We start from the raw sequence: 122,986 nt of genomic DNA, 5'->3' as shown, positions 1-122,986 counted from the left end.
ACACAGGCCGAGGGAGAAGCAGGCTCCATGCAGGGAGCCGGACATGTGGGACTCGATCCCGGGCCTCCAGGATCGCGCCCCAGGCTGCAGGTGGCGCTAAACCGCTGTGCCATGGTGGCTGCCCAGGACAGCCTTACATTTTCTTAAGTTTTTTCTGATCATACAAGTCTTGTTCGCTGTAATAAATCTGGAAGCTAAAAAGCATTAAAAATCCTCTGCTACCCAGAAATAACCCCCATTAATAATTTGTATGTTTTTGCCTTAAAAAAAAGTAAGTTGGCTTATTATGTATAGTTACCCCTCAAGTTTGGTCTGCACGTGTCCACTTACACACGGATTTTTTTTTTTTATAAATATGCTAGCGTACTATAAACATATTTTCCTTAGGATTTTAACACTTTCTTTTCTCCAGTTTATATTATTTATATTATGGTTAAACCATAGTTTAACCATCCCCTCCAACTTCCCACTATTAAATACTAGAAAGGACTAGGAGTCAGTAGGTTTTATCATCATGGAAAGAGCATATGGCTCCTTTAAGGCTCTTTATACTTATTTTCAAGCTGCCTTTCAGAAAAATCATACAAATTCCCACCAGCGCTATTTCCTCGTGGCACTCCCGGCAGAGAATTAAATTGATCAGTTTGATAAAAGAAAGTGTATACCATTAACTGTGAACCTTTTCATGCTTATTAACTAACCACTTTTATTAAGCCATTAAAAGATGAGAACAATCTTTCAAAATGCAAATCTGCTCTTATCGAACACCTCCTGCTTGAAAGATTTCAAAAGCTTTTCTTTGCAAGACCGATTGCCGTAAGAACGCTCCACCAGTCTTCACTCCAGCCAACTTGGGCTTGGGGGTTGCCATGCTTTTCCAGTCCCAGACCTTTTGCACCTATTTCCTTTTTCAGCTCGTCTTTTCCTCTTTGCTTAGTTCTTATTCATCTTTCAGCTTTTTTTTTTTTTAATTTTTATTTATTTATGATAGTCACACAGAGAGAGAGGGAGGCAGAGACACAGGCAGAGGGAGAAGCAGGCTCCATGCACCGGGAGCCTGATGTGGGATTCGATCCCGGGTCTCCAGGATCGCGCCCTGGGCCAAAGGCAGGCGCCAAACCGCTGCGCCACCCAGGGATCCCTCTTTCAGCTCTTAAATGCCACTTCCCGCAGGGACCCTCAAGGACTGCCCTTAGGTCCTAGTGCCCTATCAGATTCTCGGATCACGCGGAGTCCTGGCATTCCTGATCAGTTATATAAATATATGGCTGCTTTCCCACCATATTGCGTTAGTTCTGGGAGAGCGAAGCCAGTGCTGTTTTGCTCCCTCTTCCCTAGTGTGGATCACACGAGGCTGGCCCTGTATGTTGAGATGATGTAGAGTGTGACCAAAGCTGTGCTATCAGCGTAGCCTGTAGTGTCTAGGATGAACTGATGCATAGGGAACCTAAGTCCTAGTTGGGACTATTAGAAGAGGCCAGATCGTAACACTGCGGGGAACTAAGGGAGCTGGATTTTTACTGCAAAGGAATTCCAGGTTGCTATGGAGGAGAACAGGAAGTGTTGAGAGAATGGAGATGGGAGGAGAATGGAAAATGCAGGAAAGATGACGGCTTCAATACTAAAAGCTTCGGACCTCCAGGACAGGAAACACGGTCACGTTAAAAAGGCAACGAAACAACGGAGACACAGAACTGTCCCCCTGCCTCTCTTCTTCCCGTCAGCTGTGTCCTGGTCCGTGCTCCCGGTATTTCACTTTTTAGTTCAGCTCTAGCTCCCGTGTGTTATACGTGTCGATCTACATCTGGGAACTCCGTGTAACACCTCGCACCCCAAGTCAAGCACTGATTCAGGGTCTACTGATCCCCTATCTGAATCCTCTATCAGTACATAGCTGGGTAACTCCGTTCATGTTTTCTAGATCTCAATTTTCTCATCAGAACAAAGAACTATTAGAATTGATTTTATTAATCAAAAGGGGTAACACAAGATTGCCTGGCACGTATTATAAGGTTAATAAATAATATTACTATGCAGCTTTTAGAAGTTTGTGGGTATGATGAAATCTCAGTATGTGAAGACTCTGCAAGTCCCTGACACATCGGTATGTACTGTTTGATGAAATCAGTGAACATTAAGGCCTATAACCAAGAGCAATTTTAATTTTACGTGTTCAGTCAACAATATCAAAGGGGGACCTACACTCTAAGTTCAGGCACTGTGAAGGGACTATAGTATACCCTTTTCTGAGAGGAGTTTGGCAAACACTAGTCAAATTAAAAACATGCATATCTGAAACTCTATGTAAGCGCATATGCAACAAAGAGGTTCGTAGAGCAAAGTGACAAAGGGTGCTCAGTAAAACAGTGTTTCTAAGGACAAAACCTGCACATAACTTCAATGTCCATCACCATGGGAACATGACATGGCCATTATACAACAGGCAGGACACGGACATTAGGACAGATGTACCTTCAACTGATGAAGGAGCCTAGAGATGCAGAACAGTTTAAAGAATATAATTCATGTGCTGGGGGGATAAGCTGTGAAACCTATATTCCTGGAAACTTAATAAGCATTTTTGTAAATGCACTGAAGATTAGGAAAGACACACAGACCTTTCGGACAGTTCTATATGGAGAAAAAAACCAGCTTAGGAAAATAATAGTTTTACATTAGATATAATTGAATTTGTAAAATTATACATTGAGTGTGTATATAATCACACTTAAAATTCTTTTATGGGAAAAAAAAAATTCTTTTATGGGGAAATAAAAATTGATTGGCCAAGAGAGTCTACTTCTAGGAATTAATCCCCAGAGAATAATTTGAAATGGGATACATCAATTTATATACAAAAATGTTCACATCAGTGTTAGTACAATTTTTACTTTACATTTATTTATATTAGTAAAAACAACTTAATATCCAACAGCAGAGGATTGGTTTAAGTAATGGCACAATATGTAACAGAGTACTATCGAGCCATTACAAAATCATGCTGTAGAGTTTTTATTAAAATGAAAACTTCTAAACACATCATTAAGTGAAAAGGGTAAGTTACAACAGAGTTATGGACAGTTTAGCATTGTTACCTTTAAATGGTAGGATTACAGGTGATTTTTCTCCTTTAAGTTTTTCAGTTTCCTCCTCCTAATTTCCTATGATTTTGCAATTTAAAAAATGCTATTAAAATATATGCTTCTAGCGGACTCTAAGCTTGCTTTACAACTTGGAATTAATGTACCTACAGTGGTGCTGCTTATTTTGGTTCTTTTTTTTTTTTTTTTGGCTCTAATCAAAGAAATACTTCAACATGGGTTTGGAAAGAGTTATAATGAGTTAAAAGTCACTATTTTCGAAGAATCATTTTTTAAAAAAACCTTAGAAAGTTTTTTTTTAATTTTATATATTTTTTAAGATATTTCCTTTATTTATTCATGAGAGACACAGAGAGAGGCAGAGACATAGGCAGAGGGAGAAGCAGGCTCCATGCAGGAACCCCGATGTGGGACTCAATCCAGAGTGGGATCTGAGCTGAAGGCAGATGCCCAACCGCTGAGTCACCCAGGCGTCCCTATATCCCAAGAATCTTAATAATAAAACATTAAAGACACTTATTTGTTTATCAAAAGAATTTATTAGAAAATATTACATACTACATATCTGTTTAAGAGTATTGTTTCAGTAGACAGCACTCCATCCTCGTACTACAAACAACGTCTCATGGACCATGGGGCAACCACTGTGCTTCTGAAGCTACATCTTTCGAATGGAACATTCAAACAGTACACACTGTGGCCATTTAAAGGACGAAATGGAGAAAATGTGGTAATTACCAGAGAAAAAAAAAATCACAAAACTTTTGGAATGTTAAAATAATAAGTAACTACTTTTAGTCTCAAAATTCTAGGCATCGCTATAGCCTAAAACATTGGTCAATGTGACTAGTAAGTTAATGGGACCAAGATTTCAAAGGCCAACTTAATACTGAATCTTAATAAATAACAAGAAATCTGTAACCCCACAAAATGTTTAAGTTTGTACACATGCAAAATTAATGTAAATTTCTGAAAAAAGCAAGAATGGGGAATGTTAAAGCATTGTTGTTGTTTTTTAACATAAAGCATGCACTTTCTAATACATTCTTAAGTATTTCTAAGTTTGAATTCTAATCCAGTAACATTCATTAGCATTTTAAATGCAGTCTAACCATGTACCCCAAGCAGATATGGAATACACACTTCTAATTTTCAAAGGTGGGAATAATTCATGGCACTGATACCAAAGATGTGAGACTTTAACTCTTGACCATACCACCTAGTTTTCCTTCAAAATTTTTAAACATGTTCTCAAAGCTAAATGGTATAAAGCAAATTTTAAAATGTAACCCTACTCCCAAACAACACTGAAAGAAAATATAGGAAACATATGCACTGTGTGATTAATCATCTCAGGCTATTTGCTACAAAATTTTCAAAGTGTGAACCTGCTTTAACTGAAAATAGATTCAAAGTTCACACAATTGTTTCTAGAGTTCAAAACAAACAAATGAGGAGGTGTGTGTTGATATTTAAAACAGTCTTAATATTTTATTAGAAGAAATATACTTCCAAACTTCTTTCCCCTTCGTATCTAAACACAAACTTTAATTAAAAATATATATATAAATCAGTAGAATACCATATTACAAATGCCCAGAAATGCAGAATAAAGATCAAGAACTGCTTGGAAATACTTCTAACACTTTTTGGGATTACACTCATAATCTAATGAAGATTATGAACTAGCACAATCATTATTGGGGCCAACAATTCAAAATATTTGCCTTATCAAAGCTAGCACCAAGAAAGTATTATGCACATAAACTTGAAAAACAGATCATCTTTACTTCAGAAAAGCACAGTCCTACAGAGTATTGCTCTCTAGTTTAGCTAGTAAAAGGATCAATCTGTCTCAATGAGGCATACATCTATCTGAGCCATTAATAACATCTTATCCGAATCGCTTTCCAGTTATTTGGTATCTATTAAAAATTGTTACTGGAATGAAAATTTGTCATGGACATAACTCATTTTTTCTTCTAAGATGCCAGTTAAAATAGTGGCTCTCTAACACTTCAAACTTACCTTTTGTAAAAATTAACATTAGTATTTTAAAAAAAGACAATCAAATCCCTAGTCCCTGAAAGTCTAACCAAGACTCCATTTATTTAATTCCTCTCAATTCCAAAACACAGGTTTTGCAGCATGGTTCATGGCTACCATATGGTCACCTAATTAACACTTTATTCACGGGAAAGCATTTGGAGATTTCTCAAGTATGAAAAGAATTTCATTAGTGATTAGATGAGCAACTGAAAGCCACTGAAGTGAGTCCACCTTCATCCCAAGGAAGGGAGGATCACCACTCAACAGCAATTCTCCAGTTGCACAAATAATTTATCATTTCTCTAACAGGTAGAAGATCTCATGAAAACATAATTTTTACAAAGTCAACAAACACTTTTCCCAAACTGGTCTTCTAAATTCAACAGAATTTTAGACTTCCAAGTTGTGAATCTAGCAAATCAAACTGCTTCATCTCATTTGGGGGAAAAAAGGCACAAAAGAAAAACAAGCAGCATAACCTTTATTTGGTGATACAATAACAGTGTTCCAAAGTTTTGAACACTGAATTTTACTTATGTGATAATTTGTTTTCTATCTAAGCAATTTATTCAGATGTGTGCTTTAAAAATACACATTATGAACCCTGCAATTGGTATATTCTGTTATTAGAAATATTTTTCACGGTAATACATTATTTAACTTTCTATAATTAGAGGGAAAAATCATAAAGATCATACTTTATTTTTAGCCTGACAGAATAAATGTATTATATATATCTTTTTCAAAACCAGTGCACTTAGAAGACTCTAATTTATGCACTCCATTGTTCAAATCAAAAAGCTGTACATCTTCCAGTATCCACACTATAACACAGTCCTAGTAAAAATGCACACTCCTTTAATCCCTTTACTTTCCCTTGAATTTGCTTTTATTTTCGGGAGGAGGAAAGGATAAAGAAGTTGCAGTGCAGAACTATATTTATTTAGAACAAAACTTTATATTCTACATTAAAAAAAATAATTTTATCAAAACCAAATTTCAATCACAGTTATGTATGATTTTCATTTAAAGGTACATGTTGAAATTGCACTTTGCAGACATCTTGATAGTGTCCTTTATACTGCTCCCCATTTCAACCTATGTTTTTTTCGGTAGACACAGGTTCTTCCAGAGTTTTCTTTTGGCTTCCTTTCCGTGAATATTTGTATTTGTCTACATAGGCTTTAACCAGATTTGCCACTTTAGTAGAATTTACTTCTCCACTCTTACTATGACAAACCTATGAAAAAAGGACGGGAATATTTTTCTCATACTTACAAAGATTACAGCAAAATGGAAAGCTTTTTGAAAAACAACCCCCAAAAGATAAGCAGACATTTTTATATGCTTCATCTCTCTCATATGAACTCACTTGAAAGGTAAAAAAAGCAAGTAAGAATCAGAAGTTAGTGTTTATTATTTTAATTAGGCTTAAGCATTCCTTTATTAGAATAGGATTCAAAACAATACATACATAATTCTGTTAAAGCTAGAACTTACTTTATCTACTGCTTTCCGCACAATCTCTTTATATTCTTCCTTGGTGATATCTTTATTTTGGTAAAATGGCTTAATGGCCAATTTTACCTCCTGTGCTGCTTTTTCTTGGATTTGTAATTTCTGGCAAGAGGAAAAAGTATAATTATTATTTGCCCAATCACATACTTTAAAAAGTTTCTTTAAAAATATGAAATTGAAAACACCACACTTTTACATTATTGCAAGAATTCTTCAATTAGTGTCATAAATACAAAAGTTATTTATTAACACACACACACACACCCCAAACATTTCAAAAAACAAAATCATGAAATACTACCAGTAACTCACTGGACATCAACATATGTATATAGAACCCTTCAAATAGCATTAGAATTTAAGACTATCAACAGTAAATTCCCTTTACCAATTATACAAAACAAAACTGTTATTTTTTCATCTTTAGCATATACAGAATATGTAGGTTGCTCTCAACCTTGAACTTGCCTTGTCTGTCTTCGAGCTATCTGCGCTGGCTTCCACTGTAACACTTACTTTGCTTTCTGTTAATTTTACAGCAGCATTAGAGGATTTGCTGTGACTTGATGACGAAGTATTACCAGAACTTGGTCCTTGAACTGTTCCCAAATTTCCTGGGGCTGCTGTTGGAGCAGGCAAGACTGGTGTACTCATGTTGTTACTTACATGAGAAGCACTAGGAATACCCTGTTTTAAAGAGGTATCAGTTAATGAATTACTTGTATTCGATAGAAGTCTTTTAAGTCATATATTAGCAATAACAAAAAAATTCAAAGTGAGTCAACCTTGGTACTTAAGGAAAATTTGTATTTCAGGTCATGTATATCTAAAGGACTCTGAAGAAATCAGTTGCATTTCTATACACTAACAATAAAACAGAAGAGAGAGAAATTAAGGAATCCATCCCATTTACAATTGCACCCAAAACCCTAAGATACCTAGGAATAAACCTAACCACAGAGGTAAAGGATCTGTACTCTAAAAACTACAGAACAGTTATGAAAGAAATTGAAGAAGACACAAAGAGATGGAAAAACAGAAAAACATCCCATGCTTATGGATTGGAAGAACAAATATTGTTCAAATGTCTATGTTACCTAGAGCAATCTATACATTCAATGCAATCCCTATCAAAATACCATAAGCTTTCTTCACAGAGGTGGAACAAATAATCCTAAACCTGAAAAGACCCTGAATAGCCAGAGGCATGTTGAAAAAGAAAACCAATGCTGGGAGCATCACATTGCCTGACCTCAAGCTGTATTACAAAGCTAGAAGCATCAAGATGACAGTATGGTACTGGCACAAAAACAGACACATAGATCAGTGGAACAGAATAGAGAACACAGAAACGGGCCCTCAACTCTATGGTCAACTCATCTTCAACAAAGCAGGAAAGAATATCCATTGGAAAAAAGTCTCTCCAAAATGGTGGTGTGAAAACTGGACAGCCACAAGCAGAAGAATGAAACTGGAATATTCTAAGATAAAAAGGCTGAAAGATCTAAACGTGAGACAAGAATCCATCAAAATCCTAGAGGAGAACACAGGCAACACCCTTTTTGAACTTGGCCACAGCAACTCCCTGCAAGACGCCTCTATGAAGGCAAGGGAAAAGCAATAATGAACTACTGGGACTTAATCAATCAGGATAAAAAGCTTCTGCACAGCAAAAGAAACCATCAACAAAACTAAAAGACAACCTACAGAATGGGAGAAGATATCTGCAAATGTCTTATCAGATAAAGGACTAGTATCCAAGATCTAGAAAGAACTTATTTAAACTCAACACCCAAGAAACAAACAATCCAGTCAAGAAATGGACAGAAGACATGAAGAGAGAACGTATACGTGGCCAACAAGCACATGAGAAAATGCTCCACATCCCTTGCCATCACGGAAATACAAATCAAAACCACAATGAGATACCACCTCACACCAGTGAGAATGGGGAAAATTAACAAGACAGGAAACAACAAATGTTGGAGAGGATGTGGAGAAAGGGGAACCCTCTTGCACTGTTAGAATGTGAACTGGTACAGCCACTCTGGAAAACTGTGTGGAGGTTCCTCAAAAGGTTAAAAATAGAGCTACCCTATGACCCAGCAATTGCACTACTGGGTATTTACCCCAAAGATACAGATGTAGTGAAACAGGACACCTGTACCCCAAATGTTCATAGCACCATGATGTCCTTCAACAGATGAATGGATAAAGAAGATGTGGTATATATATATATACACAATGGGATATTACGCAGCCATTAGAAAGGACGAGTGCCTACCATTTACACTGACATGGATGGAACTGGAGGGTATTATGCTGAAATAAGTTAATCGGAGAAAGACAATCATCATATGGTTTCACTCATATGTGGAATGTAAGAAATAGTGAAAGGGACCATAAGGGAAGGTGGGAAACTGAGTGGTGAAAAGTTAGAATGAGAGACTCCTAACTCTGGGAAACAAAGGGTTGCAGAAGGGGAGGTGGGCAGGGGGATAGAGTAACTGGGTGACCAACACGGAGGAGGGCACTTGATGAGATGAGCACTGGGTGTTATATTCTATGTTGGCAAACTGAATTTAAATAAAAAAAATTTTAAATGAAGGACTCTGAAGAAAAATGAGGTTTCTTAAACAGAAACCTATGTAAATATGTCAAGTGACTTTTATTTTTTTTTAATTTTTTTTAATTTATTTTTTATTGGTGTTCAATTTACCAACATACAGAATAACCCCCAGTGCCCATCACCTATTCACTACCACCCCCGTCAAGTGACTTTTAAATTACATTTGTGAATTATAATGTTCCAACAACACTAAAACAACAAAAAACAACAGCATTTAAAAAGTAAATGCCTTCTTCAAAAGCTCCTTATGAAAACGAACTAAAGTACATGCCCCACTTTAAAGACAGAAGAAAAGGAGATAGTGAAGTCAAACAGCTTGCAGGGAGCTGAGCGGGGGGGGGGGGTAGGAAGTCCCAAATTCTGGAATCCTATTCCCCGTACTTTCCAACCATACACTACTCTTAGGATGCTAGAATTTATGAAACGTAGGCACAGAACTATAAGGAACACAGTGTTTACAAACTATTATTCAAATTTTCTATATGCCTCAGAGGCACTTCTTTCTTTTTAGCATGGTAAACTCGTGAAAATGAAACACAGATGGTAATGGATAATGAACAGCTTTATCTGGCATTTGTCCCAACAGACAATATAAGCTTCATCACAAGTTCCCACCTCCTAAAAAGTCCAATAAATTAGAGAATTATTTTAAAGCACCCATCACTTGATTCCAATTTAGTCTTAACTTGAAAAAGCAAACCTGTTTGGACATCAACCACAGTATCTAGTAGGTCAGATTTGATAAATATGCATTCATTTTCTTATTTGAGGGGTGGGAAGTTGAAGGAAGACAGTGAAGGGAGGCCATGAAAGTTTATCATAAACCTAATCAAATAAATGTCTCTGGATGCCAAGAAGCCCCTTCTTGCACATCTGTCCCTAACAGTTTAAAAAATGCTTACAATGGCTATGTTGATTAAACTTTAGTTGTTAAAAAACATACCTGCAATTGCTTTCCATCTGGCTGTGAAGCAATGTAGCTGACTTGCTGGGATGGTGGGGGAGGGGGTGGTGGTGGTGGGAGTCCCTGAGATACACTGGTAGGAGCAGCTACCTGCATGAGAGGCACTCCTGTGTGCAGATGCAAGGGTAGCTGAGGATGAATGTTAAATGGATTGCGCTGGATGTTCATCAAAGGAGCATGAACACCCACTGGATATGGGAAGATATTCATAGGCTGTTGTTGTGCATTCATCTGTTGCTGCATTACATTCATCTGTGGTTGCATCATATTTATAGGTAGCTGAGAACCATCTCCATGTTGGTTGGTTTGGTCTTTTAGGTTAGAATCTATCAAAAGAAAAAAGGCTTGTGAAAAAAAATTGTGTTACAAATTTCTTTGGACAGCAGCAAAGAACCACTGGTTATAGACTAAGATTAAATAACAATGAACAGACTCAGAACACCTAAATGAACTTCCAGAATTTAGTTTAATTCTGTCATCTCTAAATAATGTGGGCTGACTTTCTAACTTAAAAAAACATCCAAAATTATTTTTAAGAATAAGTTCACATAGGAACATTTGTCAACATTAGCAAAGAATCAGTACCTCAAGACATTTACTAAAGAAATAATCCTATAAAATTTAATTAGTTTACTAAATTAGAAGATTAACCATCTTTTCAATCTTTAACAGCCTTTTTCTTGCAATGTTCTTAACCAGAAAAGCCAAGGAAAGATAAATCCTTATTAGAAGAGTAACTTATTTATAGAACAATAATCAAAAAATTCAACTACACACATCTGAGATAAATGAAATAGAAGTTAAATCCTACACAACATCCCGAATTCTTCTATTTGTAGCAAACTGTACTTACAGTATTTAAGTCGTTGGCAGGGTTTGGGAGAGGTGAAAAAGGCAGTAAATACGAATGTGTATATATCTCTCTATAAATGCAAAGGGACTTGTTAAATGGGGATTCGATTTAACATTATAAAGCTATCAATAGGGATCGTTACAATTCATATAAATAAGATGTTAAATTTAAAATCTCTTTCTTCAAATAAAACTGTTATTAAGTAAACAGGATATGTTACCTTGTTCAGTTGTTTCCTCTTCTTGTCTCATCCATCCAGACTGTGGACCCGAAGAATTCCTCCCTCGTCGTGAATAATAATTTTGTACATCTGCTGGTAGAGTCTTTCTCACCGCCCAACTAGATGCAGATGTCCACCCAGATCTATCTGCCGGTGTATCAAATGAGAACTCTTGCTCATTTTTCCGCTTATAGGGTTGCTGTTCCACAAACTTAAAAGACTCATTCCCTGAACTATTTGAATTCCCTGAGAGGGGTTTTCGGTTTTGCCACCGATTTTCATTTTGATCTGTGTAGGCAAAACCACCTCTGTAAGTGCCTCTGCCACGGTTACCTCTACCACGGTTAGACATCCAACCTGAACCAAAGTTTTTATTCCAAGAATTCCCTGAATTTTCATTTCTGTTTTCTTCCCAGTGAGAATCTTTTAACTTTTCTGGATTCCTGGTCCTTGGATCGGGCCCAGAATTTATTTTTTCTGTTACCCAACTGGGACAGTCATTTCTATGTTTGTCGGCAGAATTTGGATCATCAGCAGCATCTGAACTGATGTCATTTTTTTCTTTTCTTGTATTTTCATTCTGTTTCTCTGGGTCATTCTTTCTGTACCGATCATTTCCTCGTGGACATCTCCAACCATCATTTGCCCATCTTTCCTTCCACCGAGGAGAATAAGTGTCTCTGTCATTTCTACCAAATGATGAACTCTTAATTTTTGTTCTAGATCTTGATGGTGACCGAGAACGAGATCTGGATCTAGACCATCTTCTGGTTCTCCTTTCTCTATCTCGATCTCTCCTTGACCCATCTCTATCACTTTCTCTTTCTCTGCTCCGAGACCTGGACTTTTCCCTTGGAGAGGAATCTTTCACTCTTGACTGAGATCTTCTGTTTTCTCTAGAAGTGTCTCTTTTGGGGGAGAGTGATACAGATCTCTTGCCTTCCCTCATACTATCTCTTTTTGGAGATCGAGACTGGGATCGTCTCCTTTCTCTTACGATATCCTGTTTCGGGGACTGAGAACGAGATTTTCTACGTCCTCTTGAAGATTCTTTCTTGGGAGATGGTGATTGAGACTTCCTACTTTCTTTTCCAGTTTCTCTTTTGGGAGATGGAGACTGAGACCGCTTCTTTTCTCGTGCAGTATCTTTGTTGGGAGACCAAGTTGTAGATGGGGAGTGAAATCTAGATCTTCGGGTACGAGGCTTTTTGGCTTTCTCTATCACATCTACTGGGCTTTCAGATGGTTGAGATGCAGTTTCAACTTTTTCATTTGCAGGATCAGAAGACAGCATATTATTTTGAGAACTCTGCTCCACAGAATTTTCATTCAATTGTTTAGTATCAGCATTTACAGAAGGTTCAATTTCAGATTCATTCTGGTCACTGCAAAACGAATCACATTCCATCGGTATCATTTCATTATTGTCCTCACTAAAATGCTTCTGAATTTGTTCAATGTGTGTGTGAGGCAATTCTGCAGATCTGGAATGTTCATTAGGAGATTCAGTCTTTTCTCCTGAACATTTGTCTAATTTTGTGTTAAGATTATTTTGTAATAAATTACTTCTAGAGTCTTGCATACTATTGAAATTTTCATTCTCTGAAGTATCACAGGCTGTAGTTATTTCTACATCTTCAGTTTCAACGTGCCCAAGCAATTGAACCTCTGAACTCTCTATGGATTTTTTGTCCACTGTCTGTATAATTTTACTCTCAGAAGATTCTAATGTGGGGCTGTCTACAAGCTGTTCTGTTTTTACTATTGAATCTTTATGATCAATAACTTCTACTACAGGATTCTCCATAACTTTTTCTTCATTAACCACAGAGACTGCATTCTCTGGGAACTCACCTAAGCTTGGTACAGGTTCATGTAATTCAATTTCAGACCCTGAACATGTAAGAAAATCATTTGAATGATCATCTGTGCATTTATCTGCCTTTACCTCTGATTCTGAAGGTCCAGATGTTTGGTCTTGATTTTCCAATAGATCACCTCCTTTTCCAGAAATATCTTCAGGAGTCTCACTTACTAAACATAAAACATTAGCCTCTATACTTGTATTCTCAACTTTTTGAGTTTCCTCTTCCTCTTCAACTAGTTCAGGAGGATCTTGGGTATGAGACTCAGAATATGAAGATTCCACTGCTTCCTCTGGATCATGGTTCTCAGTATGTTCCTCACTTTCTTCTACCTGTTCATTGCAACTTTTCAAGTTATCAGCAGACACATTTTCTACACTTGCCTGTACAGTACAACTGTTACCACTTTCTACATCTGATTGGTGCTCTTTCTCTATCACAGGTGGTGTGTCAGATTCTGCTGTTTCTTCATCTACTGAATCACTGGAAGATGATTTTTCAGGGGCAGGTATAGAGCTCCGAAGTTTCTTTTTCAATAAAGGTGGTTTCCTTCCTCTTCTTACAGACTTCCGTTTTGGAGCCTGTCTTGTTTGCTTTTCTGATGCAGCTGAAGAGGGAATGCTTACAGATGGACTGCTGTTATCTGGAGCATCACACCCAGAATTATTTGATACTGGGGACCTCTGAGACTGACCGGCTGCTTCAGCTCTCACGTTACGTGTCGATCTCCTGGTAGGAGTTGTTGCTGCAGGTTTTCGTCTTGTTCCTCTGGTGTTTGATGTGCCAGAAGTTTGCTTCTTCTCCTCTCCTTCTTGAGTATGTGCTAATGCATATCCCTTGCAAGAGGTACCTAGTAATATGTTTTTTTTTTAAAGTAAAAAGTAAATACATGTTTCAATAAATAAGAATAGTCTGGCTTCAGGTTATGTTAGCATAAAATAAATGTCTAAGAATGAAACCAAATATACTTATGAATCACGTTATGAATAAATGCATAGCTATTAACATCTAAGTAACAGCATGTATTTTTCAGGTTCTTTTAATGCTACCAAAATGAGTTATAAGATTTGAATTCCTGTGGGCAATCTATAGGGGAGGAAAAAACCAAAGAAAATATGTTTGGCTTGATAACTACCACTGCTTTATGAATTGATATTAACTAGGCAAAAAAACAAGAGAAAACAAGCTATCCACAAATATATAGATTGAAACTATTTGTTCATAATTAGTAGGAGATGTAACTTCTAAAGATCTACATTTTGGACACTAAAGTCCTAAACAGAAGAGAATTCTAACCAGTTCCTCAAAGATTTGAAGATGTAATTTCTTAAAGTAAAAAAGATCTACTTAGAACAATTTAAAAGTCACTGCCCAAATATTTACAGGAACATCTAGGATTTACTATTTTTACCTCATTTTATAAGCTTTCCTAAGTCATTAACACTTACTTTGTAGGATAGTGAAAGAAACTAACAAATTTTTTTTAAAAAACTAGAAAAGCATTACACAAACTTTACCAAGATTTTCTAAAGATATGGTACTGGTTGGAAAAATAGTTCTTGGCAACACAGGAGAGATGAGAGGAAGCACTTGTGTTTCAATATTCCAGGGTATAAAACCAATTCTGAAAATTCAAAACAAAATAAAGACATTTTTGTTTAAATGGTTTTAAAAAATTACACCAACATTTAAAATTATTAATTTCCCAAGTCAGGTTAGCAATTTTAAAATCAGTGTACTTAAATTATTTTTTGCCAAAAGACTAAAAATATAAATTCAAGGTTACTCATTATTCAAAGATGGCTAGCAGCTGGCTGCAAAGAACCCCGAGAAGCATGTTGTTCTGATAAAATTAATAGCAAAAGGAGATCAAGGGCAACTTCACATGTTTATCTTTTAAATAATTTAATATAATACTTTGTCAATAACTTTTTTAGCTTCTGCTTTCTCTATACTAAAGTCAATTTGTATAATAAAATGTATATAAAATGCACAGATTTTCAAAGTGTACAGTTTGATGACTTTTGACTGATGTATATCTATACCTGTGTAATCACTACCGCCTCCTACCAGAAAATGCCTTTATGCCTCTTGCACCCTCCCCTCCCTTTCTGGGCAACCAAAAAATAATTTAGCCAGGTTAATCAAATCATGGTTTTAAAGAAATCAGCAAGGTTAAAGAGAATCCGTCCTTGAAAAAATAACTTAAAACTTGGAAACAGAACATCACTTGAATTTGAAGCATATTATTCACACACGATTATCATGTTTTTCCTTAATTTGTTTTATAAGCACTTATCCAAAGCAAAAACATCAAATACATTAAAAAAAAAAACATGATTTCTTTTCCTGTTACATTGTAAAGTTCCTCAATCTAAAAACAATGGCTCTTCAAAACTCCCAGTGTCCCTGTTAAGTTTCTGCATTCAAACCCAATCCACTCTCAGCTTCTTTCTTTCTGATTTGTATTTGTTTAATTGAGATCTCCTAAAAAAAACTACTTTATCCCATATAAGGTGAGGTTTCGGAGTAGGAAGAGAAAAACTTCAAAAACAATGTGCAGCTTATACATACACAAAAACAGAGAACTCTAAGATTTCATATTATACGTATCTGGACTTCCTAATTTCACTTCTATTTATGTTCCACTCTCATTCCTACAGGGTGAAGGCCCTAGGCAGAACTATATTACAACGTTATATAAGATAAAATTAAAATGTTACAGGGATGACAGTGGCAAGGACCTTAATCTTTATGTAGGAACTTGATTTAAGTATATATATAATACACTTCTAGCAATGTGACAGTAGTTTTAGAACTTAAACTAAGAAAGAAAGGACTACATTATAAAAAGTCATGAATGCCAGGGTTAGAGTACAAAGACTTGGTCAAATAGTCACTGAGATCTTTTGGGGAGGGGAAATGTCATGACAAAAGTAGCGCGTCAGCTAACAGCACACAGGTAAGATTCGAATGGGTGAAACAGTAGAAGTATAACAGAGCTGAATGGTATTACTAATAATGAATCTTGTCATTTGGGTGCTCTCCCTTTTAAAATACCCGTATATCTACATTTACTAAACACATAAAGGTACTTTTCAAGGGATTCTTTAAACAGCAATCTTCTTTAGGCACTGAAACACCAAATTTAATTTACACAAAACTTTCTTAAAAATGTAACTATTGATTAAAATACCTCTGGTATTAATGACATCTTCTGCTCATGTTAGCCTGTAAACACTTTGGTACAAAAAAATTTGGGGGGGGGGGATCCCTGGGTGGCGCAGCGGTTTGGCGCCTGCCTTTGGCCCAGGGCGCGATCCTGGAGACCCAGGATCGAATCCCGCGTTGGGCTCCCTGCATGGAGCCTGCTTCTCCCTCTGCCTCTCTCTCTCTCTCTGTGACTATCATGAATAAATAAATAAAATCTTAAGAAAAGAAAAAAATTGGGGGGGGCCACCTGGGTGGCTCAGAGGTTGGGCGTCTGCCTTCAGCCCAGGGGGTGATCCCAGGGTCCTGGGATCGAGTCCCACATGGGGCTCCCCGTGGGAGGAGTCTGCATCTCAGCCTCTCTCTCTCTCTCAGTCTCTCATGAATAAATAGATAACATCTTTAAAAGAAATGTCGTTTTTACCTCCCAGCTCCAGGTGACATATGAGGAAACCAGGACAGTTCCAATTCCTGTCTCTTCTGCCTAATCAAGGCACTCATTTCGCTGACCTCACCAAGTTCTGTACTAAAAGACAGATTTAGGCCTTATCAGACAGAACTCGAAGAACTTTTCAGCCGAACAAGTAGGTTATTATCATAGCAGAAATTTTTGTACCTAGCACTGTAAATCACATTTAAAAGACTATGAACCTTTTTCTAAATACTTTTGATATAAACTCATTCCTAATGTAAAGTTTTTTATTACAAATCAAAATCGTATTTATATGATTCATTAAAATAATGCTTGAATTTATATCTTAAGTGACAAAATTTTTTAAAAGTCAGTTCAGAATAATATCCTTATTACTGAGAGAAAAAAAAGCAACACCATTTTCCATCTCATGAATCAAAGCTGCAGCAAGCAGTCCCAGCAGAAACTGTACCTTCAAGTTTCCCCTCTGAAACTAAGTGTAAGACAAAAGGAAAAAATAAAGGAAGCTATAGTTACTGTAACCAAAAATGGGTATAGTTCAGCTTTTCAAAAGGCTACTAAGACGTAATTGTTGTCTTTGGTAACTTGAGCCAAGCTCTAAAATTAAATCACACAATCTTAACCTGTCTTGCTTGTTCAACCAAAGCTAGGTGACTTTAAAATCCCAACTTAATCTTCAAACTCCACAAATATTTACTTAGTATCCACACACCAGTCACTCACTATAGATTCAAAGATGACTGGGTCTACTCTAAAAGTTTTGGCTGGATTACAATTTAACAAGTAGCCTACCCCTCCAGCACATAAAAAACCTGTGTAGAACAATTTATTAATGAAACAAAACCCACTAGATCAGAGGTAGTTACTACACACTACAGAGTGTCACAAAATAACAGGGTTTCTCTTTACTAGAACTAGTTTATTTTCTAAAACAAAAATAAAAAACAAGGTAGGCTTTTATGTTTGAGACAATTTAAATTTTTACCAAAAGTTAATTATAATAATTAAACCACCAAGTACAAAGACATAAATTAAAAGTAGAAAATTAAAAGTAGAAAATACTAACCAGTAAGTTCTACAGGTAAAAGAAGATTCTCCAGTGTGATTACTAGAAGAAAACATATTGGAGAAAAAATTTCTGAAGCACTGACTGGTACACTGATTTGCTCTTTGAGGCTAGAAAAGTAAAAAGAAGTTAGTGAAACAGCAAACAGACCTCCATGACAAGTAATAGTTATACTTAAATATTTTGAAATATGAGTTATGGAGTTATGTACTAAACAACCATAGAGTGTTATTATCTAGAAGACTTTTCTGTATTTGAACAAACCTTATTTATCTTTAATGTTCCATTTTTCTTTCCTTCCATTTCACTGTGTGAAGAGTTTCCTGTATAAAGACACAAAAAGACTCAATTACCTTGTCTTAAAATATTTTTTATTTTTTTAAGAAGATTTTATTTATTTTAGAGAAAGAGAGTGTGTGCAGGGGGAGGGGCACAGGAAGAGAGAGGGCCAATTCTCACTGAGCCCTACAACTGGGCTCAATCTCACGATCCTGAGATCATGACCTAAGCCGAAACTAAGAGTTGAATGCTTACAGACTGAGCCACCCAGGTGCCCATTTTTATTTTAAAAGGTTATACCCCACCAGTGGATCCCCTCATAAACAAACAAACAAACAAATAAATAAATAAATATAAATAAATATAAATAATGAATGAATGAATGAATGAATAAATGCATGCATGCAAAAAACCAAAAAGGGATGCCTGGGTGGTTCAGTCCGTTAAGTATCTGACTCCTGATTTTGGCTCAGGTCATGATCTAAGGGTAGTTGAATAGAACCCCTTGTTGGGCTCCATGCTGGACATGGGGGCCTGCTTCAGAGTCTCTCTCCTTCTGATCCTCCCCCTCCCTACCCCTACTCACTCACTCTCTGTCACTCTCCAAAAAAATTAATTAAAATTAAAATTAAAATTAAAAATTAAAAAAGTTTGTAAACCAGTACTGATACTGAAAGTTAAATATGCAGAAAAGCTGTGTTTAAAATAATACTTGTATTTGTATAATTTTTCCAAATGCCTTTTTTATCTTGTTAAGCTGGAAATACAAAGAAAATTTAAAAAGCCACAACACAGAAAACTGGTAGAAGCACTGGTAAAGTGCTGTGCTCAGAGCATGAATAATCAAATTCTAGTCAACATTTTCTGGTAGCCTATGCAAACCTTAAACCACCATGTTACAAGAAATATATGCAAGATATCAAATTACTATTATTTTTTAAAGATTTTATTTACTTATTCATGAGAGACACACAGAGAGAGGCAGTCTCCCTGCGGGGAGCCCGATGCAGGATTTGATCCCAGGACCCCGGGATCACACCCTGAGCTGAAGGCAGATGCTCAACTGCTGAGCCACCCAAGTGCCCCGATATCAAATTATTTAATACCAGTAATGCAATGAATAGGTCTTTTTCTGCTATAACCTAAAAACAGGCATTGCTAATTCACCTCAAGTAGCAGCTGACCAGAGGAACTGAGGCCATCAGCCCTTGTCAACCATAAATTACCATTTAGCTACTGGCAGCAATGTCAAGTACCTTCCTTCCTTCTCAAACTTTAAAATTAGGAAGAGCAGAAGTGTTGATTAAAATAGCTTTCTGTTATAGCAATGTTTTTGGCTGCACTGCTTATGATTGTGTTTTTTGTGGTCTTACTTGTCATATCAGGAAATTTATTTCTATGGATACACACTTCCAGATAAAGGATACTTTCTGCTAACCACTAAAATTGTGTTAACACCTTTACAAATTACTGCTCTAGTTTTTCTTTACCACAAAGCCTATGTTATTAGTAATCTCAATGCATTTGTTGTCCGCAATAAACCGCTGTTGGTACTGTTGTCACTGCTCTCACCTCAGAACCCTAGAAAGTACACAGTGCAAGTGACAACAGATCTTTCAACCTTCTGCCTTGCTTGCCTCACAAAGGGCCTCGTGACTTAGTTAAAAATAAATCACACTAATGAGGAGGCCTGTTTCCTGCTACCTATAAGACCATATGTATTTGGAGTTTCTTCTGTTAGTCCAGTTGGTAATAGGCTACTTTCTACTTAATAACATACTAATTTCCTTTCACGTTACCATACAACAGCTGTTTGGTTTCCTGCTATTATCCATCCTTCACACATGTCCCACCCAGAACTGTTCTAACAAATGTAATTTCAACATTGGGGAAAGGAGTACTGGCTGAGTTCCAGGAATTTAATTTCTTGCTCTTCAATGTTTATTTAAAAGATACTTTTGTTATAAGAAGATTTTATTTGAGGGGGGGCAAGCAGGGGGAGGGGCAAATAGAGAGGGAAAGCAGACTTCCCACTGAGTGAGAAGCCTGACAGAGGCCTCAATTCCAGGACCCCGAGATCATGGCCTGAACCAAAGTCAGACACTTAACCGACTGAGCCACCCAGGTGCCCTGATACTGATTTTTAAAAACTGAGTGTAAAGAAGTCAGGAATAAAAAATCATAGGCACTCAACCACATTCTAGAAGTAACTATCTCCTTCAGCTAAACAGAATTGCTGTGTTGTAGCTATACGGAGTCTTTTATACCCTAAGGGTACTGAGTTGTTTTCACTCAAGTTTCATTCACTTAATACTTACTGAGTATGTAAAGCTTATATAGCACTCCCCTTGGAAACCCATCTCAGGAAGACATATTAAAAAGAATGCGCTCTATGTGAAGAACTGTTTTATGGCCAATGCTACATGTGAAAATTCAAAAGGTATTTCACCTATCTGGGTATTTCTCAGGTAATTACTGAGCAGCTCCAATAACAATCTCAAAAATATTCAATACTGGTGGATTTGTCTGAACTGTGGTCTCCAAGAGACAATTTCACAAATCCACCCTACTAATAATCTATCTGCCTCTGGACAGCAATGATAGGCCTTTACCTTTCTTTTTTTTTTTTTTTTTACATTTCATTTTTTATTAAAGGAATGAATGTAAACAGGACTTCTAGATTTATAGAGAAAAACTACAGAAATTTCCCACTCCCTGTAAGCACTCATCAAATCTCTTACCTATTTCTTCTAAATATTTGCCTCTTTACTTCTAAATAATAGGTCTATGCTACTCCACCTTGATTTTTTGGTTTCAGACATTTTCTAGTGATTTTTTTTTTTTTTAACTACAGAAGATAAGACTTTAAACACTACTGCCCTACCCACTCCCTTAGCTGCTTCCACTGAATGTTCTTTTTGATATATCAACATTTGATAAGCAATATTACATTAATATAACTATATAAACATTATTCACAACCATGTACTAACTTATGATTATTTTTCTTGTACACTGTTTGCTTTTTCTAGGGTTAATTAACTACTGTTTTCTCTTTTCCTTTTTCTCTATATTAGCTAACTCTACAACAAAAGTATAAATCTCCTATTAATACACTCAAACACATCAACTCACCCACAAAATCTATTTCCTACTCTCTCGGAAATGCTATTTCTTTGTCCTGCTCCAGTCTGAACTGGTAACTCTCTAAAAGCTGTTTAGCAGTCATTCTCAACTATCCTCTATCATTATTATCCCAGTAATCCCATTTATCTTTTCTCTAGGTCAGAACTCATTTTCTGAATCTCACATTGTTCCTTCATTTACTTTCTCATTTAGTGAAGCATGCACATCCTCCAGCTGAATACTGAGAAAGGGTGTGTGATAATTGATTTTTGAGCTCTTACGTGTTTGACAATGTCTTTATTCTACCCTAATACTTGGCTGACAGTTTAACAGGGTTTACAACGTCCTACGTTAGTAATTATTTTCCCCAGAATTTTCAAGGCATCGCTCCAGTGCTGCATCCATTGTTGATAACATTCTTTTATACATGGGTCTGTTTTCTCTCTCTGGAACCTCTTAGGATCTTGTTATCTGCAGAGTTCTAGAATTTTATGAAGCATATGAGTTCTTTCCTCTCTGCTATTCTGGGAAAATTTCCTTTGTAGTACCTTTTCTTGATAAGTTTCTGCCTTTTGACTTTCTTCTTTCTAAAATTCTATTATTTGATACTGAATCTCACAGACTAATAGTTTATTGTCTCATTAACTTTTCATCTCACTTTCTCGGATTTTTCAGCTTATCCTCTATGCCTGTTGAATTTTTAAAATTTCTACTATAACATTTTTGATTTCCAAAAGTTTTCCTTTTTTAGTCTTTGTTTCAATGATGAGCTATCCTTTCTTTTATCTGTGAGAATACTAACTTTTAAGTTGTTTTGTGTTTCCCAGAACTTGGTTTATTCTTTCAGGTTCCTTTTGTCTCTGTTTTGACCTCTATTATATTGGAGGTTTCCCTCAAATATCTGGTGATCCTTGATTTGTAAGACACTAAAATACTGATTGAAAAATGGTGAGAATGGGTGGTCAGAGCATTTCAACTAACAGGTTTTAATGCAGGGTGATCAAGCAGAGATCTGGCTATTTCATTTGGAGACTCCCAAACATCAGTAACTTAAGTCTTTTCTCTTAGGCAAGATAGTATCCCAGAAGATGCCTCCTATTTCCCACTCTGGGAATAAACAAGACTGCCAGTGCTATAGGTAGAGAACTAGAGGCCTTAATTTTTTGACTTAATTTCCCTCTCTTTACTCTGTTGTTTCATCTATACTCATTTGTGCCAGAGTTTAATCTGGTTTAACCACTCACTCTAGAGAGTTAGCCTCCAGTCAGCCTGGGTAGACTCCTTCCCCTACCCTGTTCAGCCAAGACTCTGCAGGATAAAGATCTTTTTTTTTTTTTTTTTAAGATTTTATTTATTTACTCATGAGAGACACAGACAGAGGCAGAGACATAACATAGACAGATGGAGAAGCAGGCTCCCAAGAGGGGAGCCTGATGCAGAACTCCATCCCAGGACCCCAGGATGACATCCTAAGCCAAAAGGCAGATGCTCAACCACTGAGTCATCCAGGTGCCCCAGGATAAAGTTCTTTAAAACATTTTAACCAATTCTGGGTTTTGGCACCACCCATATCCCTGCCTTCAAAGATAATGGAGGACTTCAGACCCAAGACAGACTAAGATTCTATGGTATGTTAACTGATTTCTTCTTAGCTCCACTTTCCCCATGAAAGGTTCAGCTTTCTGCTAAGACAATTAAAAAAAAAAAAAAACTGTACCTTCAACATAGGGCTTGAACTCATGCCCCCAAGATCAAGAATCACATGCTATATCAACTGAGCCGGCCAGACGCCCTATCTGTTAAGACAATTTACCATTCACTTCACACAATCACTTTCAAGTTTTGTGGACATCTCTTATCTGCTGTCTCTTCTCCCTAGTTCTCTGGTCTTGTGGCTTTACATTTTTCTTTCATTCTTTTGTTGTCATTTTAGTAGGGTCCTGGGAAGGAGTAGGGAATTAAACAGGTGCTATGCTTATCAATCTGCTATGCTTAGCTGAAAGCTTGTCTTACTGGAGTTCAGCACATCCTAAAACATGCTTCATGAAATACTCATCCTGAAAGATGTTTCATTAAAACATCTTTTCTACAACACAAACTATTACGAAAAAGGCTCTTAGCTTACAGCCCAGTACTTGGCAGGTAGCCAACTACAGCCTGTTTGATTCCAAAGTTAATAAACCCATAATTAAATGGACCTAGCATGTACTTACAGTACTCCATTAAGAAATGCCTGAAAAGGGGATACTTTTTATAAACTATATCATTTATAAACTATTAGCCCAAACCAAAGATTAATGTTCATTCTAAGTACAAAGTAAAGGACTTCAAAATAAAAAAAGTAAGACAACTCAGTTGTCTAGCATACATAAAGAATGAAAGTGACATCTCCTTAACAAATTTGCCAAAGGTATGCAATCTAACCTTTGCCAGTATCTTCAGTAAGGCACCAGTATCATCATCAAATGAAGAAACTAAACAATTTACATAATTTTACTTCAGTCACAGACAATTTAATGGAAAAACCAGTACAGAACCCAAGTGGCCCTACGTCCAATAAAATTGCCTATTACAATTTTACAATTTTAACTAACATTATGCCAATAATTTCTAATCCAGATGAATGAATTTCACAATTTCATATACTTTATTCATTAGTTTGAGTAGTGTATAACATATAAATAACTTCAGGCATAAAGTCACACATGAATGTTCAAATAACAGCCCCTCCCTACTTCAAAAAATGTTAAGAAATGAAAGAAGCTGGGCAGCCTGGGTGGCTCAGCGGTTTAGCGCTGCCTTCAGCCCAGGGTGTGATCCTGGAGACCCGGGATCGAGTCCCACATCGGGCTTCCTGCATGGAGCCTGTTTCTCCCTCTGCCTGTGTCTCTGCCTGTGTCTCTCTCTGTATATCTCATGAATAAATAAATAAAATCTTAAAAAAAAGAGAAAGAAATGAAAGAAGCTAAACGAGTTGCTTCCAAAATCTACTCAAGCAGTCCTAGGGGAAAGACAAGGTTTTCTCAAGAAGTTCTTTTATAAAAAGAAATTTAAATTACCCTTAGGACACAATGGCTCTTATTCAGTGTAACTAGGTAAATAAAGATGTATTTAATATGCATAACTTGCTGCTAACTCTACCTTCATCTTAATCTCTTAATTCTTTGCTCAGTCATCAAATGCCTACATTTAAGCACCTAAGGTTGCTTTTCTCTGGTATAACTTTGAGACATTACTGCCCTCAAACTTTGAGACAATTACAAGTGACATTTATAGGTTCTCTTCGTGTCTTCTAAAGAGGCAATTTGTTAATAAATAGTATTGAAGAAATATAAGAAACATGAATTTTTTTAAAAAGGAGAAACAGTTTAATGTAGTAGAACCAATGAAAACAAACATCAGAAGAAATGTTCCCACCAAAGGGCAGAGGTCAGACCATGAGCACCATTAGATGCTAGCAACTCTCCCTGCCACCACTTCACACTGAAATGAAGGAAGGGGCTGCTGAGTGACTTGCCTTTTTTCAGATTTTAATTCAATTAACATATAGTGTATTATATTAAGTTTCAGAGGTAGAGTTCAATGGTTCATCAATTATATATAACACCCAGTGCTCATTACATCATGTGCCTTCCTTAATGCCTGTCACTCAATTGCTTCATCCCCCCCACCCTTCCCCTCCAAGGACCCTCAGTTTGTTTCCTATGATTATTAAGAGTCTCTTATATGGTTTTGTTTTCCTCTCTGATTTCGTCTTTATTTTTCCTTCCCCTATGCTCCCTCTGTTTTGTTTCTTAAATTTCACGAGTGAAATCATGATAACAGTCTTCCTCTGATTTATTTTGCTTAGCATAACACCTTCTAGTTCCATCCATATCATTGCAAATGGCAAGATTTCATTTGTTTTTGGTGGCTGGGTAATATTCCATTTTATAAATATATATATATATATATATATATATATATATATATATATATAAATAACACATCTGCTGAGGGACTCCGGGCTCTTTCCATAGTTTGGCTTTCGTGGACATTGCTGCTATAAACATTGGGACTTAGGTGCCCCTTCCGAGCCCTACCTTTGTATCTTTGGGGTAAATACCTAGTAGTGCCAATTGCTGGATTATAGGGTAGCTCTATTTTTAACTTTCTGAGGAACCACCATACTGTTTTCCAGAGTGGCTGTACCAGCTTGTGTTCCCACTAGCATTGTAAAAGGGAGGAACATGAAAAGTAAAAACTCTTAAAGGTCCTATTCCTATAACTGTGATTTATGAACTTTACTCTGAAAAAAAAAAAAAAAAAAGAGACTTATTACATTTCTGAAAGGCAAGGCAAAATAATTAGATAATTGATCTGTAAGTAGGGAACAGACATGATGCTATCAAAATGATAGTTAATTCTATACTAATTATTTTTTTAGCTCAAAAGTACATCCAAACAAGAGCTATCAAAATAAGATAATAATTTGAGTTATAAAGATGAAAGGTTTAAGATGGCTAAAATTACTAATATCATGCTTTCATATTACCTGTAGTGGGAAGAGACCCCAGATCCAGAGTCAGAAAACTGGTCAAATCCTGGCTGCTCCGAATGTTAGCTATGTGGTCTTGGTCAAGACACGGAGCCTTTTAAAACTGCCTTAAAGTTTACAATTATGAACGTCTCTGAACATTCTACAACATACAAAAACAGGATACCTACAGAACAGATTTGACTAATGTTAACATTTAGCCATTTTTATTTAACATTAATCTGTCTCCTTCCTTCATTAAAGGAAACTACTTACCTGAAATTGGTAGTATGTTCTCATGCATGTTTTTATTACTTAAGCTTCCTGAGTCTTGGTTTTCTATTTGTTACTCTATAGGTCAATTATCTTTTATTATCATAAGTAGTTGCAGCCAAGGACAATCAAAGAGTAAGTACTTAATAGCCACTACCACTTTGCATGATATCCTTGAAAATGCTATTCAGAAAATACCCACAAGAAACTTAAAATCTTATAGAAGAAAAAAGAAAAAAAAAAACAAACAACCCACACACCTATGTGACAGGTTTCAATAACTCTAGCAATTACTCTTTTTGGTGCTCATATTGTCCCATTTTTTGGCTAGAGGGAGCCCAATCAAATTGATCCCTAAGACTTTATGTTATGATGCCAATAGCCTAAAAAACTTCCTTGATTTTAGAAAAATGTTCTAGGAACATCTTATTTACTACCTCAAACCCAGAATCAGTTGTTTACTTCAAGGTGCCCTGGTACTTTTATTGGGAAATAGTATTTGAAGAAATCCAGGCACCAGGGCTGGGTTACAGTGTTTTCGTATCATTTACAAATTTTATTTTATAAATCCTAAAACAGCTCTTTAGTTACCTTGTAATGAAAAGAACCCTTCTCCCCCAATTCATGTCTACCTGGAAACCTCAGAATACTGCCATTTAGAAATAGGGTCTTGGTAGATGCAATTAAGGTAAGATTGATAGAAGATCATACTGGATTAGGGTGGACGCTAACTAAATACAATGAGAGTGTCCTTATCAGACACAGAAAATTATATAGAGAGACAAAGAGAAGGATATATAGGGAGACAATGAAAGGACATGTGGAGATGGAGATGCCAAAGATGCAGCTACAAGCCAAAGAATGCCAAAGATTGCCAGGAGCCACCAGAAGTTAGGAAGAAGCAAGGAACTGTTGGGGATTTACCCCAAAGATACAGATGCAATGAAACGCCGGGACACCTGCACCCCGATGTTTATAGCAGCAATGTCCACAATAGCCAAACTGTGGAAGGAGCCTCGGTGTCTACCAAAAGATGAATGGATAAAGAAGATGTGGTTTATGTATACAATGGAATATTACTCAGCCATTAGAAACGACAAATACCCACCATTTGCTTCAACGCGGATGGAACTGGAGCTGGAGGGTATTATGCTGAGTGAAGTAAGTCAATCGGAGAAGGACAAACATTATGTGTTCTCATTCATTTGGGGAATATAAATAGTAGTGAAAGGGAATATAAGGGAAGGGAGAGGAAATGTGTGGGAAATATCAGAAAGGGAGACAGAGCATAAAGACTCCTAAGTCTGGGAAACGAACTAGGGGTGGTGGAAGGGGAGGAGGGCGGGGGTGGGGGTAAATGGGTGACGGGCACTGAGGGGGGCACTTGACGGGATGAGCACTGGGTGTTATTCTGTATGTTGGTAAATTGAACACCAATAAAAAATAAATTTATTATAAAAAAAAAAAAAGGAAGAAGCAAGGAAGGATTCTTCCCTAGAACCTTCAGAGGGAGCATGGGCCTGCCAACATCTGGACTTCAGAATTCTAACCTCCAGAATGGTGAGAAAACAAATTTCTGTTGTTTTAGGCCACCAAGTTTGTGGTTAATTTGTTACAACAGCTCTAGCGAACTAATATAGACCTAGGCATAGCTTTCTTTTGTTTTTAAATCAAATCATAAATAAAAATTAGTAATACAGGCATAATAAATCGTAAAACTTCCTTACATGCAGAATCAAACTTTTTCTAATTACACACCTTTCTGGACTTACGATGGGATTATGTTTCAACAAACACACTACACTGTAAGTTGAAAATACTTACATTTAATACACCTGAGCTACCAAACATCACAGCTTAGCCTACCCTACCTTAAACACACTCAGAACACTGCCATTAGCCTACAGTTGGGCAAAATCATCTAATACAAAACCTATTTTATAATAGTGTTGAATATCTCATAGATAGAATTTACTGAATACTGTACTGAAAGTGAAAAACAGATAGGCTGTATGGGTACAGATTGGTTATATTAGTAGAAGTATATTAGCTTTTTACTCTCATGATTGCATGGCCCAGCATCACAAGAGTACTGTATGTACTATGTATACGTATCACTGGCCCAAGAAAAGATCAAAATTCAAAGTGTACTTTCTACTGAATGTGTGTCACTTTCTCACCAACAGAAAGTCAGAAATCCTAAGTCTAAACATCATAAATTGGGGACCATCTGTAATCTGAAAATAAATAGATCTTATTTACATATGACATGCAAATATCCATGTTTCTTCAGAGCACCTCTAGTGGTTGTAGTGTAGGCTTCTTAAGTGTGAGAATTCTTGATAATACTCCTAAACATTCTATCAGCATTCACCATTTCAGTAATTAGCAACACCATTTTAACAGTTCATCAGGCCAAGACCTTAGAATCAGCCTTATATGCAACATTCAATCCATCAGCAAATTCTGTTAATTTCACCTCTGAAATATATTCAGAATTGAACCACTTCTCACTATTTCCACCAATACCTTCTTGGCTCAATCTACCATGATCCGTAGCTTAGAAAATGGCCACCTAACTAGTCTCTCAGACCTCCTATGATCTATTCTCCCCATAACAGGAAATTTACCCTTTAATAACATGTCAGATCACGTTACCCTAGAAAATTCCTCTCATTTCACACAGGCCCTAAAGGACCTGCCTACCAATGTCCTACTCTTCCTCCTCTACCTAACTCAATCATTTTAGTTATACTGATCAATGTGCTATTCCTTGAACATATCAAGGTTGCTCTTGCTCAGGGCTTTTGTATTTGCTATTGCCTCACAAACTAGAACACTCTTCCCTGGGATATCTTTATCGCTTCCATCCCTTAATTCTTTTAGGTTGCTAATTTAAATATCCAAGAGGATAAAATATCCAATTTTATCCAAGAGGATTTCCCTGATCCCTTATATAAAATATCATATCCACAATGTCATCACCCTTTATCACTTTACCCTGTTCTTCTTTAAAAGCACTTATCACTACCTGTCATATTATACATTTATCTTTTTATTGTCCACAGAAGATACACTATTAGCAAGTACTTTATCTCTTTTGTATACTACTATACTCCTAAGAGTCTAGAACTGTGCTTAGTATGGTTTGTTGAATGGGAAGAGTTGATCCCAATTCCCTTTGGCTCTACTAGTATAAATAAACATCTTTTTCTTTTTTTAAATTTTTTTTTTATTTATTTATGATAGTCACACAGAGAGAAAGAGGGAGGCAGAGACACAGGCAGAGGAAGAAGCAGGCTCCATGCACCGGGAGCCCGACGTGGGATTCGATCCTGGGTCTCCAGGATCGCGCCCTGGGCCAAAGGCAGGCGCTAAACCGCTGCGCCACCCAGGGATCCCCATAAATAAACATCTTATACTGAGTACGTGCTGTATACGGATTTAGAATTTAAATCTGAGTAATTTTCATTAAATAACTAAATACATGTTAACTGTGTCATCAGGTACATAATCTATTTTAATGAAATAAATAAAACTGGCCATTTCACATATATTAAACTCCTTCAAGTAAAAAGCAACATCATAGGAAAAACTAAAAGGAAAATCAAGTACCCTCAATGAATCCAGGTTTGTAAAGACATTTGCTCATAACTACCTAGGTATTAGTTAGTACTCCTGTAGTATCCACTCATAAAGCATAATGAGTATTTCTAACTATTCTAAGCCACACAAATTAATTAAGGCATCTTCACTTAAGTAGACACTGTGTTACAGGGCTTGGACAGTGTTAACCTTCTGGCAGGAAGAGTTTTCTCTCCCTAAAAAGAAGTCCATGCAGAAGACATATACTAAAGGAATTTTTAGTAGTCCTAAAATTAAGATTAATATAGGGAGAACATGCCAAGTTACTAAAGAAAATCTAACTCATTTATCTTCCTCAGCATTAAATTTCATATCAGATCTTAGAGTTACTGAGCAAAGGTTATCCATAAAAAAGGATGCTAATCTATAGCAATGACAGAAAAACAAAGTTTTGACACCTAAACTTTTTAACAAAAGAAAAATGCTATATAACCACAGAAGCCCTTATACTACTACTTTCATGTTAATAGTAAATTCAACGGCAGTAAATGTGGGGACCTATAAACCTGAAAGATCATGTTAATTCCACTCAGAAAAAGTAACAACACCCAAACTTCATAACATAAAAAATGAAGCTGATTATCATTTATTTTTAAGACCAATGAATTCATTAATTCTTTGAATCTATAAATAGAAATTCATTGTAACCTAACCTGGAAAATAAATGTTCATCCCCTTGCTTACAAACAGCTCATAGTAAATTTTTCTTTGGAACAGAATAAACGGCTTGAACCCTGAGGAGGAGTCACAAAGCACAAAAATGGTGCCATTTTTCTCAGGCCCTGTTGCAGGCTTTCCTGAATTAGAGAACCACACACCAGACAAGAACAAAAGACAGGAATATTTAACTGCTCATGTAGATAAATCTATAAGAGGTGCTTCATTTCCAAACAAAAGTTTCAAATTAAAAGTGTGGCTAGAGGCCAAACCACAACTTCTCCTGGGAACTGTGACTTAACTTCCTACTGCCACAGACTTCTCCTAGTAACCATGAAGCTACTGCTTAGTTTCTGGCCCACAAACTGTTTTACCTCACCCCCCTAAGGACTTGTGCAGAGTGCAGTTAAGACCACATGCAGGCTGCTAACCACCAAATAATTAGAAAACTCTTCTCTCCTTCCCTTTTCTAACACAAACAGCACGTGTGTGCACATACACTCACAGGCCATCTCTTCCATCCCTCCAAGCTGAGCATAAAGGGGAGAAGACAGCATAGGTGACTCCAGGAAAACAGTTTATATAGGACTGATCACAAGAGGCAGAGCTCAGTAGAGTTTTGGACATGACTATTTTCCAAACCAAAACATAACTAATAATTCTTATTAGAACTTTAACACAAGCATTGAAGTTAAAAAACAAATAAGATAGAAAACACAAGAAAGTCACTTACTATGTGTCATCTTCAAGTCATTAAGTTTTGCACTTAATAGATCTTCTTTTACTTTTTTCCTGTAAACATTAATAAAGAGGTGAAATAACTAAGTTATTACTCTGCCCATTTATTTTCAATTTGCTGCTAAGCAAAATAAGACTGATAATGCACTGGATTTTAAATTCTAGCAAAGAAAGCATGACTAGTTGTCACTCCCCATTCAGTTGCCACTTTCCACTCCAATGACTTATAAATGAGGTTCATTACCAAGAAAAAAAAAATCTACCAAGAAAAAAAAAATTTCCCAATTCACTCAGTAAATTAGTATAAAGTATCAGATAGGGAGAGATGTCAGTTTTTTTTTTTTTTCTTCAACTGCTTTAGAAGGGAGGCCAACACTGAATGGATATCTAAGTGTTGTAGAGACTAGCCTATGTGCAGTAAATGTAAGATTGAATGAGAGGAATGCTAAAAACATTCAGAGCCTACAAAGATATTGAAATATTGAATATAAATATTCAATAGCTGACAGATTTTCCACCTTGGGAGAAATCATGAAGGAACTGACTTGGTAGGCAAAAGCAAATTATTATTTTGCATCTGTTATTTCTCTATACCATCCCACTACCACAAATCCCTGAGGAAAAAGCAGTTAAGCATATGGACTATTTCAGCTGTGTTAGACCCACTGAATGGCCCTGTTATAGGTCAGACAGTGACAACCACTGCACTCTCAGTAAGGGCCAGAAAAAATTCAGAGAAAGCATAAAATCCATATCCATGACACAGCTACACCTAGTGATAGGAGATGAAGCTAGCAGAAGTTCTTCAGTGTGCTGGGAGAAGTGTGCAACTATCTTCTATGTAAACATAAAATGCAAGAATCAAAACTGACTCATACAGTTAAAACATTAATAAAATTTGCTCTAATGCATTTACTAACTTGGGTTTATGACTGGGTTCTTGGAATGCTGTGTTCCATAAATCCCTTAAAATCACATACAAAGTTTTGTCTGTAAGTATGTTTTATGAACTGCTTTTCCAGTAGAAGGTGTCTGTAGCCTTCTTCAGATTCTCAAAGTCTATAACGTCCAAAAAGATTAAGAGCTACAGTACTATAAATTGTGGCATAATTTAATAAACCTTAAGAACTACTGTCAAATGTTTTAGCAACTAAATAAATCTACTCTGTTAATAAATAAGTAGTCTGGGGGGGTGCCTGAGAGGTGTCCAACTCTTGGTTTCAGCTTGGGTCTTGATCTCAACTGAGATCAAGCTCCATGTGAGGCTACATGCTCAGCATGGAGTCTGCTTAAGACTCTCTCTCCCTCTGCTGCCCCCTTGCCTAAAATAAATGAATCTTTAAAAGAAGAAGAAAAAAAAGTAATTAGTACCCTGATTTAATGTATTAATCAATCATAGATTTAAGTATGAATTGGCAATATATATTGTCTTAGGAATACAACTTTTGGACAGTTCTGAATATATGTCAGATCAAAATGGGCTTAACTTTTAAATGTATTAGAACAATTCACATATTAATAAATTAATTTCCAGTACACTATTAACTCAATTTAGTTAAAAAAATATATTAAACATCTATTATACTTATGTACTAAACAATGTATTTCTAGGCATTTATGTTTTAACAGCAGCAATTAAAGAAACAAATCCAAACTTGTTAAAACACAAATGGTTGTTACGGTAGGTACCAAGTACCTGCTACAATATAAAGAAAGAAAACCATCAATAATAAGCAGTTTCAATTACAACTGTCTTATGAAGAATGCTGTGCTATACATCATTAGTTACTTTCTACTTTTTGCCCATAAATATTAAAGCAGTGCTATGCAAAATGTGGTCAGTGGAGTAGGGCTTATTCATTATTTGTCATATACAAAAATGAGTAAGCTTTAACTTACACTGCTATAACGTTTTTATTTTACAAAAATATCCATCTAAACAGATTACAGAAAAAAAACTAAAAAAAATCATCAAAGATACAGTTAAAATTCTATTTTCAGATTTCAGCTGGTCTTTTCTTAAATTACCAAGTGTGTGCTTTAAAAGAGGTAACTGAATACATTTAAACTCCACATCATTAAAAAAAAGAAGAAAAAGTATTCTTCTTCATACTAGCTCTCTTCTGGTTCTAAACATTTGGATTCCAGGTTCTAAAGTTTATCACTAACCTCATATAGCTTTTAGAATTTTCACAACAGGAGAGCTGTTTCTTAAAAGAACTTTCAGTTTTGTCTTTTGTTTCTCTCAACTGTCTTCTTACTTGAACCTAGAAGAAAAGCAAAATCATTTATTTAGAGTGATAATCCAGCATCACAAATGATAACTTATCAATTCTCCTTTGAAAGGATAAAAAAGAAACAAAATTGTCTGAATGAAAGAGTAGCCCATATACATATGCTTATTTATTCAAGCATGCTAAACCGTTAAGACTGGGTAAGTATGCTAAAGCTCTGTGGAAAAAAAAATAGTGAGAGGCGTGTAAACAGAAAGTGCTCATGAGCATAAATATATGTATATACATAGGACTGAGAAATTAACTCTATTTGAGGATAACAAAGAAGACTTTAATGACACGGTCTTAATGGCAGGAATTTGTCTAAGGAAAAAATATTCTGAATGGAACAAAGGATACGGTTGCAAGCAACAATGAGAAGCCAATGAAGACAGGGAAGAGTGTATTAGCAGGATATGAAGTCGATGTAATATATTAGGACCAGATTATAAAGGGCCTCAAATAAGAAAATAACTCCAAGGGAACCAAAGAATAAATGGAGCTACTAAAGCAAATGAATGAAATGATCAAATCTCCTTTTCAAGATAAACTTTGCCAGTGATATGGAAAATGAACCAGTTAAGGAAGAGACTATTAAGGCTGGGAAACCAAAAGAAAATTCTTATAGTCATGTCTTATAGTCATGTCGATCTACACTGTGTGTGAGACAATAGTCATTAGCCATATGTGACTAGTGAGCACTGAAATGTGGCTTGGTTGAATTGAGATGTACTCTAAGTGTAAAATATACACTGGATTTCAAAGATACAGAACAACAAAACACAAGGTAAAATATCTCAATAATAATTTTTTAAAAATACTGTATGTTGACATATTAGATATGTTGGATTAAATTAATTATAAAGATTGTTTCTTTTTACTCTTCTAATGTGACTACTAAAATTTTTAAATTATCATAGCTTGTAGTATATTTCTATCGGCAGAACCAGTCTAGACGACAATATGAGGGCTTACAAAAAAGTGACGAGAGGAATGAAGAAGAAACACATTTAAGACATTTCTCTACCCAAAGATGACAGAGAAAGAAAAAATGGAAAAGTCTCAGATGAGTTCTTGATTTATTAATGTTAGATGAAGATATAAATCTGGTTCTGAGGAAAGAGATCTGGGCTAGTGTTAGAGTTTTAGAAGCCATGCAAATACACGTAAGAGCTTAAAGCTACTGGAGTACTCGAGAAGATGTAGAAAGTACCCCCAGAAAATTGAGAGGAACTTAAAATTTTAGAAATTATTTTTAAAAAGGTTAAGGTAGGCAGAGAGCAAAGATTGTAAAAGGTCAGATTAGTAAGACAAACATATATACAAAATTCATAAAAGGATTTTACCGTAAGCCCAAGAAAATAAAGGGTAGTCAAGAGCATCACATGCAGAAAACAAAAACTATTCCAACCTTAGTGAGGACAGTTTTAGTAAAATAACATGATAGAGGTAAATGTTCAATGTAAGTTGAAAAGGAATTATGAAAAGGGAGTAAGTAAGCAAGTATAGATGTCTCTATAGTAAGCAACTATAGATAATTGGAAAGGAATAAGGATGATAAAGTGAAGATTCAGAAGTAAAGGTCAAAAGAAAATATTAAGAACATATAAGTAATGTCACATAATAGGAAATACTTTTTAAGTCTAACTAAATTAGGTTACCACTGCACCAAACTTTTTTATTACTATTTTCTATTTATTTTTTAAAGATTTTATTTACTTATTCATGAGAGACACACAGAGAGAGGCAAAGACATAGGCAGAGTGGAGAAGCAGGCTCCCTGCCAGGAGCCTGATGCAGAACTCAATCCCAGGACCCGAAGGGTCACGACATGAGCCAAAGGCAGACACTTAACCACTGAGCCACCCAGGTGCCCTGCACCAAACTTTTTTGAAATATAGATAGATAGATAGATTAGATAGATGATAGATAGATAGATAGATAGATAGATAGATAGATAGATAGATAGATGATAGATTGATTGACTTGAGAGGGGGAGGGGCGGGGGGAGAGAGAGAGAGAGAAAGAGAGAAAGTCCCAAGCAGACTCTGCGCTCAGTGTGGTGCCTGACCTGGGCCCAATCTCACAACCCTGAGATCACAATCTGAGTGGAAAGCAAGAGTGAGATACTCAACCCACCCAGGCAACACTGCACCAAAATTTTAATTGAAGTAAAACATACACCATATTAAATATAAAACATAAACTGTTATTCCAAGCAACAAAACTTTATTTCACATAAAGCAACAAAAAAAGTTTTAGAGGAAAATGTCTTTGGAAGCTAGTTCATGCTAATACATCTTCAGCAACATAATATATACATAGTCTGGAAAAACAGAGAAGCTGTCTTTCAAAGAAGCCCTGTCTTAATTTTGATCATAATATTACACATTTATATAACGTATCTTTTCTCCAAGAATACTAATTTATACAGATTTATAATTACACAATTACAACCAGCAAAATCATTTTTTACATATGTCATGTTATTTCAATTGCAGTCTCATTTGTTCCTTGTCACTGAGATTCATCTGGTAAAAATATATCAAAACAAATTATAAATACCTACACTGCGAATATCTTTGCTTAAATAGTTTTAGGTCACTTCCATACCTCTTCCTACTCATAAAGACAGGAACCAAGCTGTTTTTGACTTATCCTGATACTTGGGAACATCCCCCCAACCAACCATCAAGGGCATCAGGTATGTATATAGTAAGAATTCTTTTTTTTTTTTTTTAAAGTAAACTCTACCTGCAACGGGGGCTCAAATTCACTACCTGAGATCAAGAGCTGCATACTCAGGGGCACCTGGGTGGCTCAGTGGTTGAGCATCTATCTGCCTTTGGCTCAGGTTGTGATCCCGGGATCGAATCCTGCACTGGGCTCCTCATAGGGAGCCTGTTTCTCCCTCTGCCTATGTCTCTGCCTCTCTCTCTGTGTGAAAGAAAGAAAGAAAAGGAAGAAAAGAAAGAAAAGGAAGAAAGGAAGAAAGAAAGAAAGAGAAAGAGAAAAAGAAAGAAAAGAAAAGAAGGAGTTGCTCACTCCACCAATGGAGCCAGAATTGCTAATTCTTAAAAGTATTTTTGGCTATACATCATTCCTGACTTGTAAATGATACCTCAAGAAATCGTCTCATACATTTTACATAACTACTTACTCTCCTTTTGTCTTTTTGCCTTTTACTCATTAACTCAGGAATATGTTCCTATTTCTTTTTATTCTTTTATTTGTAAAAATGAATCTAACTATAAATCATAATCATGATTCATAATCATAAATAACATCAATGAGATATGTATTTAAATGTGCATCTCATGAAAGTTATTAGGATTAAGCATTATAATAAAATCATACTTAATAAAAGAATAAAAGTCATCTGCCCATGCCAACCTGGAAACTATGAGAAATCTCTCAAGATCTCTATCAATCCCTGCATTCTCCTCCAACTGCTCACTTTCTTTCAAGCACCAGCACTTAAAGACACCATTTTATATTTAGTTTTATTAGCTTAATTTTCCTAACATAATAATGCTTTTCATGAAAGACAATTTTGGGGTATTTCAAACTTAAGTTTCAGTGCACTTGGTCTTTGAATCTCCTATTTCATTTCAAACCCCTTCTCAATGGAAAAATGTATCCAAAGCACTATCCAATTAATCAATAAGTGTTCCTAACATACAAAAGTCCTCACACTAAAAAATTTTTAAATTTAAACCTCCTGCAATATAAGACTAAATGTAAAACTTCTTTTAGAGCAACAGAAGAAGTATTTTGTGGAAAATCATAAGGTAACTAACATGGATATGTCTTCTTTAAGAGGGCAAAGAAATAAAAGGTTCAGAATTTTTGTATCCTTGTAGGTAAGTCTGGGCTTGCCATGCTAAAGAGAAATGATAAATCATATATTAAATCTAAAGTGGAACAATTCATAAATATACTCAAACTGGCAATCTATGAAGGCAAAATCATCTCAACTAAGTTTATGCAATTCATGCTACAAAATAAAACTTGAGTCTTACCTTAACACAACCTTCCAATGCACTCAATTTAAACACTGCCTGAAACGGTTTTCGGTCAACAGGACATGAAGCCAGTATCTGAAAAATGATTAGCAAATTATAACTTTACAAGTGTTTCTTTAGGAAAGATCAAAATTAAACTATAACAAATGCATTTATAATAAGTTTTCTACTGGAAAAGGAAATAGAAAAATAACTTTTTTCTTCTTTCAAATATAAAAATACTTTCCATCTGTACCATGTCAGAGAGTAATAAATATCTTAAATTTGTTAAATTCATTCAAACACTTATTAAGCACCTACTATATGCTAGATAAGTGCACTATAACAATCAATGAGAGATAAAAATCTGTTATCAAGATAATATCTATTAAGACCTGCTTATGGGGATCCCTGGGTGGCTCAGCAGTTTAGCCACCTGTCTTGGGCCCAGGGCCTGATCCTGGAGTCCCGGGATTGAGTCCTACATCGGGCTCCCTGCATGGAGCCTGCTTCTCCCTCTGCCTGTGTCTCTGCCCCTCTCTCTCTCTCTCTCTCCATCTCTCATGAATAAATAAAATCTTTAAAAAAAAAAAAAAAAAGACCTGCTTACACAGCTGAGAACTACTGGTATATTGAAAGGAGAACTACACTCCTTTAGATCACTACAGCTCTGTGATCTAAAGCACTTGGGCAACTCTAAATCAGCTATAGAAGGAATGGCTGAGACAGGTCCTGTACAGATTTCAATATTCTATGACTTAATAATTCTCTCCAAATCAATTATTTTGAATAAACAGTTATATCAGCAATAACTTCTCCGGAAAGTTTCTTATATATCCTTCAGAGAATATCCAATGCATATACATATATATATGGTATATCTTTTTAACATACAAGATAATTAATTCATATGCTGAACTGAATTTTGTTTTTCTTTTAATTATGTATCTTAGATTGGTTTATATTACTATTTCTAAGTAGGCCCTATTCTTAATTAATACCATGGTATGCCTAAGAGTTTTAATTTACACTTTCTTTCAAATAAGTAAAAGTGGGCATATTTTCTTATCTTTAAGAGCTCTTCAAAGTTCTTTTTCTTTAAATTGTTTATTCATGCCCTTTGCCTAACTTTTTTATTAGGTTGCTGGTCTCTTTAAGAAAACTGAATTGCAGGCATTCTTTATAGATTAAGGAAAATCATCTTTTGATCACTAATTGGTTCTAAATGAACTTTATTCTGATAAAATTATTTCCTGTACTTTCAAAACTAATGTGATCAACTACAGGAGTTTCTCTCATTATATATTTAACTATTTATACAGGAATAGGTCTATATTTAAATAATTTGAGATGGAGTGTGTTGTCCACTAGAGTAGGAGGGAAGATTCTGTACCATATAAAAATGCCAAAAGATGATATTATTAATACTTACAGTTATAAAAGTAAAACAGGATTTTAACAACATAATAGCAACAGTCTAAAAGACCACAAGATAGTAAATGGAATTTTGATAAAATTATCTTATATTCCTTAGTGGAAAAAATGTCATTTTTGCCTTTCTGGACTTTGGAACATATCAAGATATGTTTATACAAGCAAAGGAAGACCAGACCATATGTAGACTTTGATCATAAAATACATTTTCACAAAGCCTATGAGAGAAGTCAAAATATAAATTGAGTTACTTTTCACTACTCTGCTAAAAAGTAATTTTTCTTTTCCTGTTAAGTAAATAGGTCTTAATAAAATGCTTTACCACATCTGAATTAGGAAATGTCACCTTCCTGTATTAAATTGGTTCTGACTGGTAAAAGCCAGCTCAGCTTACTTCCAAGTTTTATAGATTTAGGATGCTATTACTTTCCCTACAGAAAACTTGACCTTAAGAAGCTTTGCGACAAGTAGTGACAAAGCTGTCCATATCTTTTTAATAATGCATTGCAAATAGCAATTCTAAGTTCAAGGAACTCAACTATGTGATTGTTGTTTACCACATTAGCATTTTACTATATGAAATTTCTTAAACTAGAAGTTGTATTAATATATTTATAATTCAAAATAATATTTAAAAGTAAAAACTTTCGGGGCGTCTGCATGGTTAAGTGCTCAACTCTTGATTCAGCTCAGGTCATGATCTCATGGTTGTGGGGTCAAGCCCCATGTTGGGCTCTGCACTGGGTGTTGAGCCTGCTTAAGATTTTCTTTCTACCTCTCTCTAGTTTAAATTTTTTTTTAATTTAAAAAAATAAAAATTTTCAAGTTCTTACAAATAACTAAAATTTCAGAATACACCTATTTCTATTTTAAAGGTAAATTTAGATAGACATTCAAAAAAAGAAAAAACAATGATAGATGTAAACTTTGTCTCTGTCAAGGTTTTTTAAAGAACTACTAACAAAGGGAAGTTCTGAATTTATTACCTACTTTCATATCTTGTCCTGATAAGTAACCTTGAGCAAATTAGACTGTGTGTCTTGGCTACCTCATTTGTGAATATACAGATAATAGAACCTCTCTCTATGGTTCTTATGGGAATGAATGGAATTACTCTAAGAGTGTATCGCATATACTAAGCATTGTGTAAAGTCTTCCAAATATCAACTAACTCCACTATACAAACAAACAAACAAACAAAAAGCTTAGTTTGTTAAGAAAAAGACAACCCACAATATGTTGTTTTACACCCAGGGGAGAGAAGTTCCTAAAGATTTTTTGTTGGAATTTGCAAAGCTCATGACACATATGGAAATTAATATATTTCATTGTATCTATTTCAATTTGTAACACTTAAGATCTAATGATAAAGCCAGAGTGTTCAAGAAATTTACTCTATATCAGGTGCACTGAATCTTTCAAAACCTCTGAAATTACATAACCTTATTTTCTTCCTTATTAAATTTCCTTGGTTGACACCAGCTAAATGGTACTCCTTCCTTTAAAACTGACAGTTTTAACCTGAGCCATTCCATTTTGATCTGTTTCAAATAATAGGGTTCTGAGTAAGATTTTGGTTTTGTTCTCTTCTCCGTAAGCATAATTGCCACAGATTTGTTTAAGGTTTCATTTGAAAAAAAGGTTGCAACTGCTACTACAAAAACAAAAAGAAAACAAAAAAATAGTTGGAAAACCACTGCTATATATTCTCACAATCTGTGTATACTTACATTTTCTAAATCTAGTTAGTACTAGAAAATTAAGTTAATAGGTTTTCTTTAGCTCAGACTCAGTCATCAGAAAAAATGCTGAGAACCAAGTTATCCTCTCCAGTTAAGGAAAGCATAGGGAAGAAAATGAGCTACCTATAGTAGATAGAATAAACTATCTTTGCTATGGCTACTCAGAAATGAGAACATCCATTTCTGACCTTACAACAGTTTAACAAACATTTCAAAGGGGAAATAGAAAAGAATTTCGGTATCCTGAGTTAAGTCTTCATTGCATACTTCAGTAAATTAAGATTGACTAAAGAATAAAAAAAATCAAAAACAGATTCTTAAAAATTAAATGGATCATTAATTTTGTATTAATGTATATCGTAAGAAAAGTACAAGGCTACATTAACACATGGCAGAATTGAAAGACATCATCATTAGCAGGAACTAATGCATAAAATTACACATAATGCGATGATCAAATTAAAAATGGTTTGCGTTGGCCTAATTTTAAGGCATTCCCAAGGGTACTTCACCCTTATAAATCCAAGAGATACCCATTCAGAAAATGTCAGATATTTTAATCTTACTTTTCATAGTTTGTGTTACTAATATAATTGATTTATAATTTTTAAATTGTTTTAAAACTGCATATTTAAAACCAATGTAGAAAATTTTGAATATACTTATCATGCTTAAAAATGTGATTTTAGTTTTGAAAACTGTCCCAAATTGTTTTCCTTATATACAACAAAAAAATACCCCTTGATTATTCACCATTTTGATTCCTTATATACAACAAAAATACTCTTTAATTAATCACCTATTTAAACCAATATGGCTTTCATTTAAGTAATTTGTAAAGTAGTTTCATAATCGAGGTAGTTCAATATCACCATTCAACTTGATACAACTACAAAATTAATAGAATTTGATCACTGCTTTACAATGTAACATGTATTAAAAAGTAGAGCATATATTTTATTGTGAAAGCTCTGTACTAAGGTTGTATCATTTAAGGTGGCAATTTTGATAGGAAAAAAAAAATCTTCCTAATGATTTCAGTAAAACATACCCTAGTATTCTGAAGCGTTGTAAATTCCCAGCTCAGATAAACCCATATTTAAATGTAAGAACAGGAAACCTTCCTTATTTGGAATTCAGGATTCTTGATTTCTAATATTTCTTGCTTCCTGTTGCTGCTCTATCCTCAATCACAAAGGCTGCCTACAGATAGCCCCTCCTAGAGAGAGAGAAGCAAGTGTTAAAGGTAAGTGCTTAAAGACTAAATCTCAGTACCTATGCTCATAAGTAGGTTTGTCTGTTTATGGGAATCTCTAGAACATCTATCTTTCCTACTAACAAACAGAGCACATTATATATAACTACAGTTCTAAAACAAATAAAAAGGATTTAGAATGCATATCATTAGAGGCTATTTTTAAAAACTATTTACAAGAACCTATTTTTCTTGTTGATGGTTCCAAGATACCTAGCCTGGACCTCCAAAGAAACTGCTCACCTGTATTCAGACTACATGTTCCCTATCACACTTAAACCAATTCTTTCAAGACAGTCCTTATCAATCCACATTAATGAAACTCCTGAGTTTTTTATAACAGCTTTTAAGAATGTATTCCTAAAGGACAAATGACTGTCAGTGATAAAATTAACATCAAGAAAGTATTTTATCTAACTACTCAAGAACCCTTTCATGTTCTTGAAGATACAACAGTTGGGTAAGAATTACATTTAATTCTAATTTATTTTTACATTTAATAGTTTATATTTTCTTTTCCTAGTAAAATAAAAAAAGAAAATTCCACAAACTACCTGTACAAATCATTTTAAAATTCTGACATTTAAAACTAGGCTATATACGATATGCATTAATTTACCCAATGGGTAAAAGCAGTATTAAATAAAAATCTATTACATTTATGCTTCAATGAATGTTCACAATTAAAAATATTCTTTGCTCTACTAAAGGTTTTACCAAAGGCTTAATTCATGAGGTGAAAACAACAGGGGATTTGGAATAATTAGTCACAAATTTAAGTTCTGGAGGACCCAGAACTAGCAACCTCTCTCACTTTTAAGGATGAAGACAGTGCTGAATCACCTATTGCACAAGTTGTAATAATTAAATGAAATGTATCTGACCATGCTTTATAAGTTTTAAAGATAAGGACTAATAGTATTGTTCCATAGATGTTTAAATTTTTGTTTATGGAGAACTATATAACAGAGAGGTTTAGTTTAATTCAGGAATAAAAATTAAAATTCCAGGAAAAATTTAAGAAATCCAGACAATACAGCTTTTAAAAGCATTCTAATCACCAGAATGTATAAATTTCTAATCGCTGTATAAAAGAATATCTGTACATAAAACACATCAGTAGTCAAGATGTAAGTCAACTAGTCAAATTCTAATTTCTTGGTTTATATTAATTCAAAAATATATTCCTCACCTGTCTGCATTGGGCACTGTTGTTTGACTTCTTCAAGAACTGTACTCATCATAGTAAGACCCTCTTCATTTCTAGTCTCAGAAGAGAAAACATACCTTTGCCAGCTGTTCAATTTTGATTTCTTTAACCTTACTTTCTCAAACTGAAGCTGTGAGCATTTGATATAAAATGGAGGGCTGAGATAAATAAGTTGAAGGAGGATAATTTGCTTATAGCAGAAAAGTTAATCACATTTTAAAAGTTACTTACAAGGGAAATATCTTACTTTAAGATAAAAAAAACTCTAGTGGATTATCAAAACCTCCTGATCACATATATTGTATGTCCCTTTAAACAAAATAATAACTCTTAAATACTTCACACATAAAAATGCTTCCAAGGCTTTAAACTTTAACTGTATTAGGGCCAAAATTTTAACCACTTCTTGGCAATCTGTCAAATCATAAACCCTATTTTCTCAACCTGTGTGTGTGTGAAAGCAGTATCTAAAGGGAATCACAATTATGATCAGCTGACATGACTGCAGCTGTGTGTCAGACTTCTGTAGCCTTCACCTTTCTGATTATCTACTTTAAAATGTGCAAACTCAGAGGATGAAGATTAAACTTATGGGCAAAGTAAAAACTGTCAATATGCTTAGACTATAAAGGTATAATAAGAGATAAAATTTATATAAGTAATATAAGTAAAATATAGGTACATATATATAAGTAAAATTAACTTTTTGAGTGTCTGATAAACTTCAGTGTATTGCTCTGTACATATTTCATCAGTACAAAGGTCTTCCTTGTTTGGTATAGATTCTCAGCTCTAATATTAATGCTTTAATAAAAATTTCAACTTTCCTTAAGTTGAAAGTGTCAATTACTGTTTATTTCAATACAGGCCTATCATGCAAGAATTTCTTGAAATTAGTGGACATGCTTCATTTGTTCTAATGTCCCCAAGGGCAAGAAATTACGATATGGGCCATGAAGGCCACTACGGGTTCCATTACCCTGAATCTTTCTGCCCTGGGTAAGGTGAATTGTATAGAATACCTGCAGACTAAAGCTCAGTTACTTGATCATCTACACGGCCTTGACTTTGGATATAGGTATTTTAGGAGCATGAAAAATTTCAGGAGGGTGTCTGAAATAAATATACTGTGCTACTATATGCCCAAGTTTACTTTTTTCTTACAGAGAATTTCTACAAGGCCTCAAATATTAAGGTGAAAATAAATAAGTACTTCTTTTTGGTTCTTGATATCTATTCTGAATCATATTTTAATGAACTTGGAGTTCATTAAAAATCTCAGATAGCCTAGCTGAATTTCTGAAAGACATATACACTAGGAAGATAATTCTCAACCCATTTTGCACTATTTTCTTATTATGTAGATTTCTAGTCACTATAAATCTCACTTTGATTTCTACCTTCCTACTAAAAGTTAAACATTGGTAAAATTTTGAACTATGGATCAATTTTTTTTTTTTTTTTTTTACTATGGATCAATTTTTAAAAATTATTTTAATTTCAGGCTATTCCTTGAAGTATTTAGCAACAAACACGGTTTCAGAATCCTTGACTTGAATATTAAATAAACACTGATTTAAATGAAAGAATATTTTAAAAAGCCTTAGTATAGGACCTGGCTGGTTAGGAGCCTCTAAATACAGATGTATATCCTAATCATGAAATCCAACATAAACTGCAAGTCCCTCTTTAGAAAACAGAAAGTGGCTAAGTCCATTAAGTGTCTGCCTTTGGCTCAGGTCATGATCCAGGGTCTGGGATCTAGCCCCACATCAGGATCCTGCTCAACAGGAAGTCTGCTTCTCCCTCTCCCTCAGTCCTTCCCTGACTCATGTTTTCTCTCTCAAATAAGTAAAATCTGTAAAGAAAAAAAAAAAAAAAAAAAAAAAAACAGGAAAAAGAAAAAAGAAAACAAAAGGTGGCTAAGGAAAATGAGAGGCCAATGACAACTAATGAAAAAAAAAAACCCACCAGTGAATCTGAAATCTGATTCTATTTGTCAAAGCACATATATGCTTCAAAACACATCCAAATTTTTATCTTACCAATAAAAGATTTAAATGGAAAATTTAATTCAAAGCCTAAGTGATTCTGTTAACCAATATTCATTTATTATTTATAATGAACAATTTATTGGATTGTGCTCTTGTTACTGTTCAATTTAATGATGGCTGCTATCCTGATTAGGGACAATGAAATAATTCAGAATAACCTCTGGTTATTCTCTGCTTTCAAGGTTAATTACTTCTGTTTAAACAATATTACAATGCCCTACCTACTTTCTTTTAAAAGCAGTTTGGCTTCAATAAATGTTTATATCCAAAGGAATAACACAAAGAGAAAATATTACATACAAGACAGGTATTGATTTCAACACTTAATGTTATCAAGTATTTCTAACTTAAAAAAAATTACTAGGTGGCTCAATAAAGCCTTCAACTCGATTTCAACTCAGGTCATGATCTCAGGCTCATGAGATCAAGACCTACATGGAGTTTTACACTCAGCTGGGAGCTGGCTTGAGATTCTCTCTCCTTCTTTTTGTCCTCCCCCCTCCCCCCCTGCACTGCCATTCTCCCTCAAATAGAATCATGAAAAAAAAATTCTCAGCAAGAGTTTAAAAAAAAAGGTAAGTTTAGAACTGTCTGATAGAGTTGAAAATGTGCATAGTACACAATCAACTAGTAGTTCCACTTCTAGGTACATACCCTAGAGAAACCTGGAACATGTACACCATGATAAAGTAGATGATTGTATTGAAGTTGCATGTAGAGCACAAGGATGGAGAATCATGTCTATTCTATACATTCTAATTTCAGAGAAAAGCATATGCTCAGACTATGCTGCTGAACCTTACAATTATGTGATCACTAATCTTATAAAGGCACTGAATTGAAACCCTCTACCCATCTAATAACACTGCCTCTCTACGGAAGCAAAATCTCTATTTTTAAAATATTTAATCACAAAGCAAACTAAGGTGCGTTAAATTCAACACAGATGAAATCTTTAATTGGATGGCATTGAAAAATATGCATTCATTAGTCAATGCTCCTGCAAACACATCAAGATTTATAATTATATTAAATAATTAAATTAAACTCAACATATTTTTTCCCAAAATACATTTTTACTTCTGCTTAGTCCCTTCTTGCCAAGATCAGTTTAGGCTTTAATCTAATTACAACTGTTTCCAAGTATACTACTATGAATTTGATTCATAGTAGTGAATCAGAACTTTTTCCTCCTTCCAGAACTCAGCCAAAAAGTCAGTATACAGTTATATTCTCCTTTCTACATTGTTAATGAAAATGTAAATAAAACACAGAACTTTGAAAACCCCAATTATGTAACAAGCAATTAATTCCAATGTGCTTAAGGACATCAAACAATCTGAATGCAGCTGTTAAAAATATTTTTGTGATTTATCTCCTTTATTTATTTTTACACACTGAAAGACTACTAACTCAGAAAATACAGCATGACTCCTATGATGAGTTTTTATTTCATAATTCATAACAATCGGGCTTATAATGCATACTCAATGATTCAATGTACCAGTACCATGATCTACTTGGCCTGAACTAAGTCAATATAATACATTAAAAATCTAAAATATCCTTACTACCTATGAAGAATCTCAGTAATATCTTTAACTCGGACTCTGAAATTAGTTCACATTACATTAAAAACAGGAATTAGAAAAGGTAGTTCAATATTCACTTCTGCCTCTTTAAGCTATGAAGTCTTGGTCAAGTTCTAAAACACAAATCCAAGCTCTTCATTTATAAAATTGAAGAACACTACTATACTACATCTGCTCTTATTATACCACAAGGCTGATGTAAAAAGAAATCAAATAATCTATGTAATACTACTCTGAAAAATATAAAACACAAAACAGACAGAAGGTGTTATTAGTAGTAAACAGATATTATCCCAAGAGGGTCAAGTACACCAAAGATGAATTACTGCATTTCTACTACCCACCCCCACCCTCCCCCCCGCCAAATCTGTTATTCCTGTAAGGTTGTTTTTTTTGTTTTGCCTTTTTTTTTTTTTTTTTAAAGATATGCACTTAAAAATGTTTAATTATAAAAGAACAAAAAAGATGTGTTAAAAAAAAAATACAGAAGAAAATATACTGACAGCATTTGAGTAATACAGGGAAATTTGTCCAGAGTAAGGAAAAAAGTTGTTACTGTGAAATAACTTACAAAAGGCATTATCAAATCTTTAGGTAGAATGATATCATGGCTAAGGAATTAAAATACAATATTTAATTTATACTCAGACTCACCTCTGCCCATTTAAGAATACAGGTCATGCAGAAGACATGATTACAGCTTTCTGGAAAACCAACTTCTTTCTCTAATAGGCAATTAAGACATATCGGACATCTGTCAGCTTCACTGTACAACAGACCAGTGGTAGCAGTATTATCTTTGTTTTCTTCACCTATAAAATAGAGCAGCCATATATGCTTTCAAGTTTTCGAAACCAAATGACATGTTTGTGGCAGTATCATGAATAAGATATTCTAAAGAGACTCCCTACTACAAAAGTATTAGATTTTACAGTGTAACAAACTTACTCCTTGAGTACAATGCCTTGAGCACAACGTTTACTCATCTATATTTTTTAGTAGGGAAGTAAAAAGAATTAAATAATAGCCAGATGGTTCAAAAATGTTAAAAGCAAAAAAAGATTACAGTGACAAATCTCCCACTCAAACCTACTCCCATCCATCCAGTCAACGCATAACACCCATCCACCCAATGCAACGTATAACAACTATTAAGTTTCTTCTGTGTTCTTCCAAAGATTTTTTAATGCATAAGCATCTCTTAAAACACACCCTTTTAAAGCTCCTTCTTCACATAAATACTAGAACTCTATACACACTAAGTCTGCTTTTTTTTTTTTTTTTTTTTAACTTATTGATGGACATTCACTTATTTCCAACTTTTGGCTATTACAAACATGTTACAATGAAAAACTGTCATTTCGGGCAGCCCAGGTGGCTCAGCGGTTTAGCGCCACCTTCAGCCCAGGGCATGATCCTGGAGACCCAGGATGGAGTCCCATGTCAGGCTCCCTGCATGGAGCCTGCTTCTCCCTCTGCCTGTGTCTCTGCCTCCTTCTCTCTGTGTGTCTCTCATGAATAAATAAATAAAATCTTAAAAAAAATTATGTATTAAAAAAAGTCATTTCACATTGTTAATAGCATATCTATAGGATAAATTCCTAAAAAAGGAATTATATAAAAATGGTCAGCCGAAATGCAAACAATACACACCAAGCAAATGGAAAAGTGGGGATCATCCTGGGAGCAAATGTCTGTATTAGTGCTCACATCTAGAGACTAACCCTTACAACCAACTCAGGAAGCAGAACTGATCCTAAGAGACTTCCCTACTAAGTCAAAGACCCCAAATGAGGCTAAAGTAAAGCATGGGTTCAGGAAACAGCAAATATAAATCCTCTGAAGGAAAACATCCCTTATATGGACCCTGAGAATTCTATAGATTAAGTTTAACAAACATGCATTCATAATCAAACATTACCAAATCTAAGAAAATAAGCTGCCTTGAGTAAGAATCAGCAGAAACAAGGACTTAGATTTTTTCATTTTATATATTACACATGTTAACCATAAATTTATTTAGATGCCCACTGGCTTCAAATATCAGAATTTGTAAACACTACAGAGAATAATTAGCATATTAGACCCAGATGAAAAGAATATTTGTGAAGTGGAAGACAGATCTGAGAAAACTACCTAGACTGTAAGAGACATACAAGGAAATGTAACCTGGGAAAGGAGAGTGGGAAATGAGGTCAGAACAAAGTCTAACATACTAATTGAAGCCCAGAAGAAGAAAATAAAGAATACACACTAGTTAAAACAGTAATGGCTGAGAAATGAGAAAACAAACAAAAAAGATCCAAAAGATAAAGGACATACACAAGGGATAGTAACCAAGAGAAATGACAATTATCCATGCCAGAAACAATGTAGCAGATCTTTTTATTTTTTTTAAAGATTTATTTATTTATTCATGAGAGAGAGAGAGAGAGAGAGAGAGAGAGGGGCAGAGGCAGGCAGAGGGAGCCCGATGCAGCACTCGATCCCAGGACCCAGGATCATGCCCTGAGCCAAAGGCAGATGCTCAACTGCTGAGCCACCCAGGCATCCCCAACATAGCAGATCTGTACAACATCAAGGCATCAAAGATAAAAATAAGATCTAAGAAGAAAAATGACAGAAAAGACAGATCATTTATAGGGGATTGACAATTAGGCTGAAAAGAGATTTCTTGATAGCAAAAGAAAACCAGAAAATGGTTATAATGTCTCCAAAGTGCTAAGGGGGGGAGGGGAACCCTATCAATCCAGAATTGTGTATCTCCGAATAATTTTGAATACAAAAACTTAAGAATCTACCACTAATAGACTTTCACTAAAGGAACTTAAAGTGTTTTTCAGGAAGAAAAGAAGAAATGGGAGAAGAAATTTCCCCCAACCACTATTTATATTAAAATACCAATTAATTTGTGGTGTTTCAAAAAGAAAGGGTGACTATAACCCATAAATCAAGAGTAGGATGATCAGAGTTAACTTTAGAAACAGAAGAAAAAAATCAATGCCAAATATTTTTAAAAACCCTAACAGAAGATTACAACAACAACAAAAACAGAAAAGTATATTCAGAAAACATTAGGAAATAAAAATTTAAGAAGAAAAAGAAACTTCAAACAAACCAAAACCTCCCAGGATGATCCCCACTTTTCCATTTGCTTGGTGTATATTGTTTGCATTTCGGCTGACCATTTTTATATAATTCCTTTTTTAGGAATTTATCCTATAGATATGCTATTAACAATGTGAAAAGCAAAAATAAGACATGGGAGGAGGAACAAAAAATGTGTACACATCTTATTCAGGTAGCATATTCAGGTAGAACAATAAAAAGAAGTGAAAACAAAACAAAACAAAAAACCACTCTGGTATTTTGAAATATATTCAAATGAACAGTTCAGAAACACTAAGTTTTGCTTTCAACACACAAGCTTTATAAAAAATAAAAAGTTACCTTCCATATCTTCATACTCCCGATCTCCCACATTTAAGGTATATACAGTCTTCCTCTTCATTTCTCCTTGAGAAAGGGTTTCCTATAGGATGAATTATAACAGAGAATTTTTATGTTTGCTTTCTCCCAGTATCAATGAAAAACGAAAACCCCCAGAACTATAAGAAATTATTTTATACATAAAAGAACACAGTACAAGCCAAGTCAGTAAATTTTACATATAATCCAGTAGTTTTTTATACTCCTTGCCATCAAGTCTTACTGAAAGGGAAAGCCTTATATAGGTACTAAGCAACAAAAACTAAATGATAGATTTTATGGAACAGGCTTAAAATAATTAGAGTTTAGGGAAAAGAAATCAATTTGAACTGGAGTTTTCACTGAAGGTGATAGGTTATGTGTGTTGAGGAGTTTAAGGCATTTAAGGGACAACACAGTATAAAGTAATAAATACATTTAACTAGGCCAATCTGACAAGAATGAGTAAAAAGTATGAGAGAAAGAAAGAAAGAGCATGTGTTGTGAGTGTTGTGTGTGTGTACTGTAGAGGGATATATGCCAAGAAGTTCATCTGAAAGACTATAGTCATGAGTAAGGAAAGCAATAAGCAGAGCAATGTAAATCAAGTAGGGACAGATTACAAATCGATCACCAATGATGGAGAAGTTCAGATGCAATCTTACAGATTCCTCTGAAGAAGACTGAAATGATAAAAGGAATATAAATGCATCTTTTAAAAGAATGATCTGCCAGCAAAGCACAGAAATGGATTATAGCAGGGAGAGATGAGAAGCAGACAGATTTGGAATTAACAAGAATTTCTGAGATATGGTAACTAAATAAATACGGGGAAGGAGTCAAAGATTATTCTGGCCTAAAGGACTAAGAAAATGGCGATTCCAAAAGGCAAAAAGAGAAACGTGGGAAAGAAAATTAATTTGTTAGTAAAGGGGAATAAGTTTTTGAGGTAAAATTATTTTGTAAGTTAACCCAAAATTCTTTCTTGAACTGATACAAAACACATGATTCTAATGAGCTGTTCAAAAACATTCTGGAATATCTAGGCACAAGAAATCCCCAATTTCATCAGTTATAATTCTTTTTTTTTCATCAGTTATAATGCTCCCGCAATTATACAAAGGAATTTTTCTATTAGTTTCTTAAATAATTTAAACATACTAGTTTCTACATTTAAAGTACGTATTGCCTAGGAAAATTTTTTTAAGCTAAATAAGGAGAAATGCAAAGACCCATAATTTGGTTCAAAAACCAAATGTAAAGCAGATAAGAAACTTAGCAGCACAAAGATAAAGGATTTAAAGGTTTTCGTACATTAAAAAGTCAAAATCAGTAAGGATTAGAGTTACTTTAAAAAGTTAATTTAATCAGTCTCCCTTAATAAAAAGATTGTCAAAAACAAAAAGAAAACTTCCCTTCAGCCTACATTTGCAAAACTTTAGTTCTGATGCTATTCCCCTTTAGGGGACAAACAACAAAATGATGAATGTCCAGGGAAGATGACCAAACTGGTGACAGCCCTGGAGATCGTATCAAATAAAAAAAGGTAAAAAGTAGTAAGAATGTTTAGCCTGGAAGAACAGAAAAGCTTAAGGAGGTTAGCAGTTACTTTCAAATGGAATGGGCTGTACTAAAGGGAGGTAGAATAACTAACCTATCAATGAAGACATTCAAACAGAGATCCAATCACTTCCGTGGGCTTTTTTTTTTTTTTTTTTTAATTCAAAGATTTACTAAGTGCCTTAGGTATACAATTAGGCAATGCTCTAAATATAGCACTGAATAAGAGACAGAAATTCCTGACTTTACATTCTAGTAGGGGAGAAACAATGAACACACTAAAATATCTAGTATGTTGAGATGTTGAAAAAAATAATTATAAAATAAACCCACAATTATGAAGAAGTCATTATGTATACAAAGTATTTAGTGAAAGACTTTCTGATAAAGTAAAATTTGAAATGGCAATCTGAAACAATCAAGAGAGAATTATGTGAATACTGAGAGGACCTATATTCTAGGCAGAAAAGAACAGTAAATATCAAAGTCCAAAGGCAGAGAAGAGCAGCATGTGTGATGTGTTCAAGGAAAAACAAGGAGGTAAATGTGGTTAGAATAGAATGAAAAAGAGGAAAAGTAATAAAAAAAGACAGAAAGGTAATAAGATCATGCAACACCTTAAGGGCTAAGGTAAACACACCTGTTTCTTTGAATGACATGGGCCAGTAGCAGATTGTAAGCAGAGGAGGTGGCAAAGGAAAAAGCAAGGACACTAATCATCTAGGGAGGAAGATGACAGCAGCTTGTACCAGAGTAGCAGCAATGGTGATGAAAAGGGTTCAAATTCCAGGTGTTTTCAAAATACAGCCGTCAGGATTTGCAGAGAGAACGGAAGTCCAGGATAATTCCAAAGTATCAAGAGTCCAGGATAATTTCAAAGTATTCTGACCGGAGCGACTACAATAACGGAATTACTGAGACAGAAGATTACTTTTAAAATATTCTGTCAGTCATAGGTTACTCTACTTGGTATTCACTTAGGACAGTATCAGTGTCACATGGGAACTTGTTACAAACGCAGGATACCACAGGCACCATTCCAGACCTAGTGAATAAGAATTTAATCAAGATCTGGACATGATGGGATCCCTGGGTGGCTCAGCGGTTTAGCGCCTGCCTTTGGCCCGGGGCGCGATCCTGGAGTCCCGGGATCGAGTCCCGCGTCAGGCTCCCGGCATGGAGCCTGCTTCTCCCTCCTCCTGTGTCTTTGCCTCTCTCTCTCTCTCTCTCTCTCTCTCTAGCTCTCTCATGAAGTCTGCTTGCTTCTCCCTCCTCCTGTGTCTCTGCCTCGCTCTCTATCATAAATAAATAAATAAATCTTAAAAAAAAAAAAAAGATCTGGACATGATTTATACCTACCTACGTTAAAACCTGAGAAACATTGCTCTAGGCAACTTCCCAACTTAATTGATTTTGGAGGCATACTGTGTTCCTGATATGATCTATAATTGAGTGTAATCCTTATGTGGGGAAATTCATACCACATCAACTCCCCTGGTATCCTAAGTATCTAAGAATAAAAAATATTAAATGTGATAAAACATCAATTTGAAAATTAACATATTTTAAAAATCTAGGAAGTTATCAAAATGTGCAATATACCATTCCTTTACGTAGCTAAATAATTTATGTCCCATTGGGTAGTCTAACCTTATGCTGTTTTCACATTTCCTCCCTTAAGAATATTAAGCTTGTATTAATATATAAATTACAATTTATAACTAATATTTTACAGTGAATACTGCTCTATTTTAATTCATGCAATGAAGTACATAAGCAATAGTTTACCACTTAGAAACTAAGAAGCCTCAATCAAGTTACAGACTGCCCTTGTTAGAAATCTGCTTAAAAAACTAAGTGCTCCAAATTCTTAAAAGTTCTATGCTTCTTGAGTACATCATGTATTAACTGCTGCCATATCTAAAACAATTAGGCTACATTGCCAGTTTATTCGCTCAAAATGATAGGGTTCAGGCATTTCACTAGATAAAAGTCACAAATTTTAGTTCAACAACTTAGAAACTTACAGTTTGTTCACATTTATTTGTTCTATCTGCCTCGATTCCAATTTTTAATCTAAGGATTCATAGTTTTTAATATCAGTTTTGTTTTAAATTTCCAGTAACAGGAGCATAGGAATACAATGCAGACTCTTAGTCCTAGGCCAATATTTGTCATAAAAAAAAAAAAACCTAAGAGATAAGCCGTGGGTGGGCAGGACTATCCCTCCTGTGGTTATCCAAAAAGTTAAATATAACTTGAGTTTATGATGCTATTTATGATTCTGAATCATGCCGTATTCTACCTATGCTACTTAATAGTTCAACCGAGTTCTGTAATTACCTATAAACCAAACCGAATTTTCTTTTAATTTTGGTTTACTTCAATAAATTTCGAAGAATGGTTCTTCATTCTTGACTTTAAGTTAGTTCTGTTTACTTTTCATATGACTTTAATTTACAGATTTCAATCTTTTAATATCTCTTCCCAGGCTCCACCTTTCCAAGGTACAGTATCTCTTAAGTCTGTTATCTCTAACAGAACGATCTTAAAGCACTTGTATCTTCCAAGTTACCCTTCTTATTTCATTATATAATTGCTTCTGTTATGTATTAGAAATACTATTCCAAATATGTTCATAAAAACAGTTTGGGGGAGAATGGCCTAACTTAAAAATTTTCTTTATCATAAAAGCCATCAACTTTTAGATGTGGAATTTAAAACAAAACAAAACGAAACAAAAAACAGCACTAATACAAATCAGTTTTCAGAATTCAGAATTCATTCTCCCAAACCCTGGAATACATGGAAATGAGAATCCTAGGCCAGCCATTATAGTGCATTCAACTAACAGTAGTGTAGAAGACAGTTCAATTTTCTAGAACAGGACTGTCCAACAGGGAATTGTTCTATCAAGTACTTGAAATGCAGCTAGTACAACTGAGGAACTAAGTTTTTCATTTTCTTTAGGTTTTTAATTAAATTTAAGTAATTCAGTGTGGTTACTGGCTCCAGTCACAGCAAAATTCTAGGATATAACTACCATCCTCTATAAAAGAAAACTGTTTCAAGTTACACCTAAGATGCTAATAATGTATTTTCTCTTGTAGTGGTTGCTGAAGCACCTCAAGCTTCAAGGAATCAGAGAAGGGAACAGAGGTTCCTGGTAACAGAAATTAAACATTTTAGCCTTGACTGGCTCTACTTAAAATTCCTATCCTTCCCTTCCCCCCATCCTTTTCTCTTCCAAAGCCTTCCAAAGCCTTTCTCTTTTTCTTTTCTCCTTTTCTTTTCTCCTTTTCTCTTCCAAAGTCTTTCCATCGACATCCAGTTCACACTTTCAACTTTGCTCTCCTTGTTCCCTCCTACTGTCCTTCCGGCCAAGTCCATTGTATCTAAAGATATGAACATCCTAGTTAAGACTCAGACCTAACTTCAAATCCCAGCTCCACTGCCATGCATTAAATAGCTGTTATTATTATCATTACTTTTTAAAAAAGATTTATTTGTAGAGAGCATGCACACCCATGCATGAAGAGGGGCAGGGAGAAAGAATCCTCAACCTGACTCCCTGCTGAGCACGGAGCCTGATGTGGGACTTGGTCCCAGGACCCTGAGATCATTACCTGAGCAGAAATCAAGAGCCCATGCTCAAGCAACTGAACCATCCAGGTGCCCCTATTGTTATTATTAGTGCTAGTAAGAATATAAAAATAGGGAAGGGTAATAAAAGTGTTAACTGCCCATTTTTTTTTTATTTTCCCTAGACACGAGGGAAAGACAAAGACAAACACCGAACTGAAAAAATACAAATCAACATTTCTGAGTAACAACTAAATTGATCAAGTCCACTAATATTCTGTCAGAAGAGTACCTCAGATCTTTTGTGCACACAAAGACATATAAAAGGCCATGAGGAAGTTTAACTCTATTTCCCACCCCACTCCCAAACCCAATCCTGCCATTACAGATTCTACCATAGAAGAGAACAGATAGGATAAATGAGAGCCAAGGCTGAATGAAAGGGATACTGGGAAAAAGTTAAGAGCTATCCCTGTGTTGGACATACTTATGCCAAGGACAAAGCATATTTCATGAAGATGCTAAATACTATACTGATTCACATGGCTAAAGTCTTCAGAGTATCCAGTGACTCCCAGAACCACTCTCAGATAATCTATTCTTTCTCCTTCATTTCCAATCCTCTATCCAAGATACACTGTTCCCAAATTCAATCCCCTGTCCAAAAAAATTCAATTTAAAAAGAAGGGGCACTCAGTAAGGTACTCTGAGTGGTATATTTCAGTGATTAATGACTTGGGCACTGGTGTCAGTCAGGCAAACCTGTGTTTATGATATTATCTAGCAGTAATAAACACTCAAATGTTAATAACCATTACAATTAAATGCACAATTTTTCATCTCAATCCCAGTCTTATATAAAGCCATTAACTGCCTCCCAATTACCTATTCAGAAATTTGATCCTCCCTTTAAGAATGTTATTTTCATTGGGAGAAACCATAGCAAAGCTATTTTTTACTAATATCTCGGGAGGGATAGTGTGCATTATCATAAGCCAGTGGTCAAAAAAATGGCCAAGGTTTTCTGTAAATAAAATTTTGTTGAACACAGCCACGCTCATTCATTTACATATTGCCTATGGCTTCTTTCACAGTACAGTGGCAAAGATGAGTAGCTGAAAGAAACCATATACACTGCAAAGCCTAAATAAAAATACCTATGACCTGGCCCTTTCCAGAAAAAGTTTACAGATGTGTTTCAGTCTCTCACAGCAGAAGGCTCTTCAAGTTTTCTAAAGTATAGGCATCTACCTACATCTATATTCAACCTGTACTCTGGCATGACAGTTACTACACATCTTAAGTCCATGGTTCTACAACCCTGTCCTTGGGTTCCTTTTAAAACACCCCTGAAGGCTATGTGATTTTGTTGATTTATATCTACATTTATTTTACCAATCTGGCTTAAACTATCACAGATATTTGCTCTAGTGCCCTCAGCTAATTCACTTCAGAGTAAGGTTAAGGCAATTAACTCCTTCAGTTTAATAAATATTTCCTTTCCAAGTCTCTGCTACATAATCAACTCAGTCCTGCTCTGTAACTGTTGATCTGTAAAACCCTTACAAAAGGCTCTCAAAGTTTTTTGTTTTTTCTACCTGTATAACAGTTTTATTGGAGTTTGTAAGTAGATTTCTTTGCTTCACATGGCCTGTTCTGACATGTTTTTGTTTACAATATCCCTCACCTGCATGTTTGTTGCTGAAGCTTTAATATTAGTACTCTTCAGTATATAGACAGAATGTCCCTTTAAGCACAGGTTTTAGAAAAAAAAACTAAGTTCAAACTGCAATTAGTCTGCCACTTACTAGCTGTGTGACCTTAACCTCTTTAAGCTTGTTTCCTCACCTAGCTAATGGAGATAATACTAATAACCACTTTGGTCATTATGAAGACTAAATTATATAATCACATAATCCTTTTAAAGTGCTTAGCACCAAAACTAGCACAAAAGAAATAACAACTAACGCACAGGCACAAACACATGAACACCATCCCACCCTAAGAGGATCTTAAGTATATCACAGGATGGAAGATTGATAAATCTTTAGGACTCTCACTAAGAAGAGATTTCCATTATTTTAAAAACTACTGTATTTCAAAGAATATCTACATAAAGAATGTGAGTAAAGAATTCACAAAATTTAAATCTGTCAAATAGCTTTTCAAATAGATAATACAAAAATAAACATGCTCTCTATTCTACACTGATAGTACTTATCAAGATTCCTATTTATCTGGAGATAAAAATGTTGAAGCAAGAAAAAAAATCTAGGAATCAAAAAGAAAACAATCCTAGGATTTTTGCATCCTATCCTACTTTATATAGGTATAGGAAATAAAACACTAAATGGTTTTAACACGGCAACTTCAGAAAAAAAGAAGAGGTTATATGTAAGTAAAGCTATAACCAGAATTTCCAGGGTAGTACCTAAAAGTGTCATTTTAATTTTTTCATAAGTATACAAATATTCACAAGCCCTCTTACCTTTAAGATTCTTGAAGACAAGGGGTCACGTAATCAGTTTTCCAGCAAACTATTCTGGGGAGGGAATTATGAAAATTAGTCCTATTTTACTTTACTTTCACCTAGCTACTCCCCTATTTATCTTGGGTTCAGAAAAAAAGAAAACAGGAAAACATAAAAGATGATTTATTGCAGAGGCCTCTGAATAGTGAATACAATTTATTTACAATATAGGACATTTTTGACAGAGTAACTATATGCCTTCATATATGAAGATGCACACAGGTAATGGAAGCAAACAACAATGAAAACATTCTGTTTAGTAAAAAAAAAAAAAGCACAAGAAGTCACATTTTAGCGTACAGGAAAAAACCAACTGAAAACAAAGTAATGGAGAATTAGAAAAAGATCTACCTCAACAAATAGACTGGTCTCATCACCTAAGAAGACAATTTTGAAAAAGATACAGAAAATTCAACAACTACTAGAATTTAAATTACTTGCTGAACTCCAGACCTGAAATATGCTTAACCAGCAGTCACTTCTTTTTTTTTCCTCTTTGTTCAGATAGGACCCATACCAGACTCTCTACCTTGCTACAGCCTATCTTTATTTATTCACTCAATATTTAGTCAGTGCCCCTATTTCCTAGGTGCCATTAGGCCTTACACACTGACACACCTGACAATAACAAAAACAAAAAAAAATCAAAAATTACAATACAGTACAGCAGGTGCTGTAATGGGGTTAAGCACAAAATGTAACAGGAGCACATAATGAGCACAAAATCCTTGCAACATATATGCATTTGTAAAAAAGGCTTTCCAACTGAGACCAAACAGATTAAAAACGCATTTTTCTAACTCCCTGACCATTCTGTACCACTGTGACATTTCCATCTTTAAAGGACTCAGAGCTGGAACTATCAATTTTAACGTGACAGTGAGAATTTTAATTTTCAAAACAAAGGAAGGATACATGTAAATCAGAGCACAGGTAAACTGATGTTCTATGTTCAACTTCCTATATGGAAATGACCATTAGGCAAACATAAAAGATAACACTGTGCCAGACCCCACACCATGAAGGTTTATCTTCCAAAAAAGGTTTTCAGATAATGGATGGACATTCACACTGCCTGTGGACATTCTACTTTGTAGAAATAGAAGTATCTTTTCTCTTTCTACAAATTTTATAAAATAGTGTATTTCACACAATTATCTGCCACACAATTAAAAAAAATAATCCGAGGGCCTGGGTGACTCAGTTGGTCAATTGTCCAACTCTTGATCTCAACTCAGATCTTTCTTTTTCACCTCAGACCTTAATCTCAGGTCATGAGTTCAAGCGCCACACATTGGATGAAGCCTACTTTATAATTTTTTTTTAAAAATAACTAATAGGGGACGACGCTTGGGTGGCTCAGTGGTTGAGCGACTGCCTTCAGCTCAGGGCATGGTCCTGGAGTCCTGGAATCAAGTCCCACATCAGACTCCTTGAAGGGAACTTGCATCTCCCTCTGCCAATGTCTCTGCCTCTGTGTGTCTCTCATGAATAAATAAAATCTTTAAAAAAATATATAAAAACACTAATAGGTCTTTAATAAATGTCCCTTTAACACAATGTTTTTTCAACATCACATTTTTTTTTAAAAAATAAAAAATTTTTTTAAGATTTTATTTATTCATGAGAGACAGAGAGAGGCAGAGACAGGCAGAGGAAGAAGCAGGCTCCCCCATGGGGAGCCTGATGCAGGACTCGATCCCAGGACCCCGGGATCACAATGCAAGCCAAGGCAGACACTCAACCACTAAGCCCCCAGCAACCCTAAATATAAAATTCTTACTCAGAATGAAGAACCAGTAAATTATATGTAGTAACAAAAACAGCAACAAAATTTTCATTTCTACCAATAGTTTCAATTTCACCCCAACTTTATAACTACTGAAATGGATATGAAACTTAAGACTTTCAATCAGTTTTAGTTTTTGCGGACTCATTTATATGTTGCAATGGTCTGAATGTTTTTATCTCCCAAAATTTACATGTTAAAATGCTGAGTATGTGATGATGTTATTAGTAAGTGGGGCCTTTGGGAAGTGCTTAAATCATATAAGTAGAACCCTCAAGAATGGGATTAGTGCCTTATAAAAAGAAGCTCCAGAGAGATCCCAAGCCCCTTCTTCGACCACATGAGGACGCAAAAGATAGTCTGTGACCCGGAAGAGGGCCCTCACTCAACCATCCTGCCACCAGAACTGTGAGAAATACACTTCTATTGCTTATAAGCCATTTGGTTTGTGACTTCTGTTATAGCAACCTGAACATATAAGACACATATTCTTCTTTCAGTTACTATTCCACATCAGGCCCTGGAAATACTTCCTATATTTAATGTTGGCTAAGATTTTCAGTGATGTGGTTGCTTATCAGCAACTGATCAACCACAGGAATTTCTGAGAATCTTTCATATTCAATTCCTTCACTCTGGACCTATATCCAAAAAAAGCTTGTTTTCCAAGCACCATTCATCAATGAACAAAATAATCTTATATCTTGTTGTTTCAAACAAACTGAAAATAAAAAAGGTGAAGTCATCCAGACTTATCAGTCTTATAATAAAATCAGCTTCCCATATCAATTAAAGAAGTGAAGATATGCTTCAGAACGTCTCTATAATTTTTGTGCAGTGTCTGCAACAACACGTGAGAGCCAAGAGTCCACTAATATGAAGCATACCACCTCATACTTAACTCTACAATAACCAATAGCCTAATTTTTAAAGAAAATCATTTTTTAAAAAGATTTTACTTGAGAAAGGGACACCACAAGTGGGGAGGGAAGGGCAGAGGGAGAGGGAGAAGCAGACTCCCCAGTGAGTGGGGAGCCTGATGCGGGGCTCAATCCCAGGATCATGACCCAAGTCAAAGGTAGACACTCAACTGACTGAGTCACCCCGGTGCCCCTCAAATCATTTTGAGAGAGGGAGGGAGAGTGCGCATGTGCACGCATACATGCATGTGAGTACAAGCTGCGGGGAGGGACGCAAACTCTCAGTTGAGCAGAGAGCCCAATGTGAGGCTCAATCCCAGGACCCTGAGATCATAATCTGAGCCAAAGGCAGACACTTAACTGAGTGAGCCACCAGATGCCCCTGAAGTAAATCACTGTAAAAGGTTAGAATGCATAAAGAATAAAATATTTCCAAAGTGAAGGGAAACTGGAAATCCTTAGAGAGAAAACAGATTGAAAATAGGAAAACAGGTTTTCAAATGTAATATAATTACAGAAAATGAGAGTTCATCAAGACTATGCTCTAAAAGAGACATTAATTTTCCTGTTTTACATTACATGTAGCATCTCCGCAATAGGGCTTGCACTGTTACACAGAGGATCACACATATGTTTAAAGAAATGTAACTGAGAGACCATATTTAACTGAAATAAGGAGATCCTAAATCTAAATAAGGAGATTATCATTACATTCTAAAACTGGTAATAAGTAATCTGGGGAGTTCTGGTTCTGGGTAAAATGGAGTAAGCACATTCCACCTTGTTTATCTCATTGACTGAAACTATAAAACCCAGACAGAATAAAAGCAGCAGCTAACTGAAATTTTGAAAGTAAGTAACAACAGGTGAATTGGGGAAGAGCCCAGAATCTGATATATTATCAGGTTGGTGGTGAACTTATAATTTTTCCATCCTATTTTGCCCCCACCCTGGGCTTAATTGGAACCTAAACCCAAAAGTGGCTATTGGTAAAAGAGAGAGAGAGAGAGAGAGAGAGAGAGAGAGGGAGAAAGCTAGCTCTAGGAAAAGCCCTCTATCTCTGTCCAAAGAGTGGAAAGGGGGGTCTCCTAATTGCTCAGAAAGAGTAAGGGGAATCTCTTCTTTTTCCGTTTTTCATTCCCCATGACCCAATTTCCAAGCAATCCTGTGGTGAGAGTTGCAACTGTGGCAGCAGCATAGTCAGCAGGAGCTTAAAACTCTGAGGGAAAGGTACCATCCTCACTGAGTAAAGAAACTGGACTAATCTCCGTTTTTCTCCTGTCTTCCTGTCACTTGCTTCCAGATGCAACTGTAGAAAATATGCACCAGAGTGAAATAAATGAAATGAAGACTGGGGTTTCTAGCCAGGGGAAGAAAGCAAGGAGGGTGTCCCAGGGATCTAGAAAATACCATGAGCATAACAGGGGAAAATTTAAGTAACTTGTAAGTTAGTTATGAACTCCCAGCTCACCCCTGAACTGTACATTTATAGGTTTAACCTTAAGCAGCATACCATAGACTTAATACTAAACCTCCGTATACAGGTCATAGATTGGCTACTGGATAATACACAATAAGAGAAAAATCCAAATGTAGTACAATGGTTTTGAAAATAGAACTGAGATTAAAACTAGAACCTAAAGAAAAGTGGCTAGAACTTGTGGTCTAAAACCCAACTGAATCAACTACGTGTCCAAACAAAAATATCGACATTCTCCATAGCATTTAAACAAGACAGTAAAATTCATATGTTTAAAATCTCCAAAACACAACTCAAAATTACTTGGCAGGGAGAACAAAAAACCCTCAAACTCCTGTGGGAAAAGAGAATCAACAGAAAACAACACCAAGACAACACAGATATTAGAACACTGGGTGAATTACCTGACAAGACTTTAAAGCAGGTATAAAAATGTTCCACAAATAAGAGCAAATACTCTTGAAACAAATGGAAAACCAGAAAGTCACAGGAAAAAAAAAAAAAAACCACCCACAAAACACACAAGATATAAAGAATCATCAAATAGAAATTTCGGAACTAAAAAATGCAATACCTGAAAGAGAAAATACACTGGACTCAATAGCAGAATGGAAACTCACATCAACAGAAATTACCCAATCTGAAAAATAGAAAAAATATTGGGAAAAAAATATTGAAAACAAAAATAGTGCCTCAGAGACCTGTGGAACAACACTAAAACCCTAACATTCATGTCAAGTGCCCAAAGAGAAGAAAATGAGTTCTAGAAACTCCCAAATTTAGTAGAAGATATCAACCTCTAAATTCAAAAGGCTCACAAACCCCAAATAGGATAATGAAATCCATGCCTACCGAAAATTACAAAGTAAAAAATCTTGCAAGCAGACTGAAAGAAACAGTGCATTACTTACGAGGAGAAGGTGGGCTAATGACTTGAATAACTAAATTATTAGTTATTCACACTTAAAGCACACTTAAAGAAGTGCTAAGATAGAAAAGAACTGTAAGCCTAGAATCCTCAATCTAGTAAAATTATCCTTAAAAAGAACACAAGAAATGATGGAAGAGCAACACAAGTGATAAATATCTGGATAAATATAATGAACTACCTTCCTCTTGAATTCTTTAAAATATGTTTGGCAATTAAAAGGAAATATTACAAAACTTTCTAATAAGATTTCCAATACATGTAGATGTAACAGAAGACAATTACAACATAAAGGGTAAAGGGACCCCAAATGGTAATAAGAATTCTATATTTCACTTGAAGTAATAAAATATTGATTCTAAGGAAACTGTGAAAATAAAAATGTATTATAATCCTTAGAGCAATCACTAAAAAAAGAATGATATCTAGGCAAAAAGAGAATAAACTGGACTACTAAAAACTGTTCAAATAACCCAAAGAAACAGGTTACATAAGAACAAAGAGAGAATCACAAAAATAAAATGGGAACACCTGGGTGGCTCAGTCAGCTGGGCATCTGACTCTTGATTTCAGCTCAGGTGGTGATCCCAGGGTGGTGAGATCAAGCCCTGGTCAAGGGCATGGAACCTGCTTAAGATTCTCTCCCTCTGCCCCCACCCCTGCTCCCATGTATGCTCTCTCTCTCTCTCTCTCTCTCTAAAAAATAAAATAGTAGGGCAGCCTGGGTGGCTCAGTGGTTTAGCGCCACCTTCAGTCCAGGGCCTGATCCTGGAGACCCGGGATCGAGTCCCATGTCAGGCTCCCTGCATCTCCGCCTCTGTGTGTGTGTGTATGTGTGTCATGAATAAATAAAATCTTAAAAAAAAAAAATAGTAAAACTAAATCCAAACATGTCAACAGTTAGAATATGTAAGATGCAGCAAAAGCATGACTACATCAAAGTATTTACATTAGAAAAGATCTCAATGATCTAACTTTTACATTATAAAACTAAAAAACAGGGGCACCTGGGTAGCTCAGTGGTTGAGAGTCTGCCTTTGGCTCAGGTTGTGATCCCAGAGTCCTGGAATCGAGTCCCGCACTGGGCTCCCTGTGGGAAGCCTGCTTCTCCCTCTGCCTATGAATCTGCCTTTCTCGGTGTCTCTCATGAAAAAATAAAATCCTTAAAAAAAAAAAAAAAAAAACCTACACTAAAAAAAAGAAAAAGATCTACAAAGCAGACAGAAGGAAGGAAATAAAGAGAGCAGAAATCAATGAAATCGAAAGCAGAAAAACAGAAAAATCAATGAAACCAGAAGCCTGTTCTTTGACAAATCAGTAAAATTTAAACCTCTAGCAAACAACACTGAATAGCATGAGTACTATTTATAAAGAAATTAAATCTGTAGTCTTCCAAAAAAGAAATCTCCAGGCCTAGATAATTTCCCTGGTGAATTTTACTAAACATTTAAAGAAATAACACCAGTTCAACACAATCTCCTCCAGAAAAATGGAAGATACTTTCCTAATCCATTTTGAGCCTAGATTTATTTTGATAGAAAAGCCAAAGACAGTACGAGAAATTAAAATATTAGATTTAATCAAAATAAACTACAGTATATTCAGCCATATAATGGAATATTACTCAGCCAAAAAAAAAAAAGAAAGAAAGAAAGAAAAAGCACTTTACTCAACAACCTGAATGAATCTTAAAGGCAATATACTCAAGCCAACATCAAAAGGTTACATCCTACACAAATGAATATAATGACATTCTCAAAGGCTAAAACTGTAATAACAAAGAATTCTCATCAGTTGTCACTTGGGTTTGGGTAAGGTTTACCTACAAAGATACCATCAGGGAGCTTTTTAGAGGTCATACATAGAACCATTCTGAATCCTGACTCTGGTGGTGATAATACAAATCCACACGTGTATTAAAATTCACAGAACGAGGGATATCTGGGTGGCTCAGCAGTTGCACATCTGTCTACCTTTGGCTCATGATTCTGGGGTCCTGGGATCGAGTCCTGCATCTGGCTCCCCACAGGGAGCCTGCTTCTCCCTCTAGCTATGTCTCTGCCTTTTTCTTTGTGTCTCTCATGAATAAATAAAATCTTTTTAAAAAAAATAAATAAAAAGGTGAGAGCCTTCTATGTGCCTGTCTACTTTCATGAAGAGTTTGATAAGGAAAGAAAATCATATGAAAGGCTTCCACTATTTCTCCAAATGAGAAATAATATAAAAAAGCAGTATCATGTTATATGTCCTTCAATAATTTCAATATATATTTTATGCAATTCTTCTCTAATAACCCCACCCTAAGGTATGGTGGAGGGAACAGAAAGGAGGAGCTGATTGTGCAATCTTCACTTGTCTTCAAGATTCTTAACTCCATTTTCTCATCCCTATTTACTAAAACAAGATGACAATTAATTCAAATGGTAAAGGCAAACCTAAAGCTCTTCCTTTTTGGGTTTCTTTCCATCAGCAATTCCTCTATGTCTGTTACAGGTCCCTTGAACAGAAGAGCTGTAAGTGTGGAAAAGCAGAATTTACATTCAGAAGATTGTTATGCTTATTAAAGACAAAAAAAAAAAACCAACTCTCAAAAGAACAGTGAGGTGGTAGAGACTCCTCTAACTAAACCAAACTTCTCAGGACTAGCTACAGGAGCCCTTGAGATTAAGAGCACCATAACCTCTTACGTAGCAAGCAGAAAGGCCCAAAGAAAGTGATCTTGGATGGAAGTGTGGGAAGTAGAGGAACCGGTATCTCTTCATCTTTTTTTGTAATCCAAAACAGAAAAATTGTCAATTATATCTTTAATGTAACCTTTGTTCTACCTTAGAAAGACGCCCAACCTGAACTGGCAATCCCAGTCTGGCCACCTCCCAAAAACATACATAGCATAGGAACACTTGCAAATAAATCCTAAGAATTGAAGAAGAATCAATGACAATAAATGACCATACACAAATGCCTGGTACAGGAGAATGGAAATGGAGTTCATCTATAAGAGGGGGGAAAAAGGACAACATTTAAAACACTGCTTCTGAAATATTGCTGTGTTGTGTTTAAAAAAGATTTTAAAAACATTAATTATAGTTTCAACTCCAGAAATTAGACTCTTTTTTACACGTATGCTAAAGGTCACTCTTTGGTTCCTCAAGAAATGTCATTCTCTAATTCTTTGTAAATTGGTACAAATTGCTATAGTGAAACTAGTATTGAAAAGAAAAAAGCAATTGTTTTGTGTAGTGAGCAAGAAAAGTGCTCTATTGCAGCTCTATTATCTGAATTTCTTAAACTCACCTAGGTAGTTATCACAGATAAATATAATTTTATGTTACAATGTATATGATCAATGTATTCCCAAATGAATATTTCACATTTATTTTATTTTTTTTTTTTTTTTTTAAATTTTTTTTTTTATTTATGATAGTCACAGAGAGAGAGAGAGAGGCAGAGACACAGGCAGAGGGAGAAGCAGGCTCCATGCACCGGGAGCCTGATGTGGGATTCGATCCCGGGTCTCCAGGATCGCGCCCTGGGCCAAAGGCAGGCGCCAAACCGCTGCGCCACCCAGGGATCCCAATATTTCACATTTAAAGAGACATTTCACAGTCCTACTTCTGTAAAACATTACTAATCTGGAAATATGTTATCACTTACTATGAAAACTTAACTTAAAATATAAAAAAGAACATTCTTCTACACTGACATCAAGAAGATACTGGGATTCTTTCCTAAACGTAATCTTATTATAAATGCTTCAAATGCCCCAAGAGCTGGACTATTGAGTATGCATTCCATACTATCTCTAGATATTACTTTCTGACATTTCCTATGTTATCTCACTTAACTTTTACAATATTTTGTGAAGACATCTCCATTCTATATACAATGAAATTAAGTAACTTGCCTAAGGTCACAAAGCCAGTTTTAAGTATCAGGATAGGAACTCACTAGCCCTTTGCCAGAAAACAAAAACAAAAACAGAAAACAAATATTAATCCGGGTCACTAGATGTTAAAGGAAATTAATGGAAAGGCACAGATTCTCAGGAGAGAAATAGTGGCTATAAAAAATAGAGAAACAAATGGAAATTTTAAAACTGAAAAATACAGTATCTGAAATAAGATCTCAATAACAGACTGGAAATACAAAAGAATGATTCAGAAAATGTGAGGATACATCAAAGAAATGATCTAATCTGAAGAAGAGAGAAGGGGAACACTGAAAGAAAATGAAGTCTCTGGGTCCTGTGGACAACATCCAAAGTTCTATTTATGCCATCTGGGTTCCAGGAAAACAAGAGAAAGAGACTGGTACATTATAAAAAGTATTGAAGAAATAATCTTCAAAACCTTTCGTAATTTAAAAATTCACAAATTTCGGAAGATACGTAATAAGATTAACTCAAAATAAAGATAAACATGCCCAGACAAATCATAATCAAGCACAAAAAAGGAAAAAAAAATCTTTAAAATAGACTGAGAAACATAAAGATGAAATCAATGATTCAAATTACTGCAAGCTTATCAGAAACAATGGGATTCAAGAAGGTAGGACATCTTCAGTACTAAAGAACTGTTAAACCAGAATTCTGTATCTGGTAAAGAAACCTATCAGAAATTAAAGTGGAAAGAAGCGTTTTCAGTTCAGAAAAACAAAGAATTTATCACCAGCAAGGCTACCTTAAAAGATATGCTAAAGGAAGTTCTACCAGCTAAGGAGAAATGATAGGAGAGAAACTCGAAATTTCTTTAACAAAGAAGATAGTCAACAGCTATGTATAGACATGAGACTATTAAGTTCTCTAAAAAATACATGATTGCTGTAAGCAAAAATTGTATTATTGTCTGGTGGGGTTTTCATTCCATATGCATGTAATATATACGACTTTAACATAAAGGTCACTGGAAGAGTTGTTTGGCTTTTACCATCACTTCAAGTGGTAAATATTAACTCTGAATAGATTGTTAATGTTTCAGTGTATATATTATCATTCCTAGAGCAGCACTGTCCAACAGAAATATAATGTGAGCCACATACATAACTTTAAGTTTTGGGTAGCCATACTATGAAAGCTAAAATCAATCTAGTATATTTTATTAACCCAATATGTCCAAATATTAACATTTCAACATTAACCAGTAAAAAACTTATTAAATGTGACTTTTATATTCTTTCTTGTGTGGCAATTGTCTTTGAAATCTGGTGTATATTTTACATTTACAGCATATCTCAAATCAAACTAGACACATTTCTAGTTGTCAAGAGTAGTCCTAAAGCAACCACTAAAACATAATCCAAAGAGATATAGTCAAAAGGTCAATAGGTGAATTTAGAGAATATTAAATATATTCCCATAATCAAAAAAGGGGGCAGGAAATGGGAAACAAAACAGTGTATCATATCAATAATTACATATAAACAACCTAAACACACTAATTAACAGAGAGATCGTCAGATTGGATTTTACAAAAACACTGGATTACATAATGTCTACAAGAAACCCAACTTCTTTTTTTTTTTTTAAGATTTTATTTATTTCTTCATGAGAGACACAGAAAAGAAAGGCAGAGACATAGGCAGAAGTAGGCTCCCTATGGGAGGCCCGATGCAGGACTTGATCCCAGGACCCCAGGATCACGCCCTGAGCCAAAGGTAGATGCTCAACCACTGAGCCACCCAGGTGTCCTGAAACTCAATTTTTTTTTTAATTTTATTTTAGTATAATTGACAATGTTAGTTTCAGGTGTACAACACAGTGATTCAATTTCTCTGTAGGTTATGCTATGCTCATCACACAATGCTACTACAATATTAAGACAATATTCTCTATGCTGTATCTTTTATTGTTGTGATTTATTCATTATATAACTGGAAGCTTGTACCTCCCACTCCCCTTTACCCATTTTTCCCAGCCTCCCACCCTCTCCTTTCTGCCAGCAACCATCAGTTTGTTCTCTGTATTTGTAAGTCTGGTTCTGCCCTTTTTTTTTTTTTTTTTAATTTATGATAGTCACAGAGAGAGAGAGAGAGAGAGAGAGAGAGAGAGGCAGAGACATAGGCAGAGGGAGAAGCAGGCTCCATGCACTGGGAGCCCGACGTGGGATTCGATCCCGGGTCTCCAGGATCGCGCCCTGGGTCAAAGGCAGGCAACAAACCGCTGCGCCACCCAGGGATCCCTGGTTCTGCTTTTTAAGAAACTCACTTTAAATATAAAGACACAGGGTAAAATGAAAGTTTGGAAAAAGATATGCCATGCAAATAGTAATCCAAGAAAGTTGGGATGGCTATATTGATTTAAAATATATTTTAAACTTCTCTTAAGAATTTGACTAGATTTGTTTCTCCTTCATTTAATTTTATTAATTTTATCTACTTCTGTAGCAGCTTTGAAACAATAAAGCTATTTCCGTTTCATGCATCTCCCTCATATTATTCATGTTGATGTCTAAGTTAACTGGACATACACAATTCCTAAAGAAATACAGCCTTAATGCATTAAAGCTGTCCTATCTAAAGGCTCTTCCATGATAAGGTTTTCAGGTGCAAGACAGCTTACAAAATTTTTACATTATTAATATTTATTCCCCATTAGAGCAATAATTTGAAGAAACAATTTTCTTGACAGGTCATCCAGGCATACAAAATAGTGTTAACAAGTATATGTACCTTAACAGATAATTTATCATTTGTAAACTGTTTCACTGATCCCAAAGAATTTTCTTTTTTTTTTTTTTTTTTTTTTTTTAATTTTTTATTTTTATTTATTTATGATAGTCACAGAGAGAGAGAGAGGCGCAGAGACACAGGCAGAGGGAGAAGCAGGCTCCATGCACCGGGAGCCCGATGTGGGATTCGATCCCGGGTCTCCAGGATCGCGCCCTGGGCCAAAGGCAGGCACCAAACCGCTGCGCCACCCAGGGATCCCATGATCCCAAAGAATTTTCAAAGCAATGTTGCTGTGGCTGCTCTCTTTAATATTTATATTTCTGTTTTCGTTTACTTTAAGCTGCTGAACTACTACTTTGGCCAGGGTATTGAGAATGGCTTGGAATACAAAAACAGATTAAGATACTATAATAGAAAAACAGACTAAGATACTATAACCTTTTCTGCTGCAAAAAAGAGTTGGAGTACTAGCATACAAAAGATGAACAAGTGATGAACACGCTAAGTGCCAAATGTGAGCTACAGGCATTTTTCAGGACTAATTTAGTCAGAAAGAATTCATTTAGAACAGCAATAGGAGAGGGATCCCTGGGTGGCGCAGTGGTTTGGCGCCTGCCTTTGGCCCAGGGCGCGATCCTGGAGATCCGGGATCGAATCCCACATCGGGCTCCCGGTGCATGGAGCCTGCTTCTCCCTCTGCCTGTGTCTCTGCCTCTCTCTCTCTCTCTCTCTCTCTCTGTGACTATCATAAAAAAATTAAAAAAAAAAAAAAAAAAAAGAACAGCAATAGGAGATAAAGGTACAGACTTAATTACAGGCCAGAATGTAAAGGGACTTAAAGTTTAAGTCCAAGGTAGGACTTAAATTGTGTTTTGTAAAAAGTAGGAAATCACTAAGGAAAAGTCCACCTCTATCCCATTTATCTACTTTGACATGTTTAAACTGGAGGTTTTGAAAATAATGCAGCAGCAGAAAGTGGAGAAAGAGAGGAAGATATAGAAAACTCGTCAGGAAAAAATGAAGAACACTGGGAGCAATAAAGAAGGCCTGATTAGGACTAAGCCCCTCAAGGGCAAAGGCCATGTTTCATCCCCAGACCTCTGAGACACACAGCTATCAACAAACCTATAGCAGAAGATTATGGGTAGGGGAAATGCCTGTTTTATATTAGGCAATAAACTCTGACATGCTTTTGTACATTTAATCCTCAAGATACCATACAATTTTAAAAATTAAAATACCACCAACATTGCACAACTAACACTGCATTGAAAAGGTTTAAAAATTGCTAGAGTTAACTTAAAGTTGTAAAACGAGATTGGAGTTAAGCTATTACCACTAGATTTAGGTAAATGTTACTTAAAATAGATGAGGACACTGATTAAGTCACCAATAAAAGATGAGAATCAGTATATGGGACAACTAGAATGCAAAGCTAGGTCTGACTGACCCCAAAGAACTAATTTTTACCTTACTGTCAAAATTATATTAAAAAGACTCTCCTGAAAGTACATCTGAGAACTCTCTGGTAAAAGGGAAAATAAGGAAGATTAGTATTATCACTAACAGATGTGAGAGTCTCAAGAGGACTTAAATTTTAAAGGTGAGGACATATTTGATCATAATTTTCACAAGTTTTGGTGTGATAATCTTTTATAAAAACAAATGAGCACAATCTTTAAGAAAAATATGTCTGCATGTTGGTAGTCTGCCTGGAGGTGTTGGAGCCCAAGTTACTGAGCAAGGTGTCCATGTGAAGATTGTTGAGGGAGCCCAGAGGTACTGGAACTCAAGAAGAATGGTGAGATCCTCAATATGAGGTATGGTGAGGGGCCTAGAGTGAGGAATGCATCTTGGCACAAGGCAGCAGAGCCTTGAGAAGAATGAAAATATTACCCAACTCTGGAGAAGAAGCAACAGTGACAATAGAATTTGGCTACACCTTGGTGACTGATCATAAGTAAACACACTAAGGATACTGGAAGTCAGGCTTCCCCTTAGAAGAAAGCAATAAATCTGGAAAGGGAGAAAATGAAAACACCGGAACTGGAAAAATTGGTAATAGCCCATGGTTTTTTATATATATACAGAAATAAATCTTGGCTTTCTAAACATCTTTCTCCACTAAAAGAAATCACTCCTTGGAGAAATGGATGATTCTAGGGTTACAACAGGGAAAGTACGTACAAGGTAACCCTGGAACATTTTCTTGTGTCAAACAGTAAGGAAGTGCTCAAAGCAAGTCAAAAGAACAAAGAAAGCATTTGAAGGGGCTTTCACTGGTCAAAGCTGGGACAATTTGATAATAAATAGCAAATCTGATGAAGAATGGGCTATTTATAAAGTCTGAAAATGCGTCCCACAAAATACTTATTGATTACTAAGAGGAAAAAAAAAAAAAAAACTTGGGTGAAGAAGCTTGGGAAACTTCATCTTAATCAAATGATCAAAGTGTACATCATCAGTAATGGCACAAAAAGAAAATTGTATGCCATCCAATAGGATGCAATGAGAACACAGCATCATTGCTGAGACACTCCTGCACAATTTGAACCCAGCCATAAGGAAATACTAGGCAAATCTAAATTGAGAGACATTTAACAACAAAACTAACCTGTAATCCTTTGACGTGTCAAGGTCATGAAATTTAAGGAAAAACAAGGGATTGTTCTAGGTTGAAGGAGTGTAAAAAGACATTACAATTAAATGCAACGCAGGACTCTAGACTGGATCCTCTTCTTAAATGAAACTACTATGCAAACTGGCAAAACCTAAATGAGGTCTGAGAGTTAAATTGTAATAATATAGTGATGTTAATTTCCTGATTTTGATATATTTATATAAAAGAAAGTCCTTATCCTGGGTTTGGGGCTATGAGAAGGCATCGTAACTTACTCCCAAATGGTTCAGGGTTTGAAAAAAACTTCGTACTTGTACTGGGGCCTTAGCGGGATGGTGTCTGAAACTTATTCTCAAATGGCTACGGGGAAAAAAGTCTTTTGTATTCTACTTGAACTTTTCTGAAAGTTTGAAATTGTTTTTAAAAAAGAAAAAGTTAATTTACAATGTTCATTTATAGCACCTAAAACTAGCATATAAGTAAAACAGTACTCTTCCCAAATAAATATGTTTCCACCTCTTCTAATTATGACTCTGCTTTATTATTTATGAGGTTCTTAATGACTTTTGATCTATATCTGCACCATAACGACTACTCAGTTCCTTGGTCGCGCTGGCCATATTTCAAATGCTCAACAGCCACATTAGCTACTACTGTATTGGCAGTACACACACTTCGATCATCACAGAAAAGTCTACTACTAGATAGCGCTGACCTAGAGTTTGAGAGGCCAACCCACAGACACAATGAATAACTAAAGACTAAAGGCCCAAGAGTCAAACGGACTTGAGTGTATATTCTTAACAAGTGCTCTGACACTTAGCAAGTCATATAACTTCTCTAGAGCCTCAGACTCCTTTCCATAAAAAGGATTAACATACCCAACATAGCAAGGCTACTGAAAAGGTCAAATGAAAATTTATGTAAAATGTCTAAAACAGAGAGGGTGGCACACAGGAAATATCCAACAAACATTAGGTCTCTTCTGTAATGTAGACAGCTAATTTCTTAATGTTTGATCTCAGTTGTTTTTTTTTTTTTAATCTACTTCAGCAATTACAGGAGCATCAATTGGAAAATAAGAAACTTACTACCTTGCTTATTCAAAGGCCAATGAGCTCCTTGTTAAATTCAGTGAAAAGTCTTTTAGCTCTTGGGGCACCTGGGTGGCTGAGTCCTGCTTAAGTGCTTAAGCATCCCCACTCTTGATTTCGTATCAGGTCATGATCTCAGGGAGGTGAGATCAAGCCCACCGCCAGGCTCCACACCGGGCATGGCACCTGCTTACCATTTTATCTCCCTCTGCACCTCCCCTCTTTCTCTCTCGTCTCTAAAAAAAGAAAAAAAAAAAAAAAAAGCAAAATCTTAAAACTCTTACATTACTCAACTCTCATCAACACTGGAATCTACTGATTACTCTTCCTTGAAATACTCTCTTCCTTTAGTTTTTGTAATATCACACTCACCTTGTACTTCTCTGATCTTCACAGTAGTTTTGGGGAACTTCCATTCACCCAAGCAAACTTTTTTTTTTTTTTTTTAATGTTATAGGCCACTGTGATTCCATTCCAGTTATAGTCCCTCCCTTAGGCAATTCCACCTATAGTTTCAACTACCTACATAAGTGACACCAATTTTCTATTCCAAGCACAATTCCTCTGAAATTTAGAACCATATTATCTAATTGCCTACAGAAATTTCCATCTGAAAAGTTCCAGAGGTACTTTAAATGCAAGATGTCAGAATCAAAAGAACCTTGAACCCTATGTGGTATTACCATCAATCCAGCTGTTTCCTTGAGTTGATGGTTCAAATTTCTGTCCTTCACTTTCCATTCATCAACAGAGGCCTGGTGATCTCTTGTTTTGTCCCCAAATACTGGCACAATGTCTAATACGTAGTAGGTGCTTAGTAAATATTTAATGGATTTTAAACAGAAAGACAATTATACCACTCTACCCTTAGCTAAGTATTCTTATTTCCAACTATATCCTGATAAATCAGTTTCAAGTTCACATTCTATATATGCTTCTTTAAAAATGTCCCCTGAACTGAATATAAAGCAGAGACCCAAGTAACTATGCAAAAGAGTGAGAGCTGGGTAATGTTTCAAACCATAATTACTATCTTTAAAGTTTTAACGTTTCCAGCAGAAAGGAGATTAATCAAATATTTACTAAGCACCTACTACGTATTAGGCATTGTGCCAGCATTTGGGGACAAAACAATGGCCCAAACTGACAAACCCTGTTCTCACAGAACTTTCATTAAAGTGAAGAAGAAATACAATAAACTTAAGATAGTAAATTATACAGTATGTTAGAAAGTGATAAATGCTATGTAGAAAATGTGGCTTAAAAAGTGGTAGGAAATGCGGGAGGAAGGTTTGGTTTTGACAGAGCAGTCAGAGAAAACTTATGTAGGAGAGTAGAAGTCAGTTGGACAAAGAATGAGGTAATCAAGTCGAGAGAGGAAGACGAGACTCAAAACACTCACAGCCTGGTAAACCATGGACTTGGATTTTACTATGAGAAGGGAAGCCAGTTAAGAAGAAAAGTAACATGATTTGACAAATTTCATCAGGATCACTCTGGCAGTTGAGCGTAAAAGACCATATAGGTAAGCAAAGGTCATAGTGAGACTTTTTAGGAAACTATTTTGCAAGTAAGAGAGGATGGTACTGTTTTCACATTTTACAGTAGAACCATATCTGCCTAAGTACTAGAATTAACAAATCTACGACTTTTAAAGAAAGACAACAATGACAATACAAAAATGAGTCTTGGTAATAATACCAAGAGAATACTAGGTATTTTAACTCTGAGCCCTACTCAGTGCTACTACCAGTTAGAATACAGATGCAAGATAAGGTGCAAACCTGCTAATTTATTCTTTCAGATAGAGAGTATAACTAAGAATTTAGGTTTGAAGCTTCTTTATTTCACTGGGCAAGGTAAGTCAAGATCCAACACACATCACTTAAAGGTAAGGGTAGATGATGATGGTAGAGCTTGCAAAAGGGAAGTTAAAATGAAAATCATTCTAAGGCTGAGATTTTATTACCTCTATCTCTGCCACTCTCTTTAGTTAGGCTTTATAATTATCTCATTGGTGTATCTAAAAAGCTCAGTGTTAAGTCGGTGAGTAGTAGTGTACTCTCCTACTATTAAAACATGCTACTAATGGTGAATCAACATCAGCCAACTGCACGGTTTCCTCCTATAACAGCACAGCTTTTCAGGAAAATTGCCTAAACACAGGCTAGTGCCCAAAAAATAATGGGGAAGCTGGGTGACCCCTGAAGAGTTTCAGTCTTAACTCATGGATCCCACTGCCATTACCTAAAGACGTGACAAAACAAATCACGCTTAAAGTTTTCTCCATTACACGTTTCAGGCAGGCAATATATTTACCAACAATTTTCTCTTTGCCTCTACAGTTTTATTCCCCCTTGACATATCGAAAAATGTTTTTACAGCGTGAGTACACTGGAAGTAAGCAAACATCCTAATCTTATCCGACCAAAATCTTAAAATGTACTCAAAATCCTTTTAAAAAAAAAAAAAAAAAAAAAAAGCATACTCAAACTCTCAGGCAGAAAGGTCACCATCTGAACGTACACTGATTAATATACTTGCACCAAAAAAAAAATTATAATGAAAAAGTGCAGCTACAGTTGAGAATAACTTTAAAAACTCCTATGGCATAAACTAAGCATATAAAAAGTAAATTCAGATTATCTTCCAGAGAAGAGTATAAAACAAACTCAAAGCCAATGCCAAATCTTTATCTGCTCAATCAATCAAAGCAACAAAAATTAAAATCCCACAAACTTCTTTACTGCAGCTTTTAACCAACGGCCAAAAAAAAGAAAAAAAAAAAAGGGGGGGGGGGACGATTTAAGGCAACTGCCAAAAAAACAGGAAAGAGAAAGCGGCGGTCTAGAGATTTCAACCTTATCAAAATTTTAATACAATTAATTACCAATAAAAACAAACAACAACACAAAAACCACCAGTTACTGAAGAATGTTTCGCGTCCCATATTCTGAGGGAAGGAGCCACATGCTTGAATTAAGTTTCTAGAATGAAAACTGCATCTCTTCCTTCATTAGGCTTTTCCTGATTTTCCAGTGGGGGATTAAAAAAAAAAAAAAAAAAATCCCCACAATGGGAAAACCTAAGGCCAGCGTCCACCGGCCAAACCTTAAGGACCTCCTGAGCAGTTTCCCCCTAAACCCCTCGGCTCACGGAGGGCGTGCGGGGACGTTAGCTGCTAACACGGCCCGGGATTAAGGAAGACCGCGCGGTGTGGACGCTACGAAAATCCTCCACAGAAACCCGCTGAGGGGGGGCGGGGGTGGGGGGGGGGAACTCTCACGATTTCAACACTTCCATCTGTATTCTAACCCGACTACTTCAACCGGGCGTTTACTTCCAAAGCAGGTTTTCCAAAATACGTGAGGGGGGGGAGGGGCCGGACGGCCCGCGCGATCCCCAAAGAAACGGGATCCCGGTAGGTGCGAGCGAGGAAGGGAGGGCGACGCATCCGGAGAAGTTCAGATCCGGCCCTTTTGTTGTCAGCCCAGGAAACGGGCTGAAAAGTCGAGGGGGTGGGGGTGGGGGTGGGGGTGGGGGGAGAAGAGTTTGAAATTCGGGGCGGGGGGGGGAGGGGAGGGGGGGAGCGCGGCCGCCTCGCCCGCCGCCTCGGCCCGTCCGCGCGGAGGTCACGGCGCCGTGAAGTTTGGTCTCACGCGCGGGCCGGGACGCGGCTGACAAAAGCCAAGTCTCCCAAGTCTCCCAAGTCGGGGGGGCGGGCGTCGCGGCGCCGCGGGCAGCCTCCGCGGGCTCGGGCGGCGGGCGCGGGCCAGGCCCCGGCCCCGGGGTGCGGACGGCGCGGCGGCCGGAGCGGGGCCTCCCGGCGGGGCGGCGGCGACCAAGGGGCCCCCCCCGCCTCCACAGGCGGCTCCAACTTTCCTCCCGGCGCGCGACGCCGCCTGGGCCGCGCGCAACCCGCAAACTTCGCGCGCCCGCCCGCCCCCCGCCCGCCGGAGCCCGCCCGCCCCCGCGGCCGGCCCGCGTTTACCTCAGGCCGAGGTGGAGGCGCTCGCTCCGGCGGGTCCCCGTCACGACGCCAAGTTCCCCAACATGGACTCCGCGGCCCGCTCGGAGTTGTCGCCGGGGGCGCCGGGTCGGGAGGCGGCGAGAGCGGCCCCGGGCTGCGCTGCTCCGCGCGACTTGCGCCACCGCTGCTCCCCCTCCCCCCGCCTTGTCTGGCCTCCTCCCTCCCCTCCCCTCCCCTCCCCTCCCCGCGCGTGCCCTCCCCCTCCTCCCTCCTCCCCCCTCCCCTCCGCTCAGCCGCGCCGCCACATGTCGGCGCGCTACGGTGACGACGGCGGCCGCGGCGGCGGCGGCGGCGGCGGCCCAACCCGCCGCGCTCCCTGCCTCGCTCGCTGGGCCCCCGCGCGCGGCGCTGCAACGCTCCACCGGACCACTGGGGGGCGCCGGCAAACCACCCTTAGCGTCTCAGGAACGTGGCGGGCGGAGTGACGTCACGCGGCCTGTGAGCGGGAGGGAGAAGGGCGGCGAGCGGCGCGGGCTTCTGGGAAACGTCTCGCGCGCGCTGTCATCCTCCCTCCCCCGCCCCCTCCCCGCTGCGGACTGTGCGCAGGCGCCGTGAGGGAGGCGCTGCTCGGGCGGCGGACAATGCAGGCGGCCCCTGGGGGCCTGGGCGCGAGGTGGTTTGCGTGGCGCTTGCCGCCCTGTCGTTATGGTAACCGGGTAGCGGAGAGCGTCCTTCGGCTGCTGGGAGGTGGGGCGAGTCCTGCTCACCTGAGACACGCCCTCCGGGGAGGTGGGCGTGCGGGAGACTTGGAGCCCCCCTCCCCCGGCCTCCTCCTTCCCTCCCCGCGGGCGTTTAAAAGGTGCGGGGGGGACAGGTTCCCCCCGGGCCCCCGGAGCCTACGCGCGACCGCGCGTCTTATTTCCAACAACAAAGAAACTTGCTGATGATTAACTTGGAGGCGGGCCGTGCGCTCCGGGCCCCGCAGGGCGACAGGTCGGCCGCCGCGACGGGAGCAGGTGCGCCTCGTGGATCCCCCGCCGGGGCCTGGGAGCCGCGGCCTCACCCTCGCACCGGCGGCTTTTTTCAAAGCTCCGGACTCTTCAACCTCGTGGTTGTCCCTCCGGGCGGCGTCTGCGCGCGCCCGAGCGCCCTCCCCGCGCCCGCCGCCTCTTGGCGCAGGCGGCAGCCCCGCGGGGCGGAGCCCAGGAGCCCAGGAGCCGGGCCGGCCAGCTGCGCCGCGCGTCCCTAACCCCGCTCGCTCGCTGCCCGGCTCCGCTGCGCCGCTCCCCCGGCAGGCGCCCTCCCCCCGCGCACCCCCCGCGCACCCCCCGCGGACGTCTCGCTGCCCGCCTCACCACCCCACTGTGGGCCCGGGGACAGCGTCTCACTTTGATAACAACCGCTCCTGGCCCAGGGCCTGTCACTCCATGAAAACTCGACAAGGAGTTGCTGGAGGAGTGTGTGAACGGCAGCCTTGTCCCTATCTCAAAGTCTCGGGGGGTTCACGTTGTGCAGTTTTTTTGATACGAGGTGTGGGGCTTCCGATGGGCTTTGCTGTGTTTGGAAAATGTGAAGGAATCGCGATCTAGAGGAGTTCACTTCCCCCCCCTCCCCTCCCCCCCCCCCCACTGGAAGAACAAAATTTTTATGAAACGTCTTTCCCTGTCACTCTCAGAGGGAAGAATGCCCTAAAATTACAAGGTCAACGAGGACAGTGACGAGCCCTCCCAACAGAATGAGTGTAGCTTTGTCGTGTATAGAGGATAGGACCTCCAGGAGTGTAGCTTCAGGTGGAGGCTAACGGGGCAACGTTCTCCTGTAGGTATTTTATGTGAAAATCTATTTATTTGTTTAAAAAAAGTAGTCCTTAAAATTCAATTAAAGGTCAAACGATCATATCTGCCAATAGAAAACCATAATTTCGGGATCCCTGGGTGGCGCAGCGGTTTGGCGCCTGCCTTCGGCCCAGGGCGTGATCCTGGAGACCCGGGATCGAATCCCACATCGGGCTCCCGGTGCATGGAGCCTGCTTCTCCCTCTGCCTGTGTCTCTGCCTGTGTCTCTGCCTCTCTCTCTCTCTCTCTCTCTCTCTCTCTCTCTGTGACTATCATAAATAAATAAAAAAATTAAAAAAAAAAACCATAATTTCGGGATCCCTGGGTGGCCCAGCAGTTTAGCGCCGCCTGCAGCCCAGGGCGTGATCCTGGAGACCATCGGGCTCCCTGCATGGAGCCTGCTTCTCTCTCTGCTTGTGTCCCTGCCTCTCTCTGTGTGTCTCTCATGAATAAGTAAATAAAATCCTTTAAAAAAAAAAAACTATAATTCTAAAAAAGACCATACCATTTCCACAAAACTAAACAATGGGAATACCCCCCCCCCGCCCCCCAGGCCATTTCTCCCTTGTTTTATCATTTTATTTTATTTTGTTTTCATCATGATAAATATACTTTTTAATCCCTACCCACGTCCCCTTTGGTAACAATTAGTTGTCTATAGTTAAAGAGTCTGGTTTGTCTTTTTCCCCTTTGCTCCTTTGCTTACTTAAATGCCACATATGAGTGAGATCATATGTTATTTCTCTTTTTCTATTTCATTTAGTTTTATACTCTCTAGCTCTATTCATGTTGCAAATGGCAAAATTTCATTATTTTCTATGGTCTGGATAATATTCCATCGTGTATATGGACCACATTCTCTTTATCCATTCGTCTGTTGATGGACGCTTGGGTTGCTTCCATAGTTTGACTATTGTAAATAATGTTGTAATAAACATAGGGGTGCCTGTATCCCTTTGAATTATTGTTTTTGTATTTTGGGGGTGAATACCCAATAGTGTGCTTACTGGATCATAGGGTGGTTCTATTTTCAGTTTTTGGAGGAACCTCCATACTGAAGAATATGAATTTTTAAATATTTTCTCTGGCGGATAATTAATTTTCCACCTTTTTTAGAGTTGGACTCCTAGGTATTATGTGAGAATGTTTTAAGCGAAAAAAAGGCTCTTAACGCTAATGTACTAGTGGTTTCTACTTTCATGTGCAAATAGAAAAGAGGGTGGTGATCTGTAATAGGTCATCTCTTGCCTCCCCGGGGAAAACACTGTATTTCTTTACCTGCAGCATCCTCCTAGTTATGTTTGCATGTGAGGATTTGTTACTCTCTCTGTGGTTTCAATATTTTTTATTTACAGGGTAATAAAGAGATACAGTTTTAAATAAGTGATGAACTATAAAATGCAGGAGTAAAGATTGATATATAGCAATCATCACTGTCAACATTTAGATTTGATTATAATCATAAATAACACAAATGTTACGCATCATAAAACAACCTTCAACTGAATGCCCAATTGGCTTATTGTACGTTACTAGGCACTTAAAATATCAAACATGTCACACAGCAGCAGAAACACATACTGGCATCTTTAAAAAAAAAAAAAGGAAGGGTAATAGTCTATTGGTTTTAAGAGAGCTTTACCAAAAATAACTATTATTAATTTAACTGCTATAAGTTGAATACAAAATAAAATTGAAATTAAGAGGTGGAATCACCATGTAAAGACTCTGAATTAAGTTGGAAGCAATTCTCATATCGACTTGCACATGATACCCTTGCAGTTTTGAACAAATTGCCTAATTTTTCTGGTCCTCAGTTTTCATATCCATTATAGTGGAAAATTTTATTTTAATGATCTCTGTGGCATTTTTATAACAGGAGTGTATGAATTCCAAGGGTGTACAGTTTAAGACTCATAAGGAAAATATGACCAAATATATAGTGTCTTTTTAAGGAATGAAAAATACATACTATAGGGAAAAGTTAGTTTTGCAGAAATTAAAAAAAAAAAGCCCATGATTTATCTCTATTTTCACAACTGTGAAGAATTTTAATCAAGGTGATACTGATTTTTACCCAATCATTTTCTGTGTGGAATTAAATTTACTACAGCACCAATCAGTTGGGTGTCTACTATCTGGGAGGTGGTGTCAGGTGGTTATAGATGAATGAACAGGGTCTCAGAGACAAGTTAGTAAGTACAGAGAAGTACAAAAACAATCTAAAGAAGAATGTGTCATCAAAGAAATAAAACCAAAACTGCTGGTTGGGAAAGAGGGTGTCAAATGAGGGAGAGAATACAAAAAGGACCAAGGGCAATTTCATAAAAGAGCAAATCTGAACAAAATATAGCCAGATATTATTATTCCATATAAAAACTCTACAAGTTTCTCTCAGGTTGGTCTCCCATCCCCCACAGCACCTCTTACCATTTTTTACCACTTCCCTCAAGTTTCAACCTCACAATCACTCCTGCAGAGCCATTCAACCCTGAACCCAGCAAAAGATCTCACCATAGTCTTTTATTTACCGTCTTTCCCCTATACCTGCCGAGTCTGTCTGTAACTGTCTGCCCACACTTGTTTTCCTTTACAACAGAGGAAGCCCTAGCTCTTCTCTTGCTTAATCCTTAGCTTTCTACTTGCTCTGTAGATCTGTTTTTTTACAGACTTTGGGATTTATAGACCATCAGCATTTCCAACACTTTAGGAACTGACATAGGGCTGCTAACTTTTTAATCTTGACAACAGTATATATATATTTTTAAAATCCTCCCATCTCCTATCACTCTGAATTCCTTTTTTAAAAATGCGCTTTCAACCCTAAAGTTTTATGAACTTTACTGTTCATTTGCATTTCCCTGTGGAACAGTGAAGCCATCCCAGGACTGGTACTTTGGGGACTGCTCTGAAATGAATCCTCTCCATCCCCTCAGGGCCCATGCTATGGATTATTCTATCTTCAATATTTTCAATCTCTGCTTTACTGAAGATTAATTTATCTTCTCTCCAAATCTAAAAATAGTTTATATCTAAAACTACTTCCTCATTTCACTTTCTACTCACTTGTTTAAAAGGCAGCAAACATTCATTTTAACAACTCAGACAACACGGAAGTATAACAAAGTATACTTCAGAAGCAAATAAAGAAAAAGATAGTTTTCCTTTCCCTATCTCAATCCTAGGTAAAATCAAGGTTAAAAGGTCAATGTCTCTCTCCATACTTTTTCCAATGGTAATAGAAACACATTAATAGAAATTTTGATTTTTGCAAATAATGAATTACATCGTATGTATTTTTCTGCAACTTTTTCTTCCTGAAGTTTATCATGGATACTCTTATCTAGCTCCTTCTTTTAACTAGCTGTACAATATACTATTAATGTGCCATAATTTTTAAGCCATTTCTTTATTAATAGATCATTTAGATTTGTCCAGATTTTGTGCCATTATAAACATTGCTAGAATGAGTATCCTTATACATGTAGCTTCTTTAAATTGTGTGTTTTTTTCTATAGACTCAAATCCTTAGAGTGAGATTGTTGAAGCAAAAGATATGTATACATTTTGAATAGATACTGCCTGTAGAAGATCTATATGGATTTTGTTTGTCTTGTTTGTTTTGACACCCAACATCCATCCCATCCCCTCTTCTTCTAGTGACAGCACCTCATTTTCTTTAGATGATTTAGTCCTCCTCTATTAATTACTCTGTGCAGTTACAATGGTATTGACTCCTCCTTTGGCTTCTACATTTGGTCAATAAGAGCATAATATCACATAGGTATAATATTCTGTAGTTCAGGGATGAGCACATGACTCAATTTCAGGACAATAAGAGATCAAGGACTTTTCTTCTTTGCTAGACTTGTTGCTGTAAGGATGTAAGCTCTCTTCATGAAGACAGACTGAAGAAGAAGATAGAACTAAGACTTGGAAAGAAATTAGATTCTAATAACATTTAAATAGATTCCATCTAGCTATGTCTAGATTTTCAGTTATGTGACTCTATAAGTAACTTTTGGCTCAGAGGGGTTGTAAATTGGATTTTCTTTTTTTTTTTTTTTAAGATTTATTTATTCAGAGAGACACAGAGAGAGAGAGACTGAGAGAGGCAGAGACACAGGCAGAGGGAGAAGCCGACTCCATGCAGGGAGCCCAACAAGACTCCATCCCGGGTCTCCAGGATCACACCCTGGACTGAAGGTGGCGCTAAAACTCTGAGCCGCACCCCCCCCCCCCCCCCCCCCCCCGGGCTGCCCTGTAAATTGGATTTTCTGTTACTTTTGACCGAAGATGTCTTGAGTGAGACACTGCCAGATTACCTGTAGAATTATTGCAGTTCACATTCCAGTCAAAAGGTAGAAGAATGTCTATTCTCTGACCAGGACTGAAGCACAAATCCTAACATTTTTGTTCATACAATGTGCATTAAATGATCTCTCACTATTATTTTAATTAGTGTTTCCCTGATGACTAATAGGGCTGAACTTGTTTTCATATATTTTGGGGCTGTACATGGTCTTTTTTATGTTTTTATATTAAGTTGTTTGTCTTCATATTTTTCTGATCTTTTTTATATTAGGCCTTATTAACTCCTGGTGTTCCATATATGTAGATACTATTTTTTTCATAATCCTCTTTTGACTTTCCTCATGATGCCTTTTGTCATAAGAAGGTTTTAATTTTTGTATCGTCGAACCTGTCCATTCACTCTTAAACCCACAACAATTAGGTTATTTGGTCACCATTCCATTGAAACTGCTCTAGGAAAAAATCACCAGTGACCTCATACTTACCAAGTATGACGAACTCTTTATAGTCCTTAGCAAGCAGTTGTGTCTTCTTTTGACTACCTACTGTGTACCAAACTCTGTGCTGGGCACTGGTGGTATAAATGAGATATTGTTCTTGCCCTTAAAGAGTTTACAGTTTATTGCAACGGTCAATCAAATGAACATATTTCAGTATGTAATTGATGATGTTGAGTTTGTGTTATGGGCTGAATCATGCCCCCAAAAAAAGTTCATGTGTTTAGTATACCTCAGGACGTAATGTATTTGAAGACAAGGTTCTTAAAGAGGTGATTAAGTTAAAATAAGTTCTTTAGGGTAGGCCTGCATCATTCAGCTACTGTATCAAGCCCAATGTGACTGATATCCTTACAGCAAGAGGAGATTAGGACATAGACATGTGTGCACACAGAGGGGAAACCATGCAAAGGCGGGAGAAGATGGTCATCTACAAGCCAAGAAGAAAGGCCTCAGAAGAAACAACCCTACCAACCTCTTAATCTCAGACTGGTAGCCTCCAGAACTGTGAGAAAATATATTTCTCTTGTTTAAGCACCCAGTCTGTGGTACTTTGTTATGGCAGCATTAGCAAATGAATATAGTTTGTCTCCACAACATATCTTTCATACCTCCCCCTTGTGTAGCATCCCTGTGATTTTGGAAGGCATAGATATAAACAAACCAACAATTCCAGCACTCAAGATAATCCCATACCTCTTGTCACAGTGAGTGGATTAGGAAACCCAGACTTTGACCAATTTGTCTGTGAACCTTGAATTGCTAGTGACTCTGAGAAAGATTTTTCCTTATTCTTTAAATAAAGCTGCTAAAAGCCTGCTCTCTTTCCATTTGGATGGTGAAGGTTGAGAATATAAACCCTGGAATTACTGCAGTTACTGTCATTGTGAACAAAGCTGGCTTTAGAATAATGCTGATTCTAAAGCAGAGCAGAGAAATGGAGCAAAACTGGGGCCTTGACATCATTCAGCTACTGAATCAAATCAATCCTGATACCTGCCCAGTTATGTGAGCCAATAAATCCCCTTTGTCATTTAAGCAACTTTTATTTTTTTAAAAAACTTACAATACAAAAGGTCTTAGTTATGAGGTACACAGGGAAGGGAATCCATCACAGATCGAGTTCCCCAGGAAATACTCTTTGACATGAAGATTCAGGTGCAGAAATTTCACTGGCCTTGCTCTTGGGATCCACCTCTGGAATGAGTGAAAGAAGTAAGATTGGACACAGGAAGAAGTCAAACTATGATGCAGTCCAGCAAAGGTGTCAGCCTTGTCTACAGACAGCTTTGAAGACTTTATGCTACCTCAGTGATCAATCATTTTGGCTGAACCCAGAGAAGTAAGGAGGTCCTCCTTGAGCCAAAGGTAAGTTCTAGAGTATGATCAGTTGAAAGCTATCAGCCTCCAGTAATTCTAGCAGCTGGTATAGAATGACCTTGGTCCTGGATGGGGTGATCTCTGCAGTACACCACAATATTTATGACCATCCACCCCTTTATATATAATAAGTTCTAGAAGCAGCTCTTCCGAAGTTCTGTTGGGTCCCTTTTCCTGGAAAAATTCACTAGAAAAGGGCTGGTGGGATTAACTACAGTCCTTGAAGCTGCTTTGGGGGCCCAAATTGAAGCTAGTATCTCCTTTCTCTGCCACCCGTTCTAGATTCCCCTCGCCTGCTGTTTATTTAGTGCTTTTTTATTTATTTATTTTTAAACATTTTATTTATTTATTTATTCATGAGAGACACACAGAGAGAGGCAGAAACATAGGTAGAGGGATAAGCAGGCTCCATGCAGGGAGCCCGATGTGGGACTCGATCCCAGACCCTGGGATCACGTCCTGAGCCAAAGGCAGACGCTCAACAGCTGAGCCACCCAGATGTCCCTATTTAGTGCTTTTTTAGTGCAATGACCTAGACCATCTTCTCTGAAGTAACTTAGCCCTTCATCACCAGGTCCTTCTCAAGTTGTGGCTGTTGCACTTGCCCATGTACCATCTACATTGGTCAAGTGGAAACTAAGACACCCAAATGGATTACTTGATTATCAAACATACTCTTTCCTGTCTGCATTGTATAAGCTGTGAAGATCAGGGTCAATTATTCTTTCCTGCTGGTTTCTTGAAATGAAGATTCTAAAGTGATCTAGCAGTAGCTGGGGGTTTAACGGGACTCTTCCTGAAGCCAACATCCCTAACCTCTGGGAGAAAAAGGTTAAAAATTCCCCACGTGGATCAGTGATAACCAATGTAGAGAAATAATCCTACTTCCACCCTTCAGCTATTGGACCCCCATATATTCTCCCTATTGAGGAACCTGTACCATATAATGAATATCAATTTAGAGTTTACCTTGAGTCCTAGAGGATGATGTCCCTTCTCAGAAGGTATCCTTTGCAAGCTAGCACCTCAACTGAATCTTCAACAAGTAAGACTAATAGTTGGTCTAGGTGGCATAGTTTATGAAAAGATCAGTGGATCCTATGGTCATGTGTCCACTACTGTATTAACTCCCTGGTCATTGGACCAAACACTTTAAATCCTCAATGGTACTGGTTAAGACCATTCAGGCAAGAGGTCTAACTTGGAATATATTTTTTGTATTCCAGTCAAGATACGTACTACTTCCAGGATGGAATGAATCCAGGGTAGACAACTTGCCACCAAGTAGCTGGCAAAAGACTGGGTGATGTTATCTGGACAAGTTACTATTTCTTGTAGTTGTTTAGTGCTCTTCTGTGATGAAAGCTCTGTTGGGCTTTAATGTGTGAAGCAAAGATCTTCACATTTCATATCTACTTTTACAGATTGAACCACACGCCTTTTTCCCAGACCTCTTTATCTCCTGTCTTTCTCCCTCCAGACTCTGACCAAGCAGAGAAGCTTTTTGCCAATGCCCATAACTTTCCACTCAAACTACCCGATGCACAAGTCAAATCTCTACCCAGACGGAGATATTTCCCTCACTTTCAGGGCCACTCATAAGTGGCTGCCTGTGGCACCTGGACATTGGGACTGCCACATCCTAGATACCAATGGAAGATGGAAAGGCCAAGCCAAGCATGAGAAATAGTCTTTTGGGGATCCAAACAAAGAGTCCATGGGTCTTGAAGACTTCTTTGTATTTGTTAAATGTCTGCTCCACATTCTTGGCCTGTTTCTGCTACCTCATGAGCTACTATTTCTTCCCATAATGGAACTTGACCTTCTTTCTCTTCTCCTCTAGCATAGCTATCATGGCCTATACCTCCAGGGAATCTTGCAAACCAGGTGCCCCAGGTATGCAAACTTCTGAGTAAGCTTCAGATATACAACCTTGAGGGCAATAAAAACCACCATCTGCTTTTTCTTCTTATGGGGAAGGGGTCACAGGAGCAGGAGTGGGATCCCATCAAATACCACGAGGCTGTCCAAGGTGGCTAGGCCTTACCTGGTCTTGATCAGCAAAATGCCTTGTACCATTCTACCAAAAGATATAGCCAGTGGCCCAGAAGTAACAGGGGACTGGAAGTGGTAGGGCTCACAGGATGAGTTGGTGTTCATGCATTTGTGGAAGAAGACCAGGTACCACAATTTGTTTCTGTAGAAATTGCCAGAAATGTGGATGCCCTCACAGTGCATGACTACCAACTTCCTGGTGGGCAGTACTACTTAGCCATGATGCTCACCTGACAACACCGAAGATGGCCATGGCTATCCATGTACTGTGACTAGCCCCAATACTGTCTTTGGCATCTGACTGGAAAAGGCCAGAAATTATTCAAAAGATATTTAAGACTCCATTGCAGATGATATGACCTCACTCCAGAACCCATGGGATCTGTGTTGTGATGGTCCCACTGGGACTTGCCATAAACTATTAAATTTATTTATAGACAAAGAAGTTTGAATATATATGGAGAAAGCAAAAATCTTTATGAATCTCATCATTAGAGACAATTCTTGTCATCAGCATCCTAGTAAGCATCTCTTTAGACCTTTTTCCGTATATTTACATAAACAAAACTATCAATGTGATTGCTGTTTTACAATCTGCTTTTTGATTCAATAATATGTCAGTGGATCTAGAAATACATCATTTCTTTGTTTGGATATATCATAAATTATCTAACCAGCTTGCTGTAGATAATGAGTTCTTACCTGGATGGTACTGCCCTCTAGAGTATGTTTTGTGTTTAGAGTATTTACATTTTTAAATACGAATTTTGTTACAAATTGCTTTCCTTTTATTTCTCTTTAATATTACAATTAGGTATATTTTGTTTTAGATATCTATGACTTCCATTTCAGGACTGTAAAGGAAGTCTTAACAAAATATTTATTATATAAAGGGGACTGAGTCAGCTAGGATGGATTGAGAAGCATTACTTATAGATGGACATAGAATACTTCCAATTTTCAATATTACAAAGCAGGCTCTAATGAATATATATATATATATGTATATATATATATATATATATATATACATATATATATATACACACACATTCATCCTTTGGAGTAGGTTTGCTACATTAAAGAGATTGCTCTTTCTACAAAAGCTAGATAAAACTTTCTCAAAACTCAGATTTTATGCTCTAGGATAAACCTAGAATCTTCCCCATGATTCTGAAAGTTGCAGTAATTTATTTTATTCCTAGTCACTTCTGATTTTAATTTCTGATTTACCTAATTTCTCTTTCTCTTCTGTGTTTTTGTTTGTTTTGTTTTTAGCAACAGCTATTTTGAGATATACTTTACACACCATACAATTCACCCATTTAATGTATACAGTGCAATGGTTTTTGATGTATTCAGAGTTGGGCAAGCATCCTTGCAATCAATGTTTGTTTCTTTTTTATTTTTAAATATTTTATTTATTTATTCATGAGACACACACACATACACACACAGAGACAGAGAGAGAGAGAGAGAGAGAGAGGCAGAGACACAGGCAGAGGGATAAGCAGGCTCCCTGTGGGGAGCTCAATGTGGGACCCAGTCCACAGACCCCCGGAACACAACCTGAGCCAAAGGCAGTTGCTCAATCACTGAGCCACCCAGGTGCTACTCGATGTTTGTTTCTTTTAAAGATTTTATTTACTTTAGAAAGTGTGTCGGCGGGAGTGGGGCAGGAGGGGCAGAGGGAGAAGGTGAGGAAGACAGAATACCAAGCCAACTCTGCGCTGAGTACAGAGCCTGACATAGGGCTCAATCCCAGGACCCTGAGATCATGACCTGAGCTGAAATCAAGAGTTGGTCACTCAACCAATTGAGCTACCTAGATGCCCCTTTCAAAAATCAATGTTTTAAGAGCATTGTTTTCATCACCCTCTTCCCCTAAATCCTATACCCACTAGAATTCACTCCTCATCTCCCTAGCTGCAACCCTTTGGCCCGAGGCAACCCCTAATCTACTCTATGTCTATGGACTTGCCTATTCTGGATAGTTTTTATAAATGGGATCATAAAAGATGTGGGCTTTTGTGACTGGCTTTCACTTAGCATAATGTTTTTCAAGGTTCATTCATGTTCTAGCATGTAACAGCATTTCTTTTTTTATTCTTGTTTAATTTATTTTGTTGAATAATATTGTCTTATGGATATACCACATTTTATTTATCTGTTCATCAGTTGATGGGCATTTCGGTTGTATCCACTTTTTGGCTATTATGAATAATACTGTTATGAATATTCATGTACAAGTTTTTGTGTGAACATATGTTTTTATTTCTCTTGGGTGTATACTTATCAGTGGAATTGCTAGGTCCATATGGTAACTCTGTTTAACTATTTGAAGAACTGCCAAATTCTTTACCAAAGAAGCTGCACTATTTTATATTCCCATCAGTAATGTATGAGGATTCCAAATTCTCTACACACCCTACAACACTTGTAACTTTCTGTGTTTTTATTACAACCATTCTATTGAGTGTGAATTTGTATCTCATTGTGATTTTAATTTGCCTTTCCCTCATAGCTAATGATGCTGAACATCTTTTCATGTGTTAATTTGTCTGTATATCTTTGGAGAAATGGCCATTCAAATCATTTACCCATTTTTTTTTTTTTAAAGTAGGCCCCGCATCCAGTATGGAGTCCAAGAAGGGGCTTGGGCTCACTACCCTGAGATCAAGACCTGAGCCGAGGTCAAGAGTTGGACACCTAACTGACTGAGCCACGCAGGTGCCCCTCATTTGCCCATTTTTATTTTTTTTTATTTTTTTTTTAATTTTTATTTATTTATGATAGTCACACAGAGAGAGAGAGAGAGAGAGAGAGAGAGAGAGGCAGAGACACAGGCAGAGGGAGAAGCAGGCTCCATGCACCGGGAGCCCGACGTGGGACTCGATTCCGGGTCTCCAGGATCGCGCCCTGGGCCAAAGGCAGGCGCCAAACCGCTGCGCCACCCAGGGATCCCATCATTTGCCCATTTTTAATTGGACTATTTTTCTTATTATTGAGTTGTAAATTCTTTATATATTCTAGATAAAAACCTTTATCATATATTTGCTTTGTAAATATTTTTCCCACTCTATGAATTATCTTCACTTTCTTGATGGTGTTCTTTGAAGAACAAATTTTTAAATTTTGATGATGTCCAATTTATCTATCTTTTCTTTAGTTGCTTGTGATTTGGTGTCATATCTAATGAACTGTTGCCCATTCCAGCATCACGAAGATATATGCCTATCTTATCCTGTAAGATTTTAAGTTTTAACTCATACATTTAGGCCTTTGATCCATTAATTTTTGTATGTGTATATGCATAAATTTTGTGTATATGCAATTTCAGTCTTTTGCATGTGCATATCCAGTTGCAGTCCAGAAAGACTTCCTTTCTTTATTAAAATGTCATCACATTGTTGTTGAAAACCAATTGACCACAAATTTGAAGGTTTATTTCTGGACTCCTCAGTTCTATTCCATTGATCTTTTTTTTTTTAATTTTTTTTAATTATTTTTTTTCTTCATTTTATGATAGTCACACAGAGAGAGAGAAAGAGAGGCAGAGACACAGGCAGAGGGAGAAGCAAGCTCCATGCACCGGGAGCCCGATGTGGGATTCGATCCCGGGTCTCCAGGATCGCGCCCTGGGCCAAAGGCAGGCGCCAAACCGCTGCGCCACCCAGGGATCCCTGTTTACAATTTTTTAATTGAAATTCAATTTGCTAACGTATAACACCCAGTGCTCACCCCATCAAGTGCCCTCCTCAGTGCCCATCACCCAGTTTCCCCATCCCTCCAGCCCGCCTCCCCTTCCACTACCTTTTGTTTGTTTCCTAGAGTTAGGAGTCTCTCTTACACTATTGGTGGGAATGCAAACTGGTGCAGCCACTCTGGAAAACAGTGGGGAGGTTCTTCAAAGAGTTAAAAATAGAGCTACCCTATGACCCAGCAATTGCACTACTGGGTTTTTACCCCAAAGATACACATATAGTGAAACACCAGGACACCTGCACCCCAATGTTTATAGCAGCAATGTCCGCAATAGCCAAACTGTAGAAGGAGCCTCAACATTCTTCTTTGGTTCTTTCTTTTCTAAGTTTCCAATCTCACCTTATAATGATGCAGGTTGCCCTGAACTCTGTATTTTGGATCTTCGCACCAGAAAAACTACAGATTATTGGAGCCCCACACTGTGCCACAACTTTGGCCTAACCTCAGGCTTAATGGTCTTCCACCCAAAATGTGAAGTACCTTGTGTCACTCTCTTCTTCCAGTTTTTCAGTTTTTCTCTCAAAACTGCGTCTTGTTTTTTTTGCTTACTCTCCAGAAACTTCAAGTAATTTTTGTCTTTTGTCCAAAGTTTATTATCCTTAGAAGAGTTAGTATTTTAGGAGCTGACTCTGCCATCTAGTTCTCTATTCAGTTCTTTTCTTTTGAAAAGATGTATAAAAAATTCTCACAAGTGCCCTCTACAAACTGGAAAAGAACATGGTCAATTTGCCAAGGAAAAATTACTCCCTTTTTTCTCTCCTAATCAACTCCCACCCACTTGTAAGTATCCATTATTATCTCCCTCCTTACTCATCCCTAGACTCACAAACTTATATTAAGATATAAAGGATTTTCCCTTTTTAAAAAAAGAATCAAACTATACTTATTACTATGTAGCTTTTTTTAGTGTGTCTTGAACAGATTTATAGGTTAACATACATATCTAATACATTTTCAATAACTTCAGAAGTCTAGATTTTTTTAAAAGATTTTATTTATTTATTTATTAATGAAAGACAGAGAGGCAGAGACATAGGCAGAGGGAGAAGCAGACTCCTCTTGGGGAGCCTGATGTGGAACTCGATCCCAGGACACTGGGGTCACAACCTGAGCCAAAGGCAAATGCTCAACCACTGAGGCACCCTGGTGCCCCAAAAGTCTAGATTTTTGACTGTCCATATAGAACATTAGCAAATAATGTCTTGAAGGTAGAAGTAATATTTCCCATCAATCCGTGTGAGCTCAGAGCCCAGCCCCAGTCTGGATTAGCAGAGAGGAAGACCCAGCAACCTCAATACTAGTTTTAGAATCTTTCTGGGTTAAAGAAGATGGAGGTCTCTTTCTACAGCAGATTAGAATCACTACAGATGGAAATTGTATAGTGTGTCTTCTTCATGCAAAGAGAATTTCCTGAGAGTATTATAAATAATCAGAGCAAAACACAGAGAATTTTACAGTATTAAAACAACAGATGAAGCACTTTTCATGACAACACTCTAAAGCTTTATATAATTCTCTCTTTCCCTTGGATGGTGGCGTCATTAGAGTCAACTAAGAGTAGTTCCACGATAAAATAGGATACTAAGAATAATAGGACAGATTTTTAAAATCCAGATGATTTTATAGCCATTTATGGAATAGTTAGCTGCAAATTATAAAACAATCTTATCTGATGCCTATCTAATCATGTTGTCACTTGAAGAGCTCAAGGAATAAATTTTACTAAACCTAACATCAGTTGAGATCTTTATAACACATTTATTTTTTCTTTTGATCATATAAAGCTTTAGCTCTCTTCCAGAGATATGACACTTTTTCCTGAGATCTACCAGTTTGTTTAAACACAATGCCAGCACATTTCATTCTGGGTATTATATTCTGAATATGAATATATGTTTTGACTATTGTAAATAATGCTGCAACGAATATAGGGGTGCAGCTATCTCTCCAAAATGGTGAATTAATTTCCTTCTGATATATACCCAGGAAAGGAATTAATGAATAATGAGATAGTTCTATATTTAATTTTTTGAGGACTTTCCATACTGTTCTCCACAGTGCTGAAACTTATTTTTTTTAATATTTTATTTATTTATTCATGAGAAACACAGAGAGAGAGAGAGAGAGAGAGGCAGAGACACAGGCAGAGGGAGAAACAGGCTCCACACAGAGAGCCCGTTGTGGGACCCGATCCTGGAGATCCAGGATCAAACCCAGGGCTGCAGGCGGAGCTAAACCGCTGCACTATCGGGGCTGCCCTGAAACTTAATTTTGATTGCATAAAAAACCCAACCCTTTCACTCCTTCTCTGCTTATGCTTCTGATGTCACAATATATCTCCTTTGTATTATGTATTCATTAATAGTGTAAGGTAGTTACATGTATTTCTTTTTAAGATTTATTTATTTGAGAGAGAGCAAGAGAGAGAATGAACTGGGGGGAGAAGGACAAGCAGGCTCCTCACTGAGCTGAGAACCCAACGTGGGGCTTGATCCTAGGACCCTGGGATCATGACCTTCGCCAAAGGCAGATGCTTAACTGACTAGAGATGTACCCAGGCACCCTGTGTATTTTTATATTTTTGTTGCTTAAGCTTTATTAGCATCAAATGGTTAACACCCCACCATAATCGAGTATTAAAGTATTCTAAATTTGATTATAACTTTACCTTTACCTATGTGTTGTATATTTTCACATGTTTTCGTCTTACTAGTGTTCTTTCATTTCAGTTTGAAAAACTCCTTTCAGCATATCCTGTAAGGCAGTTCTAGTGGCGATAAACTTCCTTCATGTTCATGAACTTAGACGCCCGGATCTCTCCCCTGATTTGGAAAGTTCTCAGCCATTATTTCTTTAAATAAGTTTTCTGCCCCCTTCTATTTCTTGGACTCCAATAATTCACAGATCATGTCTTTTAGTGTTACTCATAGATCACATAGGATTTCTTCATTCTTTTTCATTTTGTTTCTCTATTCTCTGACTGGATAATATAAAGGTCCTATCTTCTGATTCCGATTTTTTGCTTCATTCTGATGTTGATGTAATCTGTTGCATTTTTTCATTTCATTCATTGTATTAATCAGCTCCAGAATCTCTGTTTTGTTCTTTTTATTTATATCTCTTTGCTAAACTACTCATTTTAGTCATGTATTCTTTTCACCATTTCATTGCATTCTCCTCCTTTGTTTTCTTGTAGTTAATTGAGATTTCTTAAAACAGCCATTTTGAATTCTGTATTGGGTAAATCACAGATTTCCATGTCTTTGTGTTGATGACAAATGAGTTTTGTGATCATTTGATAGTGTCTTGTTTCCTTGATTTTTCATGTTCCTTGATGTCTTGCACCATTGTCTTCGCATACTTCCTTCAGTCTTTGCTGGGTGACTTTGGGAAAGAAAATCTTCCTTCAGCCTTGCTACAGATTCTGAGGCATTCTCAGACCTTTTATGGATATGCCTGCTGAACATTTCTTACTTCATCTTGTGACAGAATTCTTAAGCTTCTTTGCTTTCTTTCAATCCTGCAACATACCAGGCCAGGTGCCAATAGCCTACATTTTGCTTTTCTTAGGATAATGCTAAAGCTCAAATTTGTAGTCTCTCTTTGACTCATGGATTCAGTCTGGTTTTCTGTGTATACTTACTAAATTACTCTCATTGCCATTGAGAGTTCACATAGGGAGCCAGCCACAGAGTGGGGTACGTGGGTGAGGCAAGTTGAGTGCTGGGGGTACCTATGTGCGGTTGAGGTGATTTGTAAGTAGTGTCCTCAGTGGCTTGTGGGCAGGCTTTTTGATGGAGTTGATGATGCTGTTAGTAGGATCCATGTCCCTTTAATGCCCTCAGAGAGTCCTATCTGCTGCCCTTCAAGCCTTTAGCCACCTGCCAGTTGTGCAGCTTAAGACTCAGTACTACTTTAGGTGGGATGAGAAAGGTATAAACCTCTTGGGCTGCATCCTGCACAGTCACACACACTCACTTTCCCCTGTAGGAGAAATCATATGCCAGTTAGTTCTCCCTTGACACTGAACTGTGCCACCTCAGATGAAGGATGACATGAGTAAAGTCACTTTTTCTTACCCTCTCTAATGTGTCCAAATTTGTATTTTTAAAAAGATTTTATTTATTTATTCATGAGAGACACACAGAGAGAGGCAGAGACACAGGCAGAGAGAGAAGCAGGCTCCAAGCAGGGAGCCTGATGTGGGACTTGATCCCATGACTCCAGTTTCATGCCCTGAACTGAAGGCAGGTGCTCAACTGCTGAGCCACCCAGGTGTCCCCAAACTTGTATTTTTTTGTACTAGCAGTGTGCTGGAACTTCTCTCCTAAACTCCTGGACTTTCACAAAGGCTCTGCAGGTGATTTTCTAAGGCCAAGTTCAGTGGTCTTCCAGACCACAGCCAAGAGGGACTGGAGCTGGTTTATGGACCATTGGAGAGGCCATAGCCAAGACAAAGGTCAGTATGTCTACTACTGAAGGAATGAGGTGGTGATACTCCTCTCAGGTCTTTTGGTATATGGTGATGGATCCTGATGGACTTCCCCCCTACACACCCACAAAACCAAACAATTTTCAGCAATACTAGCTGGGAGTCCTATAGTCCAATTTAATATTGACACTATCTGTAGTTAGTATAGATCCCACAGGTTAAGGACTTGGTCCCAGAAGACTGCCCTTGCAGCTTTAGCTGTCATTTGTAAGTCCTAGTTTGTCATCTTTTCTTCTTCTTCTTCCCAGCTATAAATTGTATGGTTTGATGCCCCGTACCACTTGGATTCAGTCTTTGGTAGAACAGCTCACTGAACTCACAGAAACAGTTACTTATGTGTCTGTTATACAATAAAGGATATGAAAAAGGGTACAGATGAACAGTCACATGAAGAGATACATTGGGTGAGGTCCTGAAGAGTCTTGAGTGCAAGAACTTCTGTCACCATGGAGTTGAGTGCACCACCTTCCTGGTACCTGGATGTATTCACCAACCTGGAAGCTCTCTTTGAGGGGTTTTATGGAGGCTTCATCATATAGGTATGATCAGTCAGTAACTCAGTCTCTAGTACCTCATCCCTACCTGGAGGATAGGGAGTGGGTTGGAATTTCCTTGTCCATTTCTGCTGAACAACTCCCATCCTAAAGCTGTCCAGGAGCCCATCAAGAGTCACCTCCTTAGAGCAAAAGACACAGCTGTCACCCAGGAATTCCAGGGAATTTAGGACCTTTATGTTATTGACTGGGATCAAAGACTAAATATTAAAAGGAAGATGTTCCGAACGTTCTTATCACTTAGAAAATTACAAGATTTACAAGGTACCAGGAACTAGGGGCAAAGACCAATATACATATATTTTCTATTAGGTCACAATAATTGTCCCACAGTTCTTGGAAAGTCTGTTCTGGTTGTTTTGTTTTGCTTTGTTTTGTTTTTTTCGGTATTCTTTTTTTCTTTTCCTTTCATTTTTGGAAGTTCCTGTTGTGATATCTTCAATCTCAGCTATCCTTTTCTCAGCTATATTTTCATTTCTATTACAATGTTTTTGACCTCTAGCATTTCTTTTGATTTTTTTCTTAGAACTTTCATCTCTTTGCTTACATCATCCGTTTCTTCTTGCATGTGTCTATTTTATGCAGTAGAGCCTTTAGCATGCTAATTGTAGTTGTTTTAAATACCTGGTCAGATTATTCCATTATCTTTGCCATATTTGAGTCTTGTCCTGATGCTTTGTCTTTTTTTTTTTTTTTTTAAGATTTTGTTTATTTATTCATTGAGAGACACAGAGAGAGAGAGGCAGAGACACAGGCAGAGAAGCAGGCTCCATGCAGGGAGCCTGACGTGGGACTCGATCCTGGGTCTCCAGAATCAGGCCTTGGGCTGAAGGCGGTGCTCAACCACTGAGCCACCAGGGCTGCCCTGCTTTGTCTTTTCAAAGTGTGTTTTTTGCCTTTTAGTATTAGTATGCCTTGTGATATTTTTCTTGTTAGCCATTCATGATGTACTCTCTATAGACTGAATATTTGTATCGTCCCCAACTTTAAAATTCCCCCCAAAATGTTGAAACCTATTCCCAATGGGATGATATTTAGCAGTAGGGTTTTGGAAGGTGATTAGTTCATGAGGGTGGAATGCTTACAAAGGGGACTACAACACTTATAAAAGACACCCCAGAGAGCTCCCTTGCCCCTTCTACCATTTGAGGATACAGCTAGAAGATAGCTGTCTATAAACCAGGAAGTAGGCACCTACAAGGTACCTTGATCTTTAACTATCCAGCCTCTAGAACTGTGAGAAATAATTTTTGTTGGTTTAGAATCCACCCAGTTTATAAGCTCCTACAAAAAAATATATAGTAGCCTCAATGGACGGAGGCATACTAGGTGAAAGTAACTGCTTTAAGTAGGTCTTTAGGAATAGAATATGATAGTAAGTTATGGGGGGAGGGGTGAGTAGGAAATGTTTGATAATCCTATGGTTATATCTCAATATATTTTTTTAAGATTTTATTTTTAAGTAATCTTGACACCCAACGTGGGGCTAAAACTTATAATCCTGAGCTTAAGAGCCACGTGCTCTACTAACTGATCCCGCCAGGCACCCCAGTTAAGTCTTGGTCTTTTAGTGAAGATTGCATGTCTCAACTGTGGACCTCACAAGTGCTTCTCAGTGCTCCCATTTCCTCTTTAGGTGGGAAGAATGGGCTGGAGTTAGGTATTTCCTTTCCTCTAGGCCAGTTAGTCTCTGATGAAACTCCAATAGTTCATGCTGTGCTAAAATAGTTTCTCTTAAGGATAGGTCTTGTTAAGAACAGAATGCTCTGGCTTATTTGAAGCTTGAGTGTATTTTTCTCTGATATGAGAACTGTAGAGCTCCAGGAATTAAAACACCAAAATATGGGAGCCCTTCTATGAGTGGGTCTTCCTGGAGTTTTTAACTATCAGAATTGTCCATACTGAGTTTCCAGAAATTCATCAGTGACAGTTTAGGCTTTCCTACTTTGGCCCTGGCTCTCCTTGTTTCTGCTTGTGTTTCTTCTCTGGTAAGTCATGATTCTTTGTATTCACATCTGTGTCTCTCCAATTTGGGGGGAATGGGTATTTGCCTCATGATTTCACTTCTCTGACAATCATAAGAAAAGGTTTTGGTTTTTTGATTTGTTCAGCTTTTACTTGTCAGAACTGAGTGATGACTTCTATGTTGCTTATATGCCAGACTGGAAACTAGAAGAACCATATCATTTTAATGATGAAAAAAAAAACTAAGGGAGTAACAAAGAATTGTTGAATGAAAAATAAAATAGTTTAAAGTTCAAATATTATCTCTCTGTACATTTCAATTCAAATGTCATCTATATTTAGCTCAAATATTATTCCCCTGTATATTTAGTAAGAAAAAGCAATCTGTTACTGCTTCTCTCTACTTAAGTGTAGTAGATTCTCAGCTTTATATTTGGCCATATTTTCTGCTGGTAGAATAAGGATTCTGAGTATAGTTCAGTTCATTATTACTCAATCTGTATTAGGTCTAGCCTCCTAAAGACATTTCTGAGTCCTAGGGAGAAAAAACTAAATGGCTTTAAGTAAAAAATCAAAAGGGCTGTTTCAATAAAATCTTTAACCCAGTAGGCCCCAAGTTTTGGTACTGCACTCAGAGTTAGAAATCTGAGGAGCCATCTGCCCACCCCTGTTATAGACAACAATGCAGTTTGGGTACCTTGAGAAAAAGTGTCATTGTCTTTGGAAAACTATTCTGCTTGGCAAGTCTTCAGGAGGGACTATGACATGCAGAGGAACAGCATGTGATGGTGTTAAGTTCCCACCATTGCTCAACAGAGCAGCAGTAGTCATCAGTGAAGAATTGCTTTGTTAGATGTAACTGTAAGAGAGTTTTTTTGCAGTCAAATATGGTAGAACAAATATGGTGGGAGTTTAGGGCAAGCGAGATATTGTAGGAATACTTAGGGGATACCTTGGAAGGGATCAGAGATACTATATCATCACTAGGAAGCCACTGGGAAGTAAAATTTGGACCTTAAGAAAAGTGTGGCATAATTTTTGGTGCCAAGTGAAATTTGGCTATATTATACTAATATCCATTCAATATCTTGACACATAGCCTTTTCTACCCTTATTACCATTAGTGAGAAGCAGCAGATTTTTTTCGTAGTCTTCAAGTTGTTAACAGTGAGTATATGAAGTGAATAAATAAAAGAACCTCTGCTAAAATGCACTCAACTGCTAAGAGGATAAAGTAAAACTCATTTTGGCTTACATATAGTGTCAAAAGGGATAAGGCAAGCCAGTATTTATTATCCATAAATCACAATATACCATTTTCAAAATGAGTTTTATATTAATACATATTAAAGAAAAGACATATTCTAACTTTTTAAAACAAATTGAAGAATGACTCATTCCACTTGCAAACACATTTTAAAATAAATGCAATCTTAATTTAGAGACCACCAACATTAACACTGTTCCTTTCAAATTAAAACACACAAAGGAAAATTTAATAGCATTCAACGGAAAGAAGTTATCTCATTATAGAACCTATAACAAAGAGTTCCTGTGTTTTGGAGGAACAGTGAAATGAGATGTTAGATAATTGACCATGTAATGCTATTTTGCCACATTTTCTCCTGAGGAAGATATTGGCTACATGGTTTTCCTTAAGTAGAGACCAAGCGATTTCAAGTGGAATCCCCACTGATTATTTTAATATCATATTGTTTTAGTTCTAACATTTAACATTTCCTGAAGATTCTGAAACACTTAGTACTAAAGAGAAGACACTAAAATTTATATTACTCAAGGGAAGAAATGAGCATTTCTTCTTTTTAAATGGTGATAAAAATAAAATTTCCTGAGCTTTCTTGCTTGTTTGAAAATCCATCATTCTGAGTACTTGGACTAATTTGGAATCAGGAACATTAATTCTGTGGCAGTCTTGAATTGCCCCTTAAGCTCAAGAACCTTTTACAATCCTTTAGAAGAATCTTCTATCACATTGGCTCTTTTTCTCAGATTTACTCAAGTTTCCCAGAGACATCAGTAGTAAGTATAGGGCATTTGTTCATCTTAGCAACGAATTCACTTTAAAATTTCTTCACTGGAAAAATTAGAATGGAATATGACAGATTATCTCTTACATGCTTTTTGTCACATACATTACTTTTAGATAAAAATCCCAACACTCATTCTATTTTTAAAGGATAGGCTTATTTGGAAGATTTTGTATGTTAATTCTAGTAAAATTAGATCTCTGTCATGATCAAGGTGTTATAAATGGTTTTGGTGATAGAGAGTAGATTCACAAATTGAGACATTGACTGATAATAGTGTATGCAACTTGGGGATCTAGGATCATAGTGTTAATAACTGTACATTTTCCAATGGTGTAGAGTAGTAATCCTCATAAATTTTCTGTCCTTCCTCACGTCTTTTCAATATACTGTTGTGCTGCTTTTCATGATTGTGTAACAAAAGATCCTTGGAACATCTCTATTCCTTTTTCTCAAATACATTTACCTAATATTACATACTTTAAAGTTCACCATGCCTGGCAGCTGTTTTGTTATGGTGTGTTTTAAAAAGATAATTAAGGACAAAGATACAGATCTGAGTATATAAAATAAACAACACAAAACTGAAAAGCAAGATAAAATTAGAGAACTCAAACTACCATATTTCAACACTTTACTATAAAGCTATAATAATCAAGCAGAATGGCATTAGCAAAATAATAGACACATAACTCAATGAAGCAGAATAGAGAATTCAGAAATAGAATATCACAAATATAGTCAACTGAGTAACAAAGCTACAAAAGCAATTCATCAGACAAGTAATAGTCTTTTCTTTTTTTTTAAATTTTTTTTAAATTTTTTATTTATTTATGATAGTCACACAGAGAGAGAGAGAGGCAGAGACATAGGCAGAGGGAGAAGCAGGCTCCATGAACCGGGAGCCCGACGTGGGATTCGATCCCGGGTCTCCAGGATCAGGCCCTGGGCCAAAGGCAGGCGCTAAACCGCTGCGCCACCCAGGGTTCCCAAGTAATAGTCTTTTCAACAAATATTGCTTATATGATTGGATATCCATATGCAAAAAATTAATGTAGACACAGACTTTACACCCTTCACAAAAATTAGTTCAAAGCAGATTAAGATCTAAATATGAAATGAAAAATGTAAAGCTTATAGAAGAAAACATGAGAAAATTGCAACTTTGAATTTGGTGATGCAGTTTTATTTATTTATTTATTTATTTAGGTTTTTTTTTTTTTTTGAGCGAGAGAGGGAGAATGTGAGTAGTGGGGAGGGGCAAAAGGAAAAGGAGAATCTCAAGCAGGCTCTATGCCCAGCACAGAGCCTGACATGGGGCTTGATGCCATGACCCTGGGATCATGACCTGAGCTGTAATCAAGAGTCAGACCAACTGAGTCACCCAGGTGTCCCGATAATGCGGTTTTATTTTATTTTATTTCTTTTTTTTTAAGATTGTATTTATTTAATCATGAGAAAGAGAAAGGCAGAGACACTGGCAGAGGGAGAAGCAGGCTCCATTCAGGGAGCCTGATATGGGACTTGATCCTGGGACTCCAGGATCATGCCCTGGGCCGAATGCAGGGGCTAAACTGCTGAGCCACCCAGGGATCCCCGATAATGTGGTTTTATATACAACACCAAACACATGATCCATGAAAGAACACATAGATGTTGGACTCATTAAAATTCAAAAATTTTGCTCTGCAGAAGATCCTGTTAGAAGAATGAAAACATAAATCACTGTCTGGTAAGATATTTGCAAATCAAACATCCAAAGTATCCAAAGTATACAAAGAACTGTTAAAAATCAACAATAAGAAAACAAACCAGGGATCCCTGGGTGGCACAGCGGTTTGGCGCCTGCCTTTGACCCAGGGTGCGATCCTGGAGACCCAGGATCGAATCCCACGTCAGGCTCCCGGTGCATGGAGCCTGCTTCTCCCTCTGCCTATGTCTCTGCCTCTCTCTCCCTCTCTCTCTGTATGACTATCATAAATAAATTAAAAAAAAAAAAAGAAAACAAACCAATTTAGAAATGGGCAAAAGAGAGAGAGAGAGAGATCAGTGAAATGGCATAGTAGGGAATTCTAAAAGTCCACCTCTCTCTACAAAAGCAATGAGTAAGTGGCAAAAAAACTGTCACAATAAACCTTGTCAGGGGATTCTGGAATATAAATAAAAGTTTGCAGCCAGCAGAGCAACACTTAATAGAAAAAAAAAAGCCTACTTTTCGTGAGAGGATAATTAAGGTCATATGGGAAGGGTGGTTACTCTGATAGAGATACTGGAGGTCTCTTTCAGGACATGTGTGCACAGAGAAAAGGGCACATGAAGACACAGTGAGAAAGTTCTGTTTACAAATCCAAGGAGAGAGGCCTCACAGAAACCAACCCTGCCTGATACTTTGATCTTGGACTTCCAGCCTCCAGAACTGTCAGAAAAATAAATTTCTGTTGCTTAAGCCATTCAGGCTATAATATTTTGTTATGGTAGCCCTAACAGTCTAAGATGATCAAGAATTCTATATCCAGTCAAACTATTTTTCAAAGATGGAGAAATTAGGGCACTCACAGAAAGAGCTAAAAGACCTGCTCTACAAGAAATGCTAAAGGAAGTTCTTCTTGCTGAATGAAATGACATTAAGCAGTACTTCAAGCCCCAACAAAACTATATGAAGCAAAACAGAATTGAAGAGAGAAATAGACAGTTCAATAATGGTAGCTAGAGACTTCAATGCCTCATTTTCAATAAGGATAAAGCAATTAGAAGATCAAGAAGTAAATAGGGGGCTTGAACATTATAAAATAACTAGACCTAGAGACATGCAGAATGCTCTACCCGACAACAGAAGCATGCACACTCTCATTAAGTACACATAGGATATTCCACAGGATAGATTAAATGTTATGGCACCAAACAAGTTTCAATAAATGTGAAGTTATAAAACCATTCAAAGTATCTTCTCCAGTCACAGTGGAATGAAAATAGATATCAGTAACAGAAGGAAGTCTGGATAATTCACAAATGGGTGGAAATTGACACCCTCTTTTAAGAAAAAAAAAGATTTTATTTATTCATGAGACACAGAGAGAGAGAGGCAGAGACATAGGCAAAGGGGAAAAAAGTTCTTCCACCTTGAAGAACTAGAATAAGAAGAGTAAATTAAACCCAAAACAAGCAGAAGGAAATAACAAAGATTATAAAGCTCAACATAGTTTTGTCATGTGGTTCAGAAATAATGCTCCTAAGTATTTACCAAACTGACTTGAAAAATCATGTCTACACAAAAGACTGCATGCAAATGTTTATTCATAATTACCAAAAACTGGGAGCACTCAATAGATTCTTTAATAAGTGAATGCATAAACAAACTATGGTACATCCACACAAGGAATACTATTCAGATATAGAAAGGAGTGGGCTATCAACCACACAAAACATGGGTGAATCATAAATGCATATTGTAAAGAAAAAGAAGTGTCTGAAAAGGTTATATGTTGTATGACTCCATATATATGACATTTTGAAGAAGGCAAATCTGTAGAGATGGTAAACAGATCAGTTGTTGCCAAAGGTTTTCAGAGGAGGGAGCGTTGAACAGGTGAAGTACAGGAAATTTTTTATGGTGGAAAATATTCTGTATGCAACTGTAATGGTGAATATGACATTATGTCTTTGTTAAAACCCATAGAACTACAGCACAGAGTAGTAAATTTTAAAATATCACTTGGGCAGTTGGGCAGTCCCGGGATGAAATTCATACTCTAAGAAAACTGGGGTATGGGAAGGTGCTCACTTCACTAATTTTGTAAAGAGTGAAAACTAAGACAAAAGGCAAAAAACAAAACAAAACAAAAAAAACCCACCTGTACATAAGCACTGTACTCTAGTTGGTAAAGATGTTTCTCATCAATGCATGACATGAATATGAACTCATGTTTAGCTTCATATAAATACATATGGGAACATAAAGAAATATTTATAAGTGTGTGTAATCTGGGCCAGTACACACGCATGTTTCCTTTTTTTGTCCTCCAAGAGGGCTAGGAAGCAATGACACCCTAGTAACAATGAGCACACCCAGCACTCATTTCTTGGTTTCTAATACTATTCTTCAGCAATAGGAACCAAGGCTCCTTGGAGAAATGGCTGATAGTAGAACTGGGACAAGGCATATATACAAGATGCTCTTACAGTGTTTTGTAGTTCCAGAAGGTAAGGGAATTCTCAAAGAAATAAATACTACAACAATGTGTGTCAAAAAGAACAGGAGCCAATTAAAAGAGCTCCCAGTGGCCAAAGCTGGAACAATTTTAGCAACAAAATAAATAATGTAATATTGGATTACAACCCAAAGTATAAAATAAATATCTATGAGTCCATATAAGGGAATTATTGAATAAACAAGTAAATGTGAGAGAATATACAAATTTTCTATACAGAAGCATTCCAAATTATTTATATAGATATTTTGCTGTTAAGGTGGTGGGTCTCTAGTGACTTCTTTCCAAAGAATACAATATGAAAAAGAGGAAAAAAGAGTAACTTCACAGTGGAGAAACCTGGCAAATACTACCTTAGCCAGATGGTCAAGGTCAACACCAACAGTGATAAGTCACGTTGATAGTATGTACACTTGATATGATTTGATGTGAATAGTATTTTGCGTCTATGATATTTCATTCCAAAATGCATCAAACCCCAGTCTAATCATGAGAAAAATACTAGACAACCCCAATATTGAGACTCTACAAAATAATGACCAGTACATTTCAAAACCAAAGGTCATTAAAAATGAGGAAATTCTGAGAAACTGTCACCGTATAGAGGAGCCAGCCTGAGGCAGCATGATGAACAAATCGTAGTATGATATCCTGGATGAGATCATGGAAAGGACATAGGTAAAAATGAAGAAAAACAGGATAAAATATGGACTTTAGTTAATAATGATGTATCAATAGTGGTTTATTAGTTGTGTCAAATGTACCATACTAATGTAAGATGTTAACAAAAGGGGAATGGATGTAGGAGGTAGATGCTATTTTTGCTACTGTTCTGTAATCTAAAGCTCTTCTAAAATGAAAACCTTTAGGGCACCCCGGGTGGTTCAGCAGTTTAGCGCCGCCTTCAGCCCAAGGCGTGATCCTGGAGACCTGGGATTGAGTCCCACGACAGGCTCCTTGCATGGAGCCTGCTTCTCTCTCTCTGTGTGTGTCTCCCTCTCTGTGTCTCTCATGAATCTCTGTGTCTTTCATGAATAAATGAATAAAATCTTTTAAAAAAATAAAACGAAAAAAGTTTTTTTCAAGAATATAGAGAATTTATAAGAATGCATTCATGGGTGATGTAAGTAAATGAGGGCTGTCCCTTTGTGGGCCTAGGGGTCGGTAGTGCTAATGAGACCGTGCTCCCTGGTCAGAAGAGACTCTGCAGTGGTAGGGTGTTCTGGGCTTAGAGCCTTGCCCTCAACAGTAGTAGTAGACTTTGTGGTTAATACTCTTACTGAACACAAGCAGGAAAAGCTATGACCATAGTCACCCACACAAAATCATTCACATGACTTGTAGATACGGCTCATTAGCTTTCCTTTGCTTCCTGTGCAGCCGCATCTCATGCCACTCCTTTCTTGGTTGCTACACTCTAGCTACACTGGATTTTTTTTACTTCCTCATAGATGTAATACCCTTCCTCCCCTCTGTGTCTTTTCCTTCTACTTGCAGTTCTTCCCAAGTCCCAAACCCCATCTCTACCCTGTTTGCCCAGTTATTTCTACTTTATCCTTTAGTTGAAATGCCATATTTTCGGGAAAGTCTTCCCTGGCATCCTAGGCAATGTGCTGTACTTCTCCATCTGTGTCATGCATTCTCCTTGTAATTGGTTGTTTCTTCTTAATCGAAATATAATTGATATAAAACATAGTTTCACTTATACAACATAATTATTCAATACTTGTATACATAGTGAAAAATCACTACAATAAAACTAGTTCCTCTGTTGCCGTATAAATTTACTTAATGTGCAATACAATATTATTGACTATAGTCACCATGCTGTACATTACATCCTCATGTCTTATTTTTTTTTTTTTTAATGACTGGAAGTTTGTACCTCTTGACCCCCTTCCTCCATTTTTCTCACCTTACGAAACTCTTCCTTCTGGCAACCACCAGTCTTTTCTCTGCATTTGTGAGTTTTGTTTCATTTGTTCATTTCTTTTTTTTAGATTCCACATATAAGTGAAATCATACGGTGCTTGTCTTTCTGTCTGACTTATTTCACTTAGCATAATGCCCTCAAGGTCTATCCATTTTGTCGCAAGTGGTCAGATTTCATTTTTATGGCTAAATGTAGGTTATTGCATATGTGTATACTCATTTATCCATTGATGGACACTGGTTGTTTCCATATCTTTTTGTATTGTGAATAATGCTGCCATGAACACAGGGGTTCATATATCTTCTTGAATTAGTGTTCTCATTTTCTTCAGATAAGTACCCAAAAGTGAAATTGCTAGATCATAGGTTAGTTCTATTTTTAGTTTTTTGAGGAACCTCCAAACTCTTTTTCCATAATGGCTGCATCAATTTACATACTCTCCAACAGTGCACAACGGTTCCCTTTCCTCGACATCCATTCCAGAACTTGCTGTTTCTTATCTTTTTGATAATAGCCATTCTGAGACATGTGAGATAACATCATATTGTTATTTTGATTTGCATTCCCCTGAGGTTGAGCATCTTTTCATGTGCCCATGGGCTATCTATATATTGTTTGGAAAAATGTCTATTCAGATCCTCTGTCCATTTTAATTTTTTAAGGTTTTATTTTTTTATTCATGAGAGACACACAGAGAGAGGCAGAGACATTAGGGAGGCATGGGGAGAAGCAAGCTCCTCACAGGGAGTCTGATGTAGGACTCCATCCCAAGACCCTGGGCTCATGGCCTGAGCCGAAAGGCAGATGCTCAACCACTGAGCTACCCAGGCGTCCCTCTCTGCCCATTTTTAAATTGTATAGTTCATTTTCTTGTTATTGAGTTGTAGGAGTCCTTTATGTATTTTGATTATTAACCCCTTATTGGATGTATGATTTGCAAGTATTTTCTTCCATTTAATAGATTGCCTTTTTATTTTGTTGGCTGTTTCCTTCACTTTTCAGAAGCTTTTTAGGTTGATGTAGTCTCATGTATTTTTTTCCTCTTGATGACATTGCTTTTGAGGTCAGATCCGAAAAAAAGATATGATGTCAAAAAGCGATGTCAGGGAGTTTATTCTAGGAGTTTTATGATTTTTGGTCTTATATTCATATCTTTAATCCATTTTGAGTTAGTTTTTGTGTATGGTATAAGATATTGGCTCAGTTTTATTCTTTTGTGTGTGTCTGTCCAGTTTTTCCAACACCATCTGTTGAAGAAACTATGCTCTCCCCATTGTATATTCTTGGCTTCTTTGTCATAAATTAATTGACCAAATATGCATGGGCTTTCTGTTTCATTATGTATGTGTCTGTTTTTATGCCAATACCATACTATTTTGATTATCACAGCTTGGTAATAGTTTGAAATCAGGGAATATGATTATAGATAGGTATGTGCTTATTGCCATTTTGTTACTTGTTTTCCGGCTGTTGTGTAGTAACTCTCTGTACCTTTTTTATTCTCTTGCTGTCTTCCTTTCTGGTTCGATACTTTTCTTTAAGTGTTACTTTCAGATTCCATTTTTGTTATCTTTTGTATATTTACTATAGGATTTTACTTTATGGTTACCATATGGTTTACATATATCAACTATATATAAACCTGTTTAAGTAAATAGCAAGCTAAATTTGAATGTATTCTATACTATATTTTTCTCTCCCCCACCACATTTTATGTTTTTGATGTCAAATTTTATATCTTTTTGTGTATCCTTTAACTAATTGTTGTCGTTCTAGTTATTTTTACTACTTTTGTCTTTTAATCTTCATGCTAGCTTTGTAAGTGATTAATCCATTACCATTATTATATATTTACCTTTATCAGTGAGATTTTACATGTTTTCTTGTCCTTTCTTTTCAGCTTCAAGATATTCCTTTATAGGAATACATAGGTTACACCTGCTGGGCTTAACAGGGCAGGGTTGCTTGGGGCACCTGGTGAGGGCAGACCCATCTGCCAGGTTTAGTGGGGCAGGGCTGTTGGGGCAGAGGAAATGGCAATAGCAAGGTAGAGATAGAGTGCAAAAATGGTGTGCATAGTGCCTCTGTCCCTGGACAGAGTTTCAGTAGACCTCTGTCCCTCCAGCAGATACTTTACAGTTAGTCAATGAATCTTCTTACATATTGTCTAAGTGTTTTTCAAATGGCTACTTTTGCCCTGGGCCTCAGAGGAAGTGAGTGTGTGTACAAGCCCTTTAGGAGTGGAGTTTTAGTTTGTTCCATCCCTTTGAATCTCCTGGAGATAAGCCATGGTGATTTTCAAAGCTAAATGTTCTGGGGGCTCACTTCTCTGGTGCAGGTCCCAAGAATTGGCAATGCCTGATGTGGGACTCAAAACCTTCTCTCATCAGGGATACATTCTGTATTTGTGAAATTTTTCCCACTTGTAGGTCACTTGTGCTGATTGTGAGGTTTTGGCAAGACCATATCTCTGCCTCTCCTATCCATCTATCTCAATGTGGCCTTTTTATACTTTGTTATGGAGGTAGCTGTTAAGCTGGTTTTCAGGTCTTTAAAACAAATAAACAAAAACTTGTCCTATGTGTAGCTGTGTACTTGGTGTGTCCATAGGCAGAGGTGAGTTCGGGGTTCTCCTGTGCCACTATATTGAAGTGCACTTTCCTAAAATTGCTGGCTGAGTTAGACTCCCCTTCTAGATAAACCTCCTGAGGACAGCTGTATCCCAGTGCCTAACACAGGGCCTGAAACATCACAGGTGTTTGATAAGTATTTCTTGAACTGAAAACAACAAAGGAAGGTTTAGTACTGAACGTGATGTTCATAGAGCAAGAGCTCTGAATGGTTGGCTGTAGAGGAGATTGAAAAGGCAGGTAGAAGAGAGATTATAAAGGAATTTATAAAGACTAACCATAGAGTTTGGGTTTCAACCCACAGTCTTGAATGGTCTAAGGCTGAAGAATGATACAAGCTAACTCGTACGGAATTTCCTGAAATTTTATATGCTGAAAATATTTCTCATTACCTTTATACTTACAAGACAACCCAGCATCGTTTATGCCTTTCATCTTCCGCTTCCAGTCATTCAGATCCTTACAGGCATTGCAACACTATCATATAGCATTGACTTTTGTTATGTTGAAGCCTGAGACCAACACAATTGTTTCTCTTTTCTATGATCTGCTTTTCCCACTTGGATGCTCCCATCATTCTTTATCCTGAAATTTTAGTCAGTATGCCAAGAATCAATTTTTTCTTGCTTTACAGATCTGCAGACTTCCTTATGTTAGAAATACTTAGAGTGTAAGAGTACAGGTTGTTAAGTAAGGCAGTTTTAAATCCTGGCTCTAATACTAACTGTGTGACTTTAAGCAAGTTATTTAACTTCTCTCTGTTTCAGTTACTTTTATCTATAAAATGGGGAGAATAATAGTAGCTAATAGGATTATTATGAAGATTAAATGAGATAATTGTCAGAACTTTTTGGAATAGTGCCTGGCACATAAGGGCTCAGATAATTAGTAGCTATTGTAATGATCATTACTAATAGATTTTTAAATTTTTACCATTTTGTTTTTCAGCTTCAGAAATACAAATGATAACTATTTTGTATCTGCTCTATCATTCATAACATGTTCACACAACTATCCCTGTAGTTTGTTCTGTTTAATTTTCTCATCCATCCTGTTCCCCAGAACTGTGTTTAAATTTTGTTTATTCTATTTGTAATGTGACTTTTTATCTCTGTGACATTTTAATTTTTCTCTCATTTCTTTACTAAGCTTTGCTGGCTAACTTTTTATCTCCTTCTATTGCCATATAAGGTCATCTTTGAATTATTTTACCTCTTCTTTCAGCCCTTTTTAATGTGAAGTTACATTTGTAATTTCTTTGAAGCTCTTTCTTTAACTTTTAAAAATCTGTTTCCCTGGAATTGTTTTTGTTTTCATTTTTTAGGTACGTACCTTCTACTTTCCTTGTATTTCTCCTTTTAAAAAATATTTATTTATTTATTTATTTTAGAGAAGAGAGAGAGAGAGAGAGAGAGAGAGAATCCCAAGCAGACTCCCTGCAGAGCATGGAGCCTGAGGTGGGGCTCCATCCTACAACCCTGAGACCATGATTTGAGCTGAAATCAAGTCAGAGGCTTAACCAACTGAGTTGCCTGGATGCCCTCTGTATTTTTCCTTATGTCTCTTTTATCTTCCCTTGGCTTTCCTTCCTTTCTTTCCTCCTTCTCTTCATCTCTCTTCTCTCTGTCTCCACCTCTTTCACTTCTTTCTGTCTGCCTTTGTGACTGTTATTTATGTTTGTGAATAATACAGGAGAGATGATGGGAGCCAAGTAGAGTAAAATGCTGAGGTATGAGCCAGAGAAGACCAGCTGCTAGATAGGATTGCTAGATGTAGTGAATTAAAGTACAAGATTCCAGTTAAATTTAAATTTCAGATAAACAACGAATAATTTCTTAGTATAAGAATATGGTGAATATTGCATACTATATTTTATCTGGCAAGCATATTCCTAGGGTTGTTTTTGCCAGTACTTTCTCTCCAAATTCCTGGGGTGGACCTCAGGACCTTCTGGCTTTCCAGAAATGGATGGGCCTTATAGCAAAGGTTCCTATGATCTTCTTCTTTTATCCTACCTCATTTTAGTGAGGAATTTAAGTCAGATGGCTTGGACTTAGGTATTAGAAATAACATGATCTCTCCTGCTTCACTGTCATTCTTTGTTGTAAAATTGGGTTCCCTCTCTCTGTGTCTCTCATGAATAAATAAATAAAATCTTTAAAAAAAAAAATTGGGTCCCTACAGGATACCTTCTGTCCTCATGGGTGACTGAGATCACTAGATTTTATTGTCTTACTGATCAAGAATAACCAGCTATTCCTTTCAGCAGACTCATCCCTGTACAAAGTATACTCTATTTTGATGTGTTATATTGTTCTAAAATAGTAGTCTGGGTGAAATGCTTTTCTGAGTACTCTCAAATTCCCATAGATTATCTTGGCATTTACTATTTACTTAAACTTACTCACTTTTCTCCAAAGAAAATATTGTGTTTTAAGCAATAGCCAAACTGGACCAATAGCCAATGGGAGCTAGAAACCAAAAATTTTATTGACAGTCTTTTGTGAGGAAGGAGAATGGATATGAATCATTCAGTGCTGGGAGAGACCAGGACAGAAAGAACACTAAGAATAGGTCACTGTTTGCTCTGTTTTTGTCTTTTATTCTTTTGAAATTTCTCTCCTTTCCCTTTTTTAGTGTGGTATTTCTGTGTACACATCTAAAGCATATATGTTTTCTTAAGAATTACTTTTGAAATAATGATTTTTAAGTCATTTGAACTCTTTCACGTCTGTGTAGATTAGGTGTTCTGAAAGTCTTAATCTGATCCTAATCACTGCTTCTAGTATAACATCGGGCATGCTACGGGCATCACTGGCTTTTCATGGCTAAAAATCTCAGGCAGCTTTCTGCTCTTATAGACTCTTAAATATAACATCATTTTAAAAAATATTTTGAGAGAATTAAGCTGTGTAGAAGGAAGTCAATGAACTAAGAGTGATACAAATTTAAGGATGATAAGAGAAAATGAAATGCACAAAATTTTAGGGACTTATCCTCAAATTTGTGCTGTGCAACTATTTTATAACAATGAATTGCTATTTAAAAAATCCCATCTGTATCTATTTCAAAAACCTATGCTGCCATTAAACCATTCTTGTAGAAAAATGTTTCTGCCCCGAAATGGAAATATAATAGATGAAAATTAACTGTTCTTTCCACTACAATTCACTTCACCAAAGTCTTAAACTCAAAGTTTAACTTTGACCTTATAATTACTATTACATTCCCAAACTAAAGATGAGTTCTGAGTAGTGTAGATAGTACTATCTGCCAAGTTCATATAATATGAAAAAGTTCTTTTCATTTTACAGTGTACTTCTTTTAAAAAATATTAAGTTCATGGCTTTCCCCTTTAAATTTTCTTATAAAGCTTTTCAAGGCTGCGCTAATAGTTTACTTTCTGATATCATTTTATAGGAATGGTTACATAGCCTTCTTTACTTTGGAAATTATGATGATTTCTTCTCCTTAATAACTCTGATCATACCAATTAATTTCAATCTAATGGAGACATACGGCAAGGAGCCCAGAGGTATCTGGGCAGAAGTATTATTACTTTATGGGGATTAGGAAAATAATCATTGACTTGGAGAATTCTCTAGCCATTTCTACCTGGGAATTTATACAATGATACCCATCAGTCTCAAACTGCTTACCTCATGTGTCCATCTCTTTCTTCCATGTCCATAATCTGTCAGATGCTAAGTTTCATTTTAAAATGCTAGTGGAAAGCAAAAGTAAATCTACCTGAAGGGTCATCTGGGTAAGAATGATACCAGTTGGCAAAACCAGATTATCTTGGAATTGTTCCTATGTCCTGTGGATACATGATATTGGTGTCTCGTGACTCCTACTGATGGCCTTGACTTCTTTGGTGACGCCCTGTCTGCTGCCCTCTGAATTGTTCCCAACATGCCACCAGTTAACGACTTCTTCCTTTTCCTGGACACTCCTTACTACAGGCCTTCAATTGTTTGTTATTCCTTACCACTGGCCTCCCTACCTCAGAATTCTCCTCTCATTCAGTCCTTCTTACCCACTCATGCCATATTGAGTCTTCAGAATGTACTGAAGATCCTGGCACCAACTTTAAAGGCTCCTCATAGCTTAGTGGATTAAATCTAAAATCTTCAGTTAGGACCTTCACAATGTAAATTCACCTTCATTCCCTACAAGGCTCCATAAACATTCTTACCCCCCATTCAATCAGGTCCCTTCAGTCTGTGATGAACTAGAACACATAGGTCTTCTAGGAGAGAAGTCAGCAAAGTTTTTCTGTGAATGGCTGATAGTAAATATTTTTGGTTTTATGGGCCATAGGGTCTCTGTCATAAGTATTCAACTCTGCTGTTGTGACATGAAAGCAACTGTAGGCAATATATAAATGTATATGTCCATGTCCTGATAAAACCTTTATGGAATGGAAGTTTTTTTTAGATTTATTTATTTATCTGAGAGAAAGCACATACATGAACAGGAGGGAGGAGCAGAGGGAGAGAATCTCAAGCAGACCCCTCTGAGCCCAGAACTGAACACAGGGCTCTATCTCATGACCCTAAGATCATGACCTGAGCCAAAACTGAATCAGATGCTTAACCAACTGAGCCACCCAGATGCCCCTGAAAAATTTAATTTCATATAATTTTCATGTGTCTTTTTATTTTTTTTCTCAACCATTTAAAAATATAAAAAGCATTCTTTGCCTGTGGGCCATACAAAAACAGGTAGCAGGCTAGATTTTACCAATGAGCCATACTTTCCCAACCCTTCTCCTAGAAGATCAGTGATCATGGGCTTTTAGTCAAGCAAAGCCAAGGACCACAAGATAGCAAAAGCAGCACTTCTTCTCCCCACAATGGCATCCTTTGTTACCCACTGTTAGTGTTTATCCTGTCACATAAGGTGCAGGCCTGCCCAACATCTTTGAATCTGTTTCTAAAGAAGAAGGCCCCTTACTAACCACACTGCCATGAGAAGCTGGAATACCACTGCATGTGGCTAGAGCACTGAGCAAGGGTCACAGTGGAGGCCTTGGCAGGAAGGCAAGCCCAAACTACCGGCAATTCCTTCCTCTCAGTACCACTGGAGTCCTTCTAGGAACTAAAACCTCATGACTGAATTCTTCCCTTTCAGCTTTTAGGTGAGATATCTCTCCTGGGGATAAAGTTTGCTGACAAATTCCTGGCAAAGTTATAGGTAGTGTCAGGGGTCATATCATTAGGTATGAACACTAAACCTGCAGGCTAATGCTGCTGAGAAGCCAAGAAGATTTTTTGGCTGTTCACTACCAAAGAAAGACACTGCTTACCTTCAGATATTCAATCTTTGAGACCCAGAGGACAACCCTCTATGCCTTGCCTGAAAATTGTAGATAAAAGAGATAAAATCCACTTCCAAAAGAGAAAGATTGGAGTCAATAGCCACTAGAGGGTACCAGAGCCTGAAGTTGGGGGAGCCCAAAGAGTTCTCTCTCATACAGCCTGGAGAATTATTAAGCCAACCAAGAAGCAAAGACAATAAACCACCTGACCAGGTAGAGCAAGACAAGCAGGATCTCAGAAAATCCAGATCCTTAAAGTACAGCAGACCAAATGACTTCCTACTTTGTCTGGAAACAATGACCGAAGCTAGCATCTCATAAAATTGAGCTGGGGTGAGAATTGTTTATGGCTGAAACAATTGTATGAAACCAGCATACTCCCTGGCTTCATGGATCCTACATTGAAATCACCGAATACATTTTTGGTATTTTTCTTTCAAATGCTAGGAAGTAAAATAAAGAATAAGAATTCGGTAGAGGTATAGGCGCTTGGATGGAGAGTAGTCAGGTCCGTGTTCAGATGAGAGTAGGTCAGGAAACAAGGGAAGGTTAAAAATGTTCTTTTCAAGTGAGCAGTGGAGAGCAAAGCAGGATCTAAGCCTTAGCCACAGAGGCTTTCCCACTCTACTCTCTGTCACTCCCAATTATAACTGTCCCTATTCGCTTTAGAAATTCTTCAAACCAAAAAAAAAGAAAAGAAAAGAAAAGAAATTCTTCAAACCAGAGAGAAAGTGTGTGTGGAGTCACCTTTTTGGAGACAAAGATGATGATCAATTGTTCAAGAGGCTGTTTAAGTAACACTGTGTGGGTGATGGAAGGGAGGGCTGGTCAAGTGTAGAAGGCAATAAAATCTCAATATGATTCTTATATAGGTTAGGACATATAGATTCTGATTAATACTAGATATTGTTAGAAAAAAATTTAATATGTAAATAAGGGAAACCATTAAAGGAGAAATAAACTGTACAATTTTCAAATCAGTTGGGGAAAAAAAAAAAAAAAAAAACAGAGAAAGTTCGATCAGTTCATCCAAAACCAAGAAAAGGAGATAGGAAGAAGAAACAACCAGGAAATGTGGAAAACAGAAAAGATAAGATGGCAGAAATAAATTCAGTATCACCATAAATGAGTTCAATGTACCTAATTAAAATTCAGAGACTTATATATTGGGTTAAAAAAAATCAGCTGACTTTATAAGAAGTGTCTAAAATAAAATGACATGGGGAAGTTGAAAATAAAAGATGGGAAAAGTTGTATGAGCAAATACTAACAAATAAAAGACAGGAGTAGTAAGAGGTTGTTGGAGTGACTTCTGTGTCTCAGTTTTGGTTGAACGCCCAAATGCTAAAAACAGTGCAGGGGGTATCAGGTATCCCACAGTCTAAAGTGAGGTACCCAAACTCCCCAAATAGGACATGCTAAGAAATGGTAAGACTCAGGTCATGATCCTGAGGCCCTGGGATCGAGCCCCAAGTCATGCTCCCTGCTCAGCAGGGAGTCTGCTTCTTCCTTTCCCTCTGCCCCTCTTCCCTGCTTGTGTTCTCTCTCCCTCTCTCAAATGAAATGAAATGAAATGAAATGAAATGAAATGAAATTAAATTAAATTAAATTAAATTAAATTAAAGGTAAGACCACTCCCTCAGCCTCCAAAAGAATAGAAAAGTGGAAGGTGTATATTGGAGAGAATTGTTGGTTGCTCTGTGCTTCTACTGTCATGGGCAAAGTAAATGGTGTGACTCCCCTTCATCTCATGGCAAGGGAGGAGGGCTCCATTTGGAGAATTTGATTGGAGTCCCTGGAGTTAGGAGAGCATATGGGCTACATAAGAAGCTGTGGCTAGATTTGCTTGAAGCATCAGAGGAAAGAAAGCAAAGCTGTTTAGGGAACGAGCCACAGTTGTTAATGGCAACATGACAGCTGGGGCAAGGTGCATATTTCCCATGAACCAAAAATGAACCCACGGATTGGAGATGGGATGAGGGAGCTGACCTGAAGTCTAAAAGAGAACACTTCCCCCAAAGGACTGCTGAGAAGGATGATAGCACCTCGTTGAATGGTAATCCATTGGAATCCTGGAGCTGGGAAGCAGAAAATAGCCAGCTGGTGTCAAAGGACCAATGGTGGCATGTTTCACTGGGGGATTCTCTAAGAAACCCCAAAATTGCTTCCAAGAGAAAGGGTCAATTTGGAGCATCCAGATCACAACAGTAGCAGATAATACTCATCCCTCTCCTCCAGGCCCAGCCCTGGTGGAAAGAGGTAAGCAGGAGAGAGAGAAGTTGACCATATCCTTCTGTCTTGTTGCAGACTCCACAGTGCAGCAAATCCAAACCTGTATAAGGAAGAGACTACCCAAAGTGGAGGTTGGAGTTCTCATTATCACACTGGATTTGTTCTCTAGATGTCAAAACAAAAGGATAATTCGTATATTATCTAAGAATGATCCAAAGAACTATGGGACTTGTCCAAGATTTCATTTAAGGGCAGGGAACGGATTGTTTGATGGAGTGAGTTTAGTAAGGAGTGGTAGGAAAGAGTAAATTTGCTTCATAACTATATTATTAAGCTCAGTTCATTTGACATAGCTATTGAGTTAAAATAAGATGAATTCTAATTCAAGGTGAAAATTATTAAATAAAACCAAGGAGGATATTTCATATTAATGAAATATGAAGACCTCTATAACAAGATTTCTCTTTTATACTCCCTCCTGTTCTTTTTCCATCCATCCACTTAGGAGACTTTCCTTTTCCTCTCTTGTTCAACCTGCCTCATACTTTACATTCTGTGAATGTGACATGGGTTTCAGTTCCCTTCCTCTGTCTTCTTATGGTTAGAAGTCCTTCCATCTCTGTATATCCTCCAAGAATTAAAGGGTGACTCCATCAATCCATTTCCGTGTGATTTTGAGCAGCTGAAAGTTCCTATCTTAAGGTTTAAGTAAAAATAATGCTTATAAATTGTTTAATGTGGTATCTGGTGCATAATAATAAACGACAGTTATCAGTAAAACAAAGTGAGTGATAAGAAAAAATCTATATAGCCACTTCATCTTCTTTCAAGAGCAGAGAATGAGACTTCTCTGTGATATGTGCCAATCTAGCATATATGGAAGTTCAGGATATGTTCCTGAGGGGGATTATAATGACAATGAAATGGTAAGAACAGCAGTAATAGATACCCCAGAAATGTAACACCTAAAGCAAGTGTCCCAGGAAAAAGATCACTGTGGGTAATGGAGCCTAGCAGATTATTATAAGGAATTGACAATAGCAGGGAGATTAGGTTGAGATCCTGTAATTGGAAATTTGGGTGGCTCAAGTCCAGCACAAATTCCATGCAGCCTTCAGAGCAAAACCAAACACACAAAGAAAATATTTGATAAATATCCTCTGTGTGTAACACTCAGATAGGCCCTGCAGATCACCTTGGTTTTTTTTTTTTTTCACTGTTTTTATACATGGCATGCTATCATATTTAAATATGAAGGACAGCTATAAATCTTTTTAATCTAAGCCAAGCACTATCACATAATGTCAGAAACATTAAAAGAAAATGCAAATATCTAAAGGCTGAGGGAATTGCAATTTGGAGTAAGCAATGGTTCTATAAAACAAATTGCTTCCGACAAAACCAATTGCAGTTTTGATAGAATTATGAAATCATCCCCTTATGGGACAGCAGTTATATTTGAACATTATCAAATCATTTGCCAATTCCTCATGCAATTTTAAATAATTCAGATTAGACTTAAACATGAGCAATTGCAAGTGGAATGAGTCAATGAAAACTGGCTGAGGGTCTAAAGATAACGAGGTCATAGTAATAATATGTGAAGCTCCAAGTAGGGTTCGAGTGGGATTGCTCTTTCCATGTTTAATATCTTGATTAATAGAGTGGGTGATGGAATAGCAATATAAAATGTTACATTAGGTCATTTTCAGGAGAGTGGTTGAATATAAAGAAAAAAAGAACAATGGAAATAGAAACTCATAGAAATTAAAAATTGCGGCAGAAAATAAAAAGCTGCCCTTTCAGTTGTAAAATTCAATGTAAATAATGTGATATAAAGTATTCTGATACACAGGTTTATTAAGAATATGTGCCTAAGAAGCAATTGGATAATGGCAGGCAGGAAATTTGAAATAATTTGTGCAGACAGTTGCTCTGCATCCTAACCATCTATCTCAACCCTCTCAACCAAAAGGGTCCAATCTATATGTAGATGCCTATACACTTTGTAAAATGGGGAAAATTAGGAACTAGACGTCAAAATATTAACTGAATAACAACAATATTATAAATTGTAAATAAAGGCTCTGTATGTTTGTTTGATAAGTAAATTGTAAAACTGGATTTAACTTTCCAGAGGATAGTATGTGTGTGCCTGCTTGGTTTCTTGTTTGCTTCCTTTCCTTCTTTCTTCCTGTTATTTCTGCATTGTTTTATTGATCACCTAGATCATATCTGATCCAGTGTTGGAAGAGGCTTCCCCAGGCATGAATACCAGCTGGCAAGGATCATTTGTGTCCATCAGGCAGCGTAACCAATGCACCCACCTTTTCTCCAGGCCATCATTTATCATCAGTCCAGAATTCCTTTTATTATTTTGCCTCAGTTTATGACACTGCTTTCTTATTTATTTGGTTGAGTAACAATTTAAAAACAATTAGGTATCAGAGATACTGGGTTGAAATTGAGGGTTGGAAAATTTTGGGGAAAATGATAGCAAAAAAAAGAAAAGAGTCCAATAAATGCAAGGTCTAGTTTGCAGAAGAGCCCTCTGATATATCTGGTTCTTTAAGTTTGGACATATTTCCTTATGGACAAAGTTGGGGAAATATACCTGAATCTTAAAAATGGACTAAATATGGGCAGCCTGGGTGGCTCAGCGGTTTAGCGCCACCTTCAGCCCAGGGCCTGATGCTGGAGACGTGGGATGGAGTCCCACATCAGGCTTCCTATATGGAGCCTGCTTCTCCCTCTGCCTGTGTCTCTGCCTCTCTCTCTCTCTCTCTGTGTCTCTCATGAATGAATAAATAAGTAAAACCTTTTAAAAAATGGACTAAATATGTGCTAATAATATCATTCATCAAAATTGCTATTGATTCCATTATAATTTTCGACCTGGAAAAAAAAGGTTAGAGATATGCATTTTATAAGTGAGAAATTGAAGCTCAAGGAGATTTAATAACTTGCTCAGAATGACACAGCCGTTTTAAGGCCAAGAGCATCCTGTGCTCCAATGCTTTCTACTCTGCCACAACTGGCCACCGAGTAAACGGTGACATAAATGCTATGACTAATCTCTCTCTCCTTGATAAGGACTGGGTTCCCCACTTAACTCTGGGAGCCAAGTTACTTAGCTACTTAGGTTCAAATCCTGGCTCTACCCCTTACTAGTAGTGTAACCTTAATCTCTCTGTTTCCTAATCTATTAAATGGGGGTCATAATAGTATCTGCCTCATAGTGTTGTTGAAAAGATTAAAGTAGTTAGCTTGTGTAAAATGCCTAGAAGAATTTTCCCATACATGGTAAATGTTAAGTGAATGTCACTATTTATTGTATTTGTGACCAAAAGTCTAGATTTCATGCTGCTAAATTTAATAGAAAACATCATGGAGTTTTTTGAGAAGTGTTCTTGTAATTTATGAACAAAGGAACAATTTTCTTGGCAATAAAGGCCGTATCGTTTAGTATGTCTCAAATATAATAGGGACTTCCACTTTTATAAGTTTTCCTGCATTATTTTACTTGGGAAAATATCACAAAAAGATATTTCAAGTTATTTTTAGCTGGTGAACTTTGTATATATTTTCTTCATGGTTTGCATTGAAATGCCTATGAAGGTAGTCTATAATCATCATTGCCTAAATCAGGTATGTTCTAAGGGAAGGATTTCAAAGCCTCATGGAGGATTGAAGATACACACACATGCACACATATACACACATAAATATATGTACATATATATTTTTTAAATTATTTTACTCTCATCTCTGTGATTTAAGAAAAAGCAAGAATCTCTTACTTAATTCGGGTGATAACCAGAACCAACCTAAGTCCAAAGCACTTAAGAACAGAAAAAACCTGAGTTTTCTTATTGCCTTTGGTATCTAATGTGGTCTAACTATTTTGCACATTTTCTGAGGGAAGGAAAGTGAATAATTTCATTTTAAAATGTTTAAAATGTTTTATTTTGGAGAATTTTAAACATATAGGATAAAGTAATAAAGCTGCTTGTACCTACCACCAAGATGAACAATTTACCAACTCTTGGCCAGCCTTCTTTAACCTGTATACCTTCCCAGGTGGTGTGCTGGAATCAGCTCAGACCTCTTGAGCATCCGCTCAAGAGCATCTTTTCGCAACGTCAAGTTCTGCCTCACAGTCTGATAGCTTGAAATCAGTCATGGTGTATTGATACCAAGGCAATCAGAGATGCTATGAACACTACAAATCAGGCCACCCTGAAACCACCCCCAAGCTAGCATTTACCAGCACACCACTGCCCTTCTCACTTTTTCCTCCCATATTATTTTGAAACAAGTTCCAAATTATATGTATTTCAGCCCCCAAAGAAGAGGATTCTTTTTATCTAAACATAACCATAATCGTATATAAAATTAATAAGTAATTCTTTAATATCAAATGGCCCATCAGTGATCAAAGCTGTAGTCATCTCTTTTTTTATACATCTGTTTGAAATAGGATTCAGATAAGGTCCCCTCATTGTAATTGATTGGTATGTCTTAAGAGATATATTCTAAGATGTATAGATTCCACCTCCATCCTCTTTCTTTTTTGCCTTGCAATTTGTTCAAGAACGCAATTTGTTTCTTGGGTAATTCCCTAAAGTGTGGATTTTGCTGTTGTATTCCTATAGTGTTGTTATTATACATTATTATTATTATTATTATTATACATTATTATTATACATTATTATTTGTCCTTTGAATGTCCTGTAAATTGGTAGTTGGATCAGACTCCGGTTCAGCTTTTTAGCCAGACTACCTCATAAGGTGGTATGTTATTTCATTAGGAGTACATAGTATTTGCTGATCTCTACTATCACCAATGGTTTGGTGATAGTGTCAACTGTTGATGATTACTACCAAATCTATTATTTCATTATGGGTTCAAATGCTGCTGTTCTAATTCTAATTCACCGCAGAATACTTCTATAAATAGATCTCTCCCTTCATCTTCTTGGTAAGCCAGGAATGCAATTTGTATAAAAAAGGCAGGACAAGTGTTTGAATGCTTCTTCATTTAACAGTGTTTAAGCTGCCTTTTGAACGTTCACGTTACACCACGTGCTTTTATATTAGTACCTGTTTTTGCTAATTCAAAGAAATCCCATGAGGATTTTTGCTTTCCGCAGAAAGGCAGTAAATTCAGCAGTAAGCCATTAGAGCAGCAGCAAGTTCCTCAGTAGCAGCAGTGGCGCCCCCAAGTGCTTTCCCTGGGAACTACTCAGCATCCCGGTGTCTTGGCTTTCAACTGTGTCTGGACATCTATGCTTTATCTCGATTTATAATTAACAAAAATATTTACATTCTTCCAAAGAATGTAAAGAATGTAAATACATTTTACATACATTTACAAATATTTACATGCATTCTTTATTAAAGAGCGTTGTCTTATGTAAAATAAGAAATTTACATACATTTACATACATTCTTTATTAAAGAATTACATACATTTTACATATATTTACAAATATTTAACACAAATATTTACATACTTTACATTCTTCCAAAGTCAAATTTATAAAACAAGATCTATAACCAAAAAGTCTAACTCCACCTCATTTTCTTTCCCATAGGTAGAACCACTGTAAAATTTGTTACGGTCTTTCTAATACCAGCAAACTTTTTAAAGATTTTGCTTATTTTCACTAAAAACTATAACCCAAAGATGATTCCATAGTAATATATAGAGATACTCTTCCTTTTTACAGCTGCAAAGTATCCCATTGGGTGGACATACCAAATAATGGTTCTCAGGGATCCCTGGGTGGCGCAGCGGTTTGGCGCCTGCCTTTGGCCCAGGGCGCGATCCTGGAGACCCGGGATCAAATCCCACATCGGCTCCGGTGCATGGAGCCTGCTTCTCCCTCTGCCTGTGTCTCTGCCTCTCTCTCTCTCTCTCTGTGACTATCATAAATAAATAAAAAAAATTAAAAAAAAAAAAAAATGGTTCTCAAAGTTCTCAAAGGGATGGACCAGCAGCCAACCATCACCTGAAAACCTGATAAAAACGCAGATTTTCGGGCTCCACCCCAGACTTATTGAATCAGAGAAACTCAGTAGGGTTGGGACCCAGCAGTTTGTGTGTTAAAAAGATCTCTGAGTGATTCTGATGCACCTAAAGTTTGAGAATCACTGGACCATAATTTCTTCAGTCATTCCTCTCTTGATGCACAGTAGGTTTGCTTTAAAGTGAAAATTAAAAAATACTTAAGTATGTTTCTATTTCAGATAACTTTGTAATGAATCCTTTTTTTTTAAAGGTTTTATTTATTTATTCATGAGACAGAGAGAGAGAGAGAGAGAGGCAGAGACATAGGCAGAGGGAGAAGCAGGCCCAAGGCAGGGAGCCCAATGTGGGACTCAATCCCAGGACCCCAGGATCACGCCCTGGGCCAAAGGCAGGTGCTAAAGCTCTGAG

At 37.0% G+C, this 122,986-nt stretch overlaps 1 protein-coding gene, 1 long non-coding RNA gene and 1 pseudogene across 10 annotated transcripts; 1 reads left to right on the top strand and 2 right to left on the bottom strand.

The window, feature by feature from the left end:
• Positions 1-3,617: 3,617 nt before the first annotated feature.
• On the bottom strand, positions 3,618-77,597 carry SCAF11 (SR-related CTD associated factor 11). Of its 9 annotated transcripts, XM_072798236.1 has the most exons (17): positions 52,484-52,648; positions 50,157-50,238; positions 47,361-47,518; positions 43,043-43,113; positions 41,647-41,814; positions 37,438-37,515; positions 33,312-33,409; positions 31,138-31,196; positions 18,173-18,231; positions 17,909-18,018; positions 16,834-16,935; positions 14,717-14,823; positions 11,335-14,049; positions 10,241-10,587; positions 7,137-7,355; positions 6,651-6,770; positions 3,618-6,390 (listed from the first exon to the last, which is right to left on the bottom strand). In XM_072798236.1, the coding sequence occupies exons 7-17, from the start codon at positions 33,314-33,316 to the stop codon at positions 6,244-6,246; spliced, it is 3,990 nt and encodes a 1,329-aa protein (XP_072654337.1). In that variant the 5' UTR covers positions 33,317-33,409; positions 37,438-37,515; positions 41,647-41,814; positions 43,043-43,113; positions 47,361-47,518; positions 50,157-50,238; positions 52,484-52,648; the 3' UTR covers positions 3,618-6,243. The 9 variants fall into 9 exon arrangements, with proteins under 9 accessions (XP_072654337.1, XP_072654332.1, XP_072654335.1 ...); XM_072798231.1 differs by lacking the exons at positions 41,647-41,814; positions 43,043-43,113; positions 52,484-52,648 and adding exons at positions 57,805-57,858; positions 77,335-77,597; XM_072798234.1 differs by lacking the exons at positions 41,647-41,814; positions 43,043-43,113; positions 52,484-52,648 and adding exons at positions 57,805-57,858; positions 77,335-77,597 and having other exon boundaries at positions 7,185-7,355.
• Positions 6,242-14,736, top strand: LOC140617222 (uncharacterized). The gene is made up of 2 exons (XR_012017436.1): positions 6,242-7,368; positions 7,484-14,736. It is a non-coding gene; the product is annotated as an uncharacterized lncRNA (long non-coding RNA).
• Positions 77,598-86,981: 9,384 nt separating the features above from the next.
• On the bottom strand, positions 86,982-87,647 carry LOC140616981 (large ribosomal subunit protein uL13 pseudogene; annotated as a pseudogene).
• Between the last annotated feature and the right edge of the window lie 35,339 nt (positions 87,648-122,986).

This window comes from Canis lupus, chromosome 25 (assembly GCF_048164855.1).
Source record: "Canis lupus baileyi chromosome 25, mCanLup2.hap1, whole genome shotgun sequence".
NCBI lineage: Eukaryota > Metazoa > Chordata > Mammalia > Carnivora > Canidae > Canis > Canis lupus.
This window is presented reverse-complemented; position numbering and strand designations above follow the sequence as displayed.

What these genes read in the sequence shown, in the direction of transcription:
- SCAF11 (XM_072798231.1), bottom strand. Translation starts at nt 50,217, where the DNA reads ATGAAGAGGAAGACTGTATATACCTTAAATGTGGGAGATCGGGAGTAT. An exon ending in GTATTCTTAAATGGGCAGAG is followed by an intron (nt 37,516 to 47,360) that starts GTGAGTCTGAGT and finishes ATCATTTTTCAG; the next exon opens with ATACTGGCTTCATGTCCTGT. An exon ending in AATTCTAAAAGCTATATGAG is followed by an intron (nt 31,197 to 33,311) that starts GTTAGTGATAAA and finishes TAATGTTTACAG; the next exon opens with GAAAAAAGTAAAAGAAGATC.